Below are 144,179 nucleotides of genomic sequence, written 5' to 3'. Positions count from 1 at the left end.
ATTCGCAACATTTTTACTACTCAATCAATATGAAATACTTATAAAGAAAACCTCAACTGGTATTAGCTAGTAATTACTGCGGTAAAAGTTCATTAACCTGGCATCCAATAATCCAGAAAGTCTAAAATTCCATCACTTGTGTATAGCACAGAACTGTATTATAATTTGATAATTATGACTGTTAGTATACATGAAACGTGTAGGAGTATGTTCACACTGGCCATTAAACAGACAAAACCTAAGATAGAAACAAAATGATCATACACCCTGCTATAATAAGTAAAAACTAATAGTGCAAATAAATAACATCGGGTACTTAGTAAACACTATTTTGATAAAAGAAAGGTGTAAAAGCCATCCCACCAGCGCCAAGGTTGGAATGATCCTAACCTCTAATATTAAAACCTTCCCATGTGTCAAAAATGACCTCAATGTGCAAATGCCAACTTATACTCCAGATCATTTCTTTCTCCCTTTCTTTGAGTTCGGCAGTACTTTTATATAGCTTCAAGTGATGAGCAAACGTACTCGGATAAGGGGTTATCTGAGCATGCTCGGGTGCTAACCGCGTATCTTCGGCGTTCTCATCAAATAGGTTTGCGTTGCCACGGCTGCATGTCTCCTGGCTGTTCGACAGCTGCAACACATGCAGGGATTGCCTAACAAACAAGCAATCCCTGCATGAGTTGCTGCTGTCTAACAACCACGAGACATGCAGTCTCGAACCTATTTGCCGAGCACGCCGAAGATACTCGGTTAGGATTTTGTCCGAGCACGTTTGCACATGCCTAATAGCTTCCCATTCCTGGGTGTCAATACTTGGGCCCCGGTCCTGATCGGCCCTTATTCACACTGACATCACTTTGACACATGGTAAGGTTTTAATACTAGAGGTTAGGACCATCCCGAGTGAGTACACCTTGGCGCTGGTGGGATGGCTTTTATGCCTTTTTTAATCAAAAGCAGAGTTTACTAAGTACCCTGTGTTATTTATATGCGCTATTGCTTTTTACTTACGGTACTTACAGCAGGGTATATGTTCATTTTGTTTCTATCTTAGGTTTTCACCGTAGTTATAAACCTAATTACCTGGTTAGGGTCACGGTCAGATGTTTGGCCTCCCCTGTTCTGGACCCTGACTATGCTTCTGTATATGCTGCAATCTCTACGTGTGAATCCATCTTCATGGTGGCAGATTTTATACGTCTGTCTTCATGAAGGTTCTCTTTTCTTCTAAACTGTTCTATACCCATCTACTAATATTTGCTAAACTTTCATGTATCAAATGCTGGATTCATCTTGTAATTTCAGTTGGTTACTCCAGTTTTTACAGGACTTCTTTAAAGAGTTATATTGTATACCTTCTATACTAAAGCTCCTAAGTTACTTTTTTTCCACAGCCGTCTGATTCTATTTTTCTTAAGACGTCAATCAGAAGAAAAGCACCATACTTGCTCTAAAGGACCCTTTGTACATGCTGTAACGTCATGTTAAAAGATAATGACTTAATTCCTCTATTATTTTTTTTAGGAAAAGACTGATGGAGCATCAACATTGCAATTTGCTGAATTTGTTTTGCATTAATGCATGGTACTCATATGGTACATAAAAATCCTGAATTATGTTGCATAGCAGAGTTATATAGCAGAACCAGACATGAAGACAGGTGTACAATCTATATTTTATTACACACTGACAGAGTGTACAACAAGGAAACCATACTGTCAGAGTTGAACATATGGCTACAAACTGAGTTTGCTTTGACATGTAGAATTTATTGCTATAATATAGCACATGTTGCCGATGTCTGTTATACATGGTACAAAGTACCTGAAGAAGAAAATGATTAAAAATTGCCTCTTAGCCTTAAAGAGTAACCGTCATTTTAATTTTTATTTAATAAATCAATATTACATAGAAACTTTATAATATATCTTATCAGAGAAATCTGCTTCCTTATCCTCTTGGGATTTCTATTTTATTCACAATTCAGTCTTATGTCTTCCCCTGACCTACTGTCTCCTTCCCCATTACTCTATAGATTGTAAACCTGTGAGGGCAGGGCCTTCTCCCCCATCTGTACCAGCTGCTCAGTGTTAGTTTGTTCATTATAATTTATATTTGTTTTTTGTATATAAACCCTTTTGACATGTACAGCACCATGAAATAGAAAAATAAATAATATTGATAAGTAAAATCTGTATTCAGTATAAACAGATTTTCCCATTACTGAGATAGGAGATGACAGTTGGTGCTCATAAAATTCTATGGTGATGCGAGGGGGGAGTAGCAAAAGCAGACACAGCAGAGCTTGCAACAAAATGTCTTTGTCTGCTTGTATGTTTTTCTTTGTAAGAAAAGGCTTCCATTTTTCCATCCTACCCCACAGGCCAGACATATGAAGAATAATTGAGATTGTTGTCACATACAGTTCTCAATTAGTACTTGTAGTACTTGCCAGAAATTCTTGCAGCTCCTTTAATGTTGATGCAGACTCCTGCATCAATTTTCTTTCTGTGCTTTCATCTATTTTAGAGGTATGTCCAGTTCTAGGTAATGTAACTCTTCTGCTAAAATAAAGACACTTCTTGATTACCATCTTCAAAGTGTTCCATTGTATTGTACAGTGCCTTGAACAAGTATTCATACCCTGTGAATACAAATGCATGTCACAATTTCCAGATTTAGATTTTTTAAATAATTAAAAAAAATGTATAATTTCCTTTACACTTCACAAATACTTGCTGTTTTGTGTTAGTATATCATATGAAATCCCAATAAAATACATTTAAGTTTGTGGGTATAACGTGAAAAGATGTGGATCAGTTCACGGGTTATGAATACTCTTTAAAAGCACTGTATATCTAATGCCTCAGATATTTTTTTGTATGCGTCTCCTGATTGATAACAACGCGATCCCTTTGCTGTGTTGTAAGCTGTTTATGGATCATGGCTTTTGCTGTAAATTGCAACTAAGGAAATGTCAGTAAAATCCTACTAGAACAGCTAAATTTTATATGGGGTTAATCAGAATCACTGTAAATGATGGCAGCTGTGTACTGACTACTATTTAACATGAGTTTAAATGTGATTGGCTAATTGTGAACACAACCAAAATACCAATTATAAGAGGGTGTTCACACTTATGCAACCACACTATTTTAGTTTTGTTATTTTCATTTTCCCCCTAAAATGATTTCACTTTATTTTTCAATGGATTTGTTCAGCTTATGGGAGACATTAAAGGTGGGAAAAGTTCCGAAATGATTCCTCCTGGTATGAGATTTTTACATGACAAAAAACAGGCATTTTAAAAGGGATGTGTAGACTTTTTATAACCATATAAAAATATGTATATATCCATAAAGGGGCTCACCCTCGCCTGTCAATTCTCACCTTTTGCTCAAAGTCAATTCCCACATGATTGACACAATTGCCCTGATATAAAACAGACATAGGTCATTTAATTGGTAATAAAGTCTAAAAAAAAGAGCCACTTCAAGTGAAGGAAACTGAACAATCCCCAGTCATATTGACTCACAAAATATGTAGTTTCGAGCACAGAGATCACAAGATCCATGGGTCACTGTGTATTGAATTCACTTACCACCCTTTTCTCAACCATAAAACACAATGGATTTCTTCTCAAGATGAAAGCTATGAGATGTGGAAGGGGCCCTGATCCTTTTTCTGTATGGGGCCCGGTTGCTTTTGATGGCAGCCCTGCCTTCAGTAGGCCGAGGTGAAATTCCTCATTAGATGGAAGCGTTTTAAAAAGCTGTTGAAATGATATTTCCTTGGCTTCCATCGCCATGCTGAGACGTTTCCATCAATTACATTTGTGGTGGCTCCATTTTCGACGAGCGCATAGCCTCCTGCTGACATATATTCAATTAGCATGACTGGTTGATTTAGACTTGTCAATTAAACAGTTCACTTTCTCATACATTAATGTAGTATGGATCTATGGGCCACTCTCCGTGTTAGAATGGAGTTATTGCTACAAGGCAGCACAATTTGAGAACATTTGCTAGCAAAAAATATTTGCCATAATATGATGTATTATTCTTTGTTGTTTTGCTTTTTTACTCTAATATTTAAGTTGACAGGTGTCAATAAAGAAGTTATTCATATTTCCCCCCATAAAATAATAAATATACTCACCTCCCGTGCCTGTGCCGTTCCCACGGTGTTGCACTTGCGGTCCCCGGGGCTCTCGTGTGGTTGTTGTGACATGTGACGCCGGTGTCCAATCAGCGCTGGTGTCATTGGCCCCGCCTCCTGTCGAATTGAGCATGAAGAGGAAGTCAGAGATCAGCCACAGCCCGGATTTCCTCTTCATGTTCGATTTGTCCAAAGGCGAAGACAGTGACGGCAGCGCTGATTGGGCGCCGGGCTCATGTGTCATAACAACAACATGAGAACCCCGGGACCCCAAGTGCTGACACCGCTGGAACGGCACCAGCACGGGAGGTGAGTATAGGCTTTATTATTTTATGGGGGCCAAACATATTGATCAAGGAGGTGTTGTCCTGTTAGTGGACAATCCCTTTAACTTGTGAAATGATTGTGTTCCTGGTACAGATATATGGAAGGTCAAGGAGACAAATGACTAATCATACCCTCTGGATCATAGTAGTGGCTGCCCAAAACTTTGAGGTCCAAGTATTTGTGCTCAGTATTTCTCCAAAATGATCCCTAGGCCATCCTTACACCCTGATTATGTGCACTTTCCTTTACTCATGACCCCTCGGTGTGTGTCTATGAAAAAGGGAGTAGATGGCAATGCCCATATGACTTGTGCTATGTACATTCATCTATAACTAGCTTTTGCTCTTCTCTAATCAGCACGCTGGCTCAGTGGTTAGCACTTCCACCTTGCAGCGCTGGGGTCCTGGGTTCAAATCCCACCAAGGACAACATCTACAAGGAGTTTGTATGTTTTCCCCGTGTTTGTGCGGGTTTCCCCCGGGTTCTCTGGTTTCCTTCCACACTTCAAAGACATAATGGTAGGGAATGTAGATTGTGAGCCCCAATGGGGACAGTGATGATAATGTCTGAATTGTAAAACGCTGCGGAATATCTTGGCGCTATATAAATAAAAAGATTATTATTATTATTATTTTAGAGATCAGTCAGACTGCCGTATAAATGGAACCAAGATCAGACTGCAATGCTTGGACTGGTCGGCGGCTCTCCCAACCCGAGCTTGACAGCTGCATAGAAATACATGTCACTCTCGGGTGGGGAGAGGTGCCTGCCAGTCCATGCATTGCAGTCTGATCCCTGCCCTATACATACCGTCGTCTGATTGTGCCTTTATTCTTTGGATTGTTTTCTTACTGTAGAACACTGATCACCAACTATTGATGTTGTGAAACTACTGTCAGTACCTACTAGGAGTTGTAGTTTCACGAGCTGGAGACCACCTGATATTTCCAAAATATATGTTGATGCTTGTCTTGCCTACGACTCCCCCGGCATTTCCCTGTAATACAATAATTAATGTGGTCACCACAAGCACAAATGTGGGCACGTTTTCTTTTTTTTCTACCTGCGTTTCCTCAGTTCCTGACTATAAAGATCCACAAGATGAAGCTGGGTGATCCTCATAATTAAAAGCAAACCACAAGATGCTTCTTCAAGCTGCACAGCCAGACCCCAAATCCCCTCACCACATTTTTGAGGTCAATTAGCAACATTTGGCTACCCACACAGGGGGTGTGGTGGGTGAAAGCTCTGTGCAGGCAATCAGCTTAACTAAACAGTACCTCCTACCGCATTCAGGAACTGAGGTATAGCGACAGCAACTTGTTTTACTGAGCTCCTGCCCCAATGTAGCCACATCATTGACCAAGAGACCCCTTGAGAATAATTAAAAACACAGCGACATATATCAAAGTATCAAAACTCCACATAAACACACATTTCTCTAAAACACCCATATAATTCTTCCAAATTGTGGCTTGTGAGTTCAACTGAATGCACTAAATACTGAGTTGAATAGCAGAAATAGCTGTATTTTCCCTTCTGTGCAGCTGCTGGATGAATGATCATGCGACAATCGGCTGTCACCACCGGCTCTCCAATTAACTATACATTTGTATGTGCCAAATCCACGTGTTATTTATATGGACGGGGGATGAACTGCAGCTGGACACCCCTGTTCCTGCTCATCTCCAGGTGCTACAAAGAATTGATCAAGTAAAAATCCGACCTGTTGATCTAAGGATGCCCTTGATGGAAGCCATCATGAGATGGGCTAGTGGTTCCACCAGAGCAGGAATGTCAACCTCAAACACACAGAGGGCCAAAATGAAAAACTTGGACAAAGTTGTGGGCCAACCAGTATACAGAAGAATGGGCCCCACAAAGTCTTCCATACAGAATAATGCGCCTGACATAGTGCTCCATACAGAATGATGGGCCACTCATAGTCCTCCATACAGTATAATGGGCCCCTCATAGACCTCCATACAGTATTATAGGCACCACATAGTCCTCCATACAGAATAATGGGCCCCACATAGTCCTCCATACAGTATTATGGGCCCGACATAGTCTTTCATACAGTATTATGGGCACTACATAGTCCTCCATACAGAATAATGGCCACACATAGTCCTCCATGCATAATAATGGGCCCCACATAGTCCTCTATACAGTATAATGGGCCCTACATAGTCCTCCATACAGAATAATGTCTCCACATAGTTCTCCGTACAGAATAATGAGCCCCACATAGTCCTCCATATAGAATAATGGGTCCACATAGTCCTCCATACAGAATAATGTGTCCCACATAGTCCTCTATATAGAATAATGGGCCTACATAGTCCTCCATACAGAATAATGGACCCACATAGTCCTCCATACAAAATAATGGCCCCACATAGTTCTCCATACAGAATAATGGCCCCACATAGTTCTCCATACAGAATAATGGCCCCACATAGTCCTCCATACAGAATAATAACCCCACATAGTCATCCATACAGAATAATGGGCCCCACATAGTCCTCCATACAGAATAATGACCCCACATAGTTCTCCATACAGAATAATAACCCCACATAGTCATCCATACAGAATAATAACCCCACCTAGTCATCCATACAGAATAATGGGCCCCACATAGTCCTCCATACAGAATAATGGGCCCCACATAGTCCTCCATACAGAATGATGGCCTCACATAGGAGTGGTGGATCTAGTGTCGTGGGCCATGTAAAACCATCCTGTGGGCCAGATTTGGCCCACGGGCCAGAGTTTGACATGTATGCTTTAGACGTTCGAGTGTCAGCAGATCCAATCAAGACACCCAAATAAATCTATTATCTAAAGTTTATACACATTTGATGAATGTCGATGGGACCAGATAACCATGTAATGTGTATGGACATGTCCTGATATTCCACCCTAAAATATATCCCAATTTCTAAAATTCCTGGTCCACTTGTGCAGGTGGTCAGTCAGCGTAGACAGTAGCCAGGCCCGGCGTCAGCACCCGGCGTACCCGGGCAAGTGTCGGGGCCCTGAGCAGGCGGGGGGGCCCACTCGCCGTTGGGCACCTCGGTGTGCTATGGGGCTCGTGAGAGGAGGAGTCCGATGCCAGCGCCCGTGACTGGGCATCCCCTCCCCCCGCTTGCTCAGGGCCCCGGCACAATGCTTACCTCTCTCTGTTCCTCCCCAGGTTCTGTATCTTCCATGTCTCCTCACTGTGACGTCTCAGGTCAGAGGGCGCAATGACGTCTTTCCAGCGTTCCCTCTGCTGAGCCATCACAGCTCAGAGAACGGGAAGACGGCGACGCTGAGGAATCCGGAGCAGCGGCAGCAAAAGAGGTGAGGTGAGTATTTGAATTTTTTTTATTTTTTTTATGTATGGAGGCATGGGGCATTATATGGGGCCCAGCTTGCATGGGGCTTTATATGGGGCCCAGCATGCATGGAGCATTATATGGGGCCCATACAGCATGGAGCTTAATATGGGGCCTAGCCTGCATGGGGCATTATATGGGGGCACAGCCTGCATAGAGCATTATATGGGGCCCAGCCTGCATGGAGCATTATATGGCGCTGAGCCTGCATGGAGCATTATGTGGGGCCCAGCCTGCATGGAGCATTATATAGGGCCCATACAGCATGGAGCATTATATGGGGTCCATCCTGCATGGAGCATTATATGGGGGCCAGTATTCTGTATGGAGCATTATATGGGGACCAGTATTCTGTATGGATCATTATATGGGAGCCAGTATTCTGTATGGAGCATTATATGGGGGCCAGTATTCTGTATGGAGCATTTTATAGGGGCCAGTATTCTGTATGGAGCAATATATGGGGGCCAGTATTCTGTATGGAACATTATATTGGTTCCATTATTCTGTATGGAGCATTATATGGGGTCCATTATTCTGCATGGAGCAATATATGGGGCTCATAATACTGTATGGAGGACTATACTGTATGGAGGACTTTACTGTCCGGTCTGCACTGTGTGCTGGGAAGATTCGTTGGTTTCTGAGCTATTGTAGAATTTACAATAGATATCACTCGTGTAATGTAAGAAGTGAAATGTTTGGCCTTATACTATAGCTATATTCCTCTACCTTATCTTTGCATTATGAATCGTGGTATGTGTTAAAGGAGCCCACTGAGACTCTTTCGCCCGGGGCCCACGAAAACCTGGAGCCGGCCCTGACAGTAGCGAATGTATTTATGTAGAGTGAGGGCATACACCAAGGTAAGAGTGCATATAATTTATAATAAGTTGCTATGTGCACTCACTGTGTATGTGAATATTCACTCCCTCTGTACTTACTGTGCATACTCATTACTGTCCATATACACTATATATACTAGCTATACACACATCTTCTACTTGCATGCAGTATAAACACTATCAAGTCAGCCTGGGCCATGGGGTACTCGGTAGCCGGGCCGGTCGGTGCTGGGGGATGTCACGGTGGCAGCGACCCGGTCCGTGACCCAGGGCGGTCAATTAAAGGGAAAGTAAAAGGGGAATAAAGTTTTATAGAGATAATGTTCGTGACGTCACCTGTGGTAAGCGGCTATATGGGGCCGCCGCTGCAGTGCAGATCCTCTGGAGCTGATGGTGACGCAGCAGAGTTTGTTCAGCTCTCCACAGGCAGAGCTAAGCTCCAGGGCAGGATATAGTGATACTATGAGGTAGATGTTGCTGGTGTTGTGTAGTGCAGGGCTGGTGATGGCGCAGCAATAATTCCAGGACACAGTGGGGTGCAGTCTTCAAGGTTTACTCACAGTTGTTCAAGACTCCAGGTTACCAGGGCCAGTGTGTAACTTCCCACGTCATCCTGTGTTCACCAGGGAAGGGGTTCAGCAACTCTCAAGTCTCTCAGGAGCACTTAAACGGGACCCCGTTCTATATTCCTTTCCAGGTCGTCTTCCCTGCGCTGGCTCTCGCCCTCCTGCCCTGTGCCTCACAATCAGTCTCCCAAGTCGGTAGCCTCGGGTCTCCTCTCCTTCCTCTTTGCGGGCAACCGGGGGTGCGGGTGCGGGCAGCAACGCGAGACTCTGGTCCTCAATTTTCGCGGACCAATCCCACTTGGTGCGTCTGTACACCCATTCGGGTGTGGGGGCAGGTGGTTCCTCTAGGGGGCCCAGGAGTATGTAAGCGCTGTCGGTGCCCGGGGCAGGGATGCTGTTGTTACCTGCTCCTGCGGCTGCTCCGGCACTGCATGTCGCCTCCAGGTCCAGGATAGGCTCCACTGGGGCTGGGATACTAACGGTGGAACGCAGTGTGGACTGCTGCTTGGTCATCAGCTTCTCCAGCAGCTCGTCTTTCCATAGCACGACTGCGGCCTGCTGGGCCTCTTCCATCCGCCGGCCCAGCTCCTGTACCTCGGCGCGGAGGAAACCAGTATCCTCCCGGGACAGCTTGATGAGGACCCCTTCCAGGTTGAGGGAAGTTTCAGCTGGCTGCAGGCCACGGGCGGGAGTCTGCTGATTGACTCCGTCCATGTTGCCTGCCAGGTGCGTTCTGTCTCCACTGCCTGTGGCCCCTCCCTGTCTGGTTTTTCTTCTCCTCTCCACTTTCTGGGACGGTTCCATGGCGGCTTGCTGTCAGCCACACCTGGGGTTGGCTTTCCCAGACTGATGGACAAGTCTAGGTATATGGCCACAGGTGCATGGGGCGGGCTCCGCTTTTGGCTCCATTCTGGAACCCGGCCCATGATGGGAGGTTTCTTGTCGTCCTTTATCACACACATAATGGCGCCCGTTCTTCTGGGGCGGGCGCCACATTCAGTATTAATCACAGTCTCTAGGCGCACAGGACCCGTGATAATGGGTCGGTTCATCCTGTTCGTGACGCCAGGTATGACACGCACCCTGGGCCGTGGGGTACTCAGTAGCCAGGCCGGTCGGTGCTGGGGGATGTCACGGTGGCAGTGACCCAGTCCGTGACCCAGGGCGGTCAATTAAAGGGAAAGTAAAAGGGGAATAAAGTTTTTAGAGATAATGTTCGTGACGCCACCTGTGGTATGCGGCTATATGGGGCCGCCACTGCAGTGCAGATCCTCTGGAGCTGATGGTGATGCAGCAGAGTTGGTTCAGCTCTCCACAGGCAGAACTTAGCTCCAGGGCAGGATATAGGGGTTTTATGAGGTAGATGTTGTTGGTGCTGTATAGTGCAGAGCTGGTGATGGCGCAGCAATAATTCCAGGACACAGTGGGGTGCAGTCTTCAAGGTTTACTCACAGTTGTTCAAGACTCCAGGTTACCAGGGCAAGTGTGTAACCTCCCACGTCGTCCTGTGTTCACCAGGGAAGGGGTTCAGCAACTCTCAAGACACTCAGGAACGCTTAAACCGGACCCCGTTCTATGTTCCTTTCTCGGTCGTCTTCCCTGCTCTGGCTCTCGCCCTCCTGCCTTGTGCCTCACAATCAGTGTCCCAAGCCGGTAGCCTCGGGTCTTGTCGGGCGACTTGCAATCCCTTGGACCCTATGCGGCCACGTTTTCAGCGATGTAATTGTGGTGGTTGGCTGCTGCACCTTGCAAATACAGCAGCCTCCGGTTATCTAGCTGAGCCTGATTGTTCTCCACTAGTTTAGGGACCGGTCCCCTCTGCAGCCTGATCCCTCCATGTCCGTGTAGATTCGGGCGCACGGGTGGCTTCCTGCACGCATCGTGCCCCTGGAATCCCCTCTGTCTCTGGAGCCTTCCCTCTGCTCCTGTCCTCTCTCACTCTCTCTCCTAGGCCTCTCAGGCTAGGACCGACTCCTCTCTCCACTCCTCCTGAGTAGAGCTCCTCCTGAGCTCCTGCTCTGGACTCTCACTCTGACTGAACTCCTTCTAGATGGTTCCCTTTCTTCTTTTACTCTTTCTGACAGTGCTCCCCTGATTCACTTCCTCCACCCACACCCACTACATGGTTCTCCTTCTCTTGGTTCCCCCCCTTCCAGCCAGGGACCGGGCTCAGCAGTGGATCAGAGCATCTTGCTCCTCCTGCTGGTCTGGAATGGTGTAATGTTGGATGTAGGTGGATGGGTCCCGGGTAGTACTCCCTCCTTACCTGAGAGTGGGGTACCACACCTTTGGGTGAGATGCAGTACCTCTTTGGCGTCTGAACTCGCAGGGGCACCACACATACACTCTGGAAAGAAAGACTATCTAGTTTATTAAAAAATAAGTCTCCTGAAAAAACTTACAGATTGATTCCCAACATTAAAAGCTAAATCACTAACTACAGATAGTGGATCATGGGGGTCAGACTGCTGGAACCTGAGAACTGAGGTCTAAATTGTTAAAGTAGTTGTTCACTACTTATTATTCCCCCCACAATGTATCCCCCCTGGGCCCATAAGTGTCTTTGTAATTACCTTCTGTTGCAGTTACTGCCTGTGAGCGGCGCTATCGCTGGCCACTCACAGACATCACGTGACCCCGGCTGCAGCCAGGTCTGACATCGGCTGATGTTGTGTCATGATTCCGGATGCAGCCGGGAGTCTCTGTCTTCTGTGTTCCATCGGTGGATGCTGGGCTGTGGGCAGGGTTACCCCACTCGTCACACCCAGCATCCACCGCACGCTCTGCCTCTCCTCATTCATCAGGTGGATGCTGACTGTGACCTGTGGGGTAACTCTGCCCACAGCCCAGCCCACAGCCCAGCATCCACTGCGGGGACCGCGTCATTGATGTCACACCGCACTTGACGTGACATCAGTGGCGGGTCACGTGATGCCTGTGAGCGGCCACCGATAGCGCCGCTCACAGGCATAAACTGCAACAGAAGGTAATTACAAAGACATTTATGGGCTTTAGGGGGACACATTGGGGGCATAATAAAAAGTTGTGACCAACTTCTTTAAATTAGAACGGAGCATGTGTACTTCTGCTCCCCTCCTTCTCTGTGAGTCTGCTGGAGATAGCCAAGTACAGTGTTTGGCTTTATACCTCCAGTCCCATAGATAATGAATGGTTGACTGAGCATGTGCTACCAACATTTCATTTTATTGGGGTGTTTCAGAGCCCCGTTCTCAGGATCAATAGGGGTGTAACTTTCAGAACCTCACCAATCTGAAACTTACTTATCCTGCTAGGGATAGTCCTTTAAAAATCTATGCACTATGTGTGCGTATGTATAGGGGCATGAGGAAGGACATCTGATCGCCTAAAGGCCCATTAACAAGCGCCAATCAACTGTATAAAAGTCGATTAGCGCTCATTTACGTATCGGTTCAAACGAGCTTCACACAAAAAAATGATAGGGACAGAATGATGGTTAACTTGTTGAGGAGCAGGACATTTTCCCCCATTACTGAATGGGGTTTTAGTGTACTTGCGATTTTAACAGCTCTAATTTCAGATATACAACTTCAGATATACAAATAGTTTTCTATTTTTCTTGATACACTGGACCTAATTTTTATGTCATTTTTATATTCCCTTTTTTGTTGCTGATATTAGGGGGAAAAAGTAAAGAAAAAAGGAAATATGTATTTATTTTCACATTTTTTTACAACTACGAGACCACTAAGAAACATTTTTAATTATTTTCTCCTTTCTGAAGAAATTATTTTTGTATATTGGATCTATGCTATATATTTTTTTTGTCGAGGCAGGACTAGATACAGTGATTTGGACTAGCAATGGCTTTCTTTATTTTTCATTTTGTTTTATTAATTTTTTCTTGCTTTTTTTTTTTTTTTTTCATTTATTTCACAAATTATGCCCTTTATATGTTCATAAAGCCTTGATGGGGCATTTAAATATTTAAAGACATTTTTATAATACTGATTTCTCCTGTAACTGGGGCTGGTGTATTAGCCCCAGTTACAGGGCAAATTTAGCATCCTACCTAACCAGCTGAGGTGGGTCTGCTGGGACCCAGCAGCTCTTGCTTCCTTACTGACTTCAGGCATTCACATGATCGCTGGGTCCAGAGGACAAAGCGCTGTTAGCACTTATTGAATGCTGTTTAGATAGCGAATGGGAAGACAGTAATGGGAGAAAGCCATCTCTGCCTTATTTATGGGGACTCTGGCTGTGTTTGACAGTCAACTTCCCACTCCTGCATCTGTAAAGACATTTTAGAAGGTCTATGCAGAGTGAAAGGTAGAATGCCCGGATATTCTGTTTCTGTATGTAATCATGTTGTTGGCAGCACATTGCCTATTTACACAGGGTGATATGCTGCTATTGACTTTTAGGCCAGTACATACAATCTGATCACCCTGCAAACAAACTTTTTGCTCATTCATTAGGTGATTAGCGGCATGTTTAAACTGACCCATAAATAGAAACCAGCAACAGGCAATGGTCATAGTCAGCTCCAGGGTTACATGGTGACTTGTGTCATGTGACACTGAAATCGCAGTGACACATTACAACATTGGATGTAATGATATCCTATGGTATTGCGTTACGACAAACAATATACTGTGACACACAATCACAAATATTTCCAAGTGTTTTGGATTTTTTTGCTGCTGGTGGCAAGTCGCACGTGACAAACTTGCCATAAAGACTTCAATGCAGATCGCATGTGACATGCAGTTTGCATGTGACTCGTCTGCAACTTCATAGTTTCATATACAGCAGAATCAGAGCCCTAAAATAGTCGCGCCACAGGAAGTCACAGACAAGTTTCACAAATGTTTTTGTTGCGTGACTTTTCAAGAACTGTTGTAGTGCAACACATGTTGTCATGTATCCCTAGCCTTAGGGTGCAGTCAGACTGCCATATTACTCGCTCGAGGATCGCATCGCAATCTCCAGACTGGCCGTTGGCTCTCCTGACCTGAGCGGGACAACTGCATAGAAATACATCACGCTCAGGTCAGGGGAGCCAATGGCCAGTCCAAGGATTGCAATGTGATCTTACAGCTGTCCGACTGCACCCTTAGCTTGATTCAGTAAAAGAGGGTGTGAGCACAAAAAGTGCATAGGACAGTCTAAGCTCTTAATTTGGCCCAACAATGGTCCCATGTTGGTCTTATGTGTCAGTAGCAGCTGGCAAGTTATCAGTGCTAACAAAGACTGCTGGGGAATGAGGGGTTCTTCTGTGCTAGAGCAGAGGGGGGTATAAAGGTGAGTAATGCTTATTTTTATTTCATTATGTATGTGTGGCGCCCCTGTGGGTTCAGTCGCCACAGAGGTACTGCATCTCAGCCAGAGGTGTGGTACCCCACTCTCAGGTAAGGAGGGAGTACTACCCGGGACCCACACACCCGCATCCAATACACTCCACTTCAGTAGGGAAGGGCGAGATTGCTCCTAAGGGAGAGCACAGTTCCCGATCCCTAGCTGAAGGGTGGAACTAGGTAGAGGAGGTGGGTGGAGGAAGAAGATCAGGGGAGCACAGACAGAAAGGGTATAAAAGACAGAGAGAACCATCTAGAGGTGTCCAGTCCTGCTCAGGAGAGCAGTGCAGAAGGGTCCATGCTCCTGGCTCCAGTACTGGGAGCAGGAGTTCAGTGGAGTGAGAGGAGTCGGGCCTGGTAAGAGAGGCCCAGGAGGAGACTGAGAGAGGACGGGAGCAGAGAGATAGGCTCCGGAGACAGAGGGGATCCCAGGAGCACGGCGAGTGCGGATGCCACCCGTGCGCCCGAATCTACGCTGACGTGGAGGGATCAGGCCGCAGAGAGGGGACCGGCCCCTAACTAGTGGAGAACAACCAGGCTCAGCTAGTCAACTGGAGACTGCTGCATTTTCAAGGTGCTGCAGCCAACAGCCACAATTACATTGCCGAAAAGGTGGCCACATAGGGTCCAGGGGATTGCACATCACCCAACAAGGCCCGAGGCCACTGGCTTGGGACACTGATTGTGAGGCGCAGGCAGGAGGGCGAGAGCCAGCGCAGTGAGACGTCCGGGAAAGGTACATAGAACTGGGTCCCGTTAAGTGCTGTTAGTAAAATCTGAAGACTGCACCCCACTGTGTCCTTGAATAATTGCTGCGCCATCACCAGCCCTGCACTACACAGCATCAGCAACATCTACCTCATAACATCACTATTTCCTGCCCTGGAGCTTAACTCTACCTGTGGAGAGCTGAACCAACTCTGCTGTGTCACCATCAGCTCCAGAGGATCTGCACCGCAGCGGTGGCCCCATATAGCCGCATACCACAGGTGGCGTCACGAACATTATTATCCTAAAAAACTTTATTCTCTTTTACTTTCCCTTTAATTGACCGCCCTAGGTCACGGACTGGTCACTGGCACTGTGACATCCCCCAGCACAGACCGGCACGACTACCGAGTACCCCACGGCCCAGGGGGCGCGTCATATGCTGTTGGCACATGTCAAAAATTCACTTGAATTAAAAGTTGCAAATTAATCCAAGTAAGGGCTTATGCAATAATGAAGACCAATGTTTGGATTGATCTGGTATATCGGCTCGCTAATGTCCTATTGGTCCTTAATCTATAACTATATATATCAATCTTGTATATGTAAAATGCCTCTGCAGATCAAAGATATGTGAAATAAAGTAGTGATTATGGGGCAACGATGTTTTGACCTTTCAACAGATTATATTTTCAATTGCACAATAAATGGAAAGAAGATGCCCCTACATGCAAAATATGAAGCCCCATTCCCCCCAAACATGCACATTCAGCCTTTCTTTCCTTATAGAAGCAAGCATTCAATATGATCCTACTTCTAGCTCTCTTTGAAAACCACATGTGTACTACAGCATGTACAAACATCAACACATGTGGGTGTATTTTTTCCTTTTGAGGCTTCTACGAAAAAAAATCTAAATTAAAGCAACGTGCCATAAAAACAGTCATGTCTATAGACCATAGAGTGCAGTAATGTTATGTATGAATATGAAACCACCATTAACTTCCATTTATTTCTATTAAGAAATGAACAATATTTAATCATCACCGGGAGACTGACTTCAGTAATATCCCTGTCAATTTTGATAGCCACAGAGCCCTGAACAGAAGCCACTCGTAAAATACACTTTTTCTTCACTTTTTACATACAAGTGACTCTCTTGATCTGATCGTTCATTGTGGAAAGTTATCTGTCTAGGAGTCAATGACTGATTGAAGGCTACAAACTCCCAGTTATTTTGGAAACTAGCCTGCTGCTTCAGGAGTCGAAGAGACCTCTCTTTATTTTGGAAGTTTCCTCCTGGACTTGCTGGTGGGGCAGGCAAACATCAGTAAGTTAAACAAATGACTATCGGAATTTACAGAAATATGGCAATGGGAAACAAGCAACTTGTAAATGGTTTTCTGTGTAAAATGATCTACTCTGGTTTCCGAGGAACAATAAGATCACTTACTCCTCTTGTTTATATCAAAACTTAGAACTTGAGTTTGTCTTCAAAAAGTAATTATCGCCGTTCTGTACAAGTCAGGGCGTCCTATTTCATTTCCCCCTTCCCCGACAAAAAAAGTTGTATCATCAGTGTTCTCTAGTGTAGGATTATTAGATGAAATCCTTCTTACTGCCAAAATGTCTAGTTTTGTAGTTTGGAATACAGCCAAAAAATAAACAAAATGGGATTATCGTCTACGATTGATGCTCCAGCAATGTTAAGATATTGTACTTAATGTCCAAGGGGATATAAATATGATAAAACGTCTTGGCGAGAATGCGAAGAACTGAAAGAATAATGATCAAGAGTTAAAACTCCCTCACATGTAAGATTCACTAACAGTGACAATGTCTGTGCTACAAGCTTGCTGCGAGTGGAACGTAATTTATACTGCACTATACAGTATACTGACATATACCCCTTTCTTTTATGTTGACATCTGTATCCATTATCTATTGTGTCCTATTTTCTATCCAAGGTAGATACAAGACTTCAATGAGTAGGGAGGATTTTGTTTTGTTACGTTATATTTTCCCAATAATTCACACCTTACCTATTTAGCAATTGTCCAGTGCACATTTTTATGAAGATATTACCATCGCTTTGCTCCTACCTCACATAAAGGCAGCCAGGACTGCAGCGAGCCAGAGCGAAAGGGCAAGCATGACGGAGCTTTGGAGGAAGGGTTGTATACTGAAAGATAAGGGAATGAAGGGTAGAAGCTATGTGGGAGCAGGAACAAAAAGAGTATCCTATTTGCTTTGTGTTCAGGTTATTTTTTTCCCCTTGGGTAAGTTGTCAGTTGTCCCTAAAGAGCACAGCTAATGTTTAATCATCATTGGGAAGATAAGAGTGTTCGAGTCCTGACCCCCAAACTGATTGAGACCACCCAAAAGTAGGCAGTGTTTATATAAACCCAGCCTTCTTTGTGTGGGCCATTCTAGAATGTGCTTGGGTTGTTTCCAAAAATTCAAGACAGCCCCAGCAAATGCAAGACTAGTGTTTTGGGACAGTAAGGCTATGTGCACACGTTAAGTAAAATTTCTGCACCATGTCTGCATCTCTTGGCAGGAAAAACGCAGCAGCAAAAATGTGAGTTTTTGGTCCTTTTTTATCTGCTCTGCATGTTTGACTGATTTGATTGAATTCCATGGTGAAAAATGCAGGGCAAAAATGCACAGAGAATTGACATGCAGATTATTGTCTGCACCAAATCTACAAGTCAAAAATAACCAACGTGTGCATGACACTTCAGGTTTCTCATTCACTTTGCTGGCATCAGGATTGCTTCAGGTTTTGGTAGCAAATCTGCATGGCAAAAATGCACCAAATCGCACCAAATCTGCAACGTGTGCACACAGCCTAAGTGCATTTCTAGCTTGGCAGTGGACGTACCTTTAATGTAAGGTAGTACATCAGTGTGATGGAACAACAGCCCATCCGCATGTATTGGACCATAATTTACTGTATCTTTGTGGGGCAGAATCCACATTGCAAATCTGCAACACAAACATGAGTTATAGTTCTATGATTGTTAGATTTTGCCCATGGCTGCTGCAGGTAGGGGTGCTTGGAGTTGGTTGCAAAATGTTTGGAGAGAAGGGGGATGGTCATATGAGGTTTTATCTGTGACTTTTTGATGGATCAGACCCAATATTATTAGTGATAGCTACTACAGACATTGCACCCAAGAGCACTTGGCAACTCTACCTAGACAAATACTGACTGATGATGGATCATGCAGCTTATGGGAAATGCCCTATTTATTATAATGATGTCTGGACTGAACATGACAAGCACTTTATACCTATTGTGTCCCCCCATTTCCTTATAGATTGTAAGCTTGTGAGTAGGACCCTCACTCCTTGTGTAACTGATGAACTATATGTTGCTTTGTGATGTCTTTATTGTTTGTACTTGTCCCTGCTTAATTGAAAAGTACTGCGGGATATGGGGCTATAGAAATAAAATTATTATAGCTAAGAAAGACATTGCAGAACAGGCCCTTGAGATATCTTCTTTTGTAAAGTCATAGGTAAACTATTCTATTCAGTAGTCTTCAAGGTACTTTGGACGCACAGATTTTAGGTTTTCAAAAATTATTAATAGTAATTACTGTGGAACTAAGGTTGAGATCACATTTGATTTAAGAATTCTGTGTTCTTCCTTCGTCACAGGCGTAAAGAAATGGAATTCAAGCTGTGATGAATCTATCACATGATGGAAACCAATGACTCACGAAAGAGCCTATTGACTTATAATGGTGTCTGTCCTTTTACTGGAAAAAATAATGCAGTATATATTCAGACCAATATTGTAGAACGTGGAATAGAAGCTGCAAACAAAGTCTCCAAAAAAAAAAAAACTGACCAGCACCTCCATACAAAATAAAGCTAGTGTAAACAGGTGCAAGCAGAAATGACTGTACAACATATAAACAAGAGAACACAGCAGCCTCTGTAAGCGCTAAAATATATGCAAACATTGAATACATGAGATCTAAACTGCATTGTTGCTATATAGAATATACTTACAAAAATGAAGGTTCTTAGTGCATAAATTGGACAATTCATGTGAGCCCATTAACCACGGCAAGGTGACCTTTCTTTGATGGGACCCTAACTTAATACTTATCAAACATGCCTCTCCCGGCTATAAGCCTACAAATTTAATGGGCAAGTAGGATCCAGCATTAATCAAAAGCACCCTTGGGCTAATGGGAGGAGTGCTCAGTCAGAAAAGGAGGCCGTCACAACCTCAAATAGTATACTACAAAAAAACAAAAAACTGACCAGCACTTCTATACAAAATAAAGCTAGTGTGAGCAGGTGCAAGCTGCAATGGCTGCACAATATATAAACAAGAGAGCCAATTTATGTGCTAAGCACCTTCATTTTTGTAAGTATATTCCATATAGCAATAATGCAGTTTAAATCTCATTTATTTAAAGGGTTTTTACCAAACAAAGTTAATTTTAAAGTTGATTTTAAGCAACACATCTTGGAATAATAATAATTTCCACAATTGGATGTGTTTAAAGTGCACCTGTCAGCAGGATTGTGCTTAGTAAACCTCATACATTGTCAGGTGGGTGCCGTTATACTGAGTAAAATGATACCTTTGTTGATGAAATCCATCCTGTGGTTCTTTTAAGATCTTTACTTTCATTTCTGGCATAATGGTATGCATGTGCTCTGGTGCTCTCATTATGTATTCATGTATTCCTATATGTGCCTTGTAACAGGTGTAACATTCCTGGTGGCGTGCTTGCATGGTGCACCACCTCCCACCATGCAAGACCGCAATCTTACCTGTCAGTCCATGCTGCACTCTTTGTTTCAGTTCCTGCTGTGTCCATGTCTCTTGTCTGATTGCGTAGGGCATCGGTGCGGCTTTCTGCTTGTTTCTTATAGCTACTGTGTGCACAGTCCTAATGCGTCCCCAGCCTATTGCTGTGAGTCACTGGATACTTAAACCTCCTCCACCCAGTAGGAGGTGCCTGAGCAACACCTTCACTCAGTTTGTCTTTGCAACTGAGTTGCCAGGTCCTGCCTGTATCTAGTCTGTTTCTGCCACCCTGGGGGCTGTATACCCAGGCCTGTTACCTGTACTTGTGACTTTAGTCAGTTTCCGCCACCCTGGGGGCTGAGTTCCCAGGCTCGTTCCTGTATCTTGTTCCTGGTTCAGATCCTGTCTGAACAGTGTCCTAGTCTGTTACCTGTTTGTCTCTATGTCTGTATCTTTCCCTTTTTCTGCAGTATCTGAACCAGCACCTAACTCCAACTCGTTGTCTCTATACTTCTGTTTGTGAGTTTTGTGTCCACTCGCTACTTCATTGCATGTACTTTGTGAGTATCTGGTTCTGCTCGTTCTGTTTCCCTGCCTCTGTATCTAACTCCTGTGTTCCAGCTATCTTCTTGTGTTCTCCAGTCCATTCCATGTGAACAGAGCCCTGTCCTGTCTACCGCATCTGCGGGTTTTGCTCTGCTTTGCTTGTTCACCGCTGTAACGGGTCTGGGAGGCGGAACCTCTGGGCTACTATACAAGGGAGCGGTCCTTGTAAGGGAGCGGGTGGCGACCAGGCAGGCAGTCACAGCAGGTGACCGGGACAGTCTCTGGGTGTACGGGCAGGAGGTCACGGCAAGTGATCAGGGCAGTCTCTGGAAGAACGGGCTGGAGGTCACGGCAAGTGACCGGGGCAGTCTCTGGAAGAACGGGCTGGAGGTCACGGCAAGTGACCGGGGCAGTCTCTAGGTAAGGGGTAGGTACGACCTGTGATGGCTGAACCTCCAGGTAGGCTAGCAAGGCAGATGGAGGATGTGTGCTCCCAGGTGAGCAAGCGAGAGTCTCTGGAATAGCAGGTGGTCACAGCACGTGACGGCGGAGCCTCCAGGTAGGCAAGCAGGCAGGTAGCGGAGAAGCGCTCCCAGGTGAGCGGGCAAGAGTCTGGAATAGCTGGTGGTCACAGCACGTGACAGCGGAGCCTCCGGGCAGGCAAGCAGGCAGGTAGCGGAGAAGCGCTCCCAGGTGAACGGGCAAGCTGGTCCATAGACAGACTGACCGGAGTTGTAAGGCAGACCGTCGGACCTCAGGCAAGCAGGCAGGTAGCTGATGTGCGCTCCCAGGTGAGCGGGCAAGTTGGTCCTTAGACAGACTGACCGGAGTTGTAAGGCAGACCGTCGGACCTCAGGCAGGCAGGCAGGTAACAGGAAATCAGGCAGGATTAGGACAGCAAGCTGGCAGGAATCTGGCAGGTAACTGGCAGGTAACTGGCAACGGGACCTGAGGGCTGAAGCAGAGTAGAACGGTGCAACAACATTGCTCGGGCACCTCCATTTTGGAGGAGGTGCCTTATATATGGTAAAGTCCTCCGGCCATTGGCCGGGGACTCCTTAGGACGGCGCGCGCGGCCCCTTTAAGAGGGAGGGAGGGCGCGCGCGCGCGCCCTAAGCACAGTGGCCGGGAAGGAGCGCGCGCTGCCAGCAGAGCGGGAGAGGGACGCCGGGCACGGAGCAGAGCGGTGAGGGGAACAGCGTCCCTGCCTAGCAGAGGGCAGGGACGCCGGCACTACAGTACCCCCCCCTTTAGGCCCCCCCTTTTTTAGGCCAGATAGAAATTTAGCTAGGATGAGAGGGGCATGGATGTTCTCCCGGGGCTCCCACGTTCTCTCCTCAGGACCAAACCCCTTCCAATCTACCAGAAAAAAGGTCTTTCCTCTTACCCCTTTGGTGGCAAGAATGTTCTCTACCTCAAACTCGTCCTCAGCAGAAACCGGAGCAGGAGGCGTACCTGTAGACTTGGAAAAAGAGTTAAGCACCACAGGTTTGAGGAGAGATACATGGAAGGAGTTAGGGATCCGTAAGTTGGCCGGGAGTTTCAATTTATAGGCCACCGGGTTGATCTGACTGATGACCTCCAGAGGACCGATGAACCGAGGCCCTAACTTGTAAGAAGGTATCTTGAGTCGAACATATTTAGATGAGAGCCAGACTTTATCTCCTGGACAAAATTGTGGAGGATCCAGGCGTTTTTTGTCAGCGTGTCTTTTCATACGCTCGGATGACAGAAGGAGTGCGGACCGGGTACTCTCCCATATGGAGGAAAATTTGCTAACGAGAGATTCCGCAGCCGGGTTGTCCACAGAGGTGGAGACAGGAAAAGGAATCCGAGGATGCTGACCAAAGACTACAAAAAACGGGGATTTGGAGGAGGATTCGCTCTCGTGATTATTATAAGAGAACTCGGCCCATGGTAGGAGATCCACCCAGTCAGAATGGTGGGCATTAACGAAGTGCCGGAGGTAACTGGTCAGGTTCTGATTGATCCGCTCCACTTGACCATTGGACTGTGGGTGGTAAGCGGAAGAGAAGTCCAGGGTGACGTCTAGTAGTTTACAAGTGGCTCTCCAGAAACGTGAGGTGAACTGTACCCCACGATCCGACACGATGTGGAGGGGCAGGCCATGAAGACGGAAGATGTGGCGGATAAAGTCTTTAGCCAGCTCGGGTGCAGACGGAAGGCCTGGCAGGGGAATAAAGTGAGCCATCTTGGAAAAGCGGTCAGCGACCACCCAAATGACCGTACAACCGGCAGAGACGGGGAGATCAGTTATAAAGTCCATTGCTATATGCTGCCAGGGGGCAGCAGGTACAGGAAGCGGAAGGAGGCGTCCGGCTGGCAGATGTCTCGGGACTTTGTTGCGGGCGCAGGACACACAGGCAGAAACAAAGTCTATTATGTCCTTGTGCAGGGTAGGCCACCAATAGTGCTGGGCAATAAGCTGGAGGGTCTTTTTCTGACCGGCGTGGCCAGCTAGTTTAGACGAATGGCCCCAGTGTAGGATCTTCTCCCGATCAGGTACTGAAACAAACGTCTTACCGGGAGGGAGACGATTTAGACTCACGGGAGCCACCTGCATTACTCTGGCGGGATCGATGATATGTTTAGGTTCTTCCTCGAGATCGGACACCAGAAAGGATCGGGACAAGGCGTCTGCTTTGACGTTTTTGTCAGCCGGGCGAAAATGAAGAACAAAATCAAAGCGAGCAAAAAACAAGGACCACCGGGCTTGGCGCGGGTTAAGTCTCTGGGCATGCTGGAGGTAAGCCAAGTTCTTGTGGTCAGTGTAAATTATTACCGGATGAAGAGCCCCCTCGAGTAGGTAACGCCACTCCTCCAACGCCAGCTTGATGGCCAATAACTCTCGGTCTCCTATGGAATAGTTGCGCTCAGAAGAGGAGAAGAGTTTGGAGAAGAAGCCACAAGTTACCATTCTCCCGGAAGATGATTTTTGAGTAAGTACCGCTCCGGCTCCAGAGGAGGAGGCGTCAACTTCCAGGAAGAACTGCTTGTTGCCGTCCGGGCGATGCAGCACCGGGGCGGAAGAGAAGGCCTGTTTTAGGGAAAGAAAGGCCTCCTCTGCTTCGGGCGGCCACTCTTTGGGATTAGTACCCTTACGGGTGAGCGCGGAAATTGGGGCAGTCCGGGAAGAGAAGTGCGGGATGAAGAGGCGGTAATAGTTGGCGAAGCCCAGGAACCGTTGAATAGCCTTCAACCCCTCTGGTCGGGGCCATTTCTCGATGGCAGACAGTTTCTCAGGATCCATTTGTAGGCCGGTCTGAGAGATAATGTAGCCCAAAAACGGAAGCGAGGTCTGCTCAAAGAGGCACTTCTCATATTTAGCGTAGAGATGGTTCTGCCTGAGCCTGAGCAGGACCTGACGAACATCCCTCCGGTGAGTCTGGAGATCCGGAGAGAAGACCAAGATGTCGTCCAGGTACACCACTACGCAGGAGTAGAGAAGGTCCCGAAAGATGTCATTGACCAACTCTTGAAAGACGGCAGGAGCGTTACAGAGGCCAAAGGGCATTACCAGATATTCATAGTGGCCGTCCCGGGTGTTGAATGCCGTCTTCCATTCATCCCCCTGACGGATACGAACCAGGTTGTACGCCCCACGGAGGTCCAGTTTGGTGAAGATTCTAGCCCCCCTCAGACGATCAAATAACTCCGGAATGAGCGGAAGGGGGTACTTATTCTTCACCGTGATCTGGTTAAGGCCTCTATAGTCTATACAGGGACGGAGAGAGCCGTCCTTCTTTTTGACGAAAAAGAAGCCTGCTCCCGCCGGGGAGGTAGATTTCCGGATGAATCCCCTGGCCAGATTCTCCTCAATATATTCGGACATCGACCGGGTCTCAGCAGCGGATAATGGATAAATACGCCCACGGGGAGGAGAAGTACCAGGTAACAGGTCGATAGGGCAGTCGTATGGTCTATGAGGGGGTAGTGTCTCTGCCTCCTTTTTATTAAAGACATCAGCATAAGACCAATAAGGAATCGGAAGTCCAGGTAGATTAGCTGGGGTAGGAGAAGGACGGACGGGATGAACGGGAACCAGACAGGTCTTATGGCAGCCCTGTCCCCAGCGAAGGACTTCTCCGGTCTGCCAGTCAAGAACGGGTGCATGTTTCTGGAGCCAAGGTAGGCCTAGCAAGAGGGCGTGAGAGAGTCCAGGCAGAACATGGAAGGAGATACTTTCAGAATGCAGCATTCCCACCTGCAGAGTAATGGATTCGGTGATGAGTTGGATGGGGCGTGGTAAGAGCCCCCCATCCACGGCAGCAACAGACAAGGGTACAGCCAGAGGTTTGGTGGGGATGCGGTATTTCTCTACCAGGGACTGTGAAATAAGATTCCCGGCTGCTCCAGAGTCCAGTTGGGCTAGTTCGAAATAACGGTTCTCCCCGTAGACGATTGAAACTGACAACAGCAGTGATGGAGAGGATTTATTCTTGTCTAGGTGGACCTCTCTGAGCGAACCTAGACACAGGCGTTTCCCGACCTCTCCGGGCAGGCACGGATCCGGTGCTCCTTACTGCCACAGTAGAAGCAGGTCCCCTCGGCACGGCGTAAGTCCTGACGGGTCTTGACCATCTTGGTCTGGTCGACCTGCATAGGCTCAGGAGGGTGTACCTGGTTAGAGACAGAAGGAGTGACGGGTTTCTGAAAAGTAGGAGCTAGACGTGGTAACCTCCTCTCACGGGTGACCTCTCTGGCACGCTCCTGGAACCGTAGGTCAATCCGGGTGGCAAGAGTTATTAAGTCATCGAGAGTGGTAGGAATGTCCCGACCGGCAAGTTCATCTTTAATACGGCCGGACAGACCCTCCCAGAAGACGGAAACCAGAGCGTCGTTATCCCAGGCCAGCTCCGAGGCAAGGGTACGGAACCGTATGGCATATTGGCCCACGGTGAGACTTTCCTGACGGAGGCGTAGCAACGATGATGCGGATGAGGTCTTCCGTCCGGGTTCGTCGAAGACTTTCCGGAAAGCCGTGAGAAAAGCAGGCAAGTTGGACACCAGGGGGTCTCCTCTCTCCCATAGAGGATTTAGCCAGGCCAGGGCCTCCCCGGTGAGATGGGACATGATGAATGCAATTTTGGCTCGGTCGGAGTTAAACTGGTGGGACAATAGTTCAAAGTGCAGGGTGCACTGATTTATGAAGCCCCGAGCCTGGGCTGAGTCGCCTCCGAAGCGAGGAGGTGCAGAAAGCCGAGGTCCGGGGTAGGATATCATGGTGCTAGTGGACAGCGGAGCTGCCGGATTGCGAGACATGGCACTGGCGGAGGTTGTTGGTGGAACAGTCAGAGTGTCCAGGCAAGTATTGACATTCCGCAGGTGACCCAGGATGGACTCCTGTTGGGACCTTTGACGGGACAGTTCATGACACAGGTCCGAGAGCGAGGGAGCTTGGGTGCCACCGGGTTCCATGGCCCGAGCAAACTGTAATGGGTCTGGGAGGCGGAACCTCTGGGCTACTATACAAGGGAGCGGTCCTTGTAAGGGAGCGGGTGGCGACCAGGCAGGCAGTCACAGCAGGTGACCGGGACAGTCTCTGAGTGTACGGGCAGGAGGTCACGGCAAGTGATCAGGGCAGTCTCTGGAAGAACGGGCTGGAGGTCACGGCAAGTGACCGGGGCAGTCTCTGGAAGAACGGGCTGGAGGTCACGGCAAGTGACCGGGGCAGTCTCTAGGTAAGGGGTAGGTACGACCTGTGATGGCTGAACCTCCAGGTAGGCTAGCAAGGCAGATGGAGGATGTGTGCTCCCAGGTGAGCAAGCGAGAGTCTCTGGAATAGCAGGTGGTCACAGCACGTGACGGCGGAGCCTCCAGGTAGGCAAGCAGGCAGGTAGCGGAGAAGCGCTCCCAGGTGAGCGGGCAAGAGTCTGGAATAGCTGGTGGTCACAGCACGTGACAGCGGAGCCTCCGGGCAGGCAAGCAGGCAGGTAGCGGAGAAGCGCTCCCAGGTGAGCGGGCAAGCTGGTCCATAGACAGACTGACCGGAGTTGTAAGGCAGACCGTCGGACCTCAGGCAAGCAGGCAGGTAGCTGATGTGCGCTCCCAGGTGAGCGGGCAAGTTGGTCCTTAGACAGACTGACCGGAGTTGTAAGGCAGACCGTCGGACCTCAGGCAGGCAGGCAGGTAACAGGAAATCAGGCAGGATTAGGACAGCAAGCTGGCAGGAATCTGGCAGGTAACTGGCAGGTAACTGGCAACGGGACCTGAGGGCTGAAGCAGAGTAGAACGGTGCAACAACATTGCTCGGGCACCTCCATTTTGGAGGAGGTGCCTTATATATGGTAAAGTCCTCCGGCCATTGGCCGGGGACTCCTTAGGACGGCGCGCGCGGCCCCTTTAAGAGGGAGGGAGGGCGCGCGCGCGCGCCCTAAGCACAGTGGCCGGGAAGGAGCGCGCGCTGCCAGCAGAGCGGGAGAGGGACGCCGGGCACGGAGCAGAGCGGTGAGGGGAACAGCGTCCCTGCCTAGCAGGGGGCAGGGACGCCGGCACTACAGTACCCCCCCCTTTAGGCCCCCCCTTTTTTAGGCCAGATAGAAATTTAGCTAGGATGAGAGGGGCATGGATGTTCTCCCGGGGCTCCCACGTTCTCTCCTCAGGACCAAACCCCTTCCAATCTACCAGAAAAAAGGTCTTTCCTCTTACCCTTTTGGTAAGGGACGCCGGCACTACAACCGCATCTGCGGGTTTTGCTCTGCTTTGCTTGTCTACCGCATCTGCGGGTTTTGCTCTGCTTTGCTTGTTCACCGCATCTGCGGTTTTGCTCTGCTTTGCTTGTTCACGGCATCTGCGGGTTTTGCTCTGCTTTGCTTGTCCACCGCATCTGCGGTTTTGCTCTGCTTTGCTTGTTCACCGTATCTGCGGGTTTTGCTCTGCTTTGCTTGTCTACCGCATCTGCGGGTTTTGCTCCGCTCTGCTTGTCTACCGCACCTGCGGCTCCGTTCCTGTATCCCAGTCTGTACTGGTCCCTATCCTGCCTGCGTTTCTACCTGCCAGTACCCGCCTCTCTGCATGTCAGCCGTGCCTGCCTGTGCCCACCTGTCTGCACGCCAGCCATGCCTGCCAGTGCCCACCTGTCTGTATACCAGCTGTGCCTGTCAATATCCACCTGTCTGCATACCAGCCGTGTTTGCCAGTACCCACCTGTCTACATGCCAGTCTAACCTGCCTGTTCCTGCATTCCCCGGTGTGGGTCAACAGCTGTGACCGGGGTCTGACCTGGAGTAGCACCTGGTCCCTCTGCTCGGTTCCTCCCTGGTTCACGGAGTTGACTGAGCCGCCGTGCGACCTTGGTCGGAACGGGTTGATACTTAGTTACGCCTCTCCAGGCACTCCTCGGTTCATAGTACAGTGGGATCACTAATCACGCTCACGCCAGTCAGTCCGGGCGTGAGCGTAACAACAGGTCACTGTGCTTTCAGTGACCTGCCTACTGTTTTAAATACTGAATGTGTAATTTGTGTGTCACATTGAAATTTACATTCCCCCAAAATGGCTGCCACGGCCAGCAGATGCCCGGTAGCATCTCTCGGTTGCCAATAGATGCTACTGCGCACGTGCGGGTGCCATTTTGCTAGAGAAAAAATAAATTTGCCTGCAGCAATATGGCCCCCGCCGCCCACACTTGCGCAGTAGCATTTCTCGGTTGCCGAGAGATGCTACTGTGCATGCGCGGTGCCATATTGCTACATCCAAATTCTCTTTCCAAAAAACAAAATGGCGCCCGCGTGTGCGCAGTAGCGCCTCTCGGCATCCGAGAATTACTACTGCGCAAGCGTGGGCGACCGTGTTGCTGAAGGCAAATTACTTTTTCCTCTAGCAAAATATCACAGTAGGCAACCGCTGGCGGCCACGGCCATTTTGGGGGAATGTAAATGTCAATATGACAAACAAATTACACAGTCAGGTATTTAAAATAGTAGGCGGGTGACTGAAAGCACAGTGACCTGTCACAAGGCACAGATAGGAATACATGAATACATAATGAGAGCACCAGAGCACATACATCTCATTATGTCAGAAATGAAAGTAAAGATTGTAAAAAAAAAAACACAGGACGGATTTCATCAACAAAGGTATCATTTTACTCGGTACAACGGTGCCCACCTGACAGCGTTGTTTACTAAACACAATCCTGCTGATAGGTGCACTTTAAATAAAATGTTCCTGTGCTGAGATAATTTTATAAATGTGCCCCTGCTGTGTACTGTGTAATGGCTGTGTCTGACCATGTAGTGAACATGGTCTGATCATACCACATCTACTGGGCAGGGGAGGAAGCAAAAGAGTATACAGACAGGACAGAATGGGATCACAGCTGATTGTTTTTGTGAGATAAAGCATTTCTCTGTCTGTTTTTAAAAAATGTTTTACCTAAAAGAAGGAATTATTTGCAATCCCATGCTGTAATGTCTGTATAATCTTTTACTTCCTCCCCTTCCCAGGAGATGTGGTATGATCAGACCATGTTCCTGCACGGTCAGGCTAAGTGCCCACGATGCAGAAATGCTGCATATTTTTCCCGCTTCTCCCTGGCAGGAAAAACGCATGCGGATTGTATATGCATTTTTCCTGCCAGGTAGAAGCGTTTGTGAGGCGTCTTTGCAGCGTCTTTGCATGCATTTCTGCATGCGGGTTATCAAGCGCTTTTCCAAGCGATTTTAGCATCACTTGGAAAGTGCTTGACAACTTGGTCACACTATATAAATCCATGCAACCGGCATATATAGTGTGACCAAGTTAGTTAAAAAAAAAAGAATAAGAATGGTAAAAAATAAAGATTATACTTACCTTCCGATGGCCCCCGGTCTTTTCTCCCCTGCGTCCGGTCTCTTGCACTGCTCGTGGTGGTGTGAAAGGACCTTCCATGACGTCATTTAGTCATGTGACAGGTCACGCGACCGCCGATGTCAGCAGTCGCTTGTCCTGTCACATGACTAAATGACGTCATGGCAGGTCCTTTCACACCACCGCGACCCATACTACAGACCGGACGCATCGCTGAGGAGACCAGGGGCCATCGGAAGGTAAGTATAATCTTTATTTTTTATTTTAAATTCTTTTTTTAACAGGTTCTATGGTACCCGGGTCTGGATGAGAGTCTCCTCTTCTCCAAACCCAGGTACCATCCACACATTGAATCGCATAATATTCGCATGTGCACATGTGCTCATATGGATATTATGCGATTCAATGCAAGTCAATGGCGGCAATTACGCTGCGTGTCCGCAAAATTAATGGACACGCTTGCATATTTTTCCGCAATGATAATCCGCAGCAGAAATTTCCGCAGCATGTGCACAGCACACGCGGATTATCATTGGGGACCATGGGGCACGTATTAACAAGCGTTTTTTAAGCGTTTTCGCTGCGGAAATTCCGCGGCAAAAACGCTTGAAAAACGCATAGTGGGCACGCAGCCTTAGACACAGCCATTACACAGTACACAGCAGGGGCACATTTATAAGATTATCTCAGCGCAGGAACATTTTATTTAAACACATCCAATTGTGGAACTTATTATTATTCCAAGATCTATTGATTAAAATCAACTTTGTTCATGGGAAAACCTCTTTAATGTTTGCATACATTCTTAACGTTTACAGAGGCTGCTGTATTCTCTTGTTTAGACAAAGCCTCCAATGTAGATGTGAACAGAGCCTTATGAGTACTCACCCACTTTTCTATGTATCATGAAGGAAGCGAAAGAGATGTACATTACAGCTCACAATCCTGCTGGTTATCATGATGAGCACAATTCTATTCATGAACAAGATGATCAATGCTCTTTGTTCAGACAGGAGAATATTGCAGTGCATGGTATTGTAAACTCTGCCCGTGCGGGGACAGTGTTCTTGAAAATAAAGGGCTGTCTTGATGTTATTCTAGTGAACTTATATCAATACGTTCACATAACACAAACACATGTTACATGAGCGGATGGATATAGAGACACAATGATATTACTTTATCATAGGTAGATATACTGTATACACCTTTCCATATGTAAGACTCTTCTTACTACACCCCATGTATGTACTATATTTACATATCATATTGGTCATTAAAAGAGATCTGTCACCAGATTGCATAATACAAACTATATACATTAGTAATTGGTTCCAAAAACCCATTGAGGCTAGTGTACTTACTTTGAAAATCCATGTCAGAATGGCTGTTTAATCCTTTTCGAAAAATTGTCAGCTTCAGGAAAACTTTCAAAATGATGTAAACATCCATTCTGACATGCATTTTCAAAGGATATACACCGGTGTCATTAAGTCTAAGGTTTTTTTTTTTAAATAATGTTTATAATTTTTATTAGGAAATATGGTGAAAGACTTCCTTCAAATGTACGGCACAGGTTTAAAGCTTCTGCAATCAAGCAGGAATAGGTTCCTGGCTAATATGATAAAGCTCCTTGAAGATATGAAAGAAATGGTATATTACAACCTCTGACTGCCTCTTTTTGGCGCACACAGCGCTCTGTGGGGAGCTGTGTAATTAAAAGAATACTGAATAGAATATTGAACAATGAACATATGATCACTGGTGTCTTCTTCATGGTCTTGGCAGACGCAGATCACCTCTGTCTTTAATTACCAAAATATAGCAAATCCTCAGCACCCTGTGTGAGCTGGAGCACATAATAGATCCAGAGACCTTGATGTATCATAGTATCCCAGACAAAAAATGCCAAGCTTTGTTCTAACAAAGACCATAAAAAGTATATTTGTGCAGGAATAAAGTGTGTGACCTATGTGGCTATATGTTACAGCACCCGTCCACCTTTTGCGTGGCAGATAATTGGCCGAATGCGCGGTGGTTGTCGGCAGCACGGGATATGCTGCTGACAAAATGCAAACTGAACAATGGGGATTAAAAAATTGCATTAACGATTGTTCATCCTTTGGACGTGTTAAAGGGCCCTTAATCGAATGATCAAAGATCATCTTTGTAAGGCTATGGTCACACATGTTGGGTTTTTCAGCGTTTTTTTGCTGCAGATTTTTATGCAAATTTTCAGCTGCGTTTTGCAGTACCAGCAAAGTCTGAGAAACCAGAATTCTCTGTTCACACATCTTGTTTTTTTTGTTGCGTATTTTGTGCCTTGGTTGGGTTTTTGGAAAATAGAGCATGTGACTTCTTTCAGCATTGGAAGTAATGGGTAGTGAAAAAACGCTGAAAAAACCATGATGTGTGAACATAGCTATCAGGTTTTGCTGCGTTTTTAGTGAAAATAAGCAAGTACAACAGTATGTGAAGCTCATTTATTTTTGTGATTTTACCATCTTGTCTTGGTCACTGAGATGGTTGTTTGTATTAGGAGAGTTTAATTAAATTAGTGATGTGTACAGTGTAAACATTGGCTGAGCTACCTGTGAGACTGAATGATACCTATGGCCCTGGCCCAGTAAGGTGTGAAATTGAACAATGCCTCTGCAACTGAATGGAAGACCCCATAGTGTGAAAGTAAATAGTGTCATACAAACTTAATGCATTGCCAGTGTCTAAACTATTCCTGAACTTACTGTATGTACATGCATAAATAGAGACAGAATGACAGTGAAAAAACGCTGAAATAACGCAGCAAAACCTGCGTTTTTAATGCAGCTGATTTCCTGTCAGAGTTGGGTTTTGCTGCAAATTTGTGACACTGAAAAACCAAACATGTGTGAACATAGCCTTAGGCTGCTGATCGGTGCTCGTTATGGACAGAAATCTGCCAGTGGAGGACCTTCACACATTCAGGCCTGGGTGATATATACTGTTGCATTGAAGAAACCCCTGAATCTCAGTAACTCAACTTATATGTCTCTTAATTATTATATCCTGGATCTTGTATGATTTTGTATCAGATCTGTGGACTCAAATACAGGAGCCCAGAATCATGGATGATTACGGTAGTTTGTGACCTGAGAAAGGAGCGTAAGGCTGCATGACATCCGTATAGAAACCATCGGGCACATCAGCTATGTACCCTGGTTTATGAATAAAGTGCATTGTTATAGGTGGAGGGGGTGAGCTATTTGTTGCTATAGGAGAGGTTAGTGAAGGTCACTGGTCATTATTAGCACTATTATTTAAGATCTATTGCAGTCTCTACTGCTCTTTCTTCACCCACCATGATGTTCTCCAAGTGGAGAAGTCAACTGAAGATTAGTTATAGAGCAGAAGGATTTGTGAATTAGACAAGGAAGACAATAAAGTAACAAATTAATTTAATATATTGCTACTTTATCTAGAGAGAATATGCTGTGCTATGAGCCTGTTACATCCCCAGTCTTGCAATGTCTTACATTGATGCTCACTAGCTGTCTACAAGAAGCCTAAGCAAGGAATGGACTCCTATTTATGCTATATATATGTAACTGTGGACCTTACTTTAGTCATGGGAATCAGAATACATGTAATAGTATTGCAGAACAAGAAACAGAATGTTTGGGAAAATTATGTGATAGAATAAGGTGGAGACAACACCTACAGCCCATAGAGTAAGAAGATTCTGCATCGTCTAGTGGCACCAGCCATACGGCTTTTGGGTCAGTGATAAGAGGATACGGCAGATAATGCTCTCTGATATAGAATATCTGAAGTAGAAGGTATTACTCCAGGAACAAGAGTGGCAGATCGTGAAGATGAAATCAAGACACAAAGAAAGGAGCTCCTGGCCTTGCAGATGAGGAAGATGATGATGATATTACTGAAGTGACCTTGCATCATTTATTTATTAGCAGCAGTTGTAATAACCTGAGTAATTGATGAAAGTTTGAGGCAATAATGTGATGATGCTGGAAAAGTGGTTAATCCCTAAGGACAGATGTGATGGAGGAAGCAGCTGTGAAACTCATGTATGTTATGGGGAATGGTTCTGGGGAATGATGAGATGCATTTGAGATGTTATTTTTTGTGATGTTACATTCGGGGACTTCTGATAGTCTTGGGGAAGGTGTCATGGTTGGGGAAAGGGAAAAGTATTCAATAATCTTGCTGGTATACTGGTGCCTTCTGAATGTTCCTCAACCTGGTGCTGATATAATAAAAGTTGCAGAATAACCTCATTCTCTCCTGTTATTCAGGATGTCTGATCTTCCGTGCTGGACATCAACCGGCGGTGTCCATAATGTCCAGAAAAAGAAGACAGAGAAATCATTTTTAATAAATAAATGTTGTCATATGCCTGCTTGTTCCCTTTAGTAAATGATTCAGGCCCTGATCCCTAATAATCATTGGTTTGCACCCTTTTCCTGGAGTAAAATTGCTTCTCAGGATGCAGTCAGATGGCCGTTAAAATTGGACCAAGATCAGAATGCCATTCACAGACTGACCGGCTGCTCTCCCAACCCAAGTGTGACAACTACATAGAAATACATGAAGATATCACGCTCGGGTCAGGAGATTCGCCGGCCAGTCCGTGCATTGCATTCTGATCTGGCTCCGATATTTATGGCTTTCTGACTGCTCCCTAATAGAGACTTTTATGTGTGTGTCTTATTCATTATTTAATTTGTGTCTTTTTTAACTTTACTTGGTTTTGTCTGTATTTTTTCTTTTTTGTGTGACAGAGTGAGTGTCGTAATTCTCATCCAGATATTTTAACATGATTCATCATTTGCGCCTTTGCAAAATTTAGCAATTTTTTTCACAAAAAAATAAGTCTAAATTTTTCATTACTGTAAGAATTTTTTTTTTTTTGCACAGTTGAAGACTAAAGTGACATTTTCATGAATTCTGTAACTTTTTGCTGCACAAAAGCACACAAAAACTAAAAAAGACAACAATTAACTGGAAACATTCCTGTGCCACTGAGTGAAAATGCATCAGGCATATTTTTATATTATTTCTGTAAAGTGAATGTTCATTTATTCTGTTATCAAGTGTGCAACAGAGAATTTGACAAAAAGTTTTACTAGGGAAGGTGGCAGGGATAGATATTAGTAGTTGTTTTACTATATAATATAAAATATGATCATTACTATTTTAGCTAACAAGGGACCAGCTCATATTTCTTTGTGCTTTTTGTGTTGAATCTTTGATTTAATAAAATGATCGAAAAAAAATTAATAAATTTAAAAAAAAGAAAAAAGAACATCTTTGATTTTTCACAAAATTCATCAAACTAGCTGCAATATGTTGAAGAATTTGGAGCAAAGACAGAAAGGATTACAAGACAAAAAAGAAAAGTCGCAGAGAATCAAGACCTTAGTGACTCATTTAGTATCACATGTGTAATGAACTGCAGCACTCTGTATTGAACTGTACTCCCACATATTTACCAGCAGGGGGAGTCTGAATTAGTAAAAATCATATCACTGGATGACTATTGGAGACAGTGTGTCTATTGGGCACATTCAGATGGCATTTACTATCAGGGACATCATTTTCCTCTAATTCCATCCAATGAAGAGGCAAAAAGAATGGATTTCCCTTTAAGTTGTCATACATGACTCGCCTCTCCGTAGGTAACTTACACAGGAGCTGTGAAAAACTAATAATGAGGACATTGTAAACTCATAATAAGAAAAAAGAAGCAGTTACAAAATGTTTTCTCTTGTGTTTGATTTAGTTGGTAACAGCTGATCTGTTGGGGTGCCAGATGTCGTACCCCACCGATCGGAAGTTATTGGCCTCTCCTAAGGACAGGCCATCAATAACCTACTAGTGGAAAAACTTTTGAAATTGTATCTTAAAAACACATCATTTGGGGCAGGCCTATCACATCAAATCACTGATCTAACTTTTCTCCATTTTCCCCCTCTATATTTTCCCTCAGAACCATGGTCCATTCTTTCACCGTTATCTCCACACTCCATATCTGGTTATATACAGATATCGGCTGGTGACCGAGTCCTGCAGCTTTACAGGTATAACCTTATTTGTTGGAAAGATGGCTGGACCGTACAATACCATACAAGCACTTTCTACCTTTTGTGTCACCCCTATTTCCTTATAGATTGTAGAATATGTGTTGCTCCCTAAACCCTGAAAAATTATTGAGACACCTACATGAGCCTTTGTGACATCCTGTTCTCAATCGACAAGTATTAATATGGGAAGACTTTCTACAAGATTTTGGAGTTAGTCTGCAGGGATTTTTGCCTATTAATCCATAAACTGGACTTGGAAAAGAAGGCCAGGCTCACAATCTCTGTTCCATCTCAACCCAAAGGCGTTGGATTGGGTTGAGGTCAGGGCTCTGTATGGACCAGTGAAGGTCTTCTCCACCAAACTCACCCAATCATTCCTTTATTGACCTTGCTCTGTGCACAGCCATGTGGGAACAGAAAAAAAAATCCTTCCCCAAACTATTCCCACAAAATTGGAAGCAAAAATTTGTCCACAATGTCTTGAATGCTGAAGCCAGGCAGGGACGGCTAATCTGCATTATGGGGTATTTGGCTAGTGGGAAACGGTGTGGCACTGCTTGGGGGGCTGGCAGTCATATGAATTGCCTGGCAGTCCCCAAGCCATGCCTTTACATTTCCGGGTGCCTGGTGATGCGGGGGGCACGAGGCACCTGCACGCAGTGTTCATCAACTGAACACTGCGATGCACATGTGGCTGGAGCTGGGAACGCGCTGACGCTGTCATACGTCAGAGCATTCTTTGTGGGCAGAGAGCGCACACTCTACTCTCCCGCCCTAGGCACCCTACAGCTACAGCCAAACCGTAGCAGTGGGGAAGGGGGAGCGGTGAGTATTTACCTATTTTTTAATCAATCAGTACTTTATAGGGCCATCATACTATATGGGGGACTATACTTTATGGGGTACTATATATGAGGCCATAATATTATGTGCAGAATTATTTGTGGGGCCATCATATTTTGTGCAGGACTATTTGTGGGGCCATCATATTATTTACATGACTATATAGTCATGGCCGAAAATGTTGGCACCCTTGAAATTGTTCCAGAAAATGAAGTATTTCTCCCGGAAAATTATTGAAATTACACATGTTTTTGTTATACACATATTTATTTCCTTTGTGTGTATTGGGACACAAAAAAAGAGAGATAGAAAGGCAAATTGGACACAATTTCACACAAATCCCCAAAAATGGGCCGGACAAAAGTGTTGGTACCCTAACTTAATATTTGGTTCCCACCCTTTGGAATAAATAACTGCAATCAATCGCTTCCTATAATCATCAACAAGCTTCTTACACTTCTCAACTGGAATTTTGGACCTCTCTTCTTTTGCAAACTGCTCCAGGTCTCTCATATTTGAAGGCGCCTTCTCCCAACATCAATTTTAAGATCTCTCCACAGCTTTTCAATGGGATTTAGATCTGGACTCATTGCTGGCCACTTCAGAACTCTCCAGAGCTTCGTTTGCATCAATTTCTGGGGACTTCTTGAAGTATGTTTGGGGTCCTTGTCCTGCTGGAAGATCCATGACTTGGATGCTGTCACGGGTGTGTCGCCACGAAGATCGTCACGATTACACAGCCTGACTTCTCGCAGCTGACTTTTTGGTGCTTTGTGTTTTCGGCAGTGAGGGAGTTAATTCTCTCTCTCTCTGTGCTAGACGAGGTCCAGCCTCGCCCAGCTGCAATCAATGCTGCTGTAGTGAGTCTCCTTCAAATGCCTGCTGGTCTGTTTGGGAAGTGTCGGTGAAAGCATTTCATACAGACTTACAGAGCGGATCGTGGTATTTGGAGTTTCTGAGATAAGTGTATTTGGAGTGTTTTTTCCCTTCCTCGCTTTATCATTTATCTCCTTTCCCGTTGGTGTTCCCTCTGTTGTAGTTGTGTAGTTTTTGTATGCAAGGTGGTTTTGGTTTTTCCCTTGTACTGTCTCGTTCGTCTAAGTACTGTGTGTGGGCATATTATTACTTGTCCTCTTTTGTTGTGATCGGGGTCCTTCTCAGGACTAGATTACTTAGGTGCAGGGATCCTCAGGAGGTAGGGGTTACGCTGGCGGCCTGGACCTCTGTACCTTTAACAGTACCTCCAGGTTGAGGGATTAGTCAGGGCCCCAGCTTAGGGTCAGCTTAGGCCCCCTACCTCCAGTATACAGAGACAGCGTGACATTTTCACCCACCTACTTAGTTTTTCTCCAGCTACCATGGATCCAGTAGCCGGTCTAGCTCGGCAGTTGCAGAGTTTGTCCATGGAGCTGGTGGACGTTAGGTCCAAGGTTTTGCATCCTCAGGAGCAAGCCGGACCAGAACCTAAAGTAGCTCTCCCTGACAGGTTCACTGGGGGGCGGGACAAGTTTTTTGTTTTCCGGGAGGCATGCAAATTGTACTTTCGGCTGCGGCCTCGGTCATCGGGGAGTGAAGAACAAAGGGTGGGAATTGTCATCTCGCTCCTACAAGGGGACCCACAATCTTGGGCGTTCTCTCTTCCCCCGGGCTCCCCGGCTCTCCAGTCAGTGGATAGGTTTTTCGCTGCTCTGGGACTCGTATATGATGACCCAGATCGGATCTCCCTTGCTGAGTCTAAGTTACGTAGGATCCAGCAGGGAGATCGTCCGGCGGAGGAATTCTGTTCGGAGTTCCGTAGGTGGGCCACGGACACCCAGTGGAATGACCCGGCTCTTAGGAGCCAGTTTTGTCAAGGTTTATCCGACAAATTACAGGATGTGTTGGCACAGTGTGACTCTCCCGCGTCACTGGAAGCCGCTATGGCCCTGGCTATTCGCGTTGACAGACGGCTTCGGGAGAGGTGCGGGATAACTCGACCCCCTGTGATGACTCCACCTCCTACAAGGTCCCCTCATATGGTGGTTCCCCTGGTCAGTCCAGAGGAGCCTATGCAATTAGGAGGGACATCATTTCGGGGGAGGGGACCGGTGGTGCGCCATAAGACAGGAAGGTGTTTCTTCTGCGGGAGAAAGGGACATTTTATTGGGGGGTGTCCATCCCGTCCCTTGCAGAGTGAAGAGTCGTCGGAAAACTGTTGATCCCAGGTTGTGTGGTGGACGGCAATCTGGGAGTAGGTATTTCGTCCCTAGGTTCGTCTCAGTTTCTCGTACCGGCGGAGGTGGTGGTGGGTACGAGAACTGAGAGGATATCTGTTCTTCTGGATAGTGGGGCCGGGGCTAATCTGGTTGATGCTCGGTTTGCCCGGGTTCAAGGTATGCGATTGAGTGAGTTGGCTAAACCCATCCCCATATTCTCGATCGATGCCAGGCCTCTCGGTCAGGGAAGTTTTTTGCAAGCTGTGCATGACGTAAAACTTCAAGTGGGGGCGATACATAAAGAACTGTTGTCTTGCTACGTGTTGGAGGGTCTTCCCACTCCTATAGTGTTGGGCCTTCCTTGGTTAACTAAGCATAACCCGGTTATTAATTGGCAAACCAGAGAGATAAGCCAATGGAGTAAATTCTGTAATAAAAACTGCATGAACACGGTCATCGGTGCGGTTACTCCTTGGGTCTTACCTCCATTTCTGGCGGACTTTGAGGATGTATTCACGGAGAAAGGGTGTCAGGAACTACCTCCTCATCGCGAGTATGACTGTTCTGTAAAACTGCTCCCTGAGGCCAAGTTACCTAAAGCTAGGTTGTATAACCTTTCTGGTCCTGAGAGGCAGGCCATGAAGGATTATATTTCAGAAAGTCTGGCTAAGGGGCATATTAGACCTTCATCTTCACCGGTGGCTGCGGGGTTCTTCTTTGTTAAGAAGAAAGATGGAGGCCTACGCCCTTGCCTGGATTTCCGTGAACTTAATCGGATTACGGTCCGAGATCCGTATCCACTCCCACTTATTCCCGATCTCTTTAATCAGATCGTGGGCGCCAAATGGTTCTCTAAGTTGGATCTCAGGGGGGCGTACAATCTGATTAGGATGAAGGAGGGGGATGAGTGGAAGATGGCGTTTAACACTCCGGAGGGGCATTATGAGAACCTTGTCATGCCATTCGGTCTGACTAATGCCCCGGCGGTGTTCCAACACTTTGTTAATGACATTTTTCGCCGCCTGGTGGGACAGTTTGTTGTCATATATCTGGATGATATCTTAATTTACTCGCCGGATCTGGTGTCTCATCAGGAGCACGTTAGGCAGGTGTTACAGATCTTGCGGGATAATAAACTGTATGCCAAATGGGAAAAGTGTGTGTTCGCCGTACAGGAACTCCAGTTTTTAGGCTTCCTGGTTTCAGCGTCCGGTTTTCGTATGGACCCTGGGAAAGTGCGGGCAGTTCTTGAGTGGGATCGGCCAGAGAATCTTAAGGCACTACAACGTTTCCTGGGGTTTGCTAATTATTACCGGAAGTTCATTCGTAATTTCTCGTCCATGGTTAAGCCTTTCACAGACATGACTAAAAAGGGGACGGATTTTTCTAGGTGGTCTGACAAGGCTTGTCAAGCATTCTCCTGCTTGAAAAAATGTTTTGCCTCGGCACCCATACTCATTCAACCTGATGCGTCACAGCCATTCATTGTAGAGGTAGACGCTTCCGAGGTAGGGGTGGGAGCAGTATTGTCACAAGGTTCGTCCCCTGGTAAGTGGCATCCGTGCGCCTTTTTCTCTAAAAAATTGTCGTCCGCTGAGAGGAATTACGATGTCGGCAATAGGGAACTCTTGGCCATTAAGTTAGCTTTTGAGGAGTGGCGCCATTTTTTGGAGGGGGCAGTCCATCCGGTCACCGTCATCACCGATCACAAGAACCTGCTATATCTGGAGTCCGCGAAACGTCTGAATCCCAGACAAGCTAGGTGGTCATTATTTTTTACCAGGTTTAATTTTGTCGTTACATATCGTCCTGGGTCAAAAAATGTAAAGGCGGATGCCTTATCTCGCAGTTTCCCTGGGGCCGGGAATACGGACGACCCGATTCCTATCCTTCAGGAGGGGGTGGTGGTTTCGGCAGTATGCTCTGAGCTGGAGGAGGAGGTATTGGAGGCTCAGGGGGACGCCCCTGTTGGACCTCCGGGGAGACTGTTTGTTCCAGATCAGTTGCGACAAAAGGTGATCGAGGCACACCATAACTCAGTTTTGGCAGGACACCCGGGGAGTAAAGCAACTGTGGATCTCCTCTCGCGTCGGTTTTGGTGGCCTAACTTACATAAGGAGGTGGTAACTTTTGTCACGTCCTGTGGGGTTTGTGCGCGCTCTAAGACCTCACATACCCGTCCGTCTGGGGCCCTCTTACCTTTGAAGATCCCGGAGCGTCCTTGGACTCATCTGTCTATGGACTTTATTACGGACCTCCCTCCGTCTTCGGGTAAAACGGTCATACTCGTTGTAGTGGACAGGTTCAGCAAGATGGCACATTTTATCGCTCTTCCGGCTCTCCCTAATGCTAAAACTCTTGCGCAGGTGTTCATTGGGGAGATTGTGAGGCTTCACGGGGTACCCTCCGATGTGGTGTCTGATCGGGGGTCTCAGTTTGTGTCCAAGTTCTGGAAGGCGTTTTGTGCACGGCGGGGGATGCATTTGTCATTCTCATCGGCTTTTCACCCTCAGACCAATGGTCAGACGGAACGTATGAACCAGAGCTTGGAGACATATCTCCGGTGTTTTGTGTCAGAGAACCAGGAGGACTGGGCTTCTTTCTTACCTCTGGCAGAGTTTGCTCTTAATAATAGGCGGAGCGAGTCCACTGGTAAGTCCCCGTTTTTTGGGGCATATGGTTTTCACCCCCAGTTTTGTACTTTCAGTAGGGGGGGCTCTTCGGGGGTTCCTGAGGAGGAACGATTTTCCTCATCACTCGCTTCAGTATGGAGAGGGGTGCTGAAGAATCTGAATACTATGGGGAACCGATACAAACGTATGGCTGATAGGAGGAGAGTGTCTGGTCCGGACCTAAGTGTGAACGATCGGGTATGGTTGTCTACCAGGAATATTAAACTTAAGGTTCCCTCCTGGAAACTGGGTCCCAGGTTCATCGGGCCGTACAGAATCAGTTCTATTATTAATTCGGTGGTACCGTCACCTTTACCTCCCCCTCCAGTGGTGGTCAATGGTAACTTGGAGTTCCAGGTATCAAGGGTCATCGATTCACGTTTTAATCGCCGGTCCCTTCAGTACCTGGTTCATTGGAAAGGGTATGGTCCTGAGGAGAGGATGTGGGTTCCTGCGTCGGATATTAACGCAGACCGATTAGTTCGGGCCTTCCACACGACTCACCCGGATAAACCTGGCCCTGAGGGTCCGGAGGCCCCTCGTAGAAGGGGGGGTACTGTCACGGGTGTGTCGCCACGAAGATCGTCACGATTACACAGCCTGACTTCTCGCAGCTGACTTTTTGGTGCTTTGTGTTTTCGTCAGTGAGGGAGTTAATTCTCTCTCTCTCTTTGCTAGACGAGGTCCAGCCTCGCCCAGCTGCAATCAATGCTGCTGTAGTGAGTCTCCTTCAAATGCCTGCTGGTCTGTTTGGGAAGTGTCGGTGAAAGCATTTCATACAGACTTACAGAGCGGATCGTGGTATTTGGAGTTTCTGAGATAAGTGTATTTGGAGTGTTTTTTCCCTTCCTCGCTTTATCATTTATCTCCTTTCCCGTTGGTGTTCCCTCTGTTGTAGTTGTGTAGTTTTTGTATGCAAGGTGGTTTTGGTTTTTCCCTTGTACTGTCTCGTTCGTCTAAGTACTGTGTGTGGGCATATTATTACTTGTCCTCTTTTGTTGTGATCGGGGTCCTTCTCAGGACTAGATTACTTAGGTGCAGGGATCCTCAGGAGGTAGGGGTTACGCTGGCGGCCTGGACCTCTGTACCTTTAACAGTACCTCCAGGTTGAGGGATTAGTCAGGGCCCCAGCTTAGGGTCAGCTTAGGCCCCCTACCTCCAGTATACAGAGACAGCGTGACAGATGCAAACCCAACTTTTTGACACTGGGCAATACATTAAGACTCAAAATCCTTTCGTAATCGTCAGATTTCATGATGCCTTGTACACAGTCAAGGCATCCAGTGTTAGAGGCAACAAAACATCTTTGAACCTTCACCATATTTGACTGTAGGTACTATATTCTTTTCTTTGTAGGCCTCATTCAGTTTTCAGTAAACAGTAGAATGATGTGCTTTGCCAAAAAGCTCTATCTTGGTCTCATCCATCTACTAGACGCTTTCAAGGAACAATTTTGGCTTGCTCACATACATTTTAGCAAACTGCAGTCTAGATTTTTTATGTCTCTGTGTCTGCAGTGGGGTCCTCCTGGGTCTCCGACCATAGTTTTTCATTTCATTCAAATGTCGACGGATAGTTCACATTGACACTGATACACCCTGAGCCCGCAGTATAGCTTGAATTTCTTTGGAACTTGATTGGGGCTGCTTATCCACCATTCGGACTATCCTGTGTTGCAACCTTTCATCAATTTTTCTCTGCTATGCACAACCATGGAAATTAGCTACAGTGCCATGGGTTGTAAAGTTCTTGATCATGTTGCGCACTGTGGACAAAGGAACATCAAGATCTCTGGAGATGGACTTGTAACCTTGAGATTGTTCATATTTTTCAACAATTTTGGTTCTCAAGTCCTCAGACAGTTTGCTTCTCTTCTTTCTATTCTCCTTGCTTAGTGTGGCACACACAGACACACAATGCAAAGATTGAGTCAATTTCTCCCCTTTTTATGTGGTTTCATGTGTGATTTTCATATTGCCCACACCTGTTACTTGCCACAGGTAAGTTTGAACGACCATCACTTGCTTGAAACAAAGTTGCTTACCCACAATTTTGGAAAGGTGCCAACAATTTTGTCCGGCCCATTTTTGGAGTTGTGTGAAATGATGTCCAATTTGCCTTTTTTTTTCTATGTTTTTTGTGTTGTTTCAATACATACAATGGAAATAAACGTATAACGAAACACGTGTAATTGCAATAATTTTCTGGGAGAAATACTTCATTTTCTGGAACAATTTCAAGGGTGCCAAAACTTTTGGCCATGACTGTATGTGGGACCATCATACTATGTACAGGACTATATGTGGGGCCATCATATTATGTACATGACTATATGTGGGCCATAATTCTATGTGCAGGACTATATATGGGGCCATCATACTATGTGCAGGACTGTATATGGGGCCATTATACTATGTGCAGGACTATATGTGGGGCCATCATACTATGTACAGGACTGTATGTGGGCCATCATTCTATGTGCAGGACTATATATGGGGCCATCATACTACGTGCAGGACTATATGTGGGGCCATTATACTATGTACAGGACTATATGTGGGGCCATCATACTATGTACAGGACTGTATGTGGGGCCATCATACTATGTACAGGACTGTATGTGGGCCATCATTCTATGTGCAGGACTATATGTGGGGCCATTATACTATGTACAGGACTATATGTGGGGCCATTATACTATGTACAGGACTATATGTGGGGCCATCATACTATGTACAGGACTGTATGTGGAGCCATCATTCTATGTGCAGGACTATATATGGGGCTATCATACTATGTGCAGGACTATATGTGGGGCTATTATACTATATGCAGGACTGTATGTGGGCCAATAATACTATATGGGGGACTGTATGAGGGGTCATTATACTATGTACAGGACTATATGTGGAGCCATCATATTGTATGGGGGACTATATGTAGGGGCCATCATATTATGTGCAGGACCATTTGTGGGGCCATCACATTATGTCCAGGACTATTTGTGAGGTTATCATACTATGTGCAGGGCTATTAGGACTTTTGCTGTGGGGCCCCATGATTTCCATATACGCCCCTGGCGGCCACTTAATCAGCTCCAGACCAGAAGTAAGCTGCAGTGCGTTGTCGTTCCTGTCCTAATCTGCAGCAATCTGGGTCAATGGGTGAGTTAGTGTTCTATCCCAGCCCAGAGACAAATTTAGTAAGTTTAAAGAGGTTGTCCACTACTTTAACATTGATGACGTATCCTTAGAATAGGTCATCAATGAATGATCGGTGGGGGTGTGACACCCGGCACCGCCGCCGATCAGCTGTTCCCGGTGTCTGCAGTGGCCGGAACTGCACAGCACAGCTCCGTCTACTGTATAGTGGCTGCGGCCGGGTACTACACATTTGCCACCTATTCAAATCAATAAGGGGCTTATGTGCAGTACCTGGTTGTGACCACTATACAGTAGACGGAGCTGTGCTGTGCAGTTTCGTAACTGAGAAGTTCTCGCTGGCACTGAGAACAGCTGATCAGCGGGGGTGCCAGGTGTCGCACCAACACCGACAAGACATTGATGACCTATCCAAAGGATATCCTAAGGATAGGTCATCAATGTTAGTAGTGGACAACCCTTTTAAATATTCATGTTTCCCTCCTCTGGAACAGAACTGTCTGGTGGCTTCCTTTCGGGGATGATATTTTCGCCCCAACTTAAAACGGCCAGTCCTCTAGCCAGTTTTGCATCAGGAGCTTATTTGGCCAAGAAGATATGATTTCTATAGGGACTGATTGTCCAGGCCTTATAGAAGTCATATCAGCCCCTAAAAAGATCACTAAAGACCCAATTATTTTTTGATGCTGTAGTCAGCATCTGTATGCAATAGGAGTGGGGACAGTGAAGGAATAAAGCTGCATGGGACGTAAAATGTAATCACGAACAAGCTTTCTTAAAGGGGTTGTCTAGGTTCATCATGCCATTCTGCAGCTACTGTATGTGACTGCAGACTTGTGAATCCTCACATCGCTGACAGTGTGCACTGTGAGGATTCTCCGGTGCCGGTGGCTAGACTGAACGGTTATGTGACCATGAATATGCATACTTTCGGCCACATTCCGACTAGAAGTGCGCGGCCTCACCAAATTCACTTGCATTGAGCAAGGTTGGATGTGTCTAGTCAGAATGTGGCCGGGAGTGTGCACATTGCATATGCGGTCATATGACTACCAGTTGGTGGTCATCTAGTCCTGCCTCAACAGAAAAAGTCATCAATATGAGCTTTGTGGGAGTGTGACGCTCAGCACTCCTACCGATTAGACATTTTTTGTTATGGTACCTGCCCGAGGTAACCTCTCTGAATGTGTTTTGGTGCTGGATTCTGGGTGCTGGATTAGAAGTCTTTCTGTAGCGATAAGCAGCTCCATTTAGCATTTTTATCTCTGTCAGCTGCCATAAAAATAACAGGTGATTTGTGGGAGTGCTGAGTGTCAGACCCCCACTGATCTCACATTGATGACTTATCCTGTGGAATGGTTATTAGTATTTCCTGCTCTTACAACCCCTTTAACTTTTTCTTTATGTGGTTATAACATTAAGGGCTCGCTCACACTATCGATGATTGCCAGAGAATCAGATCAGTTATGGTAATGACACTCTGCTGAAACTCTAATCCAAGTTTGAGCTGAGTGTCAGTTTACTCTGTTCTGATTCTCTCGCATGAGAGAATCGTATCACAGGTGCGGAGGAGACGGAAAATTTTATTTCTCCATTTTCTCCATTGTCTGTGTCTGTGTAGATCAGACTGCACTCGAACAACATCCAAGTGCAGTCTGATGTTTCACATGCACCAATAGACTTTTATGGGTGCCCGTGATCTGAATTCCGGAGCCACTCACAACATGCTGCGATTTTTCTTCCACAGACGTGATTTGGCATGTAGAAAAAAATGCAGATCTGCACTGCCCCATAGTATAACATTGGTCCGAGTGCTATCTGATATAACATCACATAGCATTCGGCCATGTTATACACCAGTGTGAGCGAGCCCTAAAGGGCTTTTCCACCCAGTGAAAATTTTTAGTCAGCAGTGTAGCTTGCTGACTACTAACAGAGTGTAATGTTGGGATTCAGCTTTACTAGGCGATTCAAGCAGTTGTCACGTGATCATAAGTATGTGGTTTGCCAAACACATTCTCATCTGCTTCCTGCATCTGTGGCGCCCCTGCGGGTTCAGTCGCCACAGAGGTACTGCATCTCACCCAGAGGTGTGGTATCCTAGTCTCAGGTAAGGATGGAGTACCTCCCGGCACCCACACACTTGCATCCATTACACTCCACTTCAGAGGGAAGGGCGAGATTGCTCCTAAGGGAGAGCACAGTCCCTGGTCCCTAGCTGGAGGGTGGAACCATGTAGTGGGTGTGGGTGGAGGAAGAAGTACAAAGGAGCACTTCAGTAGGAGTATAAAAAAGGGGAACCATCTTGGGAGAGTGAGTCCAGTCAGAGAAGACAGTCTGAGGAGAAGGAGTGGGAGCAGGAGCTCTGTAGGAGCTCTGCTCAGGGAAGAGGGCCTAGACAGAGAGGCCCAAGAAGACTGGCTGAAGAGGAAGGGAGCAGAGGAAGGCTCCAGGAGTAAAGGGATCCGAGGGGCACGGCGAGTGCGGAAGCCACCCGTGCGCCCAAATCTACCAGAACCTGGAGGGATCAGGCTGCAAAAGGGACCGGCCCCTAACTAGTGGAGAACTACAAGGCTCAGCTAGAAACTGGAGGCTTCTGTACTTTTAGGGTGCAGTTGCTCACAGCTGCAACTAAATCGCTAAAAAGGTAGCCACATAGGATTCAGGAGACTGCAGGTTGCCCGCCATAATCTTAAGTTACCGGCTTGGGACACTGGTTGCGAGGCGCAGGGCAGGAGGGTGAGAGCAAGCGCAGGAAGACGACCGATGAAGGCACACAGAATGGGGTCCCGTTATGTACTCCTGAAACACCTGGGAGTTTGTTGAACCCCTGCCTTGGTAAACACAGGACGGCGTGGGAGGTTACTTTGGCCCTGGAAACCTGGAGTTCAACAACTGTGAGTAAACCTTGAAGACTGCACCCCACTGTGTCCTAGAATTATTATCTGCACCATCACCAGCCCTGCACTACACTGCACAGCAACATCTACATTATTCATCACTGCACCGGCCTGGAGCTTAGCTCTACCTGTGGAGAGCTGAACCAACTCTGCTGCATCACCAACAGCTCCAGAGGATCTGCACCGCAGTGGCGGCTCCATGTAGCCGCATACCACAGGTGGCATCACGAACATTAAACTAAAAAAACTATAGTCTCCTTCCAATAATTCTCTTTTATTGACCGCCCTGAGTCACGGACCGGGTCACTGCCACTGTGACATCCCCTGCACCGACCAGCCTGGTACCGAGTACCCCACTTCCCAGGGGGCGCGTCACATCCCCATAGCATTAATCCTCCTCCATCAAACAAAGTTTTACAAGGAAGGCGATGGGGCAATTATACCAACACTTTTGCTTTCTAGGACTTTTTAGGTCATTCTCATTCTGAGTTGACATGGCCATACTGGAGCCTATTCTATTTGCATTAACACTTAAAGGGGTTGTCCGCTCTTATGAAGAAAGTCTGCAGTCACTCTATGTGACTACAGACTTCTGAATCCTTACAATGTGCATACCGCACGCTATCACAATTCTCCGGTACTGCCAGCAACAACGAGCACTCAAGTGACCACAATTATGCCAAATAGAGATTTTTCCCTTTCAAGCCTTTTGTGTATCCAAACAGTAGTGTCACACTTCTGGTAGAAGCAAGTCGGCGCACGGCGAGACAGATGGGAAAGGGAGCTCTGCCACTAGGGAAGGAAACAAGGGGCACCCTTGATTCTTGCCTTACGCCACCCTGACCTCCCCTGGTGTCCTTTGATGGGTTCTTTCACCCCTTGCGGCAACCACGATCCTATCCCTGTCTTACCCTGAGTATCACCCTGACTAGTGAGTAAGATAGCAGGATCGCTAGTGTTGTAGCTGTTTTTTTCTGACCCAAAGTCAGATATACCGAATCACTAGTGAGGCCGATTTAAGAGATTAGGCACTCCAAAATTACGAGCGCTCGGAGAAAAGAATGCACACTTGTTATGAGCAAATCAATTTCTGTTTATTCACACAGAGAATACTATCTCTTATACCATTTACAAGCAGTGTTACTCAGTGTAACTCACGTAGCCCCCCCTGTTACCCAGGTCATGATGACTTTATTTATTATGTACCCATAACATGTTGAAGACTATTTTTGCAGAATCTAAAAAAACATTGCATATGAGATAAGAGGTTTGAAATCCATGACTATGAGACTATAAGGCTTGGTAGACAAAAACAAATTGTAGAACAGAGAAGAAAAACAATTACCCTTCTACGTCACTAGTCCAGCTCTAATGTAAGACACAGAGGAGAAACAGACAGAGATAAAAGAAAACGGCAATCATACAAAAATACTCACAAACAAATAAGTCAGGGGCGGAACTACCGCCCGTGCAGCCAGTTCATTGAACGGGGGCCCCGAGGGAGAGGGGGCCCCTCCAGCAGGGCCGCCATCAGGGCATGACTGCCCTGACTCCAGTATGGGACCCAGCCGGTAGGGGCCCCCTTGGGGGCCCCCCTCTTGTGCGTCTCTCTCCTCATGGGGCCCCCGGCCCCATGCTAAGAGCCGGGTCCGGGACATCTCAGCGCTGCGCTGCTGCGGCAGCGCTTTCATGATTCCCCTGACTTCCGGTCATGTGACGGCGCCGTCACATGACCGGAAGTCAGGAGAACCTGGAGTCAGCGATTTGGATGAGCGCCAGGATTCTGCAGGGATCGCATGGGGGTAAGTATAACAAGTTTTTTTTTTTAAATACAATTTACTAGGAGTGGGGGGAATGGGAGATGCACATGTGGTGGAGGGGGATGAGAGAGGTGCACATGTGGGGAAGGGGGATGAGAGATGCACATGGGGGATGAGAGAGGGGCACATGGGGGGGATGAGAGAGGGGCACATGTGGTGGAGGAGGATGAGAGAGGTGCACATGTGGTGGAGGGGGATGAGAGAGGTGCACATGGGGGGATGAGAGAGGGGCACATGTGGTGGAGGGGAATGGGAGATGTACATGTGGTGGAGGGGGATGAGAGAGGTGCACATGTGGTGGAGGGGGATGAGAGAGGTGCACATGTGGTGGAGGGGGATGAGAGAGGTGCACATGTGGTGGAGGGGGATGAGAGAGGTGCACATGTGGTGGAGGGGGATGAGAGAGGTGCACATGTGGGGGAGGGGAATGAGAGAGGTGCACATGTGGTGGAGGGGGATGAGAGAGGTGCACATGTGGGGGAGGGGAATGAGAGAGGTGCACATGTGGGGGAGGGGAATGAGAGAGGTGCACATGTGGGGGAGGGGGATGAGAGATGTGCACATGTGGGGGAGGGGGATGAGAGAGGTGCACATGTGGGGGAGGGGGATGAGAGAGGTGCACATGTGGGGGAGGGGGATGAGAGAGGTGCACATGTGGGGGAGGGGGATGAGAGAGGTGCACATGTGGGGGAGGGGGATGAGAGAGGTGCACATGTGGGGGAGGGGGATGAGAGATGTGCACATGTGGGGGAGGGGGATGAGAGATGTGCACATGTGGGGGAGGGGGGTGAGAGATGTGCACATGGGGGGGTGAGAGAGGGGCACATGTGGGGGAGGGGGATGAGAGATGTGCACATGGAGGGGTGAGTGCTGCACATGGGGGGATGAGAGCTGCACATGGGGGAATTGGGAGAAAATGAGCTGCACATGGGGGAATTAGGAGTAGGGGGATAACGAGCTGCACATAATGAATGTGGGGTGGGGGACAGTAAATGATAAATGATGATGGGGTGGGGAGAGCACGGACATGATATAATGAATTGGGGCAGGGGATGCATGTAAATAATGAATGCGGGGAGCAGGAAGTATAGAGTAGGGGGCGTTGCGGATGCAGGAGTGTAACTGGTAACAAATTGGCGGAAAGAGTAGAGGTTCTAATTAAATTATATATTGAGTGCCTATTTACAGTTAATGGGGGCACCGTGGTGGATTACAATTTATATTTGGAATGGTAGGTTGCATAATAACTAACCATATATTGATGGTGGATGCACGTCTGTATTCAGCTGTGTAATGTAGAAGTTGGGGAATGTGCTCTAGATAACTGTGTTATTTTATGCAGAGACGAGTCCTGGCTGGAAGACGTGATGGTGGTCTGTGCTGGATGAAGGAGAAAAGCGTAGCTGAAGGACTTCACCTAGAGACGTCACCAGTGAGTCAGTGTATTACATGTACACTTACACTATATACTATGTACCGGGCTCCTGTGTATAATGTCACTGGTGATCACTGTATTACCTGTACACTGACACTATATACAGAGCTCCTGTGTATAATGTCACTGGTGATCACTAGATTACCTGGACACTTACATTATACATACCATGTATAGAGCTCCCGTGTATAATGACACTTATGGTAATATTAGTAATGTGGTGGTAATATTAGTAATGTGGTGGTAATATGTGGTCTGGTCATGGTGTGGCAGTTTTTCCCCCTTCTGTGTGGTATTATTCGGTCACTATGTTGTAGTAATATGTGGTCTGGTCATGGTGTGGCGGTATTCCCTGTATGTGGTATTATTGGTCATTTAAAAAAAAAATGTATATGACACATTCCCTTAGAGAAAACTAAATAAAAATATATCTAAAAAGAGTATTGGATATTTTAAGAAAATTTTAATAGGTTAGAGTAGGGCCCGGCCAGAAGAGTCTACCTTATCGTGGTGGCGGCTTTAAAAATCTTTTGGCCAAAACAAAAGCTGTTGGCTATGTATGTGGCACCGTCACATGGCCGGAAGTCAGGAGAGCCTGGTGGCAGCGACGTGGACGAGCGCCAGGATTCTGCAGGGATCGCATGGGGGTAAGTATAACAAGTTTTATTTGTTTTAAATCCAATTAATTAACTAGGAGTTATGGGGGGGTGGGGGGGAGAGATGCACATGGGGGGGGTGAGAGATGCACATGGGGGGGGTGAGAGATGCACATGGGGGGGTGAGAGATGCACATGGGGGGGATGAGAGATGCACATTGGGGGGATGAGAGATGCACGGGGGGGATGGGAGATGCACGGAGGGGTGAGCTGCACATGGGGGGGCGAGAGATGCACATGGGGGGGGTTATGTTTACATAACTTTGTTGCCTTATGAAGCGCAGGGGGGGGCCCCCAAAAATTTCTTGCACAGGGGCCCACTACAGTCTGTGTCCGCCCCTGAAATAAGTGGAATATAGAAAAGCAGAAGGGGAGGCAAACCATATGGGAATAAAGATCATGATACAACTCCAAAAGCCTGCTCCAAACTCAGCACACTCCTCCAACTCCAAACCAGGTAGTTGTAAGCGATAACTGTCGACTCCCAAGAGCAAGTGGTGAGCATATATACCAGAGGGGGGTGGCAAACACAGAACAGCTGAGACAACTCAGAACAGAGAGCTCCAGGAGATAAACAGAACTGATTAACCCTTGCAATAACAGAGCAAGGGAAACGTGCACTGCTAATAAGAGGGTGAAGCAGTTATAATCAGTGCAAGCTTTCATGTAACCAGATGCTGCGATCTTTTGGCCCCTGTCGCGGTATCCCCGTGACAAATAATTTTTGACTTCATATTGTGAAAATGAAAAATTTGGCGCTAGAGCATTATTTTAGTGGGAAAATTTTTTAATTTTTCATTTTCACTTCCTAATGTTATAAGCTTTTGAGAAGTACCTGTACTTTCAAAATTGGTAACTAGACCACTACATGAATTCCTTGAAGAGTGTAGTTTTCAAAATGGGGTGACTTATGGTGGGTTTCTGCTTTTTTGGCACCTTAAGAGCTCTGCAAATTTGACAGGGTATCCACAAATTCCAGCCAAAATTGCACTCCAATAGTTAACTTGCACAGCTTCCCTTCTGTGCCATGCCATGTGCCCAAACAGTAGATTCTGACCACATTTGGGGTAATGATGTGTTCAATACAAATTGATTAACAAATTTTGGGGTGCAATTTCTCTCTTTACAGCTCATTAGAGGGTTAACAAATTTCCTGAATGCAGTTTTAAACACCTTAAGAGGTGCAGTTTTTTAAAATGGTATACATTTTTGGAGTTTTTAGACATTTAGGCCCCTCATTGTCCCTTCATAGCTGAATAGGTCTTTAAAAAACTTGAAAAAATAAAAATGGCTGCTAAATTTTCTAACATTTAACAAGGTAAAAGGACATTTCACAAATGATGCTGATGTAAATTAGACATGTTATTTATTCATTGTTTTTTGTGGTATAATAATTTTTTTACACGTGCAAAAGAATTCAAACACTGGAAATTTAAAAATTTTCACTGAATTTACGATATTTTCATGAATATAACCAAGTTATTGGACAGCTTGCACCTGTTCACACTTGTCTTTTTCTGTTTGGAGATGTTGATGAGTTCTTTGATATTTTCATAAAAAAATATATATACATTTTATCCACCTAAATTTATCACTTTCAAGAAGTACAATGTGTCACAAAAGAAAAAAAAATCTCAGAATTTATTTATTTTAATCACTTATATATTTCCATTAATTCCACAGCGCTTTACAGACATTATGGGAATCATTGGTACTGGAAGAAGCATTCCAAAGTTATTACCACATACAGTGATACATGTCAGATTTCAAAAATGTGTCTCTAAGGAAGGTGAAAACAGGCTTTGGCGGTAAGGCATTAAGAGGTGTGTCCCAATACTTTTGTCCATATATTGTATTTTAGGCTGCGTGCACATGATGCGTTTTTCATGCGTTTATGCTGCGGAATTTCCGCAGCGGAAACGCATCAAAAACGCATGGTAATCCGCACTCCATGGTCCCCAATGGCATTCCGCAATGTCAATGCACATGCTGCGGATTTTTCCGCAGCGTTTTTGCAGCGCTCATAAATCCACAGCTTGTTCATTAATTTTGCGGAAGCTCCGCCATTGACTTGCATTGAGACGCATAGAATGCGTGTCTGTACATTTGTACAAGCGGATTCTATGCGTTTCTATGTGCGGATGGTACCCAGTTCTGGAGGAGAGGAGACTCTCATCCAGACCTGGGTACCATTGTACCTGTAAAAAAAGAATAAAATAATAAATAAAGTTTATATTCACCTGTCCGGCGCCTTCTCTCGGCATACCGGCAGCGCTGAAGGACCTTCGGTGACGTCACAGTCATGTGACCGCAGGCCCTTCACCGCTCTGTCTCGCGATATGCCGGCAGCCGGGAAACAGACAGGAACGAGCGCTGCAGCCACGCCGGGGCATCGGGGGTGAGTATAGCTTTATTTTAAGCATTGTTTTACGGTCACACTATATAAATCCATGCTGTTTGCATGGATTTATACAGTGTGACCAAGTTGTCAAGCACTTTCCAAGTAATGCTAATCGCCTGGAAAGCGCTTGCCAATCTGCATGCGGAAACGCATGTGAATCCGCATGTATTCTGCAGGAAAAACGCATGCACAATCTGCATGCGTTTTTTCTGCCAGGGAGATGCAGAAATGCTGCAGAAATTTTCTGCTTCATTTCTGCATCGTGGGCACATAGCCTAAGGCTATGTGCCCACGTTGCATTTATGAAGCAGAAAATTTCTGCTGCATAAATGCAAGTCCTCTCCCGGAAAAACGCATGCGGAATTCCGCACGCGTTTATCGCGCATTTTTCGCGCGTTTATCACGCGTTTTCCACATGCGGAATTGCCTTGCGTTTTTTATGCATTGGACAAAGGCAATTCCGCTTGCGGAAACGCAAAATTAAATGACATGCTGCGGATTTTTGAACGCGGCATAAACGCTGCGGAAAAATCCGCAGCATGTGCATAGAACTTGCGGAATCCCATTGGGGACCATGGGGTGCGGATATACATGCGTTTTTCAAGCGTTTACGCTGCGGAAATTCCGCAGCATATACGCTTGAAAAATGCTACGTGGGCACACAGCCTAAGAGGGTGGATGTGAACTCTGGACTACCTCATATCAAATATGTTGTTACTATGTTGAAATGGACTGCCCCCAACCAAGAAAGTTTATGCTTGCTTTGTTCCTCCATATCAGGGTTGACCTTTGTTGGGCTTGTCAGCTTTTTTTTTATTTCAGACAATCTACAGTACTTATTGTAGGGGAGAGGACAGGGACACAGTGGAGAGGGGACAGCATGAAGTGGTGGCAGTTTGTTCATAATAATAATCTTTTTATTTATATAGCGCCAACATATTCCGCAGCGATTTACAATTCAGACACATTATTGGCACTGTCCCCATTGGGGCTCACAATCTAGATTCCCTATCAGTATGTCTTTGGAGTGTGAGAAGAAACTGGAGAAGCCCCACACAAACACGGGGAGAACATACAAACTCCTTGGAGATGTTGTCCTTGGTGGGATTTGAACCCACAACCCCAGCGCTGCAAGACTACAGTGCTAACCTCTGAGCCACCGTGCTGCTCTTCATAAGGTAGGAATAGTGTGGAATGGGGACAACGTATAAACCATAGTTCATAAGGGGACAGTGCAACATCTTAGTTTATAAGGGAAGACAGTGTAGCAATTCTTAAGGGGAAACTGAGTGGAAGTTATAGTTTATAAGGGGTTGACAGCGTGGCATCACAGTTCATAAGGGTGGACAGTGTGGCAAGTATAGATCCTTAGGGCAGACAGTATGGCCGTCCTAGTTCTTATGGGTAGAATGTGTGGCAGTTATAATTCATAAGTGGGGAAAGTGTGGCAGCTATAGTTCATAGGGGAAGACAGTGTGGTGGTTATACTTCATAAGGTGAACTGTGATGCAGTTATAATTCATCAGGGGCAGTGTGACAGTTAGAGTTCATAAGAAGGATGGTGTGGAGGCAATATTGTATAGGACAGGAAAATGTGTAGACCACATATCATAAAAGGGACAGTGTGGGGGTTATATTTTGCGCACGGAACACAGTGAAGGGCAATTATTTATTCCAGGGTACAGTATCGGGAAATATAATTTTATTCAAGGGACACTATAATAAAACTTTTATTTTAAGACTAAAAAGAGGAACTGGACCGGTACCTCTTAGGTATCGAGGTACTGTGGGCCATGCCATAACCCAAAAACAGTAAGTAAAGAAGGAAGAGAAAATGGTGCAAAAAAAGCACTAGTAACCCCATAATACAATAAACAGCCTGAATACAAAAATGTGAAATACTTTATAACATGGTCACTGTGAACAAAAAAGCATTAAAAACATTTCAAAAACCAAAAAAAAAATATTTTTTTGTGTGACAAAGCAAAGTAGATCTCCACAAATAAATGTATGTGGAAGTCCTAACTATCTCCTTACAATCCAATGTAGGACAAAATACAAAGGTACATGGGTAGTTTGATAAGCAGCCAAAAAATTACAGATGAAAAACAAAAATCTTTAGTAAAATATATAAGATGTACCAATAGATCACAAAAGTATAATGAGACATATATAGAAAATAGTACAAATACCATATCTAATATAGGTGTGTTACCTTATGGTACTACCCAAGAAAAATAAGAGGATAGGGAGAGGGTTTGAGTGCCAAGCATTAAGACAGATACTGTGGCTTTGTCAGGGTTATTACATATTGCCTTTTTTTCCAACATTTTCACTTCCTTCTCTACTCTCATTTTTAAGGGTGCCATTTTGGGATGTGCCGCAGAAGGCCAGAGAAGAGGGAAGTCTAAAGAGACGAGCTCTGGATATGAAAAGCCATCAAAGTGTCTGGACTAGATGAAGAAATAAAGAAAGAGAACTACTCCAATAAAATAATACGTCATCTTTAGGTTACCTTTATATAAATGTCTATTTGGTTCCTGTATGATCTGCTATTTGAGGATGGCTGGTAACAACAACTTCCAGCATCTCCTTACTATTGTTAATGTCATACTGCAACTTGTAGGGTTATGTATTACAAATGTACATGACAAGTGCCGACCTGACATTGCAACTGACCACTTGGCTAAGTTTGGTGCTGTATTCATGTACTGATGGAGGTTCTGGTGCTGTATTTCTGTGGTTCTGGTGCTGTGTTCTTATACTGATGATGGTTCTGGTGCTGTATTCATGTATCAGTGGTGGTTCTGGTGCTTTATTCATGTACTTACGGTGCTTTATGTGATGAATTCATTATATTGATATTGGTTCTGATCGTGTAAAGATGCAACAATCCATAACTTATCAGATAACATTCTACATGGTTATGTTAATAAAGCAGTGTTCATCTGACAAGTTCAAAATTTCTACATCTGTATTTATATTAGGAACTTTAAACCTTTGTATTTTGTGGGGGCAGAAAGATGGGAGTCCATCCTTGATGTGCTGTGTAATGTGTATAGATTCCATAATCTTGTGAAAGGACAACATCTGCCAGAAGTTTGTATATTCTCCCCATGTTTGTGTGGGTTTCCCCAAGGTACACCACTTTATACCCAGTGATGATAATGTCTGTAAAGAGCTGTTGAATATGATGACGCTATATAAGTGGAAAAAATAAGTAATGATACTCAAAAGAGGTATCACTGTGTGTTATTTGTGCTTTTACATAGGACTACAGGAAACAACTATCACATAGCATTGCAGGAAAATGTGCCTTTAATTTTGGTTACCATTTAACTTTTTATTTTATGGGTGAGAGAGGGTGACGGTGGTCTGCAGAAATGGGTGTGGTCTGAAAAAAAGGCGTTGTTTCCCTCTTGAGAACAGTGAACCCATTGTTAAAATTTTGAATCCCACCCCTGGATACAATAGATGAATGAGATCTAATATAGAAGCACTGCTGTAAATGTGACCTTTGTCACTGTGGGATGGCGCTAAACCAGATATCTACTGCCAGTGTTAAATTAAGTTTTTTTTTCAGTTTCTCTATACGTATGTTTTGCTATTCATGTATTTTCCAACCCACCTTCACATGTGTCAAAATAAAACCAAAGTTGTTGTAGTGTGTGCATTGCATACACTTATTTAAATTTAATTTCTAATTTTTGTTCCTTTGGCTGTTCCTATCTATGGGGAGGACAGGGCCAGCCAATGGGCAGGATGTGGCCAGGAGGGAGGCCAGGAACAATTTTAACACTGGGAAAAGTATGAAAATTAACTTTTCTCCAAGAAGAAGAAAGTGTTCTCTCTAGTGTCACTGATTGCCATTTTAATGAGCTTTTCCAAATGCATATTTAGCCAAACAAGAAATTTTTACAAAAGAAAAAAGCACCCATCCACAGACAGCTATTCAGAGTTTGTGTTCCTCATCAGTGCAAAGCAAGGAACTAGTTAGCAGAGTAAATACATGTGCATAGTCAATCAGTCATATTGGTAAGAGTGGTAAGGTATAAGGGTAGCAAAAGCAGAATGTAATTATCTTGAAATGTTTTGATGAATAGTTGAAAGAATTATTTAGATTTGTTGCCAGTACAACTTGGTCAGAATTCATAACTGATACTCTTGTATTCTTGGGATCTCTCTTTCTTGGTCCAGCACACGAACAGGGTGTACTCTACATATCTCACAGGTAGTAAGGCATCATTCAGCAAATCTTTAGATGCAAGGTAATTCCCCTCAATTAGGCACCCAGAGAGGACATGGTGTCACACACCTGACCTTTAACCAGTGCAGCCAGAATAATCCGTTAGTGTTTTATTTTAATAAAAGCTGCACGCTGCGTCCTGCCCTGTGCGGAATTCTGCAGTTTAATTCCAGAGTTTAATCACTTCCAGCTGCCGGCAGATGCAATGTGAAATCAGATTGGGGCCAGGACTGCACTGAATCCCACTGCCTGTCAGTGATTGGAATAAAAACTGGTGAGTTAACCCCTGAAGCGCTGGACTGCCGAGTGCCAATAATTGCGTTATCCCTTGCAGTGCTTGGATCACGGTGCAAGGAGGATATATGGATATTATGTAGGGCCGTGTTTCACAATGAACAAAGCTATGAGCACATTGTGTGTTTATTACAGCTGCCAAATGTGTTAACTCTTTCATGCCTGAGCCACAGATTGACAGATGTTATGGTAATCCTAAAAGCTGAATAGCAAGAATGGTAAGAGCCCATTTACACCGAGCAATTATCGTTCAAATGTGAACAATAGCAAGCGGTCGGAAGGATAATTGCCCCCCGTGTAAATGAACAAAATGATCACAGATGACAAATGAAAATTTCTTTAATCATTGCAAAAATTGACCATGCATACATAAAACTTTAAATGGTTCCCAGTACATGCATTTCCCGCTACTTTATGCTTACTTTCTGTAAACTGGAGTGTTAACAAAGAATACGACTGCATATGGCCAGACACACACCTTTGGGTAAATGAGAAATGTGTAAACTTTGTTATCAAATGCTTGACATTGGAGATCTAAAGCCCACCACATCCCTTCCCCTCTGTCCCCATCATATAGTTATTGAAATGACCCACACCAACTTCTATATCAATGTCTGCATATATACAGACATGTATAATGGCAGCTGTGTGTAGTATGTGTGGACATAAATGTGTACAGTGATATAGAGACACACAACTTTCTTAATTTTTTTTGTTACTCCCATTAATCTGAAGGGAGTGAGCCATGTGCACAGCCACCTTGTCACTCTCTACTTAACTGGACAGAATTGGAGACCGGGATTTCCACGTTGTCAAGATAAGTGTGAAGACCCGGGATGTTCCGTGGGCGTAACGCTACTCAGACAACACAGGGTGAGGGTAAAACAGCGTGGCAATACTTTATTGAACCACAAAGCGGTCAATAAACACACAGAACAGTCCCAGAAAATACCCAAGATGGTACAACATTACACAGTCTCATCCTTCCGCTGACCCGCCTGGGATAGAAAAGCTGTGACTTTGGAGACTTCCAGGGACAACTACCTCAACCAGTGGCCCCCCTGCTTCTGGCGGGCCTCCACAGAGAGGAGGTAGCGGCAAGCTTAGGAAGCTAGCAGTCCATCGAGGTACAAGACCAGGAGACCCGTGGGTCCAAATCTGACCTCTCCGAGAGTATCCATGGGGTCAGGCAACCGGTGGGTCCCTCCTGGCAACTCCAAATGTCTTCATGGGTTCTAGGCGACCGGTGGGTCCCTCCTAGCAACCCCAAAATAACATATCCATGGGGTCAGGTGACTTCTTCGTCCTCTCCTGGACTCCCCAAAATGTATCCATGTCTCTCTGATGGTTAATGTAGCAGATCCAAATCTCACCAGTCAGGGCCTTTACCCTTAGACTAGAATCATGTAGAATACAAATCTGTGTCTCTTTAGATGCCATGCAATCCATCTACTTTCCTGAACGATGTCTCCCATTCTCCTTCCAAAGTCCTTCTGATTCTCTGTCCCAAGACTGAATCTGACCCCAGCACTATAGACATCCCTGTTTATATTTACATCTGTGTGAGGTCATCAGCCAAAGTTAAGAGGTAAAGGTGCAGGGCTCAAGTATTCACAGCTCATTCCCTAACTTTACTGGCAAACACCCTACAATGGTATTTAACATATCTAGCAAACATTCATTGTTCTAGCTAATCTATTTACATAGTTTGTGTCACAGGGGCTCTTGTAAATACACATCATTGTTTCAGAATCAAAGAGCAGATAGCATTCAGGGTTATACAAATAATAGTCTGTGTTAATCAACAAAAGAAGAACACAGATTAAAGAATCAGCATAAAAATAAAGGTGTGCGGCTCTTGCCATCAGAAAGTATGTCTGACATAATTAAGATTTTACGCTGTATTGTCACATTGCTCCCCCAATCTTAATTAGCCAGACATGATAGGATCCCAATCATCCTTCTCCACTTATTGGAGACAGTCCATCAGCATGTCTTTAAGCACAGACACAAATGTAAGAGGTCTCACCTTCATGAAAAAAAATCAACTTTGCATTATCCAGTTTCCTCAGAGCATATTCCATATCTTTCTTGCAAATAAACTCCTCACATAATTGAAGAAAACAGACTGGTAGCCATTGCATTCACACATGCCTTCCTCAGCATCATGTGGTTCCTGAATTAAATCTGATGAGTGTCGGTGACCTGGTATTCAATCCGTTGAAGATGGCTCAGCTCCTATAGTTGCCGTATCTTGTTGCTGCTTTATATCCTCTCCAGTCTTCCTCCCAAGGCCGGGCTGGTGGGTTTGGACATGGTAGCATCCAAAATCTGCTGTGTATGCCTCACCTATGGACTGCTGGGTCTGTCTATATGCCTCCCTGGTTGTGGAGCCCTTTGGATGGTGTGTGCTAACACCTGTCCCCTGCAGCTCCCCCAGATCTGCAGGGCTGAGTAGTATCCCACCGCTGCCACCAAAATGTGAAGACACGGGGTCTTCCGTGGGCGTAACGCTACTCAGACAACACAGGGTGAGGGTACAACAGCATGACAATACTTTATTGAACCACAAAGCGGACAATAAACACGTAGAACAGTCCCAGAAAATACCCAAGATGGTTCAACATTACACAGTCTCATCCTTCTGCCCCGCCCACCTGGGATAGAACAGCCACAACTTTGGAGACTCCCAGGGCCAACTACCTCAACCAGTGGCCCCCCGCTTCTGGCGGGCCCCAACAGAGCGGAGGTAGCAACAAGCTTAGGAAGCTAGCAGTCCATCAAGGTACAAGACCAGGAGACCCGAGGGTCCAAATCTGGCCTCTCCGAGAGTATCCATGAGGCCAGGCGACTGATGGGTCCCTCCTGGCAACTCCAAATGTCTTCATGGGTTCTAGGTGACCGGTGGATCCCTCCTAGCAAACCCAAAACAACATATCCATGGGGCCAGGTGACTTCTTCGTCCTCTCCTGGACGCCCCAAAATGTATCCATGTTTCTCTGATGGTTAATGGAGCAGATCCGAATCTTTACAGTCAGGGCCGTTACCCTTAGACTAGAATCATGTAGAATACAAATCTGTGTCTCTTTAGATGCCATGCAATCCATCCACTTTCCTGAACGATATCTCACATTCTCCTTCCAAAGTCCTTCTGATTCTCTGTCCCAAGGCTGAATCTGACCACAGCACTATAGACATCCCTGTTTATATTTACATCTGTGTGAGGTCATCAGGCACAGGTAAGAGGTAAAGTTGCAGGGCTCGAGTATCCACAGCTCATTCCCCAAGATTGACAGGCAAACACCCTACAATGGTATTTAACATATCTATCAAACATTCATTGTTCTAGCTAATCTATTAGCATAGTTTGTATCACAGGGGCTCTTGTAAATACACATCATTGTTTCAGAATTAAAGAGCAGATAGCATTCAGGGTTATACAAATAATAGTCTTTATTAATCAACTAAAGAAGAACACAGATTAAAGAGTCAACATAAAAATAAAGGTGAGCTGCTCTTGCCATCCGAAAGTATGTCTGGCATAATTAAGATTTTATGCTGTATTGTCACAATAAGGTACAATTCAGTTTACATGCTACAATTATAATAATAACAATCATCATCATCATAAAGGATATACCGTATTCTTCAAACTATAAGATGCACCGGACCATAAGACACACTTAAGTTTTAGAGGGGGAAAATAGAAAAAAAATTGACGCAAAAAATGTGGTTATGATGCACTGTTATGGGGGAGGGGGCCTGCTGCTGACACTATTATAGGGTAATGTCCACCAGTTCTGTACTAATATCCCCATCCTGGTATATATATGCCCCCATTTTGGAATATATGGACCCCCCTTCCACTTATACATGGCCCCCATCCCCATCCTGGTATACATGGTCCCCCATCCTGGTATGTATGGCACCTCCATCCCCATACTGATATGCATGGCACTCCCACCCTGGTATGCATGGCACCCCCATCCTGGTATACATGGCACCCCTATCACCATCCTGGTATGCATGGCACCCCCATCCCCATCCTGGAATGCATGGCACCCCCATTCTGGTATGCATGGAACCTCCACCAGCCCCATCCTGGTATGCATGGCACCCCTACCCCATCCTCATCCTGGTATGCATGGCATCACCACCCCCATCCTGGTATGCATGGCACCCCCATCCTGGTATGCATGGCACCCCAATCCCCATCCTGTTATGCATAGCACCCCCATCCCCATCCTGGTATGCATGGCACCCCCATCTACATCCTGGTATGCATGGCACACCCATCCCCATCACGCTGCACACATAAAAAAAATAAAGGATTCTACTCACCCCCCCCCCCTCTGCTCCAGCGCTGCATCCCATTCTGATGCGAGATGCTGATCTCAGCATGTGAGCAGCGCATGATGTCACTGCCATGCGCCCTCACACGCTGAGGTCAGCTGCCGGAATTTTCACTGCTCTCCACGCCTGGATTATGGGAGTGGAGAGTAGTGAATATTCATTCTTTTTAATAGCGCGCACAGTGTCAGCCGCCAGCCCCTGCAGCAGCTCAGCAGTCATGTGTGCCCGCTATTAAAGAGAATGAATATTCACTACTCCCCATGCCCATGGAAGTGGAGAGCAGTGAATATTCATGCTCTTTAATAGCGGGCACACTGTTAGCTGCACCCGCTGCAGGAGCCGGCGGCTGCGGCTGACACTGTGCGCGCTATTAAGGAGAATGAATATTCAATACTCTCCACTCCCATGGGCATGGGGAGAAGTGAATATTTATTTTCTTTAACAACAGGCACAGTATTAGCTGCAGCAGGCGGCTCCTGCCTCCTGTGACCTGCTCCTCTGCTGCTGCCGCTCCCCTCCACAACCCCCACCATCCACAGCCAGACTGTACATCCGGACTATAAGATGCATCCCCCACTTTCCTCCAAAATTTTGGAGGAAAAAATGCGTCTTATAGTCCAAAAAATACGGTACTCACTGCATATAGGAATAATAATAATATGGAATCTGTAATTTGTGCTATTGATTTATAATATCAAGCATTGAATAAGGATTCTTAAAAAGGTGCCAGATTTAGTAACGGTGTCAGTCAGTTATTTGATGCATAATGGTGCAACACCTGCCATGAGATGAACTTAGGAAAGTGTCTAACTTCTAGCAAGATGCACCACAGTTGTCATGCAGTGTGTGCCAATGTGATAGGTTCAGTACATCTTCTGACTGCACAGTCTAGGTTTATGCTGACATCATTAGTAAACTACTATTAGCTGATTTGCACACCTTAGTACAGAAGCACTCCTCCTCCCATCAAAGTTTTTCTCCTCTTAATATATTGCAATCATCATATTATATAGCACTGTGTACTTACAATTGCTCATCCTGCCAGATAATTCTTCTCTTTTCTCTGCTCTATGTAGAGACAGGAAGTCTCGTCCTGCATTTATCATTCCCCTCTACAACTCCTGAAACAGCTGCTCCCTCCTCCTTCTGCCAGTGACTTATGACTCATGCAGGGTAAATTGACCTCCTGTTTCTACATAAAACTTAGAAGGATTCAGCTAGTCTGTTTTTAATCACGTGACGTCACAAACCTTATGGAAAAGAGAAGAATTAACTGGGTAGAAGGTAAAATGAGCAATTGTAAGTACACAGTGCTATATAATATGATGACTGCAATATATTAAGAGGATAAAAAATTTTATGGGAGGAGGAGTGCATCTTTAAAATCAAAATTGGCTGCATATTTTTTTGCTTATCTTGTGTCAGCTTAATGCTATAGTTTAGATACTAAAATGCCTTTACATAACACTTTAGATTCCTCCTTTAGGACTGGATTTTTCCTTAGCAATTACAGGTCCATTGAAAAGAACATAGTTAAAATCAAATGACATTTTAGAAGCTGCGGACCACAGCTTTCCTCCACATAATTGTCAGTGGGTACGTTTTATGCCGGGATGAGGTACATTGGAATCTCAATTGCATGGTGCTTCCATTCAAAATACCAGAGCCCTATATAGTGAGATGGCTAGGCCCCACATCTCCTAAATTTCCTCATGTACCTAATTCTGTACATTTGTAAGGCATCTGAGGAGTGTAGCGCTGGCGTCCCTGCCCTCTGCTAGGCAGGGACGCTGCTCCCCTCACCGCTCTGCTCCGTGCCCGGCGTCCTCTCCCCGCTCTGCTGTCAGCGCGCGCTCCTTCCCGGCGTCCTCCTCCCGCTCTGCTCTCAGCGCGCGCTCCTTCCCGGCCCCTGTGCTTAGGGCGCGCGCGCGCTCCCCTCCTCTTAAAGGGGCCGCGCGCGCCGTCCTAAGGAGTCCCCGGCCAATGGCCGGAGGACTTCATCATATATAAGGCACCTCCTCCAAAATGGAGGTGCCCGAGCAATGTTGTTTGCACCTGTGTCTCACCTGTGCTTCAGCCCTCAGGTCCCGCTGCCAGTTACCTGCCAGTTTCCTGCCAGTTACCTGCCTGATTCCTGCCTGAATACTTGTTACCTGCCTGCTTTCCTGAGGTCCGACGGTCTGCCTTACAACTCCGGTCAGTCTGTCTATGGACCAGCTTGCCCGCTCACCTGGGAGCGCTTCTCCGTTACCTGCCTGCTTGCCAGCCCGGAGGCTCCGTTGTCACGTGCTGTGACCACCAGCTATTCCAGACTCTTGCCCGCTCACCTGGGAGCGCTTCTCCGTTACCTGCCTGCTTGCCTACCTGGAGGCTCCGCCGTCACGTGCTGTGACCACCAGCTATTCCAGACTCTTGCCCGCTCACCTGGGAGCGCTTCTCCGTTACCTGCCTGCTTGCCTGCCCGGAGGCTCCGTTGTCACGTGCTGTGACCATCAGCTACTTCAGACTCTTGTCCGCTCACCTGGGAGCGCTTCTCCGTTACCTGCCTGCTTGCCAGCCCGGAGGTTCCGCCGTCACGTGCCGTGACCACCTGCTATTCCAGAGACTCTCGCTTGCTCACCTGGGAGCACACATCTACCATCTGCCTGCTAGCCTACCCGGAGGCTCTGCCATCACAGGTCGTACCTACCCTTTACCCAGAGACTGCCCTGATCACTTGCCGTATCTCCCTGTCCGTTCATCCAGAGACTGCCACCCGCTCCCTTACAAGGGCCGCCCCCTTGTATAGTAGCTCAGAGGTTCCGCCTCCCAGACCCGTTACAGTTTGCTCGGGCCATGGAACCCGGTGGCACCCAAGCTCCCTCGCTCTCGGACCTCTGTCTTGAACTGTCCCGTCAGAGGTCCCAACAGGAGTCCATCCTGGGTCACCTGCGGAATGTTAATACTCGCCTGAACACTCTGTCTGATCCACCAACAACCTCCGCCAGTGCCATATCTTGCAATCCGGCAGCTCCGCTGCCCACTAATACCATGGTATCCTACCCCGGACCCCGGCTTTCTGCACCTCCTCGCTTCGGAGGCGACTCCGTCCAGGCTCGGGGCTTCTTAAATCAGTGCACCCTGCATTTCGAACTTTTGTCCTACCAGTTTAACTCCGACCGGGCCAAAATTGCCTTCATCATGTCCCATCTCACCGGGGAGGCCCTGGCCTGGCTAAATCCTCTATGGGAGAGAGGAGACCCCCTGGTGTCCAACTTGCCTGCTTTTCTCACGGCTTTCCGGAAAGTCTTCGACGAACCCGGACGGAAGACCTCATCTGCATCATCGTTGCTACGCCTCCGTCAGGGGAGTCTCACCGTGGGCCAATATGCCATACGGTTCCGTACCCTTGCCTCGGAGCTGGCCTGGGATAACGACGCTCTGGTTTCCGTCTTCTGGGAGGGTCTGTCCGGCCGTATTAAAGATGAACTTGCCGGTCGGGACATTCCTACCACTCTCGATGACTTAATAACTCTTGCCACCCGGATTGACCTACGGTTCCAGGAGCGTGCCAGAGAGGTCACCCGTGAGAGGAGGTTACCACGTCTAGCTCCTACTTTTCAGAAACCCGTCACTCCTTCTGTCTCTAACCAGGTACACCCTCCTGAGCCTATGCAGGTCGACCAGACCAAGATGGTCAAGACCCATCAGGACTTACGCCGTGCCGAGGGGACCTGCTTCTACTGTGGCAGTAAGGAGCACCGGATCCGTGCCTGCCCGGAGAGGTCGGGAAACGCCTGTGTCTAGGTTCGCTCAGAGAGGTCCACCTAGACAAGAATAAATCCTCTCCATCCCTGCTGTTGTCAGTTTCAATCGTCTACGGGGAGAACCGTTATTTCGAACTAGCCCAACTGGACTCTGGAGCAGCCGGGAATCTTATTTCACAGTCCCTGGTAGAGAAATACCGCATCCCCACCAAACCTCTGGCTGTACCCTTGTCTGTGGCTGCCGTGGATGGGGGTCTCTTACCACGCCCCATCCAACTCATCACCGAATCCATTACTCTGCAGGTGGGAATGCTGCATTCTGAGAGTATCTCCTTTCATGTTCTGCCTGGACTCTCTCACGCCCTCTTGCTAGGTCTGCCTTGGCTCCAGAAACATGCACCCGTGCTTGACTGGCAAACCGGAGAAGTCCTTCGCTGGGGACAAGACTGTCATAAGACCTGCCTGGTTCCCGTCCATCCCGTCCGTCCCTCTCCTACCCCAGCTAATCTACCTGGACTTCCAATTCCTTATTGGTCTTATGCTGATGTCTTTAATAAAAAGGAGGCAGAGACATTACCCCCTCATAGACCATACGACTGTCCCATCGACCTGTTACCCGGTACTACTCCTCCCCGTGGGCGTATTTATCCTTTATCCGCTGCTGAGACCCGGTCGATGTCCGAATATATTGAGGAGAATCTGGCCAGGGGATTCATCCGGAAATCTACCTCCCCGGCGGGAGCAGGCTTCTTTTTCGTCAAAAAGAAGGACGGCTCTCTCCGTCCCTGTATAGACTATAGAGGCCTAAACCAGATCACGGTGAAGAATAAGTATCCCCTTCCGCTCATTCCAGAATTATTTGATCGTCTGAGGGGGGCTAGAATCTTCACCAAACTAGACCTCCGTGGGGCGTACAACCTGGTTCGTATCCGTCAAGGGGATGAATGGAAGACGGCATTCAACACCCGGGACGGTCACTATGAATACCTGGTAATGCCCTTTGGTCTCTGTAACGCTCCTGCCGTCTTTCAAGAGTTGGTCAATGACATCTTCCGGGACCTTCTCTACTCCTGCGTAGTGGTGTACCTGGACGACATCTTGGTCTTCTCTCCGGATCTCCAGACTCACCGGAGGGACGTTCGTCAGGTCCTGCTCAGGCTCAGGCAGAATCACCTCTTCGCTAAATACGAGAAGTGCCTCTTTGAGCAGACCTCGCTTCCGTTTTTGGGCTACATTATTTCTCAGACCGGCCTACGAATGGATCCAGAGAAACTGTCTGCCATCGAGAAATGGCCTCGACCGGAGGGGCTGAAGGCCATTCAGCGGTTCCTGGGCTTCGCCAACTACTACCGCCTCTTCATATCACACTTCTCTTCCCGGACTGCCCCAATTTCCGCGCTCACCCGTAAGGGTACTAATCCCAAAGAGTGGCCGCCCGAAGCAGAAGAAGCCTTTCTTTCCTTAAAACAGGCCTTCTCTTCCGCCCCGGTGCTGCATCGCCCGGACGGCAACAAGCAGTTCTTCCTGGAAGTGGACGCCTCCTCCTCTGGAGCTGGAGCGGTACTTACTCAAAAATCTTCTTCCGGGAGGATGGTAACTTGCGGCTTCTTCTCTAAACTCTTCTCCTCCTCAGAGCGCAATTATTCCATAGGAGATCGAGAGTTATTGGCCATCAAACTGGCATTGGAGGAGTGGCGTTACCTGCTTGAGGGGGCTCTTCACCCGGTAATAATTTACACTGACCACAAGAACTTGGCTTACCTCCAGCATGCCCAGAGACTTAACCCGCGCCAAGCCCGGTGGTCCTTGTTTTTTGCTCGTTTTGATTTTGTCCTTCATTTTCGCCCGGCTGACAAAAACGTCAAGGCGGACGCCTTGTCTCGATCCTTTCTGGTATCTGATCTCGAGGAAGATCCGAAACACATCATCGATCCCGCCAGAGTAATGCAGGTGGCTCCCGTGAGTCTAAATCGTCTCCCTCCCGGAAAGACGTTCGTATCAGTACCTGATCGGGAGAAGATCCTTCACTGGGGTCACTCGTCTAAACTGGCTGGCCACGCTGGTCAGAAGAAGACCCTCCAGCTTATTTCCCGGCACTACTGGTGGCCTACCCTGCACAAGGATGTAATAGACTTTGTTTCTGCCTGTGTGTCCTGCGCCCGCAACAAGGTTCCGAGACATCTGCCAGCCGGTCGCCTCCTTCCGCTCCCAGTACCTGCTGCCCCCTGGCAGCATATTGCAATGGACTTCATAACTGACCTCCCACTCTCTGCCGGTTGTTCGGTCATTTGGGTGGTCGCTGACCGCTTCTCCAAGATGGCTCATTTCGTTCCCCTGCCAGGCCTCCCGTCTGCACCCGAGCTAGCTAGAGACTTTATTCGTCACATCTTCCGTCTTCATGGCCTGCCCCTCCACATCGTGTCGGATCGTGGGGTACAGTTCACCTCACGCTTCTGGAGAGCCACTTGCAAACTACTAGACGTCACCCTGGACTTCTCTTCCGCTTACCACCCACAGTCCAATGGACAAGTGGAGCGGATCAATCAGAACCTGACCAGTTACCTCCGGCACTTCGTTAATGCCCACCATTCTGACTGGGTGGATCTCCTACCATGGGCCGAGTTCTCTTACAATAATCACGAGAGCGAATCCTCCTCCAAATCCCCGTTTTTTGTAGTCTTTGGTCAGCATCCTCGGATTCCTTTTCCTGTCTCCACCTCGGTGGACAACCCGGCTGCGGAATCTCTCGTTAGCAAATTTTCCTCCATTTGGGAGAGTACCCGATCCGCACTCCTTCAGTCTTCCGAGCGTATGAAAAGACACGCTGACAAAAAACGTCTGGACCCTCCTCAATTCCGTCCTGGGGATAAAGTCTGGCTCTCGTCCAAATATGTCCGGCTCAAGATCCCTTCCTATAAGTTAGGGCCTCGGTTCATCGGCCCACTGGAGGTCATCAGTCAGATCAACCCGGTGGCCTATAAATTGAAACTCCCGGCCAACTTACGGATCCCTAACTCCTTCCATGTATCTCTCCTCAAACCTGTGGTACTTAACTCTTTTTCCAAGTCTACAGGTACGCCTCCTGCTCCGGTTTCTGCTGAGGACGAGTTTGAGGTAGAGAACATTCTTGCCACCAAAAGGGTAAGAGGAAAGACCTTTTTTCTGGTAGATTGGAAGGGGTTTGGTCCTGAGGAGAGAACGTGGGAGCCCCGGGAGAACATCCATGCCCCTCTCATCCTAGCTAAATTTCTGTCTGGCCTAAAAAAGGGGGGGCCTAAAGGGGGGGGTACTGTAGCGCTGGCGTCCCTGCCCTCTGCTAGGCAGGGACGCTGCTCCCCTCACCGCTCTGCTCCGTGCCCGGCGTCCTCTCCCCGCTCTGCTGTCAGCGCGCGCTCCTTCCCGGCGTCCTCCTCCCGCTCTGCTCTCAGCGCGCGCTCCTTCCCGGCCCCTGTGCTTAGGGCGCGCGCGCGCTCCCCTCCTCTTAAAGGGGCCGCGCGCGCCGTCCTAAGGAGTCCCCGGCCAATGGCCGGAGGACTTCATCATATATAAGGCACCTCCTCCAAAATGGAGGTGCCCGAGCAATGTTGTTTGCACCTGTGTCTCACCTGTGCTTCAGCCCTCAGGTCCCGCTGCCAGTTACCTGCCAGTTTCCTGCCAGTTACCTGCCTGATTCCTGCCTGAATACTTGTTACCTGCCTGCTTTCCTGAGGTCCGACGGTCTGCCTTACAACTCCGGTCAGTCTGTCTATGGACCAGCTTGCCCGCTCACCTGGGAGCGCTTCTCCGTTACCTGCCTGCTTGCCAGCCCGGAGGCTCCGTTGTCACGTGCTGTGACCACCAGCTATTCCAGACTCTTGCCCGCTCACCTGGGAGCGCTTCTCCGTTACCTGCCTGCTTGCCTACCTGGAGGCTCCGCCGTCACGTGCTGTGACCACCAGCTATTCCAGACTCTTGCCCGCTCACCTGGGAGCGCTTCTCCGTTACCTGCCTGCTTGCCTGCCCGGAGGCTCCGTTGTCACGTGCTGTGACCATCAGCTACTTCAGACTCTTGTCCGCTCACCTGGGAGCGCTTCTCCGTCACCTGCCTGCTTGCCAGCCCGGAGGTTCCGCCGTCACGTGCCGTGACCACCTGCTATTCCAGAGACTCTCGCTTGCTCACCTGGGAGCACACATCTACCATCTGCCTGCTAGCCTACCCGGAGGCTCTGCCATCACAGGTCGTACCTACCCTTTACCCAGAGACTGCCCTGATCACTTGCCGTATCTCCCTGTCCGTTCATCCAGAGACTGCCACCCGCTCCCTTACAAGGGCCGCCCCCTTGTATAGTAGCTCAGAGGTTCCGCCTCCCAGACCCGTTACAAGGAGGACATTGATAAAGAGGGAAAATATGTACAACTACAAGGTGGCTGAGCACACTCCACCAAAGATAGCGCTATGTCTCTGATACATTATATAACAATGTAAGTGAATGTGGTTGCATTGCGGTGGGGTCAAAAAAGCATTTTAAAAATGTATCTGCTGCTGTTCGTTGATCATCAAATCATGTCTTAAGTATTTTGCCCTTATAATGAGAAAACTAGGATTTCTCAACATTCTCGATGAGCTGCATTACCTTCCAGCAGTCCCCAGTTAGCACTTATGTGCGTGACTAGCAGACATCCTTTGTTTGTGCATCATGAGAACATTTCCCCAAGCACATGTTCAGTAAGAACCCCCAAAATTCCATGTGGTTTTAGCCCTGGGGAGACATGAGATTGAAGAGAATAAGAGAAGCCAGCTCTTGGCTGCTGTTAAGAAGATGAAATCTATCAGAGAGCATTAATGTTTGAGGAGAGAATTGGAAGCAGGATTTCCCTGGCCTCGTCTCCTCCATGCTGTCACTCTTGGCTCATTGTCTGATATCTCTCACCTCCTCTCACTGCTTTGGACTAGGATGGTAAGGATGAACAGACAGACAGGTGTGCGACTCTGCACCAATCCGCTGCAGCCTTTGTGTGCTGCTTGCTCTCCTTTTTTTTTATCACGTTGATGAGACATGCAGAATTTGGACAGAGCTGAAACCTGCCCTCTCAATTCAGGGAGCTCATATGAAAACTATTTTGCTTCTCCAGAAATAAAACTATAAAAAATGACAATAAAACAAATTGATCAGCTTTCGCTAAGGGATCTGGTTTAGAGCTAGCTTATTTCATATAAGTGTATCAAAAATGTTTACGTAGAGATGAGACGTATGTTTCCCTGAGAAAGCGAAACAGTTGACTATGGTGGCATTGGGCTCAATTACCTCTTTCACATTATTGTCTACCATACAATGTTACCAAACCTTAAAGGGGTTAGCCACTAGTCAAACAACCCCTTCTGAATTACAATATTACCCCAAGTTGAGTAAAGACAGCTTATGCTCACCTCCAGTGCTGGCAGTTCTGGCGATTTCTGTGCTGGGTCTGCCAGGGCTTGTGTGACATTGTTATGTCACATGAGCCTTGCAGCCAATCCATGACCACTAATTGGCCATTTCACTCTCACTTCCTTTGGACGTACCTGACATCTTGAGGATGTTGGAGAGCAACAACAGTTCTCACTGCTTCCAAATGTCCTTTTTGTCCCAAGTAAATGAGAATGAAGCAGCCCCTTAGCGGCCATTGATCGGCTGCAGGGCTCACGTGACATAATAATGTCATGCGAGCCCTGGGAGACCCAACGCCGACATGACTGAAAAATTGCCGGTACCGAAGGTGAGTATAAGACGTCTTTTTTCCATGTGGGAGAATATTATAATTGTGAAGGAGTTGTCCAAAAAGTGGACAAATCCTTTAAAAGTAGTCTATCAGCAGACAATAACTCTTCAAACAAAGAACAGATGCTTGGTGCACCCTTCGTGTGACCAAACATTTAATCATCTTTCCACCTACCTGTTTTCCCTCCATCGCCAACCCCTCCCCCCTCTTCTTTGATTGACAGCTCTGGATTTTTGAGGTAGTTTATTGGGGATTTTGACGTGTGTTTAGGATCATTATTCATTGTAGAAGCCATCCTCTTTTCAACTTCTGCTTTTTTACAGATGGTGTTATTTTGCATCAAGAATTCTGCATACTTCTGATGCTGAATTTTATGGTGAGGACGCATGAGAGGCTTTCTTCTGATGACTCTTCCATGAAGGCCATATTTGTGCAGGTGTCTCTGAATAGAAATACAAATCCCATAGGCATAATCAATACAAATAATTAGATCATCATAGATCATTCATGCATGTAAAGAAATCTAGAACACTCCTAAATGAATACTTGAAAAGAGGAGGAGCAAAGGGAGTGTGTATAAAATATAAACTTTTATTAAATACTGGTTAAAAACATTCTTACAAATAACCAGGGCAGGCAAAATAGCAACAAGCAAAAACCCTGGGGTAGGGAAAACACATGAACAGTATAGAAGGTATTATATTATGATTGATAGGTGGAATCTTGACATATATACAATCTGACCTATGTCACACGTGTAAATGAAAGTATGTCAGAAAAACCACCATCAAATAGTTCAATAAAAAGATTCCACATATCAGTCGTAATATAGTACCTTCTATACTTGCATGTTGGATGTGTTTTCCCTACCCCAGGGATTTTGCTTGTTGCTATTTTGCCTGTCCTGGTTATTTGTAAGAATGTTTTTAACCAGTATTTAATAAAAGTTTATATTTTATACACACTCCCTTTGCTCCTCCTCTTTTTAAGGTGTCTCGGAATAGTAGAACAATGTACCACAACTCCAGAGTCTGCTAAATCTTTCTCAATGTCTTTTGCAGTCAAGCGGGGGTTTTGATTTGCCTCTCTAGCAATCCTACGAGCAGCTCTCACTGAAATTTTGCTTGATCTTCCAGACCTTATCTTGACATCCACTGTTCTTGTTAACTGCCATTTCTTAATTACATTTCAAACCGAGGAAAGGGCAACTTGAAAACGCTTTGCTATCTGCTTATAGCCTTCTCCTGCTTTGTGGGCCTCCACCATTTTCATTTTCAGTGTTCTAGGTAGCTACTTAGAAAAACCCATGGCTGCTGTTTTTTGGCTCAAGGTTAGAGGGGGTTGGGTTTTTATAAAGCAGGGAAATGTGCATCAGCTGGCCTTTCCTAACGATGATAGTGAACAAGCCATAACCCTAAAAGGCTAATTAAGGTCTCAAACTTTGGTCAAAAAGTTATAATAATAATAATGATTTTTATTTATATAGTGCCAACATATTCCGGAGCACTTTACAATTACAGTAAGTAGGGACATGTACAGATAATAAAAGCAATACAATGTAACACATTTCAACAGTTACAGGAGGAGTGAGGGCCCTTCTTGCAAGTTTACAATCTATCCGAGTACACAAATCTCCAAGGTTCCCAAACTTTTGCATTGGGCATAGGCCCATTTCTTTCTTTTTGTAATTTTTAAAATGTAAAAAATGACTATATACATATATATTTTGCCTAAAATACAAATGTGTCATCTTTAACTTTAGGCCTTTTATAGATCATTTCATCTTCAACTTGCTTAACAGTTCACAATAGCAGTAATTTTGACGAGGGGTGCCCAAATATTCAGATGCCCCTTGTAGTATCGGCATCACTGCCCCCTGACAGGCAGAGACGCCGTCCCCCTTACCGCCGTGCTCCCGGCTCGACGTCTTCCGGCTCTCCTGCTGCTGCCGGCGCGCACAGCTTCACCGGAACTGTGTTTGGGGCGCGCGCTCCCTCCCTCTTAAAGGGGCCGCGCGAAGTCCTAAGGAGTCCTCGGCCAATGGCCGGAGAACCTCCCATATAAAAGGCACCTCCTCCAAAATGGAGGTGTCTGTACAAGGTTGTAGCTTTGTGTCCTAAACTCTGCTTCAGCCCTCAGGTCCCACTGCTAGTCTGACTACCAGTCCAGTCCACCAGCCTGACTACTAGTCCAGTCCGCCAGCCTGACTACCAGTTCAGTCCGCCAGCCTGACTACCAGTCCAGTCCGCCAGCCTGACTACAAGTCCAGTCCACCAGCCTGACTACCAGTCCAGTCCGCCAGCCTGACTACCAGTCCAGTCCACCAGCCTGACTACCAGTCCAGTCCGCCAGCCTGACTACCTGTCTCCACCAGCCTAGTGTACTCTCCAGCCCGACGGTCTGCCTACGATCCTAACCCGCCAGTCTGTCTATGGGCCTGGCTTGCCTGGCTACCCGGAGAACATACCAGTTACCTGCCGTGCCTATCTGTCAGCCTGCCTGGAGGCTCCTACCAGTTACCTGTTGTGCCTATCTGTCAGCCTACCTGGAGGCTCCTTCCAGTTACCTGCCGTGCCTACCCGGAGGCTCCTGCCAGTTACCCGTGGGAGTCACCTGCTCTCATACAAGGACAGGCCCAGAGTAGCACCTGGTCCCTCTGCTCGGTCCTTCCCTGGTTCACGGAGTTGATTGAGCCGCCGTGCGACCTTGGTCAGTCCGAGTTCATACCTAGTTACGCCCCTCTGTTCCCTCCTTGCACCGCAGCAGAGGTTCCACCACCCGGATCCGTAACAGTTTGCACGGACCATGGAACCCGGTGGCCCCCAGGCTCCTTCGCTTGCTGACCTGTACCAGGAGGTTTCTCATCAGAGATCCCAACAGGAAACCATCCTGACCTACCTCCGGTCTGTCAATTCTCACCAGGACACGCTCTCTGTCCCACCTGTGCCCGCCTCGAGCCGAGCGGCACCCACTCCGGTGGCGGCGCTGCCTACCAATACCACGGCATCCAGCCTAGGACCCCGGCTTTCTGCGCCTCCTCGTTTTGGGGGTGACCCCGTCTTATGTCGGGGTTTTCTGAACCAGTGCACGCTGCATTTTGAACTTTTGGCACATCAGTTTCCCTCCGACCGGGCCAAGGTGGCGTTCATTATGTCTCACCTCACCGGGGAAGCATTGGCATGGCTAAACCCTCTACGGGAGAGAGGGGATTCCCTGGTGTCCGATCTTCCGGCTTTCCTCACTGCCTTCCGGAGGGTCTTCGATGAGCCCGGACGAAGAATTTCTACTGCCTCCTCATTGCTCCGTCTTCGCCAAGGGAGTCTCACCGTGGGCCAGTATGCCATACAGTTCCGTACCCTCGCTTCTGAGCTTGCCTGGGACAACGAGGCCCTGGTGTCCACCTTCTGGGAGGGTCTTTCCGGTCGGATTAAGGACGAGCTAGCTGGCCGGGATATTCCCACCACCCTGGATGACCTGGTGTCACTAGCTACCTGGATTGATATCCGTTTCCTAGAACGTGCTAAGGAGACTTCCCGGGAGAGAATATTTCCTCGTCTTGCTCTTGTTTTCCAGAAACCTGCCTCCCAACCAGCAACTCCCTGGGCACGCTCGCCTGAACCCATGCAGATCGACCAGACCAAGATGGTCAAGTCTCGCCAAGAAACACGCCGAACCGAGGGGAGATGTTTCTACTGTGGTAGTAAGGAGCACCTGATCCGTTCCTGTCCGGTGAAGCCGGGAAATCCAGTGTCTAGGACCCCTCGGAGAGGTCGTCCTAGCAATAGTAAATACTCTCCGTTCTTGACTTTATCTGTCTCTATCTCTTGTGGAGAGAACCACTTCTTTGAAACCGCCCATCTGGATTACGGAGCCGCTGGGAATCTCATTTCCCAGTCCCTTGTAGAGAGTTATCAGATTCCTACCAAACCTCTGGTTGAACTATTGGCAGTCGCTTCCGTGGATGGAATACTCCTTCCGGTGACCATCTTGCTCGTCACTGAGCCCGTAACTAGTGTTGAGCCACCCCCGTAGTGTTCGAGTTCGGTTCGTCGAACACCCGTGTGTTCGCCGAACTGTTCGTCGAACTGTTCGTCGAACACCTTCGAACACCGTTAAAACCAATGGCAGGCAAACAAAAACACATAGAAACACATAGAAAACACCTTCAAAGGTGTCCAAAAGCTGACAAACTGCTCAGAAGACACAACTAACACATGGAAAAGTGACAAGTACATATAGTCATGCGAAAATAAAAGAGGTGGAGGAGTAAAAGGAGGGGGAGACACAGATATAGGCATGTCATGCCCTTCTAAAATCCAAAAAGTGAGAAGCCGACACGGCCAGTCCGCTCCTGCCCGTGCCACCTCCGTGTCGCCGGGTTTGTGCCAGAGCCGCGGTGAACCCTGATGGCCAGCCCCCCTCTCCCAATACTGGTGCCTGTCCGCTGGTGGGTCGAGCGAGCCCCCCTGTGGTGGAGGCAGCTCTAAGCTTTTTAATTTAAATTGTCTCTCTAATTTGAATGAATACACTTTAAATCCATTTACAAGGATCTATTGGAGGGCAAGTCTCATGCCAGCAGCCGCGTAATTCCAGCTCCAGTAGCGTCCACTAAAGCTGCTGCAGTTAAAAAGCTTTTATAAGGATCGAGCTCGGCTGTCCACCGCAAGGCATCCTACTGCCAGTCCCAGCCCCTATGCCTTGGGGTGCCTCCTGATGCTCTTCACTGAGTATCCCATGGTCCCGAAGCATTTCCTTTGAAAAAATTAAGTGTCTAAACTACAGGTGGTGTAGCTTGCTTAACAGCCGGGATAATCCGCTGACTAGCAGACACTGCTACTAGGCACAAAGTATTTCCTGGGCTAGATGCAGTTAAAATTTGTAATTAGATACTCTCGTTGGATGCTGAGAAAGCATTCCATAGAGTCTCCTGGCACGCCATATATGATTCTCTTAAAAAGCTTGGGGTAGGGGTCTAGGGGACCCTTTTATAGCCAAAATCACGGCCCTGTATCGCAATACGTCACCTAGGCTGAAGATAAATGGAACTGTAGCACCCTGAGGGCTCGGTTGCTACAGACGTATTGCACCTCACCCAGAGGTGTGATATCTCACTCTCAGGTAAGGATGGAGTGTGGATCAGGACCCGACACCTGCATGCATTACACCACATTGCCGTGGGGCAGGGCGACCAATATGCCCCTGAGATGGGCACGACAGTCCCTGTCCCTGGCTGGAGTGGGGGGAGGGAACACTGAGGAAGGGGAACCCTGTAGTGCAGGAGCAGGGAGGAAGCAGTTCCTGGGTGCATTGAGAAGGGAGTATAAAAGGTGGGCACCATCTTAGTTCAGTGCAGAGAAGTCTGAGCAGAAGTGGCAGGGAGCAGGGGCTCTGCATGAGCTCTGCTCCGGAGGCGGGCCTAGTAACAGAGGCCCAGGCCTGGAAGAGGGAGAAGGAAGGAAGAGGAGCGGAGAAGGCTCCAGGAACGAGGAATGAAGGGATCCCAGGGGTGCGGACGGGCGAGTCGCCACCGCACGCCCGAATCCACCTGCGTGGAGGGGTCAGGCCAAAGGGGGAGACCGGTCCCCGAACTAGTGGAGGCAGGAAACGACCCTCAGCTAGAAACCGGAGGCTCTGACATTTTATGTGGCGCAGCCCCTCGCTACACCCGCTAGGAAGGCACCACATAGGGTCAGGGAAACTGGCGCCAAGTTTACCAAGAGGAGGCCCGAGGCAGCCGGACAGAAGTGTTGGTAAGAAAGGCCAGACAAAGGACACACAAAGGGGGTCCTGTGAAGTGCTCCAAAGTTATCTGGGAGTTGTCTGAGCCCCTCACCTGGTGAGCACAGTACGACGTGGGCAGCCGTTACCTGCAGACGTGGTCTGGATAATAAGAACTGTGAGTAAAGGCCCTGGACTGCATCACTGACTCCGTGTTGTTACTGCTGCTGCCCTGCACCATCACCCCCATCCTCCGCATACACTGCCCTGAGGCTATACTCCTCCCGTGGGGAGTTATGCTACGCTCTGCTGCACCCACAACACCAGCCTCAGCGGTCTGCCCTGTAGCGGCGGTTCACTCTGACCGCAATCCACGGGTGGCGTAGTCGGACATTTAAACATCAAAACCACATAAATAGTTCCGCCACTGGTTTGACCGCCCTGAGCCACGGAACCGGGTCGCCGCCACGAAGACTACAACCACCAGCATCCACCAAAAAGGGTCCGGCTCCGGGTGTCCCAAGGCCCAGGGGGTGCGTCAGAACATTTTCATCACCTTTCACAATCACCAATGGGACAAGGCAGGGATGTCCTCTGTCCCCTCTCTTATACATCCTAGTGACGGAGCACCTGCTCTCATCAATTCGCCATAACCCCAATAATAGGTGGATTGAGGTGGGAGGCACCGAGTACAAGTGCTCTCTATTTGCTGATGATGTCCTAGTATATATCACTCAATCACATATATCCATCCATGCTGTTATGGCTGAAATAGATCACTTTGTTACATGGTAAAATTTTAAAATCAATGCAGCGAAGTCTGAGGCCCTCGATGTCTCCCTCCCCAAATCCATATAGGATTCCATCCAGTCCAACTTTCCCTTTGCCTGGCCCTCACAGGGTATCAAATACTTAGGAATTCCTATTCATAGAGACCTCTCCCATCTATGTTATCTTAATTTTGGGCCCTTTATTGAACAATTCCATACAGACCACGGTTGGCAAGTTAGAACTGTAAGATTCACTACGTGAACCGCTGGTGTTTTGTGGAAAAGCACATGTACACCGCGTTCCAAATTATTATGCAAAAAGTGTTTAGGAGTGATAAGGGAAGAATTTGTTTGTTTGTCAGTTAAACTCATTGATGGTGATGTGTGTCAGGGCTCTTTATATCACTGTAAGCAATTGCAGACACCTGTGCTAATTAGTTTGGCAGGTGTGTCCAATGAAAGGCAAGACTACTTAAAAAGGCTCTCTCACATTATTAAGCAGCCTACATTTTCTGCCAAAATGGGAAAGAAAAAGGATGTGTCGGCTGCTGAGAAGCAACAAATTGTGGAGTGTTTAGGTCAAGGCATGACTACAATCAACATTGTGCGATGATCAGGATGAAGTGTCTTGGCAATCAAGAAGTATGTAGCTGATTCACAGTACACACGTGTGCGTGCTGATAAGGGCAAATTGAGGACTCTTTCCTACAGGCAATTACGTCAGGTTGAAAGAGCAGCGGCAAAAAAGCCTTGTCATAGCAGCAGACAAGTTTTTGAAGCTGCTTGTGCCTCCAACGTCCCCCGAACAACAAGATGCAGGGTCCTTCAGAGGTTTGCAGCTGTGCATACGCCATCCTGTCGACCTCCTCTATCCACTTCACACAAGCAGAAACGGCTCCAGTGGGCCAAACATTACATGAAGACTGATTTCAAAACTGTTTTGTTCACGGATGAGTGCCGTGCAGCGCTCGATGGTCCAGATGGATGGAGTGGAGGATGGCTGGTTGATGGACACCCCACGCAAACACGGCTACAGCGCCAACAAGGAGGAGGTGGAGTAATGTTTTGGGCTGGAATCATGGGGAGAGAGATTGTCGGCCCCTTTAGGATCCCTGAAGGCGCTAAAGATGAACTCCATAATGTATGTGGATTTTCCCAAACAGCACTTCCTGCTCAAGAAGAAGAACCGTGTATTTCACAGCAAGATCATTTTTCTGCATGATAATGCACCATCTCATGCTGCACATAAAACATCTGCATCTCTGGCTGATATGGGCATAAAAGGGGACAAACTTATGGTGTGACCCCCATGCTCCCCTGACCTCTACCCCATTCAGAACCTTTGGAGCATCATTAAAAGGAGTGTCTATGATGGCGGGAGGCAGTTCACATCTAAGCAACAGCTCTGGGAGGGTATTCTGTCCTCATGCAAAACAATTGAAGCAGAAACCATCCAAAACCTGACAAATTCAATGGACGAGAGAGTTCAGAAGCTCCTTTCGAACAAGGGGTCCTATGTGAAAATGTAACATCACCTAGAATAAAGTTTTGAGTTGAAAACTGTTTGATTTCAGTTTCTAACAACCTGCTAATGCTTATAATTTCAAAAATGACCATTTTTTTGGTCTTTATTAAAATGAAAAGGTTGATCGAAAAGTTTGGGGGATCTAAGAGTGTGGCAACCCAGTAGTCATGATTACTTCGAATTCTGACAATATGAGGGTCATGCTGCAGGTAGTGCAGCAAGAAGGCACTTATGTGTCTTGCGCATCTCGGAGCCCCAAAATTATTTTCCGGGCTAGATGCAGCTAAAAATTATTTTTAATTTTAAATCTGGTGGAGCTTATTATAGATGGGCTAATAGGATCAGTGCTGCACACTGCTACAAAGCCCAAATTATTTTCCAGTCAAGATACAGATAAACATGATTAGTAATTTGAAAGCTTAAAACGTTTGGTAGGGTGATTTTAACCAATCATCAAGCTTTTACTCTCCCCAGGATGACACAGGGGTAGAAAAGTCGTTTCGGATCCATGATTTGTTCATCTTTATGAACGTGAGTCTGTCTACATTATCAGTGGAGAGCCGCGTGCGCTTATCTGTCAGCACACCACCAGCAGCGCTGAACACACGTTCAGACAGAACGCTGGCTGCGGGGCATGACAAGATCTCCAAGGCGTAAGTGGCTAGCTCCGGCCATTTATCCAGATTGGAAGCCCAAAAAGAGCAAGGGTCCAGTGACACAGTCGTGGCTTCAATGTTTACTTGGAGATACTCCTGTACCATCGTCTCTAGGCGTTGACTATGTGTCAGACTTCTTGTCTCCTGTGGCCTTGCAAAGGATGGGCTAAAAAAGTGGTGAAATGATTCCGCAAAATTGATGTTACCAGCAGATACTGTGGTTCTGTTACGGTTTGAGTGCTGAACACTTGACGGTCCCACGGTTGGCAAGTTGGAACTGTGAGATTCACTACGTGCACCACTGGTATTTTGTGGAAAAGCACATGTAAGATTCTGCAACAGTCTCTGCTGATACTCCTGCATGCGTGCATCCCTTTCTATGGCAGGAATAATTTCTGCAAATTTACTTTTGTACCGGGGATCTAACAGTGTGGCAACCCAGTAGTCAGGATTATTTCTAATTCTCACAATTCGAGGGTCATGTTGCAGGTAGTGCAGCAAGAAGGCACTCATGTGTGTTGCGCATCCAGGAGCACCAAGTCCCTGTTGTGTTGGTGGCGAGGTAACAATCATGCTTCCTTCCTCTGTCCTCTCCCCCCAACCTCGCACAACAGAAATGTGATCAAGGTCTCCCTCATCTGATGAGTCTTCCATCAGTTCGTCCTCCACTTCTTCCTGGGCTCCTGCACCTTCCTCACTAGTTTGGCTGCTACCATGCGCCCTGGTAAAACCATCTCCCCCACCCTCACATGCCTGCCGCCTTGGTGCTGCCGACCTTCTGGACCTTGCAGATGTTAGCCCTTCTGCATACAACTCCTCCTCCTCTACTTCCTCCACCTCCTCTTGTGCCACCACCTGACTCCGAATTCTGTTTAACATGTGCTCCAGCATGTAAATCACCGGAATAGTCATGCTGATAATGGCATCGTCAGCACTAAACATCTTCGTCGCCATTTCAAAACTGTGCAGAAGGGTGCATAGGTCCCTGATCTGAGACCACTCCTCCAGCGTGATTTGCCCCACCTCTGAATCTCGTTGGCCCAGGCTATACGTCAGAACGTATTGCACCAGGGCTTGTCGGTGCTGCCACAGTCGCTGCAACATGTGCAGAGTTGAATTCCACCGGGTAGGCACATCGCATTTTAGCCGGTGAAGTGGCAGGCCCAACGACTTCTGTAGAGATGTAAGTCGCTGAGCTGCGGGATGCGAACGGCGGAAGTGAGCACACAGCGACCGTGCCCTCTGCAGAAGGCCATCTAGTCTGGGATAGTGGGCTAAAAATTGCTGGACAACCAGGTTCAACACGTGAGCCATACAAGGCACGTGTGTGACATTGCCCCGGCGAAGGGCCGCACCCAGGTTTGCAGCATTGTCGCACACGGCCTTCCCTGGTTTCAGGTCCAGTGGAGACAACCATTCATGAAATTGGTTCTCCAGAGCTGACCACAACTCCTCAGCTGTGTGACTCACATTTCCCAGACATTTCAATGTAAAAACCGCCTGATGACGTTGAGCCCTACTGCCAGCATAGTAAGGAGGTGTGCAGGATCCCTTCTGTGCAGTTAGAAAGCTTGTGGCATGACCAGACAGGCTTTGGGTGCAGGTGGAAGACCGAGAGGAGGTTGAGGAGGCAGAAGCAGTGGAGGAACTTTGACATAAAGAGGATTGACGCACAACTCGTGGGGACGGCAAGACTTGGACAGCAGCCCCTTGTCCTGCTGTCACCATAGTTACCCAGTGCCCAGTCAGCGACATGTAACGCCCCTGTCCATGCCTACTCGTCCAAGTGTCTGTGGTGAAATGCACCCTGTCACACACAGAGTTTCTCAAAGAAGCGGTGATGTTGTGTGCGACATGCTGGTGGAGCGCAGGCACACCTTTCTTTGAGAAGTAGTGCCGACTGGGCATCTGGTACTGGGGCACTGCGACGGACATAAGGTCTCGAAAATCCTCTGTGTCCACCAGGCGGAAAGGCAGCATTTCTGTAGCCAAGAGCTTGCAGATGGTGAAATTCAACCTCTTAGCTTTCTCATGGCTAGGAGGAAATGGTCTTTTACTTGTCCACATCTGAGGGACCGAGGGCTGGCTATTGTGCTTAGACGGGGTTGATAAGGGTGTCCCCGGCAAACTGCCGGTCTGTGAGGAAGATGCAGGCGGACATGTTAGGTTGCCTTCATCCAAAGGTGGTGCTATCGATGTCGAACAGCGCTCAACACCAGCTGGTGTTACCACCTCCAAAGAAAATGATGACCTGCCAATCACGCTGGCTGTTGCGGGTAAAGAGGTGGCAGGTCTGCGCCCCAAAACAGGTGTGACTGCTGTCCCCCCAGTCGCAGAGGATGAAGAGGCCGCGGATGCACAAGATATGGCAGACGGTGGTTGGCCCGGCCGGCTAGGCCGCATTGTAGCACACTGAGCTTCCCACTGCAACTTATGCTTCATGTCCATGTGCCGGTTCATGCATGAAGTACTCAAACTATGTATTTTTTGGCCTCTACTTAGCTTTTGCTGACAAATGTTACAGATAACACGAGTTGGGTCATCTTTATCGATCTGAAAAAATGCCCAGGATATGCAAGGCTTAGCACCCATGCGACCTGAAGAGCCACCACGACTTGTGGTGAGAGGCAGAGTTGTGTTTGAGGATGCAGCTGTTGACGTGCTTCCAGTACTACGTCTCTGTCCAGGAAGGCGCAACCTGACCTCGTCGTCACTAGCATCTTCCTCCACCTCCTCTGCTGACCTCATCTCTTGGCTGACTGTGGGTTGACAGTAAGTGGGATCTCCGACCTCATCATCATCACCCTGTGCGTTATCACACCCGTCGTCCTCAGAGCCAACCTGTTCCTGCCCTGACAAAAAACTAAAGTTGTCGCTCCAATCAGGTATTTGAGTCTTATCATCGTCTTCCTCATTGTCTCCACCAACAGGAGTTACAGTTTGGGAATGAGGGTCTACATTATGGTCAGAACCTTCTGCGTCTGGTCCTGGATCCGACTCATAAAGATTCTGGGCATCAGTGCAGATCATTTCCTCGTCTGGATTCACAGAAGCGCTGGAGTCGACCTCTGATTCCCAGGCTATAGTATGAGTAAACAGCTCTGCAGACTCAACCATCTGTTCTACCTCATAGTCAGACGGGCAGCTGGAGATTTGGGAGCTGTGAGGAAGCAAGTGCGATTTGTGTGACACCTTTGAGGACTAGAGTATTTGTGATGTTGAAGTTGATGTGGAGGAGAGCCCACTTAAAGGAGCACTTGATATCCGTTGAAGCACCTGCTGTTTTTGTGCCTCATCTGGAATTTGTAGCGATTGGCGTGGCCGTAAGAAAGGGATCTTATCACATTGTCCGCTAAAAGAAGTAGACATTTTAGTTTGGCTGGAAGATGGTCTTTCTTCTGCAGATGTTACTGTTGCTTTAACACCTACCCCACGGACACAACCTTTTTTCCCCTTCCCAACACGCCTATTCCCCTTTCCACCAGCAGCAGGCCTTTTTCCACTCATTTTGGTGGTTAACTAATTCACAACTCTGGAGTTGTTTGCACAAAAAAACAATGGATGGTAACCGAGCAGAGCTGAGTGGCCAAACTGTGGTATTAGGCCAAAACTATTGGCTGGGTTAGATGCAGAAAAAAATTATTTTGAATTTGCAACCTGATGGAGGTCAGTATAGATGGACTAATAGAGAAAGTCCGACACACTACTAGAAGGCCAAATATTTTTTCAGAGGTAGATGCAGAAAAAAATATATTCAGTTTGCAACCTGATGGAGGTCAGTATAGATGGACTAATACAACAAGTCCCACACACAGCTAGAAGCCCAAATATTTTTTCAGAGGTACTGTAGATGCAGATAAAAATTAGTTTTAATTTGCAACCTGATGGAGGTCAGTATAGATGGACTAATAGAGAAAGTCCGACACACTACTAGAAGGCCAAATATTTTTTCAGAGCTAGATGCAGAAAAAAATTATATTCAGTTTGCAACCTGATGGAGGTCAGTATAGATGGATTAATAGAACAAGACCCACACACAGCTAGAAGCCCAATATTTTTTCAGAGGTAGATGCAGAAAAAAATATATTCAGTTTGCAACCTGATGGAGGTCAGTATAGATGGACTAATAGAACAAGTCCCACACACTGCTAGAAGCCCAAATATTTTTTCAGAGGTACTGTAGATGCAGATAAAAATTAGTTTTAATTTGCAACCTGATGGAGGTCAGTATAGATGGACTAATAGAATGATGCTATGCCCAAAAGATTTTACTTCACTAGGTGCAGTAAAAAAATTGGTATTCTATACACAGGTGGTATATCTTGCAACACAGATAGGCTACTCCACTGACTAACACACTCTGCAATAGGCCAAAAAGGATTAGCTTTGCTAGATTCAGCCAAATGCTGTGAAAAAAACTTGCACAGCACTGGCACAGACCTGCCTGGCAAAAACTGATAGGAACTCATGTAACCTAGTCCTGAAAAGGACTCCAATTACAATTAGTCTTTACTCCCACAACCTATCTATTTAAGAGCACAGACCTCCCTGATAAAAGTCGTAGGAAATGCTGTAACCTAGTCCTTAAAAGGACTGCAATCACAACTATTCCCTACTCCCAAGCTATCTGTATATTTGTGCGAAAATTGGCTTGAAATTAACAAGGTATAGCGCACACAGCAACAGCGGTGCCGTCTAACACGCAGCTGCAGCAGTGAGAAAATGGTGGCGACGGGGAAAATGGCTTGGTCTTATAGGGCAAGGACATGTGACATACACTGCCAATGACACATGCCCTTGCTTGTGTGAAAAAAAGCACTTCGCTCCGTGTGTGCGCTGCTGATAGGCTGACAGATTGCACCTCCCCACTGTAAATGCGGGAAAGAGAAAAAAAAATGGAGATCTTCATTGTTCCTGCAGAGATCCATCCCCTGCCCCTCCCCCCACCCCGCTGTACACTCAAACTGCGTATTAACATTAATTTTCATCATTACTGAGAAAAAATCCAGTTATGATTTTGGTGCACGAACAGTTATCGAACATAACCTCGAACAGCCGAATTTTTCTCAAATTGTTCGTGTTCGCCGAACGGCTCGAACACCGCCCAAAACAGCTCGAATTTGAGATTGGCGAACAGTTCGAGTAGAACAACGCTCATCTCTACCCGTAACCCTTCAGGTGGGAATGCTGCACTCAGAGAAGATCTCCTTCAATGTGCTTTCCGGACTCTCTCACTCCCTTTTGCTAGGTCTACCCTGGCTGCAGAGACATGAACCCGTTTTGAATTGGCAATCCGGTGAGGTGCTCCATTGGGGGCAGGATTGCCATGAGACCTGCCTGGTCCTGGTTCGCCCGGCTCGACCTCCGTCTACTCCGGCTAATTTACCTGGTCTACCGGCACCTTACTGGTCCTATGAAGATGTCTTCGACAAGAAGGAAGCAGAGAAGCTGCCACCTCATAGGCCATATGATTGCCCTATCAACCTGGTACTCGGTGCCACTCCGCCCGTGGGCGTATTTACCCGTTGTCGTTGGCCGAAACCCGGGCCATGTCTGAGTACATCGAAGAAAATCTGGCTAGGGAATTCATCCAGAAATCTACCTCCCCGGCTGGAGCCGGATTTTTCTTCGTAAAAAAGAAAGACTGTTCACTACACCCCTGTATCGATTATAGAGGACTCAACCAAATTACTATCAAAAACAAATACTCCCTGCCGCTCATCTCTGAGCTGTTCGACCACCTTAAAGGCGCGAAGATCTTCACCAAGCTCGATCTTCGTGGGGCGTATAACTTAGTCCGGATCCGCTAAGGAAACGAGTGGAAGACGGCATTCAATCCCCGGGACGGCCACTATGAATACCGTGTGATACCCTTCGGCCTCTGTAATGCTCCAGCCGTCTTCCAAGAATTAGTTAACGACATCTTCCGTGACCTCTTATATTCTTGCGTGGTGTACCTGGATGACATCTTGGTCTTCTCTCCGGATCTTCCCACACACCGGAGGGATGTTCGTCAGGTCCTGCTTAGGCTCAGGCAGAATCACCTATACGCAAAATTTGAGAAATGCCTCTTCAAGCAGACCTTGCTTCCGCTCCTGGGCTCTATTATCTCTAAGACAGGTGTACGGATGGACCTCGAGAAGGTCTCTGCCGTCTTAAAGTGGCCCCGTCCGGAGGGGTTGAAGGCGATTCAGTGATTCCTGGGCTTCGCCAACTATTACCGTCTCTTCATCCCACATTTCTCTTCCCGGACTGCTCCCATCTCTGTGCTCACCCGTAAGGGAGCAAATCCTAAGGAATGGCCGTCCGAAGCGGAGGAGGCCTTCTTTTCCTTAAAACAAGCCTTCTCTTCTGCCCCAGTGCTGCACCGTCCGGATTGCAACAAACAGTTCTTTCTGGAAGTTGATGCTTCCTCTTCCGGAGCCAGAGCGGTGCTCACCCAGAAATCTCCGTCCGGGAGAATGGTAACCTGCGGCTTCTTCGCCAAGCTCTTCTCCTCATCCATTCGCAACTACTCCATAGGAGACCGAGAACTGCTAGCCATCAAATTGACGCTGGAGGAGTGGCGTTACCAGCTTGAGGGGGCTCTGCACCCGGTGGTCATCTACACTGACCACAAAAACCTGGCATATCTACAGAATGCCCAAAGACTCAATCCGCGTCAGGCCCGGTGGTCTTTGTTCTTCGCCCGCTTCAACTTTACGCTACATTACCGCCCTGCGGACAAGAACGTTAAAGCCGACGCCTTGTCCCCATCCTTTCTGTCTTCTGATCAAGAGGAGGAGCCTATGTATATCATCGATCCCTCCAAAGTGATGAATGTGGCCCCCTTGGACCTGTCTCGTCTCCCACCCGGTAAGACGTTTGTAGCGGTTCCGGATCGTAAGAAGGTTCTTCACTGAGGTCATTCATCTAAACTAGCTGGCCATGCTGGCCAGAAGAAGGCCTTCCTGCTCATTACCCGGCATTACTGGTGGCCTACCCTGCGCAAGGATGTGGTAGACTTCGTCACGGCCTGTTCGTCCTGTGCCCGCAACAAGGTTCCCAAACATCTTCCAGCCGGCCGTCCCCTGCCTCTTCCCGTACCTGCTGCCCCGTGACAACACATTGCTATGGACTTTATTACTGATCTCCCTGTTTCTGCCAGTTGTACTGTCATTTGGGTGGTCACTGACCGCTTTTCTAAAATGGCCCACTTCATCGCTCTGCCTGGTCTCCCATCTGCATCTGTGCTGGCTAAGGACTTCTTCCATCACATCTTTCGTCTCCACGGCCTACCCCTCCACATAGTGTCTGATCGTGGGGTCCAGTTTACTTCACGTTTCTGGAGAGCTACGTGCTGCTGGATGTCACCCTGGATTTCTCCTCTGCTTACCATCCGCAGTCCAATGGGAAAGTGGAACGTATCAACCAGATCCTTACCAGCTACCTCTGGCACTTCGTCAACGCTCACCATACCGATTGGGTAGAGCTCCTACCTTGGGCCGCGTTCTCCTATAACAACCATGAGAGTGAATCTTCTTCCAATTCCCCGTTCTTTGTGGTCTACGGTCAACATCCCTGGATTCCGTTTCCCGTCTCCTGTTCAGTGGACAACCCTGCCGCGGAGTCTCTGGTCAGCGAATTTTCCACCATTTGGGAGGACACTAGATCCGCACTTTTCAATCCTCCGAGCGGATGAAGAAACATGCTGATAAGAGACGCCTGGACCCACTTGAATTCCGTCCGGGAGACAAGGTTTGGCTCTCCTCCAAACATGTTCATCTCAAAATACCCTCCTATAAGTTGGGTCCACGGTTCATCAGTCCATTTGAAGTCCTCAAGCAAATCAACCCAGTGGCCTACAAGTTAAAACTCCCGGCCACCTTACGGATTCCCAACTCCTTCCACGTATCTCTCCTCAAACCAGTTGTGCTTAATTCTTTTTACGACAATCCAGGCACCTCCCCAGCTCCGGACTCCGATGAGGACGTCTATGAGGTAGAGAACATTCTTGCCACCAAGAGGGTAAGAGGAAAAACCTTTTTTCTGGTAGATTGGAAGGGGTTTGGCCCAGAGGAGAGAACTTGGGAACCCAGGGAGAACATCCACGCTCCGCTTCTCCTTAAAAAATTTCTTTCCTTCCTAAAAAAGAGGGGCGTAAAGGGGGGGGGGGTACTGTAGTATCGGCGTCTCTGCCCCCTCACAGGCAGAGACGCCGTCCCCCTTACCGCCGCGCTCCCGGCCCGACGTCTTCCGGCTCTCCTGGTGCTGCTGCCGGCGCGCGCAGCTTCCCGGCACTGTGTTTAGGGCGCGCACGCTCCCTCCCTCTTAAAGGGGCCGGAGGACCTCCCATATAGAAGGCACCTCCTCCAAAATGGAGGTGTCCGTGCAAGGTTGTAGCTTTGTGTCCTAAACTCTGCTTCAGCCCTCAGGTCCCACTGCTAGTCTGACTACCAGTCCAGTCCACCAGCCTGACTACCAGTCCAGTCCGCCAGCTTGACTACCAGTTCAGTCCGCCAGCCTGACTACCAGTCCAGTCCGCCAGCCTGACTACCAGTCTAGTCCGCCAGCCTGACTACCAGTTCAGTCCGCCAGCCTGACTACAAGTCCAGTCCGCCAGCCTGACTACCAGTCCAGTCCGCCAGCCTGACTACCAGTCCAGTCAGCCAGCCTGACTACCTGTCTCCACCAGCCTAGTGTACTCTCCAGCCCGACGGTCTGACTACGATCCTAACCCGCCAGTCTGTCTATGGGCCTGGCTTGCCTGCCAACCCAGAGAACGTACCAGTTACCTGCCATGCCTATCAGTCAGCCTACCTGGAGGCTCCTACCAGTTACCTGCCGTGCCTATCTGTCAGTCTACCTGGAGGCTCCTTCCAGTTACCTGCCGTGCCTATCAGTCAGCCTATCTGGAGGCTCCTGTCAATTACCTGCCGTGCCTACCCGGAGGCTCCTGCCAGTTACCCGTGGGAGTCACCTGCTCTCATACAAAGACAGGCCCAGAGTAGCACCTGGTCCCTCTGCTCGGTCCTTCCCTGGTTCACGGAGTCGATTGAGCCACCGTGCGACCTTGGTCAGTCCGAGTTGATACCTAGTTACGCCCCCCTGGTCCCTCCTTGCACCGCAGCACAGAGGTTCCACCACCCGGATCCGTAACACCCCTGTATAGATATAATGCATTGCACTGTTTAAATGTGATTTTTCCTATTTGACAATTTGCATGCATTTAGTTGGGAATAGATAGATTTAATAGTTGGGACTAGCCCAGAATAGGAGGGACTATGTGGGAAGACACAAGACAACTTCCTGATAGTGAGTGAGTTAGAGCCCATTGTCCTGCAAAGTCAGACCTAAGGTCTGGCAGTTGTGTGTGAAGAGGGAGAACATCAGATAATTTGTTCTAAGGACCAAGGAAACGTGACAGAGAGATTTGACAGATTGTAACCCAGGTCAGAAAGGCCACCTAAATGGTACAAAACTTAATTCAGGGGAAGTAGAAGGCCCACTTAAAAAGGATTGAACGAGAAGGAATTGTATCAGCAAAACTTTAGTGGACACTTGTCTACAGTGAAAGTAAACTAAATTGTGGGTATTATTATTATTTATTATTATTGCGCCATTTATTCCATGGCACTTTACATGTGAAGAAGGGATATACATACAAGAACAATTACAATAATCTTGAACACAATGTGACGGCGACTGGTACAGGAGGTATTGAAAGGAAGCAATGGTCATCGTATTGGGACTTAAACTCTCCTACGGAGAACAGTGGACTTTCAAGGTTCTAGTGAGGAGTCGTACTGACACACCTCAAGCAAAGGGGTCCTCATTAGTCAGTTGAGAACTAAGAGTAGCTGATAGAGGCTGTAGCGTTACACCTTGACCCTTGTGACCCTCTCAGAAAAGACAAAGTCTCCCATAAATCGTTTTCTGGATTTTCATGAGATGCAAGAGTGTGAAAAGCAAGAGAAATGAAGTGTTATTCAATGTAACCGCGAAGTGCCCATACCTCTTAAAGCAAGAGAAACCTTTGTGAAGAAACATGCCTATTATTTTATGTACATAGTTCTTATCAAGATCATGTTTAATGTTGGACTTTGGTCTCCCTCAATTTGTTCCCTAACATCTCTTCCTGGCCTACCCTATGTAGCGGCACCATGCAGTCTGTAGACGCGTATCGCCAGGTAACAAGAGTACACACAGCCAGGACCCCCATTTTCATGTAGCATGCCAGGGCATGAAGCACGAGTACATCACCGGTGGCTACCACACTGCGCCTTGTTACCTATGGGCCCGTTTATACTGTAACACTGCAACATCCATCCCATGTCACACTCACAGGACCGCAGGACCTGCAATATGAGCTGTTGTTAGGTGGGATTCTGATATGCTAGAACTACTAATTCTCTAATTCACCCTAAATTCTGATTTGCCAGTTTCCCTTTTTTTGGGTGAAAATGATCTATTAAATATAGCTATGCTTGTTCTGTGTAGCTCTACTTATTATGCTTGCTTATATTGCGCCATCATTTTCCACATCACTTTACAGACATTATTATCTCTCACAATCTAAATTCCCTATCAGTATGTCTTTAGAGTGTGGGAAGAAACCGGAGAACCCAGAGGAAACCCACACAAACACTGGGAGATACAAACTCCTTACAGATGTTGTCCTTGGTGAGGTTTGAACCCAGTTCTTCAACATTGCAAAGCTACAGTGCTAACCACCGAGCCATTTAGTCTGGTCTCTGAGGACATAGATGCAGTGGTGACTTCACTACTGCAGCCCATGACTGATGAAGCCAATCACTGGGCAATCACATCGGCATGACCACTGAGCACAATGATAGTCTGCAGTGGTCACGAGCTGTAGACATGATATCGCAATTACATTCACTTTAGCAAAGCCTGTATACAACGGCAGAGAGGCAGCGTTGGAGCAGAAGAGAGTAAGTAAGGCAGGATAGGTCAACAACGAAAAAGTAGTGGACAACCTCTTTTAGGACCAAATGTCAAAAAAGATATATATATATTTTTTTATTTGACCCGATTATTTTTTTAAGGAACTCTGTGTCTTAATGAATACAGGGTTTAAGAGACTCTACTTTGCATTCATACATTCATCTACACTTTAATAGCTTTAATTTCCCAGCATGTTTTACACCTTGGAAAGTCAAAACAAGTCGGGGGAAACCATGACAAACAATGCTGTATTTACAAGCTGAATCTGACAGAGCGAGAGTGAAGTGGTTAAATCCGTCTGGGAGCTCCTGGATTAAATTGCATACAATCAGCTCATGTTCTCACAAAGCTCCTTAGAGCTCTACAGTAGAACACACAAACATGGACACAACAGACAGAGAGGCCACAACACACCTTTCACCGGAGAATGTCTAAATGCACAATAGACAGAGATTTCATATTATCCGTGTTCCGGGACAGTAATATATCATTGTAAAGTACGTACAGAAAATAGAGGTAAGAGATTGTGTTTGGTCATTAGTATTACATTTTAGCTTGGAGGGCTTCAACAAAGAAAACTGCATCTTCTGCTAAAGAACAACCTGTACATACTAAAAATAACTGCGAGAACAGCAGAACATGAGCATCTGCATATGGCAGAGGGAGAACGTTATGGCTCCAGAGAAGAAGACCCTGATACAGCCAAATATCCAAGTCATTACTCTCAATACGTGTCACTTGTATAATATACAGTGCTGAAATGTTAGTTGTGACGGTGCTCCCCATGTAAATCTGCCAGTACATGTTGTCTGTGCCTTTCACTAATTTATTACAGATCTGTTAATGAACTTAAAGTCCCAAGACACAGTAGAAAAAAGGTCTCTAAACCTGCTCTTTTTAGGGTGACAAGGCCAACCATCCAACCCTCTGATAGGTACAGGAGCCTCACAACACTCCCATCAATGTCAGAGGAAATAAGAATAGTGTTTGTTGTATTTAGAGGTGAATTACTCCCCTCACCCCACTAAAAACACTTGAACACTCTGCTGATTTGCGCATTTATGTATGTTGAGGAGTTGGGAAAGATGACCAACAGCTCTCAAAGGTGTATGGGCGCCTTAAGGCATATATTCCCCACAATTTCTGCAGTTACAGAAAACAAAGAACTATGTAGAGTGATTTTAGCAATCAGTAGAGGTCTGAGAATCCAGAACCCCCTTATTAACAGTGAATTAGATAGACTAGAATATTTAAATCGAATCTGTCACCAAGTGCAAAGACCCTGATTTCAGCAATGTGTCACTTGCTCCATTGTTTGGTGTAGTTTTTATGACTGCCGAGAGATCCTGTGTTCTCCATGAAAGTTGCTGTTAGACATCTCTGGCAGCAGCTTTAGTTAGAGAGCGAAAGGATCTACAGTCCAAAATCTGACATGCTGGATTCTTATCTCCCATAACAATCATCAAGCAGAGCCACCCATACACATTGAACTGCCAACCCTGGACGACTCTAATCTTTCCTTCAAACCACATATCCAAGCCCTTTCCACTTCCTGCCAAATCCAACGCAAAAATATCTCCTGGATCCGCACATTCCTCAACCAAGAATCTGCAAAAGCACTAGTGCACACCCTCATCATCTCCCGCCTCGACTACTGCAACCTCCTGCTCTGTGGCCTCCCTTCCAACACTCTCGCACCCCTCCAATCTATCCTAAACTCTGCTACCCGACTAATCCATCTGTCTCCCCGCTATTCCCCAGCCTCTCCTCTCTGTCAATCCCTTCACTGGCTCCCCATTACCCAGAGACTCCAGTTCAAAACCCTAACCTTAGCATACAAAGCCATTCACAACCTGTCTCCTCCATACATCTGTGACCTAGTCTCCTGGTACTTACCTGCACGCAACCTCCGATCCTCACAAGATCGCATTCTCTACTCCCCTTTTATCTCCTCTTCTCACAATCGCATACAAGATTTCTCCCATGCATCCCCCATACTGTGGAGCTCTCTACCCCAAAGGATCAGACTCTCGCCAACCGTGGAAACCTTCAAAAGGAACCTGAAGACCCACCTCTTCCGACAAGCCTACAACCTGCAGTAAGCCTCGCTCCACCATACCTCTGCATGACCAGCTGTACCTCCACCTACTGTATCCTAACCAATCCCTTGTAGACTGTGAGCCCTCACGGGGAGGGTCTTCTCTCCTCCTGTACCAGTCGGAGACTCGCTTTTGTTCAAGATTTTTGTAATTGTTTATGCTATGTATACCCCTTTTTCACATGTAATGCGCCATGGAATAAATGGCGCTATTATAATAAATAATAATAATAACAATAATATGGGGGTCTTAACTACTATCTGAAGGGTATGGGAACTGTCAAGGTATGTGCACATGACTTCTTTTAGACATCTGCGATTTTCCGGAGTTTTTCAGACGGAAGAGACTTCAGGACACATAGTCGTCATTTTGTCCTGCTGAAACTTATTTGCTTCTTTTTGGTTGTCTTTTTCGACATCTTTTAGCCATCAGTTTTTTCTTTTTTTAATAAACTAGTAAGTGGCTTCCGAATGGAAGCAGCCCATATAATGGACCAGTCGCTTCTTTTAGCTGCTTCATATCTTAGGAAACCTGAAGCGATTAAAAAACCTCAAAAGACTGAACATATGAGCAGCGAGTCGTCCTTACATTGCAGTGTATACATTTTAGCATATATTTAGCACTTTTTCAGCAGGGTTACAGAGCGGATCTGCCTGAAAAAGACGCAGTGTGCACATACCCTTAGTCTGACTGATCGTTAGGTTGCGTGACCACTTAAAGTGCCTACGGCAGCATGAATGCCAAATATGGCCCTGCACATAACTGATGTATGGCCACAATACATTTGGATGGAAAGATGCATATTTATTTTTAAGAACCCCAAAGACTGGGTCCTGGCAGCCAGAGAGAAGAAAGTAATGATTATGATACAGCTCTGATTATAAGGGGTCAATAAAGTTGTAAAGTAGAAAAGGGCAAGGAAGAAAGAAAGGAAAGACGAGTACAAAGGGGCTATCTTCCACCTCATCAATTTTTCCTTTAGCATTTTGATCTAACTGTAGGTCACAGGGTTTATAGTAGGAATAAGAACATTAACCTTGTGTAAAAGAATAACCATGACCTTGTGACCAGCGGACGATTATCAGATGAAGTCAACTGGAATGTTTTACTTTCAATTAATTTTATGAGCGTGTATTAATGCTATGCTTGGTACCTTCCAATTAGTAAAAGTAAATACACTGATTTACTAAAGCTGGCAGTGAATAGTAACTCATTTACTAAATGCACGCTACGCTTAGTGCACCTCAGTTACATGCTCAGAAAAGTGCTGTCCCCAAAGAATTATCAAGAATGGTTGTAGAAAAACATGTTCTTAAATGAAATGGAAAAGCAAGAGGTGTTGTAAGTAGGAAGTGCTCGCAAGTCGTTGGAATAGATAGAAATTAGATAAAGTACTGCCGCTTAGCATCAAACCGGTGAATGAGGCTGCGAAACCAGACAGACCATGGACAAGAGTGGTCCTCTACTGGGACAAAAGTAGTCCTAAACTCATTCAACTCCAACCGTATGTTTACGGTGTAAGTGCATACCCCTATGGCAAATCCAATATGTTTTTCTAAAGGATCTGATTCAAAAACTAAAATTTCTGGCAAGGATGGGCAGAAGCAGTGCCTTGAGGTCTGCACTTGGACTAGCCCCATTTAATAGGGCCAACGGGTGGCATCCAGAAGAAGAATGAACATGCTCAATCTCCCCGCTGATATTTTTCTGGGGTTCAGACAAAAATGTTCACAGAAGTTAGCAGATCTCAGTAGGATTTAGGTGTGCAATCCGTCCTGAAATTTATATGTAGTAATGGATTTTGGATGTACCATATGAGATTAAATTATCTGCACAAGATAGTATTATGTTTTCAGCTCTGTGTTGGAGGCTTCATGAGGAGCTTTTGTGGCGCCCCTGAGGGTTCGACCGCCACAGGGATGCTGCACCTCTTTAATGGGGTGTAGTGTTCCTCCTTTGAGGTAAGAACGGTGCAATGATCAGGACCCCACCTCCACATCCAACACCACACTTCTCCCACCAGAGGGGGCTAGTAGGCACTAGAGTGCCGCCCCTACTGGAAAATGGGAGACTGGGGAACCAAGAGATAGGGGGAACCAATTAGTGGGTGAGGGTGGAGGACTCACATTTTAGTGACACTTAATATTTCATATTTAATAAACAGCCATCTTGGCTCGTGGTTCTTTGATTGTGATCTCCCTCCCTGAACGTGGATCCTGTGTGGACCTGCAGCGGATGGAGACACGGCCCTCGTACCCTGGCCTTGGGTCGAGGGGCAGGTTGCAGATAACATATGTCTCAACCCGGTCAAGGACCATGACCAAGAAGGCCCGGAGCTTAGGAGTGTAGCTCCACCGCAAATGGATCCCAGGGGGATGCAGATGGAGCGGTATACGCCACCTGTCCTCGCTATTCTGGCCAAGTCAGAGGGATTCCGGCTGCAAGAGGGGTACCGGCCCCCGACACCTGACCTTGCTACTCTACGTCCTGGTCAGGGAAGCCCGGTAGGCCCTGAGGATCCCATCGGGTAACGGAAGGAGCGGAGCTGCCACCCGTACCCTTTTTCTGAGCGAAGTCCAGAGGGAGACCCGGCCTATCTACACACATAGACAGGAGAGGACTCAGTCTGAAGTCTAGGAACACTCTGGTTGCGGGGTCCTGATTGAACACTTGAATTACTCGGAGGTTGTCGGACCCCCATTCCTGGTGACTGCAGAACTCCGCGAGGAGCAGGGAGAAGCCTTGCAGCTGTACTCTCCACCGTGAGTAAAAACCCTGGAAGTCACCCCTATGGCCTCCGGATTCTTTAATCTGCACTGCACCATACTACGCAGCACCAGACCTCCTACACTACAACCCCCTCCATCCTGTCTTTCTGCCCTGAGGCCCTGCTCCGCCTGTGGGGAGTAGTATCAACGTCGGCTGCCACGACATCCCTTCTCAGACAGAGGACTGCAGCAGCGCTGGTGGCCTTCACCAGGTACCACAGGTGGCATAGTCGATAGCAGCAACTCAACCCTGATAAGCCCGTACCACCCTTTTTAATGTGACGACCCTGGGCACGGAGCGGGTCCAGGCCACGGCTGTACCCCACCAAAACACAGGACCCGGCTCCGAGTAATATCCCCATCTTCCCAGGGTTAGGGCTGTGAGCGTCACACTTTCACTGCAGATTCCATCATAAATGCTGGGAAAATTTGTACGCTATGCTATTTTTACATATCAAATGACGAAAGGGGGTTGGACAATATTATATAGTCAATATGGTACATGGGGTGCCGTTGGTATCCAACTTCTGTTGGATCTGTCCCTAACTTGAACTATGATAAAACAGAAAATATAATGCAGATGTAAAAATAGCCTTAAAGGTGCATTCCCAAAACTTTAGGTTATTGGATAAGGAATAACACTGGGACCCTGAGCGACCCAAAGAAAGTGGCTCTGGAACCTGAGAGCTCCGTCTGGAATGGATGGAAGACATGCACGTTCAGCCACCGCTCCATTAATTGACAATGGGTTTGTTGGAAAGAGCCGAGCACTGTACTCTGCTTTCTTAGGCAGCCTCATAGACAATGAATGAATGACCATGATCAGCTCCTGATAAGATTCTATCTATATAGAAAGAAGAGGAGGAGCTCTGTCTCTAGCTCCTCCCTCTTCCATTTACATAGAATTGTATCAGTAGCAACTGTCATCCCCTCTCAGTAATGGGAAAGTCTGTCTTCACTTAATTGAGAATTTTGTTAATGACTGATCAATTTAGACAGAGAAAGAAGCAGATTTCTCTAGTACGATATATTTCAAAATTTCTTATTCTCATGTGTACTATTAATTTATGAACTAAAAATTAAAATGATGGTTACTTTTTAACACCTTTACGACCTTGGATGTATAGGTACAGTATGTCCAATGTCGCATACACCTCTTTGGCGCAGGCTCCGACGATGATCCCTCACCTTTTCAGACACATGACAGCTGATATGATCATCTGTCATGTGACCATAACAGCTGTGGGTGGAATCGTGATCCACCTGCGGCTGTTAACATGTTAAATGCCGCTGTCAAACTCTGACATTGGCATTTAACATGCACGCGCCGGAAATGTGTCATAAGACCCGCCCATCAGCACACCTGTCACATGATCGCAGGGTTGCCACAGTCGACCCCTGTGGTTGTCATAGCCGATCTGCTATGAGCGCTGTCCAGCGGTTGGCGCTCATAGCAAATGAGCACTTGTGTTACACATATACATATAACAGGGCTGGAGCCCTGCTGTGTGTAGCACAGGCTGTCTGAAGATCGCAGCTTTTAGTCTCCCATGGAGACTATTGAAGCCAGTGAAAAGTAAAAAAAATGTTTTTAAAAATACAGTATATATATATAGAAAAGTTCAAATCACCCCCTTTCAAAATAAAACAATTCAAAATCAATCAAAAATACACGTTTGATATCGCCACTTTCTCCCGATCTATCAATATATAAAAATAATTAATCCGATCAGTAAATGGCGTAAAGATAAAAAAATTAAAAATGCCAGAATTACATTTTTTTGGTCACCGCAACATTGCATTAAAAAGCAATAACGGGTGATAAAAACATCGTATCTACCCCAAAATGGTATCAATAAAAATATCAGCTAACCCACACCCAGCCCTAGATCCTGAAAAATGGAGACAGTACAGATTTCGGAAAATGGCACCATTTTTTTTTTACAAACTTTGGATTTTTTTCACCACTTAAAAAAGAACCAATACATGTTTGGTATCTACGAACTCGTAATGACCTGGAGAGTAATAATGGCAGGTCATTTTATCATTTAGTGAACATGGTAACAAAAAATAAATTGTGGAATTGCACTTTTTTGAAATTTCACCGCCCTTTGAATTTTTTTCTCGTTTTCCAGTACACGATATGGTAAAACCAATGGTATCGTTCAAAAGTACAACTCGTCCTTGTCCCACAAAAAATAAGCCCTCACATGGCCATATTTCTGGAAAAATAAAAAAGTTATGGGTCTGGGAAGAAGGAGAGCAAAAAACGAAAACGCATAAATGGAAAAACCCAAGGTGGTGTAGGGGTTAAGCATTGAGTGTGTCCTAGCGAAACCAATGAGCTGTCTGTGTAATGCAAAACCAACCTGGGTTCTCCAGAAAGCGAGAGAGCTGTCCTGACTAGTATCAACCTAAAATTCTCTGAAAAGTATGCAAATGATTCTCTAACTAGACAACATCTCCAAAGCTCCACTTGTCCTGAAACCCCCCATCATAAAAAATGAGCTCCAAAATAAAAAAAAATAATATTTATAATGTGAATTTTTTTTAAAACATTAGTACAAATTTACCTTCCTGATCAGTGTAAAAGGCCCAATGGTCACAGGAGAAAACATGCCGTACACCACTCATTTGCCAATTGACATAATCTTTTATCGTAGGATAAAAAATGGTAATTGATGTAAAATTGGGTGGAACAATTCTTCATAGAATCCCCGTCCCAATCATTGTCACACATAAATGGAAGTAAATCAGTGCTGATTGTCATCCTATATTGTCCATTGTTGCCCCATGCATCCCCTAGAGATGAAGATTTGGATCTATTAGTCAGTTGTGTGAAAGGGTGAGCTTTAGAAAAACATTTTCTAAACCAAAAAGAAGATTTAGGCAGCAGTTTGCCAATACTTCTCTTCTCCCATTATACACATAATTTGAGAAATTCTCAGAGTTTGAGGAAAGTCCATATGAAGTGCATACGAAATGGTGAGAAGTAGTGGAGCCTGTAGGCCAAGCAAGAGGTGACGCTGTGTTCTTCCATGTTGGTAATATTAATATGTCTTGATATTTCCTGGAGATGTAGGTTTTACTGGAAGACTTTATTCACAATTAGATTGAGTTTTTCTTTCTATATAACCTAACACTTTCTTTTTCTCTCCTTCAGACTTCCCTTGAGGGTGGCTGTCACCGTAACTCTTGCCACCTGCTTCACTCAGGTGTGAGGTGTTTCCATGACAACCATCCCCGGGCACTACAGGCCGGAGCACGCCTAATGTTTCTCCGTCTTCCATTATTAACCACTTCTGTCCTGGGGCATCTTCATTGCTTCGTTTCTAAGGAATTTCAGGGGCCTGAGGCTCAGGGGCCTGTGACCTATTCTAAACCTCTCTTATTACCAACAATCCTTGAAAGGCCCCAACAAGAACTTGTTTAGGTTTGGATACGCATGACTGTCATGTTTTCTAGTGGGCGATGCTGGTTACAACACTTCTCACATAGTATTGTATTTTCAATGAGTAATTTTTTTTGCTTTTTTTGGTTTCTCTGCCGAAGGCAAGGCTTGTCAAAGACACCCGTCGTTGCGTTCACACGTTGTCAGGAGCTGCGGGTGCCGTCAGAATAACGTTTTTGTTTTTAAATGTATTTTTAAGTGGAATGTATAACAAAATGCAAAATGTGCCTTTTAAATACTGGAACACATTGTAGGTGTTTATTGCCGGATTCAGATGAACATTGGGATCCATCGGAGAATGTTACAATTTAGAGAGAGCAATTATTTATAAATCTAAATAGCCAAAATGATTAGTCTCATTGCATTTTCTCTGTAGCTGAAATATATATGTTCCTGAATTTTTTAAAATCCAAAACTAGGTTGGGTCCAAACAAGAGGAAACATAAGGGGGTATACTGATAATTTGGGGTCTCCAGCAAACAAGGTGATGATTGCCAGAATGCTCACCTTGCCTCTTGGTAGGTGCAGCACTGGCCCATTACCACCCATCATGGCCAGAGATAGGTCAGGATATGGCATTTCAGGCAGCCTTTACCCCTTTGTCAGATGATTCTTTTCATGTTTATCCTGCTGAACAGATGATCTTGTGGTGGGAAGCTGTTGACAGCCAGTGGGCATGGAAATGGAAATGTAGTATTTTACAACAGCTATTAAAGAGGATCTCCAGGAAAGAATTTTTTCACTTCATAGGTTCCCAGTGGGTGAAAATATCAAAAGAAGCGTTACGTTCACTTCCCTGCTCCAGGCCTGGCTCTTCACCACTGCCTACAGTCTTTGTTGTTAGCCTGCAGGAGTGACATCACATTAAGGCTATGTGCACACGATGCAGAAATGAAGCAGAAAATTTCTGCTTCATTTCTGCATCTCCCTGGCAGAAAAAACGCATGCAGATTGTGCATGCGTTTTTCCTGCGGAATACATGCGGATTCACATGACAAGCGCTTTCCAGGCGATTTTAGCATCACCTGGAAAGTGCTTGACAACTAGGTCACACTATATAAATCCATGCAACCAGCATGGATTTATATAGTGTGACCCGAGAGAGTGGTAAAAATAAAAAATAAATGTATACTTTACCCTCCGATGGTCCGCGCTGTCCTGCTCAATCTGTTCTCCCTCGCTGGCAACTTTGAATTGAAAGACCTGCCGACGTCAGCGTCACGTGACCCGTCACATGACTCTGACGTCAGCGCAGGTCCTTCAACTCACTGCCAAGTGCCGGGAACCAAGCAGGAGCGGAGCGCGGGCCGACATAAGGTAAGTATACATTTATTTTTTATTTTATTCTTTTTTTACAGCTTTTTTAATGGTACCTGGGTGTGGAGGAGACTCTCCTCTCCTCCACACCCGGGTACCATCCGCACATTAGAACGCGCCAATAGCGCAAGTACAGATGCAGTCTTGCGGAAATGGCGCGTTCTAATGCAAGTCAATGGCAGCGAAAACGCCGCGTTTACGCAAAATTAATTGACATGCTGCGGATTTTTGAGCGCAGCGTTTACGCTGCGGAAAAATCCGCATCATGGGCACAGCACATGCGGATTTCAATTGGGGAACATTGCTGCCCTTCTACCATGCGTTTTTAATGCGTTTCCGCGGCGTTTACGCAACTGCAAAAACGCCGCGGAAACACATTAAAAACGCATCGTGTGAACTCAGCCTAACAGCAATACAGCCAATTACTGGCCTCAGCGGCTCGTGCTCTCTGTATTGGTAGAGCTGCTAATTCCAGTGATTGACTGCAGCGCTGCTGACGTAGCTTCACCACTGGCAGAATTGAACAAAGAGGTGTCAAGGGATGACTTGTAGTCAGACACTTTCTTTATAAGACCACCATATTTAAAGGGGTTGTCTATTACTTGGACAACCCCTTCTCAATTGCATTGTAATCCGGAAGGGGTTGTTTGAGTAGAGGACAAACCACTAGCGGACACAGGCAGAAAATGGCCCAAGAATAGTACATTGGCCCATTGCAGTTCAATAGCGCAATGATGATGTCCATTTTTGAAATGAGTCATGGATCAGAATCACCCGTACAAGTCTATGAGTCCCTAACAATCGTTGACAGCACACCAGTTCCATCCCTGTGCATTTTTAATATTGTAAAAGATAGGAGAACCGTGGCAATGTTTGTTTTTGGAATACAAGAAAGTCATGGATGGTAAAAACGGGCACACTGACCAGACTCTGGTGAATATCTGATCCAGTGCACTGATAACAATAAGTGAAGTTTTTTTCCAAGTAGGAGTAAAAAAGGATGTCTGAATGAGGCTCTAGTTGAGATAGACCATGGATTGTAACTGGAAGCCCTCAACCAAAGGGCTCATTCAGACATCAGTGATTTTCTCATACGCAAAAACGGTCAGAGTGTCTTCAGTGTTTTAGATCTGAATGTTGTCATAGTTTGGTCAGTGTGCCAATTTTTACCATCAAGAGTTTTTTCAGATGAAATAATTAACTGATGGAGGTTTATGAAGCTTCTCCTACAAACAGTCCGTTATTTTTTTTTTTACGGACCCATGGACTTGCATTGAGATTGTGAACAGCTCCTCAGACTGGACTGAAACGGACTGAATGAGCCCTAAACCAAATGCCTCACTATGTTAGATACAGGATTCTTCACTAACACCCTTGTTTAATGGAAGAAAAGGACTAAATCTGAATTTGTTGGGCCCCAATAGCACCATTCAATCTCAGCCCCATAGAATCTGCAGTGGTAATAGTTACTCTCATGGAAGATAAATTATTTGTTGTCAGTGTATCATATCTAAAATGAAGCCAAGAGAATAATGCATTTAAAAGCACCATACACTTCAAGGTTTTATATTTTTTACAAACCCTTTTTGTGTTGGTTTTTATTGTGTGGCATTTGTACATTCTATTTTTTCCTGCTTTTTTAAGTGCTTTAATCAAAGTACCACTGAACCTCAAAACACTTTAAAATTACTAAATGGCAAAAAACTGTGTAGGCATATGAATGACTCCAGTGCATATGTTCCTGTCAAAGGATTTCATTGCATTACTGTATAAACCAATTATGACATGAGAAATTCCCTTAAATCACTCATCTGAATAAGATTCACTGCAGAAGATTCGCACAATTTGCAAGTATAACAAATAAAATGATAATCAGTCCTGTACCAAATTAATTGCTGTGTCTGCATAACTTCCCTTTCACTCCCCGAGGAGGTTGATGGATAAAAAACAGTTTTTTTACTACAGAATAATGCAAAGTGAATTATCCCTGGTCGGTGTTAATCAATAGGCCTTAGCACACCCTGTAATGTTTAATGAAGATCACTTGGATACACAATTAAGTGAACAAATTGAGGAGGAGCCCTCACAGCTTTGATTGGTGTTCTGGATCAATGGCTTTTTATCTGCCCTGATGAGCTGCAAGGAGGAGGGAATGATGGTGGAGGAGCTGGGACGCTCCTGTCACTTGTCTAATTTAAAAGCAGCGTGACTCCGGCTATAAAACACTATAAGCAAAAATCTGCAGAATGGGAAATACGGAAGCTAAAGTGAAAGGGCAAGATGATTTATGTTTGCTTTATGAAATATTACATGCCAGCCTAAGCCCCCAAAAGACAGAAATCGGAAGTTATTAGCCTGACTTTAAACGTTATTGTGTTTATTGTAGTCGTAGAGAAATTTCACATCTGACCATGTTTGGACTATTCATGCTGTTCTACGTATTTATTTATTTTACTGAGTTATATGGCATTATTAATTCCACAGCACTTTACATACATCATCACTGTCCCCATTGGGGCTCACAATCTAAATTCCATATCAATATGCCTTTGGAGTTTGGGAGGAAACCAGAGTACCCGGAGGAAACCCAAGAAAACAGAAAGAGAATATATAGTGAGCCACTGTGCTGCCCTATATATAGGGAGGCATTTATATCTATTTTGGAAAGTCAATCATACATCAACAAAAGTCTGCAGACTATAAAAATGTTTGGAGTACAAACATCTGCCAAAGGTAATGGTACAATCAACTCACATCGGGCTCCACCATCATATTTGGCACGGTCCATTCTGATTAGCAGAATCTAAGGATCTCCCTGGATTTGATCCTTTAAAAGCATGTACATTATATTTGTGAAAGATACAGAGAGCAGTACAGAGAAGTCATCTGTCTGTGCAAGGTGATTTTATCCTGGTCCCAGGACCAGACAATTTCAATTATATGGGATGTTTATTCTCCAACAGCACATTCTTCATAGCAGTATTTATATTTAAGACTGAGGAGTTAACTCCTGAGATACCAGCCACCTCTCAGCCCATTGATTTCTATATAGCAGTTATCTGCTCACCTCCCTCTCAGCTCCTGACCTGTTATGAGTCCTGCAAAATCACCAGCCCCCAGCATCAGCATTTTTCAGAGAAGTGCTCCTAATTACGGCTCTCACTTCCTGGAGCCATGTGCTTGTTTAATTACCCTATTATCCCTATAAGCAAATATTCATGAACAATATACCAATATATACAATATACATTATATGAACAAGCGCAATGATAGACCATTAATGTGTCCCATTAGCATAAGCTGAGCAGAAAGAAACCAGAACTGTCACTTAATGAGTAGTGTCTGGCCCCAACAACCATGAAGTGAGGTAACTGGAAAGCTGTTTGCTGCCCAAGAGGTTGACAGGTTCTCTATAATTAGAAAAATGAATTAGAAAATAAATATTTAAAACCTATCCAGGGATCTGGACATCACTGCAGGGGTCCTGAGGCTGCACCTGCAGAGTAGTTGTTAACTGGTGGAGCAAGATGAATATAGAACCAAACAAGTTAGGTCATAACAAAAAGAATACTTAGACAATGACAAAATCAGAGCCTTAAGACAGAGTCGGGGAAAGCTTACAGTCTATGAGGAAATAGGGGAGACACAAAAGGTAAAATGCAATTATATTGTATAGTACAGCCGTAATATTCTAAATAGGGTATGCGCATAACACTACATGAACTGGTCGCCATCCAGTATGTGTACAGTACAGACAGAGGCTATTCAGTGGATGGATGGTATGAACATGATTTTGAAGAAAATGTTTGTATGTGCCAAACTAGGACAGTTAGATAAGCATGTTGAGGTGATAGGCCAGTCTAAATAAATGGGTTTTTAGGGCACGCTTAAAACTGTGGGTATTGGGAATTAATTGAATTGTCCTGGGAAAGTTTAGTAAGAGGGAGTAAAGAGTTGCAATAGTCCAGATGAGAATGAATAAGAGCTACAGTAAGAGTTTTTGCCGAGTCAAAGGTAAGAAAAGGTCCAATTATAGAGATGTCTTTGAGGTGTAAATGACATGAGCAAGTGAGTGATCGGATGTGAGGAGTGAATAAAAGATCTGAATCTAGTATGACCCCAAGACAGTGGGCTTGTTGCTGGGGAGTAATGGTTGAGCCACAAAGGGAAATGGCAATATCGGGCATAGGTAGGTTAGTGGAGGGAGGAAACACGAGTAGTTCAGTTTTTGACAGATTCTGTTTTGGATAGAGGGAGGACATAATGTTAGAGACAGCGGAAAGACAATCACTGGTATTTTGTAATAATGCAGGGTTGATGTCTGGAGCAGAGGTGTATAATTGGGTGTCATCAGAATAGAGATGGTACTGAAAACTGAATCTACTGATTGTTTGTCCAATAGGGGCAGTGTACAAGGAGAATAGGAGGGGGGCCTAGGACTTATCCTTGACGAACCCTGACAGTAAAGGGAAGGGGAGAGGAAGAGGAGTGAGCAAAAGACACAGTGAAGGAGTGGTCAGAGAGGTAGGAGGAGAACCAAGAGAGAACAGTGTCCTTGAGGCCAATAGAGCGGAGCATAGTGAGCAGGAGCTGGTGATCCACAGTGTCAAATGCTGCAGAGAGATCCAGGAGAATCAGCAGGGAGTAGTGACCATTAGCTTTGGCTGTTAGTAGATCATTAGAGACTTTAGTCAGAGCAGTTTCAGTAGAGTGTAAGGAACGGAAACCAGATTGTAAAGGGTCAAGAAGAGAGTTATCTGAGAGATAGCGAATTAGACGGGAGTGGACCAAGCGTTCCAGGAGTTTAGAGATTAAGGGAAGATTGGAAACAGGTCTGTAGTTAGCAGCACAGTTCTGGTTAAGGGATTTTTTTTTATGTAATGGATGTATGCTAGCGTGTTTAAAAGAGGAGGGAAAAATACCAGATGAGAGGGAGAGATTAAATATTTTAGTTAGGTGAGTGGTGACAGCACAGGAAAGGGACTGAAGGAGATGTGAGGGAATAGGGTCACTGGTGCAGGTATTAGAGTGAGAAGATACAAGGAATCTGGTCACTTCTTCTTGCGTGACTGGTTCGAAGTCAGAAAATGAGCAGGATGTAATGTAGGAGCGAGGAGAATGCGTAACATTAGGGGATTGGGAGAGAATTTCCTGTCAGATATGGTCAATTTTTTCTTTGAAATAATTGCCCAGATTGTCTGTGCTGAGGTCAGTGTCAGGGCTTGTTCTGTTTGATTAAGAGAGAGTGAAAAGTGTTAAGAGGGTGGTTGCAGACAACTTTAATAAAATGGAACGCAATGCAGCCTGGTGGACTGCTGCCGAACACTTCCTGGGTGGAAAGGGAAACAATCAACTTAAATGATAACCCCTCCGTGTTAACAACACACGGTAACGGTATAGCGGTACGCTCTATCTCCGTTAACTGCACGGAAGATGAGCGTCCGGAGACGCACCTATTAACTAATTAACCCCTCCATGTTAAATCACACGGAACGGGTATAATGGTTCACATAATCTGCAAGAATCGCAGGGAGACGTGTGACCGGGGGAGAAGCGGTAGCCCTGTCTGCGATACAGGCGCTACGCAGTAGGAGTTGGCGCTAGTGTGTGGGTGTGACTACGCCGACAGGTACACGTGCCTCCAGCCGGCGTGCTACCGGACTGAAGGGAGCACTCCACGTGGCAGACAGGCGATAGCCGTGAATAGGACGTCTGCAGGCTGCTTGGGGTGTTAGGCAACCCCTTTGGTAGAGCCAGACTGCTAGACGAAGCTACCTGCCTACTTTCACTAGCCTGCCTACTTTCACTAAACCTGCCTGCAGAAACTACGTGGAACCAGTCGTCCACACACAGCAACGCATGCTCAATGATCCGAGCGCGCCACCATGTTTGTGGGCGGGCCTTTTAAAGACTAAGCCCTGCCCACCGACGCGCCATTGGTGACGCCACCCGTGGACCAATCAGGCGGTGCCAGGTCACCGGGTCAGGTGGGTGCCAAACCACCAATCATGATCCGCTAGGTCACGGACATGCTCAGTGCGGCGAACCTGGACTTAGACTCCACAAGCCCTGTCTCCCTCTGCAACTTAAGCTTAACATTGCTAGGTACATATGCCTGGGAGACAATCTGTACGGCTCGTGGAGCAGCTAGGCGTTGGGGCTGATGACGATGCTGAGTAGCATCATTTCTGGCTGGACTGAAATGAGAGACCACAGAAGGTCCTGGACCCATTTCAAATACAGCACCAGACCGTCTCCTAACAGAAAAGTGTCAAAGAGGCATTTAGGATTATTGTATAGTGAGGTGATGAAGTTGTTAAAGTAGGTTTGTTTGGAGAGGTGAAAGGCAGAGTTGTATGTTTTAAGCATAAATTTATAATGGATGAAATCTAATATACTGTACAATGCATGCAATCTAATATGCAAGACCACAAAGTAGTATCCTAAATATAATAACTGGCACAGGGCTACATGAAAGGCAACTGTACATAAGTCGCCAGGTCTGCTGATCGGTCCACTGACTGGCCTCCCTCTTTGGGAACCTGGGTGGCTGAATGCCATATGCTTGGACTGTCCACCATGGGTTACCAATATACGTAACTTCAGTAGGTGCAAGTTGAAGGCCTATGCAAGATACCTAGCTCAGCTGATATGGTCAATGTAGAATTAAAAATACTTGTTACTTTATTTCTTGCTATCTTTGATTTCACTTCTTTCAAGAAACAAATTTAAAAAAAGAACATAGAAGTATAATAAGGTTAAAATAAATAAATAAGGAAGGCAAAAGAGTCCTAATAAGGCTATATTCAGCAGCCACACATGAGCGGAAACAATTTCCTCAACCTCAGTATGGCAATCAGAAAAATATCACTGGTTCAATGACCCATCTTAAGCAATCTACTAGCAATACTTATAATATTTTGTAGAAGAAGGAGCACATCAAGGCTTTTTACAGGCATTCAATAAATCAGCCATCACAGCCAGTACTGTTTGTGATTTCTACTATGAGGCACAGGTTAAAAGGATTATCCAAAACTTTTTTTTATTTAAAAATTGTCCAATGTTGGTCTGTGTATTAAAAAAAAAGAAAAACAAAGAAATACTCCCCTACCAGACCCCTACAGTTACTTCTTTTTATTTTCAGACTGCCAAGTGACCATTTTGAAAGTGAAAAAAAGTTGTGTACCCTGGTACTTTGTACCCCAGAGATTCAGTTACACAACTTACATTAATATGTCATTAAGATACCACAATTTTACTAGTCAGAAATGTTATAAAATATTTTGATGTAACTAACAGGAGCATTCATCAAGACTCTGTACACCGCCAGGAAATTCATGCTTGTTTGACCCATCTTTCTTCAAGAATCCTTGAGTAAATTCCTTGTATTCTTGAAGAGACTCCTTTAATAAATATTGTAGTCATCCAATGTTAAATCCAGGGTCCCTACATTATATGTATTGACTGGCTGCATTGTACATAGACTATCCAGCATGAACACAGAAACACAGGTGAAAGGACACCTATTTCCACATATTTGGGTTTGGTTCATTGGAAGTTAAGCCATATGTATAATTTTTGGATGAAAATTTTATGCAAATGAACAATAAAAAAATGCAAAAATACACAAAACCAGACATTTTTTTACCATATTTTTTTTAAGTGTTAAAAGGGTTGTCCGTGACTTTTTTTATTTAGAAATTGTCCAATCATGGTCTAAAAATAAACATAATAAAAAAATACTTTCATCAGAAGATATACTGTGAAAGCTACAGGTATAATTTTTGGGTTGAAAATTTTATGAAAAAAATAAAACAATAAGAACATGCAAAAAACACAAGAATGTGATGCTATGAAAAAGATGCCACACACAAACAATAGTGGACATAACATACAGGTGCATCTGACAAAATTAGAATGTCTTCAGAAAGTTAATTTATTTCAGTTCTTCAATATAAAAAGGGAAACTTATATTATATAGAGTCATTACAAACAGAGTGATCTATTTCAAGTGTTTATTTCTGTTAATGTTGATGATTATGGCTTACAGCCAATGAAAACACAAAAGTCATTATCTCAGTAAATTAGAATAATTAACAAAAAAACACCTGCAAAGGCTTCCGAAGCGTTTAAAATGGTCCCTTTGTCTTTTTCAGTAGGCTCCACAATCATGGGGAAGACTGCAGACTTGACAGATGTCCAGAAGGCAGTCATTGACACACTCCACAAGGAGGGTAAGCCACAAAAGGTCATTGCTAAAGAAGCTGGCTGTTCACACAGTGCTGTATCTAAGCATATTAATGGAAAGTTGAGTGGAAGGAAAAAGTGTGGTAGAAAAAGATGCACAAGCAACTGGGATAACCGCAGTCTTGAAAGGATTGTTAAGAAAAGGCCATTCAAAAATTTTGGGGAGATTCACAAGGAGTGGACTGCTGCTGGAGTCATTGCTTCAAGAGCCACCACACACAGACGTATCCAGGACATGGGCTACAAGTGTCACATTCCTTGTGTCAAGCCACTCATGTCCAATAGACAACGCCAGAAGCGTCTTACCTGGGCCAAGGAGAAAAAGACCTGAACTGTTGCTCAGTGGCCCAAGGTGTTGTTTTCAGATAAAAGTAAATTTTGCATTTCATTTGGAAATCAAGGTCCCAGAGTCTGGCAGAAGAGTGGAGAGGCACAACCCAAGCTGCTAGAGGTCTAGTGTGAAGTTTCCACAATCAGTGATGGTTTGGGGAGCCATGTCATCTGCTGGTGTAGGTCCACTGTGTTTTATCAAGACCAAAGTCAGCGCAGCCGTCTACCAGGAAATTTTAGAGCACTTCATGCTTCCCTCTGCCGACAAGCTTTTTGGAGATGGAAATTTCATTCTCCAGCAGGACTTGGCACCTGTCCACACTGCCAAAAGTACCAATACCTGGTTTACAAACAACAGTATCACTGTGCTTGATTGGCCAGCAAACTCGCCTGACCTTAGCCCTATAGAGAATCTATCGAGTATTGTCAAGAGGAAGATGAGAGACACCAGACCCAACAATGCAGATGAGCTGAAGGCTGCTATCAAAGCAACCTGGGCTTCCATAACACCTCAGCAGTGCCACAGGCTGATCGCCTCCATGCCACGCCGCATTGATGCAGTAATTGATGCAAAAGGAGCCCCGACCAAGTATTGAGTGCAGTTACTGAACATACATTTCAGTAGGCCAACATTTCGGATTTTAAAAACATTTTTCAAGCTGTTGTTATAAAGTATTCTAATTTACTGAGATAATGACTTTTGTGTTTCCATTGGCTGTAAGCCATAATCATCAACATTAACATAAATAAACACTTGAAATAGATCACTCTGTTTGTAATGACTCTATATAATATAGGAGTTTCACTTTTTGTATTGAAGAACTGAAATAAATTAACTTTTTGATGATATTCTAATTTAGTGAGTATGACAGTGCATAAAAGACTATAGAGGATGTATGGTGTTTGTTATCTGCGTGGAAAGGGCAGAGCAGACTGTGTTAGAATTGTGGAAGGGAGAAGGGAGGCTGTATACAGAGTACGGGAATATTTATTTTTGCATGTGGAAGACTATGAGGAGTAATAAGGGTATAAGGCTGTATACTGAGCACAGGCAGTGGCGTACCGCCAATGGCGGCAGGCCGAGTGGCTGCTATGGGGCCCGTGAGCCGGGGAGCCCGGTTTAAGTGCCCGCATCGGGCATATATTTAATTTTTGTTTTTCTTTTTTTTTTGGGGGGGGGGAAGGTAGAGGAACAATTTAGAACTTCTGCTATTGGGCCCCATGTTTTTTATGTACGCCCCTGGGGCCCTGAGTACAGAGCATGTGGAAGACTGTGAGGAGTACTAGGGGTATAAGGGAGGCTGTATACAGATCACAGAGCGATTCAGAGACCCACAACATTCCCTTTCATTGTAGTCTATGTACTGATATATTTAATTTTCTGCATGTTTTCCATTAAACCTGATGCCATACACAGTCTACGAATTACATATGAACTTAATATTTATATTAAAGAAATGCTTATAACCAGACAGCACTAATGAATAATCTTTTAATTACAAGTTAGTTGAAGAATTTGGCTTCCTTGCACAGACATGTAGCCTGTGACTAGCACGGCAGCCATTTGTTGTGGTGGAGCTGTACATGTGCATTTTGTGCATTGTAGGCATTTTCAGATAATTATTTTTTACTTATAAACATTTCCATGTATTTAGGGGATGACTTTCTGAGACATCTGTTCTTGTACTGCAGATGCAAGTTTAGCTGAACTGTCTGGGAAGATGTTCTGCTTTCCTGACTTTGATGAATATTCTTTGTTATTTCGCTAATATGTCATCTACGAATCCATTTGTAACTACAGAACACAATACTTTCTCATATTCAGAATTTTTCTCTCATATCTCTAACATGATAAAATTGAATGAAGAGTAGTCCAGACCATTTCTGTCCAATTTCATCTCTACCACTTGAACGCTGGACAAGGTTCCATTTCTGATCCAAGACTACCATGTTCATTTCAAAAGCGAAAATATAACAATGGTGGATTTAAAAGATTAAAAAACGAAAGATAAATGAGAGAATATCAGGCATACCTGTCCTTTCAGACAAAATCTATAGAAAAGAGAAAGCTCTCAGCGCTCCATAGTGTTTCGTTGCTAAATCGAATTTTATTTTCCAACGATCCAAAGTGATGACATTTCTGTCCTGTGTAACATATCTTCATCAGATACACGGATTGCAGATAGAGAAAGAGAGATGATCAGAAATTACCAGGCTCAGTACTTTGTACATTGTCGCTGAAGGAGAAGCACACTGCACATGGCGCTTTCAGCCTGATTATTTCTGACCAGCTCTCCTCTATCTGCTATCCATATATTTGATGAAGGTCCATTATAAAGGACCAAAAAGTCATTACTTTAAATTGTTGAAAAATAATAATCTATTTATCAGCATAATACTACAAAGTAACGAGTGCGTTCTCATTTCTATATTTCTCCTGCGTGCAACCCAACTGGGAATTTTAAAATTATTTTTCAGGCATAAGATAATAGCATCAGAAATAGGGTGTCTTGCAGATGGCCTATTTAACACACATGATCTAATATGATAACGTTGTCTAAAAGTACAGTGACAATTTAAATTGGATGGTAATTATCTCAATTCGTATTTTGGAAAAAAAGCTTTTAGGGCTAACACAATATATAATATGTGTTATAAGCAGCCAGTGGGAGCAGGAAGAATTACTTTGAGAGACTTGCAGGCAATTCTTGCCAAACTGCGCTCCTTTCTATATAAAAAAGCGTATAAATTTATGTAATGTTTTCTTGCATGGGCCAGGTTCACACTTTACGCTAAGCCTCCACTAGCATTCACACGACTCCGTAATATTCAGTAATCTACATTGGTGAGATCACACACAAGTCCATAGCATCGTATAACCTGGAAATGAAATGAAAAATGAAAATGTGTCTATACTCTCCTCATTGCCAACTTTTCCCATATGAATGTGTCCCTTGTTTAACCATCACAGAACCAGTGTAGAACTTAAAATTCACATTTTAACATATTCTACAGCTGCAACTCAGAAAGTGCCTCATTTAGGAATGGTTGTACGTGGACATTGATGGGTAGTGAAAAGGGATGAGCGGACCCATGGTTCGTCGGGTTCGGCCGAACTGTAGCTCAAAGTTCTGTTCGGCATCCAAACTTTACCCTGAACCTGACCCTGAACCTGAACTCGAAATTGGTGTTTTAAAATGGCTGTAAAATGGTCATAGCAAGGGCTAGGGGGCTGAAAAAGGAAGCAAAATGGGGGTAAGAGCAGGAAAATTGCCCTGCACACAAATGCAGATAGGAAAATGACTTAAAATAACAGAATAAAAATAATACAATTTAATAATCTTGAACCAGAAGGCGGAGGTCCAAGCGTAGGAGGAGGTGGAAGAGGCTGCGACGGATGTAGAGGTGTAGGTGGAAGAGGCAGGGGATGAGGTATCCGAAACTGTTTTTTTTGTGTGTTTTTAGGGAACATAGATTTAAAAAAAATATAAAAATTACAATCTAGAACCAGGAGGCGGAGGTCCAAGTGGAGGAGGTGAAGATGGACGAGGCAGGGAAGGAGGTATCCAAAAATGTTTTTTTTTGTTTGTTTTTTTTCTTGTTTTTTTCTGGCGGGGGGAACTGACTTAAGAGAACGTAGATTTAAAAAAAATAAAAATAACAATCTAGAACCAGGAGGGGAAGGTCCAAGTTGAAAAGGTGGCGGAGGTGGAGGTGGCAGTGTAGGTGGAAGATGTGGGGGAGGAGGTAGCCAACAATGTTTTTGTGCTTTTATTTATTTTTTTTTGGGGGGGACTACAAAATTAAAAGAATGGTAAGCAGAGTATATCAATGGCTAGGTGGGGCTGGTATAATTGTCCAATCAGCCAAAGGTACAGACAAGTCCTGTGGGATCCACGCCTAGTACATTTTAATGAATGTTAGCTTCCCCACGTTGGCTGTGGACAGGCGGATGTGCCTGTCTGTGATCACACCTTCTGCCATACTATACACATGTTCCGACAGTACACTTGCCTTAGGGCAGGCCAGCACCTCCAAGGCATAAAGAGCAAGCTCAGGCCATGTGTCCAATTTGAGACCAAGTAGTTAAATGGGGCAGATTCATCAGTTAGTACGTGAAGACAAGTGGACACGTATTCTTCCACCATGTTGTTGTAACGCTGCCTCCTACTAATATGGACCGAATCATATGGTGGTGCCAGATGTTGTGGCAGGCTGAGAAAGTTTTGCCACATTTCAGCCATGCTAACCCTTCCTTCTGAGGTGGTGGTGGTGCCCCAGCTGCATTGGTGACTTCCTCTTCCTCTGCCTTGTTCATCCATCATCACCTGAAGTGTTTTTTTTTCCAGCAAGGCATAGAAGTGGTATAGTTAAGCTCATGATACCATCGTCAGTGCTGACCATGTTGGTAGAGAATTCTAAGAAGTGCAGCATGGCACACACGTCCCTCATGGAGGCCCACTTATTGGTGGTGAAGTGGTGTTCCTCAAAGCGACTCACCCGTGCGTGCTGCAGCTGAAACTCCACTATTGCCTGCTGCTGCTCACAGTGTCTCTTCAGCGTATTCAAGGTGGAGTTCCACCTTGTTGGTATGTTGCATATTAAGCATGGAACGGGAAGGCAGAAGTGATGCTGGAGCGCAGACAGAGCAGCTCTGGGATATGTGGGTAATGTTTAAGGAAGCTCTGCACCACCAAAATTCACTACATGCACCAGGCAAGGGATGTGCATCAAACCGGCTAGGCCCAGAGCAGCTACGAGATATCACCAGTTATTACACACGACCAGGCCGGGGTGGAGGTTCATCGGCATCAACCACTTATCTGTCTGCTGTTTGATCTCCGTCCACAGTTCTTGTGTGGTGTTGGGATTTGTCCCCAAACAGATGAGTTTCAGAACAGCCTGCAGTCGTTTCCCCCTGGCTGTGCTGAAGTTGGTGGTGTAGGTCTTACTGTGACCACATGAGGAGGCAGTAGAGGAAACAAAGAAGGAGGGTCGAGGCAACCTGGACAGAGAAACGTCCAGCAATCTTCGGTGGAGGTAGAACATGTGCTAGAATGCCTACTGCCTCTGTCCCAGCTGCCACTACATTTACCCAGTGGGCAGTTAGGGAGATGTAACGTCCCTGGCCATGCTTACTCGTCCACTTATCAGTGGTTATGTGGAACTTGCCACTGATGGCGTTGTGCATTGCACACCTGATTTAGTATGACGGTCCACCCACCACCCCAATACAGTATGATGGTCCCCCACACAGTATGATGTGCCCCCACAATCCCAATACAGTATGATGGTCCCCCCACATCTCACAATATAGTATGATGGTTCCCCACAGCCTAAGTACATTATGATGGTCGACCCACAGCCTTCCATAAAGTATGTAAGGCCCTCCACAGCCCCCACATAGTATGATGGTCCCGCTACACAGTATGATGGTCCCCCATAGCCCCCCATATAGTATTATTGGCACCATAGTCCACAAAAAAAACCCCAAACTAATAATCACCTAATCCAGTCTTCGCCGCTGTCTCCTTTTCAATCCTGCCTTGCAGTGGACATTGGCAGCAAGATGCAGTAACGTAATTGCGTCGCATAACGTCACCTGTGTGGAAGCATTATGCTGCCTGCTGGAGTAAGTGATGGAATATAGAGCTAGCGGCCTGAGGATGCAGAAACTGTTAATACAGTCACAACAGATACGGCCCACGGCCGGACTGGCCCATGTGGCATTTGCCAGAATTGTCAGATGGCCAATCCGGCCCATTCTAGCAGTAGATGAGCAGCAAAACAGTTTACTTGGACATTTTCCAGCAAGCAAACCTTAGTAGTTCCCAAAATCATCCCTCCATGTAGCTCAAAATCCATCTATGCATGACTGGTCTAAGAGAAACAAAAATGAACAATAAAAATAAATGGTGTTTTACTGTAGACCTATAGATAGTTTAAGTTGAAGGAGAACTCTTATTTAAACAAATTATCACCTATCCACTTGATAACTGATACATCGGTGTGGGTCCAATACTGGGTTCCCTGTGTACTCAGCATTCTTCATTTATGCCAGGGGCAGACACTGACAGTTTGTAACTCCTGCAAAAAATGCGCAAAAAATGTGTCTAGGCTCCTCTCCTTTTATAGGGAGAAAGCTACACAACTGTCTGTGTGTCTATTATGTAGTTTCCTCTCTTACTATGTACAACAGATTCTCTTATTATTTTTGTTATTTATAGCGCCCTGTCTTTATTTCATAGGATCCTCTCTTGTTAGATATAAAATAAAGCTGGTGGAATGTGCAAAAGCTTCATTTTTAATGGATGAGGTTGATGGACTGGTCCTCTGGTCAGATGCTGCTCCATCAGCATTCATTTTATTTTATATCTAACAAGAAAGGACTAATAAAGGACTGTAATAAAGAGAGGGCATTGTGAAAAACAAAAATAACAAGAGAATATGCTATATAAAGGACGGTGCGATACATAACAAGAGATGATACTATGTAATAATTGGACGGCGCTATACATAACAACAGAGGACGCTACTTAATACGGGACGGTGTGATACATAACTAAAGAGGATGCTTCATAACAAGGGACAGTGATAAACATGGTAAAAGAGGAAACTATGTAATTAAGGATGGCACTCTACTGTATTTGTCTATTGAATAAAATACCCCCCACACTGTGTCCCTGTATTGAAATATACAGTTATATGAAAAAGTTTGGGCACCCCTATTAATCTTAAGCTTAATGTTTTATAAAGATTGGTGTTTTTGCAACAGCTATTTCAGTTTGATATATGTAATAACTGTTGGACACAGTAATGTTTCTGCCTTGAAACGAGGTTTATTGTACTAACAGAAAATGTGCAATCTGCATTCAAACAAAATTTGACAGGTGCATAAGTATGGGCACCCTTATCATTTTCTTGTTTTAACCCTCGGTCACATACAATATCGGTTCTAACGAGTTCACATACAATGTGACTGTCAGGGGCAGGCTAGAAAAATACCTATAATATCTAATGTTTGCAATTTCAGTGCTCTAAAAGTGATCAGTGACCTTCATAGGGATGTAATAAAAGAGACTACACATAATCAGGTGCAAAAAAAAAACAATTACTTAACATAAAACTAATAACTCTGAAATACAAACATTTCAAAACTCCCGCCAAATAGTCCCCAGTTCGACTCTGTCAAAAAACTCTACAAAGAAAATTTATGGAAACAAACTTAATTTTAAGGTACCTTAAGTACTATTAAACACATATTCAATCAGAATTAGATCCTGAAGTTTCCCCAGAAAAATTACACTTGCAGAGCAAAGAGCAAGAATTACACATCATTTTTGCATGTGTCAGGCAGATTGCATTATGACATTTGTGACATTCATAATTAGAAAGCCTTCTGATTCCGCTTTCCGTGATGCAGGTGGTGCATCTCCTTCTTTTGGGAGGTGGTGCAGGTGGTGAATTTTCACTATCATCTTCTGGGCGGAATCTTTTGAGCTGAACTTGAAGGCGAGAGGGGATACCGATTGTTTTCATACTTCTCCTGCGTAGCTCTCCAAGCACTAGTTCATGGGCCAATTTTTTCAGATAGAATCGTCTACGGAGTGGTTCAAGCTTGTTTTCAAGGTAAATGACTTGTGAATTTATACCACCCAAATTCAACATAGCAAAAAACATGACCATTGGCCAGCGTTTGGTGTTTCTGCTGACGTTGAAAGTTGAGCACATCTGATCAGCTGTATCAACACCCCCTTTGGTTGCATTATAAAATGTAATTATCTCCGTTTTTTTGTGTGCCTCAGTCCCAGGATCGATGGCATCATCATCATGAAGTGTTGATAGAAGAAGTACAATTTTTTTTGCTTGTGGTACATAGGAAACCAAAACCTTTCCATTATGGAATGCAAACATACTGCTGTACTGTTGTCTCCCTTTCACACTTACAAACTGTGTAGGCAATTCTTTTTTATTTTTTCTTACAGTTCCGACATATGAAAGCTTCTGCATTTTCAGATAATCAATCAGATCACAATTTGAAAACCAATTGTCAGCTGTTGTATTGCGACCCGATCCAAATAAGGGCTCAGCCAGTCTTTTTACAACATCACTGGGTTTGTTGCTGACACAGTGAGGACCTTCTGGTTGTTTTCCTGCATAAACTTCCAGGTTGTAAGTGTAGGTCTTACTGGCATCAACAAGGGCATACATTTTTATTCCATATTTGTTAGCCTTTGATGGAATATATTGACGAAAGGCCCATTTACCACGAAAACCAGGGAGCATTTCGTCAATAGTGAGATTCTCCCCAGGGCAATAGCTTTTTTTACAGTTTTCAACAAATTTTTGGAATATATCACGAATTGGAGCAAGTCGGTCATGTGTTTTACGTTCGGTTCGGGTAGTTCTATCGTCAAACCGAAGGCAACGAATTAGAAGCTTGAATCTGTTTATGGACATAACAAGGCCAAATTTTTCAACTCCATCCCCATCTTTACTCCAAAGTTCCTCCAAACTTTGTCTATTTGCCCTATAAGCTCCTGCAAGGTATAATAATCCAAAAAAAGCACGCAGTTCTATTTCATCTGTGGCCTTGATGGTTCTGTTGCAGATGAACTTGTCCTTTATAATGTCTATATATTGGTTGGTATATGTGACAATAGAGTCCAGAATGTCATCTGTGAATAAACTATTCCAGCATTCAACTGCAGTTTTTGCATTACTTGCAGTTCCTATAACTGCAGGAAGGTGAGTAATAATGTTTTGAGGTTCCCTACGTTTTTTCTGGAGTGGCTTCTTGTTCCATTGGTTTTTTTTATCTTTTGCCATATAATAAGATTCTACATCTTCATCCTCATCACTGTCACCATCTTGCTCTGTTTCAGAATCCACTTCACATACTTCCACCTCATCATGAGAATCAATCTCACTTTCCTCTCCTAAATCCTCATTCAGTGTGGGGTCTGCATCATCTAACAGCATGTTTGTTACTTCCTCAACATCAAGGTTTTTGGATAAATTGTACATTTTCCTCTCCATTTCAGTAGATAATCTGAAGCAAGAGAAGGAATATGTGTTAGGGAACTACTGTATATGCCTGAGCAGCCCACTTTCTTTTTTAATCTGCCTTATTTCTATGAAATTTCCTCACACTTTGTGCTATACCTTCATAAAACAAGCTAAATAAACAATTGTGATGAATAAAAACATAAAATACCAACCTTATTGAGTGTGACGTGTTCACATACAATGAGCCTGAGAGATTAGCGCAGTTATATCTGTCCTCCTGAAGCTCTGCAATCCAACTGTGGTATGAGGTTTCACAGAGCTGCTAGAGACAGGAGACTACCTGGAGGGAGGGGATTTCCTCACAATCTGGTGAGGAAGGAGAAATGAAAGTAAAAGAGATGTGCCTGTCAGGCCTATTGTATGTGACGGAGGGTTAAATACTCCTACCTACTTTTTACTGACTTACTAAAGCACTTTTTTTGGTTTTGTAACCTCATTGAGCTTTGAACTTCATAGCCAGGTGTATGCAATCATGAGAAAAGCTACTTAAAGTGGCCACTTGCAAGTTGTTCTCCTGTTTGAATCTCCTCTGAAGAGTGGCATCATGGGCTCCTCAAAACAACTGTCAAATGATCTGAAAACAAAGATTATTCAACATAGTTGTTCAGGGGAAGGATACAAAAAGCTGTCTCAGAGATTTAACCTGTCAGCTTCCACTGTGAGGAACATAGTAAGGAAATGGAAGAACACAGGGACAGTTCTTGTTAAGGCCAGAAGTGGCAGGCCAAGAAAAACATCAGAAAGGCAGAGAAGAAGAATGGTGAGATCAGTCAAGGACAATCCTCAGACCACCTCCAGAGAGCTGCAGCATCAACTTGCTGCAGATGGTGCCACTGTGCATCGGTCAACTATACAACGCGCTTTGCATAAGGAGAAGCTGTATGGGAGAGTGATGCGAAAGAAGCCGTTTCAGCAAGCACGCCACAAACAGAGTCGGCTGAGGTATGCAACAGCACATTTGGAGAAGCCAATTTCTTTTTGGAAGAAGGTCCTGTGGACTGATGAAACCAAGATTGAGTTGTTTGGTCATACGAAAAGGCGTTATGCATGGCGGCAAAAAAACACAGCATTCTAAGAAAAACACTTGCTACCCACAGTAAAATTTGGTGGAGGTTCCATCATGCTTTGGGGCTGTGTGGCCAATGCCGGCACCGGGAATCTTGTTAAAGTTGAGGGACGCATGGATTCCACTCAGTTTCAGCAGATTCTTGACAATAATGTTCAAGAATCAGTGATAAAGTTGAAGTTGCACAGGGGATGGATCTTTCAGCAAGACAATGATCCAAAACACCGCTCCAAATCTACTCAGGCATTCATGCAGAGGAACAATTACAATGTTCTGGAATGGCCATCCCAGTCCCCAGACCTGAATATCATTGAACATCTGTGGGATCATTTGAAGAGGGCTGTCCATGCTCGGCGACCATCAAACTTAACTGAACTGGAATTGTTTTGTAAAGAGGAATGGTCAAAAATACCTTCATCCAGGATCCAGGAACTCATTAAAAGCTACAGGAAGCGACTAGAGGCTGTTATTTTTGCAAAAGGAGGATCTACTAAATATTAATGTCACTTTTCTGGTGAGGTGCCCATACTTATGCACCTGTCAAATTTTGTTTGAATGCAGATTGCACATTTTGTTAGTACAATAAACCTCATTTCAAGGCAGAAACATTACTGTGTCCAACAGTTATTACATATATCAAACTGAAATAGCTGTTGCAAAAACACCAATTTTTATAAAACATTAAGCTTAAGATTAATAGGGGTGCCCAAACTTTTTCATATAACTGTATACCACACCATTATTATACTCTTTGCCATGCACCATTCAAAATATAAATTGATAAGGCAGCACTGCGCCCCCCTATAATTTCTGCCATCCAATAAATAATTTATAAGTAAATTAATCACTCACTGTGATTCTCCACCCAATTCATTTTAGGTACCTGTACTGTGTCCTTCCCCCATAATTCATTCATTTTAAGTCCCTGTATACTGCACCCCACAAATCATTATAAGTCCCTGCTAGCATAATAATGAACTGTAGGGTGGGAGAAGATGTTAATAGGGCCTTAAAATGATCTGTGGGGTGCTGGAGGATGCTAAGTATCAGGTACTTATAATGAATTGGGGGTGGGGAGGACGGTATCTGCTATTAGTATCCTCTCCCACCTCCCAATTTATTACAAAGCGTCCTATCCCCCTTACCTCGTCTTACACCACTCCCTAATTCATTATAAGTCCCTGATAGTATCATAATGAATTGAGGGTGGGTTAGGATGCTATAAGGACTTGAAGTTGTCCCCTATTTTCCAATTCATTATAAGTCTCTGATAGCATCATAATGAATAGGGAGGAGGGGGGAGATGCTATCTGGGTGTTATAATGAAATGGGGGTAAAAGAGGATATTATCAGGGACTTAGAATCCTCCACCACCCCAATTCATTATAAACCCCTATATCACATCCTCTACCCTTTGTATTCATTTTAAGTCCTGATGCAATTCAATATCACCCCTTACTCCCATCCCCCTATTATACTCTCACCAGTATGTTAGAAAAAAAAACACTCACCTCTCCGGACAGTCCCACACAGCATTACTTCTTTACTCTTCTTGCCAGGTACTTCCAATATGATGCAGGTGGCGTGCTGACGTTATCACACTGTGCATGCCTGCATTTTAGAGAAAACACTGGGCAGGAAGCTGAGAATGGTTTTCTGAGGCTGTGCTGGCATCTTTTATTGTAGGCAGCAGAGCTGCAGGGATGCTCCCACCCAGCATGCCGCTAATAATGAGGGCAACCTGGTTATGAGCCCCTCAGAGCCTCAGGCTCCAAGCGACAGACCAGATTGCCCTCATTATAAACTGCCCCTGCATGTGCCCCCCTCTATGTTTGGGCCTTGATGCCGCTGCACCAGCTGCATTGGCGGTACGACCGCCCGTGATCTGTGTTATAGACTTTGATGTAGTACTCCATTCAAGTAATCATGATCATAGTCTTGCGGCTAGGGAAAACGAGGGGCACAGGATTTGCATTCTGTTGACTGGTGGAGCCCAGTGGTTGGATCTACATCAATCTATCAGACATCACATATCCAGGATATATGTGGCTTTATTTGTATGTCATTATTCTTATTTATACTTTTTGACAATATCCTATGAAAATGTAAAGAAAATATGCATCTATTTTACACATTTTCTCTATTTTTTTATTGGCACATAGTGTCACGGAAATATGTTTTCAATTGCATTTCCCTCGCCGTTGCAATTATTTTTATATATGGGATATATACAGTATATTAATTATTTAGGGTGTGGCTCGAAATTGTGGTTTGGACTAGCAGTGGTGTTTTTATTTTATTTTGTTTTATTTATTTTGTCTGTCTTAGTCTTCAGCCTTTTACGTTGCATTGCAGAGCTGATCTAGGTTTTCTAAGGACTAGCAGCTTTTCCACCTTCACTAGCACTGAGTGAACAAGTGCATGCTGGGACAAGAGAAAAAGGCTCCGAAGTTCTCTAAGTGAGTGGATTGATCTGTGGAGGATTGAGTTGGAGACAAATTTTCACGGTTTCACACAAATTCACACAAAAATCGGAAGCTAGACTATTTTGGCACTGCCCCTGATCAACTTTAAATGATTGACAGGTTTCTTGCAATGGGAAAGACCTGACAATCACATCTGGCCAAACCTTTAAGCTAAGTTCCCATAATAGCAAAAAAACAAACAAAATGACAATATACCCTAATACTACTGACAGGTTAGGACCGACCTGATGAGTACACTTTGTCATGGTGAGATGGCTTTAATTTCTTCTACTTTGTACAAATAGGGTCATGGCCCCCCTTTCTGAGCTAAGTATTTAATCTGTATAGCTTCCCATGGATGGGTATCTCAGTCGGGGCCTGTCCTGCTCGGCCATTATTCACACTGATGTCGTTTGACACAAGGTAAGGTTTTAATACTATAGACAGGTTAGGACTGTGCTGATGGGTACACATTGTCATGGTAGGATGGCTTTTATGCTTTTTTTGATCAAATTAGATTTAACTAAGTGTCACACCAGGTGTGGGGAAGACTTAGTGCAACACAGAGGGAAAAGGGAAAGGGAGCCCAGACACTAGGGAAACGGGGGAAGTGGAGACCTCCTAGTCTGGTCTAGCGTCAGTCACCCTGTCTCAATGATCGTCCCTATATAGCCTCCTCAGCAATCGCCACACGCGTGCCTCGCCCTACTCTCCCTGGCATATGGCTATGGCTATGGATGGAAGGAGATGAGTACTAGTCAACCTCCACTAAACTTTATAAACAACAAGGGTGGACAAAACAGGGAAAATGGCTTAGCTTTAGATGAACTCCAAATAAACATACGGCCTCAAGCTCCAGAGAGGACGAAGTACTGCTCCTGCTAAGCTTCACAAGTAGAAATGGATATAGCCGGCGACTCCCTCTAAGACACACCAGGCATATATACACCCAGGCCAGAGAGCTAATTAGAGAGAGAGTGTTAGGCACCAGGCGCTTGCTGGATCATAAATGGGTTCTGAATCATCAGTGGATTCTGTGGTCTTCTATTCTGGTTCAGCCAGGGCTGATGCTGCACAGCATCGCCATCAGTCCCAACGCCTAGCCAATGCATGAGAAGTACAAGTGGTATCTCGTGTATTTGTGCCTAGCAACATGAAGCACAGGTTGCGGAGAGAGACTAGGCCACTGCAGCCTAAGTCTAAAATGCATCGCACTGAGCATGTCCGTGACCTGGCGGATCATGATTGGTGGTTTGGCACCCACCTGACCCGGTGACCTGGCACCGCCTGATTGGTCACGGGTGTCGTCACCAATGGTGCGACAGTGGGGCAGGGCTTAATCTTTAAAAGGCCCGCCCACAAACATGGCAGCGTGCTCAGATCATTTGAGCTAGCTGTTTGTGGTGTGTGCACGCTTACTCCGGGCTCAAAGAGCCATAGCTTTAGCTAGGCAGGTAGAGACCGGGCTCAAAGAGCCATAGCTTTAGCTAGGCAGGTAGCTTCGCCTTGCTGACTGGCTCTAACCAGGGGGTTCGCCTTACACCCCGAGCCGCCTGTGAGCTAAATAGAGCGGGTTTGCTCAATCCGGTAGCACACCGGCTGAGAGCTCGAATACCCGGCGGGAATCACCCGCACGCTAGCGCCGTCTCCTATAGCGTAGCGCCTGTACCGTAGACAGGGCTACTGCTCATAGTCCGGTCACACGTCTCCTTGCGGTTCTTGGAGAATAGTATGAACCGCTTTAGCGCCAATCCCCATAGCGTAGCGCCTTTATCAAAGACAGGGCTACTGCTGTTCCCACGGTCGCACGTCTCCCTGCGGTTCTTGGAGATTGTGCGAACCGTCTTACCCTTCCGTGTTCCTTAACACGAAGGGCTAAGGTTTTGTTAGGTGCGTCGCCGGTCGCTCTCCCTTCGTGCAGTCAACGGAGATAGAGCGTACCGCTATACCCTGTCCAGTGTGAAGTTAACACGGAAGGGTTATCTTTAGTTGGTTGTCTTCCCTTCTCACCCGGGAACAGTTCGGCAGCAGTCCACCAGGCTGCATCGCGGACCCCGGGGTCGGTTGCGTTCCTATTTAATAAAGTGTTTGCAACCGTCCCCCTAACAGAGAAGTGGCCGCTAGGTCCTAAAGACAGCCTCTTATCTAAGAAGCTGTCTGCAATGACAAACGTAAAGTTCTCCTGCAACCCACTGCAGGGCGACTGTCTGTCACCTCTGACACACCCGTGACAGTAAGTTCCCTATGTAATTTATGTGTACTATTACTATTTATTTATTTACGGTACTTGATGTAAGGTACATGCTCATTTTGTTTAACTATATATATATATATATATACATATATATATACAGTATACGGTATATATATATATATATATATATATATATATATAAAAATAGGTGAAAGCAGTGAGGGAGCTGTTGGTAGAGGGGCAGCCTCACGGTGATAGCCTGTCAAGGGGTGATAAAAAGCAGTGATAAAGAAGCTACCTCGCTAACTCAAAAGCATAAGATAGGGAAATTGTAATTGTTTATAGAAACATACAGATCACTTATAACATGAATAATATATTGGCCCACAGTAGGAATACATAAAGAACAAATAGGTAAGGAAATAGAAGGGCAAATAGGTGTACAATAAAACCCCAAATATCCACGTGATACTGCTGATGTAGAGTATATGAAGCTACTGGTCTGCACAGGAAAAACTGAATGAAGGCAATATTAAAATCAAAGTATTCACAGTATTAAACAATTTAACCCCAATAGCTTTCACGACCTATAGAATACACTAAGCTGTTTAATAAGACTAAGAAGCTCAAGGGATATTTAATAAAACAGATGACTATGACAATCTAGGTTAAAATGCGCACAGTTCAATCTCATGGTTCAACCCGATGGGAGCTAACCTATTGAGTATAAAGATCCATTTAGGTTCAATCCTGGACATTTGTTTAAGATAGTCCCTGTCCCACCATTTTTTTGGACAATCTGAATGCCACAAAAAAAGAGTTCCCTGGCCTTATTAGTTATTTACTTCATAATAGTGACGTGAAAGTGGGTGATCCTTAAAGTCCTTATTGATATTATTGTTCTCTTACTCTTTTAGACAGTACATGTTTAGAACGCCCTACGTACAGTTCATGGGCATTGAATGAGGTATATAACCCATGATATAGAGCAGGAGACAGCTTCTCTTGTTCTACATCAGGGGTTATTTACCTTATGTCCCCAAAAAAGGGACTATCTTAGACTCTACTTATTTTCGTTGCTCAAAAAACGCAGAATAATACAGTTTTTAGCAAAGTGGATGAGTTTTAGAGAAATCTCCTGCCCACTGTGCTTTTTTTTTTCTGCCGCAGAAACTGACCTGTGTAGCGTTTTTGAAGTCTGCAACAAGTTAATTTCTCTTGCAGTAAAATTTTGATTACTGATTATCTTAAATCTTACTTAAATCTTGACTTAAATGACACGAGTAAAAGCCACAGGTAAAAAAAATGCATATGCATTTTTAGTGCATTCCCGCAGCGGAAACGCAACTAAAACCTCACTAAAAATGCATGTAATCAGCACATGACTTTATAAATAAAGTTTTATCAACGTTAAGTAACAGGAATTGTCTGAAACAAAGTAGCTTTATTAAAAAAAACATAACATACCAAAAAGAGACATAAACAGCAGAAGAAAAACACAATAAAAAATGTAAAAAAATGGACTCAACAATGCAATGAAAAAGACGCAAGTAACCTAATTTAGCTAATTGGTGCAGAAATGCTTCAGAAAATCTGCAACATCAAATACGCACCAAGTACTCATTGTGGGAAGTTAGCCTTAAAGGGGTTTTCCCATGAACAAAAGTTGATTTTAATCAATAGATCTTGGAATAATAATAACTTCCACAATTGGGTGTGTTTAAATAAAATGTTCCTATGCTGCGATAATCTTATAAATGTGCCCCTGCTGTGTACTGTGTAATGGCTGTGTCTGACCGTACAGGAACATGGTCTGATTATACCACAGCTCCTGGGCAGGGGAGGAAGTTAAAGAGTATACAGACATTACAGCAGGGGATCGCAGGTGATTCTTTCTGTGAGGTAAAACATTGTTTAAAAACAGGCAGGGAAATGTTTTACCTCACAAAATGAATTAGCTGTGATCCCATGCTGTCCTGTCTGTATACTCTTTTGCGTCCTCCCTTGCCCAGGAGTTGTGGTATGATCAGACCATATTCCTGTACGGTCAGACTCCTTTTAAGTATATTTTCTCTGAGACACCAGTGCTTTTCAGAGAAAAAAATATACTGATCTGCAATTGTGCAGCCAGGCTCTGATTAATGCTGCCCGCGGTTTGCACAGCATGAATAGGGTGACACTTTCCCTTTAACAGAGAGTAACATGAATTCCTCTATTGAGGTACGGAATGATTTAGGGCTCATTTTGTCATCTTAAAGGTTACTCCTGTAGTTCTGTGCAGAGGAAGTATTTTATTACAGTGGCATTTAATGATAAGAGAGAAGTAGAGGGCTGTTGTATCTCTTCCCTTTTCCGACAAGACTGGAGCAAGGGGCATATCAAGACTAAACTACATAGAACAAAGTCACCTTGATCTAAATATGGAGGAAGGACACAGGTACAAATAATGGAGCACTACATATAAGACAATAAATCACGATGTGTCAGAGGTTACAGCAGTGCAAATCTTGACACTTCGTTCATTATTAAATGTATGCCCTGTGTAATAAGCTATTGGAGAATTTCTGATTATCACAGTGTATTGTCATAACTGAAAAGAAGAAATGGACCGAGGATTTGTTTGGTGATTATGATTCATTAATTTGTTACATGACTATTAGTTCTGATGTACACAACAAAGCCATACAGACTGCATGTGCTGCCATACAGCTCCTACCGGCAGCTGCTTGTATGGTGAGATTTTCTGACCGCTATTTTTCTCTGTTGGCTTGGTACGAAATACTTATGATATTGGAGACATATGGAAATATCATAGAAAGTTATGGTATTACTATAGTAGGCCTGTTACACACAAAACATGAAATTCAGTTGTGTGCATGTGCCCTTAACCCCTTTTTGACATGAGGCATAATAATACGTCCCTGTGCCCTGGGCCTTAATGACCAAGTACGTATTATTACACCTTGGCGATCGCGCCCGCACAGAGGTGATTCTGACAGCTGACACCCGGTACTCTGTGGCAGAAGTGGTCCCACACTGCTCCCATCACAACCCTCGAAATGCTGCGATCAAAGTCGATTGTGGCATTTCCGGAGCAGACAGAGGTAAGAGAGCACCTCTTACCTTGGATCGGAGACCCCCGCTGACATCGCGGGGTCCCAATCATTGCCATGGTGACCTGATGTCATCATGACCAGATCTGGGTCACCAGGCATCAGCAAGTTAGTTAGATCATGCACAGTGCGTGATCTATGTAACTTGTGCCAGTGCAGAGCTGACAGCTTGCATAGCATAGGGATGCTGCTGCATCCCTATGCTATACAAGCAATCAGCCTGCAAAAAATGAAAGTCCCATAGTGTCAGAAAGTGAAAAAACTGTAAAAAAATGAAAAAAGAATCCCAGAAAAATAAAAATATACTGTACCCATAAATAAATATTATTATGAAAAAAAATTAAATAAATAAAAGTACACATATTTGATATCACTGCGTCTGGAACGTCCTGACCTATAAAACTGTTCCGCTAGTTAACCCCTTTAGTGAACACGGTAAAAAAAGTAAGTAAAAAACAAATAAAAAAACTCTGCTTTATCATTATACCGCTGAACAAAAAATGGAATAAAAATGCAATCAAAAAGACAAATGTAAATAAAAATGGTACCACTGAAAATGGCATCTTGTCCCGCAAAAAAACAAAGTGCCATACAGCTCCATCAGCCAAAAAAATAAAAAAAGTTATAGCTCTCAGAATAAAGCGATGCAACAAAAAATATTTTTTTCTATAAAATAGTTTTCATTATGTAAAAGCGGCAAAACATAAAAAAATCTAAATGTAGTATCTCTATAAACGTACTGACCTGAACAATAACGCTGCCTTATCAATTTTACCACATGAGGCATGGCATAAAATAAAAAAAATAATTCCTGAATTGTTGTTTTTTTTATTCTGCCTCCCAAAAATCGGAATAGAAAGCGATCAAAAAATGTCACGTGCCCGAAAATGGTACCAGTAAAAACGTCAACCTGTCCCAAAAAACAAGCCTTTGCATGACTCAGTCGGATGAAATATGGAAAACTGATAGCTATCAAAATATGGTGATGCAAAAACTAGTCTTTGAAAAAAAAGCATCTTTTAGTGTGTGACAGCTGTCAATCATAAAAACCAGATATGAATCTGTATGTAATTGCACCGACCCGAAGAATAAAGTCGTCTAATCACTTATACCGCACGAGGAAAGGCGTAAAAAATATACTCTAGGATTAGAGTTACGGTTAGGATTAGGGTTGTGTTAGGGTTAGGGATGTGTTAAGGTTGTGTTAGGGATAGGGTTGTGTTAGGGTTAGAGTTGTCTGTAAAAGGATGAAGTTGGTGCCAGGAATAAAAACCGTGCTCCTCCGTGGTGAAGAAATTTTACGAGAGATTGTATATATTTAACAATCTTGTAGTTTATTTCTGAAAACTATGATTACTACGCGTTTCGTGGACGTCCCGTCCACTTCCTCAGGTACATAGCTGATCAGCTATTATTGTATTAGGGTTGCCGCTAGGTTTGTGTTAGGGTTAGGATTGTTTTGGGGTTGGGATTTTTTCAAAAGTAAAGAAAAAAGAATGATGACAATATGGCGACTAGTGTTGAGCACAAGTGCTCTCTACTTGAGTTTGCATCGGGTGCTCGGGTATGCATCGAGTATCTTGGGTGTTTGAGTGACATGCTCGAGTCTCCTCCCTATATGTTTTGCGGCTGTTATACAGTCCAAAAAAACACGCTGGCATTGCCTACCATACACGAGCAATCCCCGCATGTTTTTTTTTGCGTATATAACAACCGTGAAACATGCGGGGCAAAGATTGGAGCATGTCACTCGAGCACCCACGATACTTGGTGCATACCAGAGTACCCGATGCAAACTCAAGTAGCGAGCACTTGGGCTCAAGACTAATGACAACTTATTCAATATAATGACCTAATGTTATCAAATTTTGTGTTGTACCTCTGGGTTTAAAATGTTCACTATACTCCTTAATAAAATCCTTGAGGGGTCTAGTTTCCAAAATGGTGTCACTTGTGGGGGGTTTTAACTGTTTAGGCACATCAGGGGCTCTCCAAACGCGACATGGCGTCCACTAATTATTAAAGCAAATTTTACATTCAACAAGTCAAATGGCGCTCCTTCCCTTCCAAACGCTGCCGTGCACCCAAACAGTGGTTTTCCCCCACATATGGGTATCAGCTTACTCAGGAGAAATTGCACAACAAATTTTGTGGTCTATTTTTTCCTGTTACCCTTACGAAAATAAAAAAATTTGGGTCTAAAGTAACATTTTTGTGATGAAAAGTTAAATGTTCATTGGTTTCTTCCACACTCCAAAACCTTCTGTGAAGCACCTGAAGGGCTAATAAACTTCTTGAATGTGGTTTTGAGCACCTTGAGGGGTGCAGTTTTTAGAATTGTGTAATTTTGGGGTATTTTCTGTCATAAAGGCCCCTCAAAGTAAACTTCGAATGTGATGTGGTCCCTAATGAAATCGCTGGTCAACTTTTAACCCTTATAACTTCCTAACAAAAAAAAATGTTGGTTCCAAAATTGTGCTGATGTAAAGTAGACATGTGGGAAATGTTATTTATTAACTATTTTGTGTGACATATCTCTCTGATTTAAGGGCATGAAAATTCAAAGTTTGAAAATTGCTACATTTTTGCCAAATTTCAGATTTTTTCACAAATAAATACAAGTCATATCGAAGAAATTTTACCACTATCATGAAGTACAAGTACTCCCTGGCGCCTGAGCAAAAGAGCACTGCGGCACTGTGCTCAGCCAAACGAGCCCGGAAGGAAACAAAGTGCGCTCCCTGTGAGCCGCGCTTTGCGCATGCGCCAGGAAGTGAGAGAAAAAAAGCGCATGTCACAGGGACCTGTGACGTGCGGGGAGGGGGGAAATATGGTAAACGTGGACATAGGCGGGGATTTAATTGAATAATAAGCAGATGGTGGGGGGTTAGCTTGGCATGCGGGGGACGCCAAGCCTGTGAAAAACCAAGGAAATACAGGTAAGTATAGACTTACTTTTCTATAACCTGTATGGCCATAGTAGTGGTCTGATAACTCCAAAGTGATGACAGATTCCCTTTAACGTGCAAACCACCTTCGGGGGTAAAGGGATTATAGTAAAAAGAGCCATAAAATAAATTAAAAATAAAAATATCTCTATCTGCGTATCCCCTGCTGATCTGTACTGCTGGCCAAGCTATGCCACGAAATGTGTCACATGACTGCTGAGTGGCTGCAGTGGTCACTTTCTGAATGCCTATAAAAAAGAGACTTCCAGAGTGTCACTGCTCTGTAGGATTTTATTTTTAGAAGCCGGAAGCTTTTTAATGTGAATAGTGTAAAATACACTGTCATGACCTATGTCTAGCCATAAGCTGTGTTCACAACCTATTTCTGTCTCACCATTATATTGAAACTGGGCACCTTCTAACATTATATATACACAGCTGCTAAAGGTTTAGGGATGTAACGATATATGAGGAAACTCTAGGTTTTTATGTTCTGCTATGAAGGGGAACATAGTTAATGTTTTCTTTCAATAAATGAGAAAATGAAATATTAAAATGGTCGTTTTTGGAAGGTACAAGAAATAATTGGGACAAAAAATAATTGGCAGAATTTCAGTGGAGGGACCCTTAATATATTACCTCTCCTAGGACACCTAATGCCAAGGTTTTATGATACAACTCACAAAAACAGTACCTTATATACAATACTTACCGGCATCTTATTGGTGGTCATATGTAAGGATGTCACAGAAATTAGCTTAGAAGAGAAGCTAAAAGATGGACAGAAAGCGCACATAGGGCGTTATCCAGATACAGGAGTTCATTGCTTCCCTGATTGAGTTGTGAGGAAGCACGACTCTTATAAAGGCTTAGTAAAATATCCAGCTGCTGCTGCTCCGCGGGTTGGAAGTTCCAACGTGAATATCTGAAACAGGACAGGAGATGCGGATGGTGCTGCTCTGCTGGCATAAGTAAAGAATTCAGAGATTCTTTGAAGTATAGATAGCATGCGGTTTATTCCCAACTTGTTTCGATATCGAGCAGACTTCTTCCTCAGGAGAACCGTAAAATAGAAATAACGGCAACTAGATATAGGCTTAAGTAGCTCAAACATTCAAAAAACAGGCGCCAAGACAGTTGAAAAAAAATATGCAGATTTATGGTGCGGGTAGTGGTTTTTTTTTGTCCATTTTAATAAAACGAAATAGAAAAAAATCAAAACCAGTAAAAGAGAAAATGAAAGTTAATAAAAGTAAGGAGATGTATGTGATGTGTTGAATGAAAAGTGGAAAAAATAGAAAGAAAAAGTTAACAAAAAGAAAAAGTGTACAATTAAAAAGAGGAAGAAAGGGTTTAGAACTAAACAACAGCATAAAGGTATACTTCTACTATTAGCATTTGTTCTGAATAAAGATGAGCAAATTTCACTGTGTAACCCCGGTCCACGGTGCAGGTTGGTGCCCTCTGGCGATGGACAGGAACTACACAAATTTCCTGAGCTTCTGGGTTCTGTAGCGCGGCGTTTGATTCACTGGTCTGGTGTGACATCTGTACGGCACACAAGTTACGCCTTGCTAGCTCGGCTGATTATAAGCCAAGCCTGGGATTGTTGAGGTAAGGAAATTCGCGCAGCTCTTCTCCATCGCCAGAGAGCCCTAACCGAGACCGGGGTTGTGGGAAGCAATTCACTCATCTCTAGTTCTGTGCTTTCTACTGTAGATCTCAGATAAAATAACAACTGAGGTCTGCAGCCTACTGTAGCACCTAACCCCATTGTATCCCCCCTTTACTTTCTGTAATCATATCTCAGAAAGGCCCTCTTGAAGGGGATGTTCACCACATGTCAATGGATTGTTTGTCTGCTCTTGTAATACACTGAAAATTTTCTTCCCATAAATCAGAACGGAAAATGTGTCGCGTATCCAACACATGTGAACATATCTGGATAATGAAATGTTGTGGTTGTTTTGTTATTTTATTTCAGTACACAATATTAAAGAAACTTAAATGGCCCATTATCAATGAAAAAGTAGTCCTATTATAGATACTAAGGCCAGCCACCAACTAAATAAAAAAATGAAGAAAAGGACATGTCAAGAACTCTAGGGAACTGATGTGATTCCAGAAGATGTTCATAGCTGATGCAGTGACTACTAGATATGATCGAATCGATCTGTGGAGAATCAAATTTGAGTCAAATCTTTTGAAATTTGCAGGTCCTTGTGAATTTGAATAGTTTGCAATTCAATTCACAAAGATTGATCAAAAATCAAAAATGACAAGAGCCATTTCACACAGTGCTGAGGAGTCACAGAGCTGGCTAATGTTACCAGGAGCATCTAGGTGGGTTTCCCCATAATGCCCTGCAGCTAGTACATCACATGGTCTATTGCAGTCAATCAGGGGGGCTATCACAGCCAGTATAAAAGATAGCGGCTGGCCAAGAAGTGCCATTGTATGCTTTTACAATGTAGGGACAGGAGGTCAGAGCCCACAGCTCTTTCCACATAGGGACAGAAAAATGCCTACTTTGGATTGTCTTGTCCTTTTCTGCTATGACATAATTTCTTAGCAGAGAGTCTCTAGGGCTTTGGTTATTTTGTGCTTATGTATATGGGCACTTTAACAAGAACTTTCTTTTGCACTTTATATATAAATCTAATCTTTTTAGTCAAGAGGGTTTGATCCTCAAGATGACGCACCCACAGACAACAATTGATAACAGCTCATTAGCTAAAAATACTAAATTTTAAATATAGGGAAGAGGAGGACATATCTCATTGACAAAGAGGCGCAAGAACAGAAAAACAACACCAGATTCAAGAGGACAGCAGGATTTACCCCAGCTAAAAAAATTAATATATATTTTTGGCAAGTGACAGGTTCTCTTTAAAGGGAATCTACATGGGCAGGTAGGTCATAGGAAGCAGAATAAAATGATACCTTGACATCTAGATATCTGCGATCCGATGTCTTATTCCAGAGGAATCCATGTTTTTCTTATATGTAAATGAGGTGTTGAGTTCCTGTATGTAAGTGTACTGCTCCTCCCCCGCACACTGGCTGCCTGTGAGATGGAAGCTGAAACACTGTGAGAAGAACATACAGTGCAAATGTGTGTACAGCTCTGCTGTACTGTGTTAGCTCTGCTGTACTGTGTTAGATCTGCTGTATTGTGTTAGCTCTGCTGTACTGTGTTAGCTCTGCTGTACTGTGTTAGATCTGCTGTATTGTGTTAGCTCTGCTGTACTGTGTTAGCTCTGCTGTACTGTGTTAGATCTGCTGTATTGTGTTAGCTCTGCTGTACTGTGTGTTAGCTCTGATGTTACTGCAGAGACGTGTGTGATTATGACATCAAAGTGTCAGTCATTGCATGTCTCACACTGGTAACTCCCCCTTTCATTTATAATCATCTGTGGAGGCAGATTCTCATGCAGATCAGTGTCCGGCCCATAGTCCTGAACAGCTCATTTACATATAAGAAAAAGGTGGATTTCTCTAGAATAAGACATCAGATCGTAGATATCAAGGTATCATTTTATTCAGCTTCCTATGACCTACATGTCCATGTAGACTTCTTAGGAGGATTGATCCTACTGTACTGACAGATTCCCTTTAAGAAGCAATGATGTGTCTGAGTGCGTTGTCTACTTACATCACTACTTTAAAAATAATCATTGAAACTTTATTCTCTACTTTGGCATTTCCATTCTTAGCACGTCGCGACATCCTGAAAACCATGCTGCTGTATAGAGCTGGGCAATATAATGCAAATAAAAAATAACTAAATCTGTGCTATGGTGGCACCATTTGAAGACCATTGAGCATACGGATATGTGTATGTACCTCTTCATAATTCCTATGAGCTTAGAACCTTCGTTTAAATTAAATTATTTTTTTTAATTTTTTTTGTTAAACCAGGATATAGTTCAAGTAGCCTTTATTTTTAAAATCTTGTTTTTCTAGTGAATATGATGTCTTAAAGGGGTGTTCCAGGACTGACATATTAATGACCTGTTCCTGAAATAGGCTATTAATATCAGATTGATGAGTATCTACCCAACATCCCCACTGTTCAGCTGTTTGCGGCTGGATGTCCAGGGTGTAAAGAGCACCGTGTAATAGTCTTCTTCAGGTAATACAACTTAATTCAAAGGAAGCTGGGCTGTAGCTCTCGAAAATGGCCCCGACAGTGTAGGAAGCTGTAATGTTCTGCCTGTGTATACTGCACATCCGGCTGACAGCGGGAGATGCTAACAGCTCATTGATGGATGGTTGACCCTGGTGTGTCAGACCCCACCGATCTGGTATTACAAACCTTTCCTAAGGGATAGGTCATCAGTTTCTATGTCCATGATAACTCACAGAAGAGATGGTCCCTAGAAGCTGGCCAGGTGATTGCTGTGGGTTCTTTTTGGTCTTTTACAGTATAATACTTCATACCGAATTCATCTTTATTGTTTGTTTGCATGTGTTAAGTCTACAAGAAACAAATTGCATGTGGGAAAATGGTAAGGCTGGCCGGTGTCCATGCAGTAGTACAAGCCAGATTAATTTGCTTTTATCGCATGTGACTGGACATGAGAATGTAATCCCAGCATGGAAACAGCAGCATTATTCCATATCTTGGGAAAGCATTCTGTACAGGTCTCTTATTTTAGGATCTTATATACAGTTATTTTCCAATGTTTATTAGTAGCATTTAAAGTGGTTGTCCACTACTTGTCAATTAAAACTTAATGAGCCCAGGGTGATACACGTAATAAAAGAAAACCTATTCTCATCTACCGTCATTGTTCCTCTATACTTGGTACTCCATCCACCTTGGTATTCCATCCAAACAGAAAGAAACACGCTCTCCCTCTTGTTTGGACAGGATGTGAAGGCTGCAGCCGATCTGCGACTGATGATTGACTACAGTGGTCACATGATACCCCTCCCACCAAATATTGATTTCAGGAGACCAAAGGGGGAAATAGTGGAGAAGCATGTAAGTAAGTGTAATTTTTTTATTTCTTACACCACCTAGGACTCATTAAGGTTAACTTTTAAAAGTGTCAACGTCCCCTTAAAATAATTATACCCATCTTTATAAATGGGTATTGCAGGCTAGAGCTTGTAAATGCAAGCGATTTCCTGATTGTTCAAATTTTCAGCCATTCTTATGATATTAACGCTATTATTTGTTAATAGGTCTTCATTTTGGAGACGGACTATCACTGTTAGATAGAAAAACATGTGCAGTGCTTACTAGTGTTGAGCCACCCCCGTAGTGTTCGAGTTCGGTTCGGTTCGTCGAACACCCGTGTGTTCGCCGAACTGTTCGTCGAACTGTTCGTCGAACACCTTCGAACACCGTTAAAACCAATGGCAGGCAAACAAAAACACATAGAAACACATAGAAAACACCTTCAAAGGTGTCCAAAAGCTGACAAACTGCTCAGAAGACATAACTAACACATGGAAAAGTGACAAATACATATAGTCATGCGAAAATAAAAGAGGTGGAGGAGTAAAAGGAGGGGGAGACACAGATATAGGCATGTCATGCCCTTCTAAAATCCAAAAAGTGAGAAGCCGACACGGCCAGTCCGCTCCTGCCCGTGCCACCTCCGTGTCGCCGGGTTTGTGCCAGAGCCGCGGTGAACCCTGACGGCCAGTCCCCCTCTCCCAATACTGGTGCCTGTCTGCTGGTGGGTCGAGCGAGCCCCCCTGTGGTGGAGGCAGCTCTAAGCTTTTTAATTTAAATTGTCTCTCTAATTTGAATGAATACACTTTAAATCCATTTACAAGGATCTATTGGAGGGCAAGTCTCATGCCAGCAGCCGCGGTAATTCCAGCTCCAGTAGCGTCCACTAAAGCTGCTGCAGTTAAAAAGCTTTTATAAGGATCGAGCTCGGCTGTCCACCGCAAGGCATCCTACTGCCAGTCCCAGCCCCTATCCCTTGGGGTGCCTCCTGATGCTCTTCACTAAGTATCCCATGGTCCCGAAGCATTTCCTTTGAAAAAATTAAGTGTCTAAACTACAGGTGGTGTAGCTTGCTTAACAGCCGGGATAATCCGCTGACTAGCAGACACTGCTACTAGGCACAAAGTATTTCCTGGGCTAGATGCAGTTAAAAATTTGTAATTAGATACTCTCGTTGGATGCTGAGAAAGCATTCCATAGAGTCTCCTGGCACACCATATATGATTCTCTTAAAAAGCTTGGGGTAGGGGTCTAGGGGACCCTTTTATAGCCAAAATCACGGCCCTGTATCGCAATACGTCACCTAGGCTGAAGATAAATGGAACTGTAGCACCCTGAGGGCTCGGTTGCTACAGACGTATTGCACCTCACCCAGAGGTGTGATATCTCACTCTCAGGTAAGGATGGAGTGTGGATCAGGACCCGACACCTGCATGCGTTACACCACATTGCCGTGGGGCAGGGCGACCAATATGCCCCTGAGATGGGCACGACAGTCCCTGTCCCTGGCTGGAGTGGGGGGAGGGAACACTGAGGAAGGGGAACCCTGTAGTGCAGGAGCAGGGAGGAAGCAGTTCCTGGGTGCATTGAGAAGGGAGTATAAAAGGTGGGCACCATCTTAGTTCAGTGCAGAGAAGTCTGAGCAGAAGTGGCAGGGAGCAATGGCTCTGCATGAGCTCTGCTCCGGAGGCGGGCCTAGTAACAGAGGCCCAGGCCTGGAAGAGGGAGAAGGAAGGAAGAGGAGCGGAGAAGGCTCCAGGAACGAGGAATGAAGGGATCCCAGGGGTGCGGACGGGCGAGTCGCCACCGCACGCCCGAATCCACCTGCGTGGAGGGGTCAGGCCAAAGGGGGAGACCGGTCCCCGAACTAGTGGAGGCAGGAAACGACCCTCAGCTAGAAACCGGAGGCTCTGACATTTTATGTGGCGCAGCCCCTCGCTACACCCGCTAGGAAGGCACCACATAGGGTCAGGGAAACTGGCGCCAAGTTTACCAAGAGGAGGCCCGAGGCAGCCGGACAGAAGTGTTGGTAAGAAAGGCCAGACAAAGGACACACAAAGGGGGTCCTGTGAAGTGCTCCAAAGTTATCTGGGAGTTGTCTGAGCCCCTCACCTGGTGAGCACAGTACGACGTGGGCAGCCGTTACCTGCAGACGTGGTCTGGATAATAAGAACTGTGAGTAAAGGCCCTGGACTGCATCACTGACTCCGTGTCGTTACTGCTGCTGCCCTGCACCATCACCCCCATCCTCCGCATACACTGCCCTGAGGCTATACTCCTCCCGTGGGGAGTTATGCTATGCTCTGCTGCACCCACAACACCAGCCTCAGCGGTCTGCCCTGTAGCGGCGGTTCACTCTGACCGCAATCCACGGGTGGCGTAGTCGGACATTTAAACATCAAAACCACATAAATAGTTCCGCCACTGGTTTGACCGCCCTGAGCCACGGAACCGGGTCGCCGCCACGAAGACTACAACCACCAGCATCCACCAAAAAGGGTCCGGCTCCGGGTGTCCCAAGGCCCAGGGGGTGCGTCAGAACATTTTCATCACCTTTCACAATCACCAATGGGACAAGGCAGGGATGTCCTCTGTCCCCTCTCTTATACATCCTAGTGACGGAGCACCTGCTCTCATCAATTCGCCATAACCCCAATATTAGGTGGATTGAGGTGGGAGGCACCGAGTACAAGTGCTCTCTATTTGCTGATGATGTCCTAGTATATATCACTCAATCACATATATCCATCCCTGCTGTTATGGCTGAAATAGATCACTTTGTTACATGGTAAAATTTTAAAATCAATGCAGCGAAGTCTGAGGCCCTCGATGTCTCCCTCCCAAAATCCATATAGGATTCCATCCAGTCCAACTTTCCCTTTGCCTGGCCCTCACAGGGTATCAAATACTTAGGAATTCCTATTCATAGAGACCTCTCCCATCTATGTTATCTTAATTTTGGGCCCTTTATTGAACAATTCCATACAGACCACGGTTGGCAAGTTAGAACTGTAAGATTCACTACGTGAACCGCTGGTGTTTTGTGGAAAAGCACATGTACACTGCGTTCCAAATTATTATGCAAAAAGTGTTTAGTAGTGATAAGGGAAGAATTTGTTTGTTTGTCAGTTAAACTCATTGATGGTGATGTGTGTCAGGGCTCTTTATATCACTGTAAGCAATTGCAGACACCTGTGCTAATTAGTTTGGCAGGTGTGTCCAATGAAAGGCAAGACTACTTAAGAAGGCTCTCTCACATTATTAAGCAGCCTACATTTTCTGCCAAAATGAGAAAGAAAAAGGATGTGTCGGCTGCTGAGAAGCAACAAATTGTGGAGTGTTTAGGTCAAGGCATGACTACAATCAACATTGTGCGATGATCAGGATGAAGTGTCTTGGCAATCAAGAAGTATGTAGCTGATTCACAGTACACACGTGTGCGTGCTGATAAGGGCAAATTGAGGACTCTTTCCTAGAGGCAATTACGTCAGGTTGAAAGAGCAGCGGCAAAAAAGCCTTGTCATAGCAGCAGACAAATTTTTGAAGCTGCTTGTGCCTCCAACGTCCCCCGAACAACAAGATGCAGGGTCCTTCAGAGGTTTGCAGCTGTGCATACGCCATCCTGTCGACCTCCTCTATCCACTTCACACAAGCATGAAACGGCACCAGTGGGCCAAACATTACATGAAGACTGATTTCAAAACTGTTTTGTTCACGGATGAGTGCCGTGCAGCGCTCGATGGTCCAGATGGATGGAGTGGAGGATGGCTGGTTGATGGACACCCCACGCAAACACGGCTACAGCGCCAACAAGGAGGAGGTGGAGTAATGTTTTGGGCTGGAATCATGGGGAGAGAGATTGTCGGCCCCTTTAGGATCCCTGAAGGCGCTAAAGATGAACTCCATAATGTATGTGGATTTTCTCAAACAGCACTTCCTGCCATGGTTCAAGAAGAAGAACCGTGTATTTCACAGCAAGATCATTTTTCTGCATGATAATGCACCATCTCATGCTGCACATAAAACATCTGCATCTCTGGCTGATATGGGCATAAAAGGGGACAAACTTATGGTGTGACCCCCATGCTCCCCTGACCTCTACCCCATTCAGAACCTTTGGAGCATCATTAAAAGGAGTGTCTATGATGGCGGGAGGCAGTTCACATCTAAGCAACAGCTCTGGGAGGGTATTCTGTCCTCATGCAAAACAATTGAAGCAGAAACCATCCAAAACCTGACAAATTCAATGGACGAGAGAGTTCAGAAGCTCCTTTCGAACAAGGGGTCCTATGTGAAAATGTAACATCACCTAGAATAAAGTTTTGAGTTGAAAACTGTTTGATTTCAGTTTCTAACAACCTGCTAATGCTTATAATTTCAAAAATGACCATTTTTTTGGTCTTTATTAAAATGAAAAGGTTGATCGAAAAGTTTGGGGGATCTAAGAGTGTGGCAACCCAGTAGTCATGATTACGTCGAATTCTGACAATATGAGGGTCATGCTGCAGGTAGTGCAGCAAGAAGGCACTTATGTGTCTTGCGCATCTCGGAGCCCCAAAATTATTTTCCGGGCTAGATGCAGCTAAAAATTATTTTTAATTTTAAATCTGGTGGAGCTTATTATAGATGGCCTAATAGGATCAGTGCTGCACACTGCTACAAAGCCCAAATTATTTTCCAGTCAAGATACAGATAAACATGATTAGTAATTTGAAAGCTTAAAACGGTTGGTAGGGTGATTTTAACCAATCATCAAGCTTTTACTCTCCCCAGGATGACACAGGGGTAGAAAAGTCGTTTCGGATCCATGATTTGTTCATCTTTATGAACGTGAGTCTGTCTACATTATCAGTGGAGAGCCGCGTGCGCTTATCTGTCAGCACACCACCAGCAGCGCTGAACACACGTTCAGACAGAACGCTGGCTGCGGGGCATGACAAGATCTCCAAGGCGTAAGTGGCTAGCTCCGGCCATTTATCCAGATTGGAAGCCCAAAAAGAGCAAGGGTCCAGTGACACAGTCGTGGCTTCAATGTTTACTTGGAGATACTCCTGTACCATCGTCTCTAGGCGTTGACTATGTGTCAGACTTCTTGTCTCCTGTGGCCTTGCAAAGGATGGGCTAAAAAAGTGGTGAAATGATTCCGAAAAATTGATGTTACCAGCAGATACTGTGGTTCTGTTACGGTTTGAGTGCTGAACACTTGACGGTCCCACGGTTGGCAAGTTGGAACTGTGAGATTCACTACGTGCACCACTGGTGTTTTGTGGAAAAGCACATGTAAGATTCTGCAACAGTCTCTGCTGATACTCCTGCATGCGTGCATCCCTTTCTATGGCAGGAATAATTTCGGCAAATTTACTTTTGTACCGGGGATCTAACAGTGTGGCAACCCAGTAGTCAGGATTATTTCTAATTCTCACAATTCGAGGGTCATGTTGCAGGTAGTGCAGCAAGAAGGCACTCATGTGTGTTGCGCATCCAGGAGCACCAAGTCCCTGTTGTGTTGGTGGCGAGGTAACAATCATGCTTCCTTCCTCTGTCCTCTCCCCCCAACCTCGCACAACAGAAATGTGATCAAGGTCTCCCTCATCTGATGAGTCTTCCATCAGTTCGTCCTCCACTTCTCCCTGGGCTCCTGCACCTTCCTCACTAGTTTGGCTGCTACCATGCGCCCTGGTAAAACCATCTCCCCCACCCTCACATGCCTGCCGCCTTGGTGCTGCCGACCGTCTGGACCTTGCAGATGTTAGCCCTTCCGCATACAACTCCTCCTCCTCTACTTCCTCCACCTCCTCTTGTGCCACCACCTGACTCCGAATTCTGTTTAACATGTGCTCCAGCATGTAAATCACCGGAATAGTCATGCTGATAATGGCATCATCAGCACTAAACATCTTCGTCGCCATTTCAAAACTGTGCAGAAGGGTGCATAGGTCCCTGATCTGAGACCACTCCTCCAGCGTGATTTGCCCCACCTCTGGATCTCGTTGGCCCAGGCTATACGTCAGAACGTATTGCACCAGGGCTTGTCGGTGCTGCCACAGTCGCTGCAACATGTGCAGAGTTGAATTCCACCGGGTAGGCACATCGCATTTTAGCCGGTGAAGTGGCAGGCCCAACGACTTCTGTAGAGATGTAAGTCGCTGAGCTGCGGGATGCGAACGGCGGAAGTGAGCACACAGCGACCGTGCCCTCTGCAGAAGGCCATCTAGTCTGGGATAGTGGGCTAAAAATTGCTGGACAACCAGGTTCAACACGTGAGCCATACAAGGCACGTGTGTGACATTGCCCCGGCGAAGGGCCGCACCCAGGTTTGCAGCATTGTCGCACACGGCCTTCCCTGGTTTCAGGTCCAGTGGAGACAGCCATTCATGAAATTGGTTCTCCAGAGCTGACCACAACTCCTCAGCTGTGTGACTCACATTTCCCAGACATTTCAAAGTAAAAACCGCCTGATGACGTTGAGCCCTACTGCCAGCATAGTAAGGAGGTGTGCAGGATCCCTTCTGCGCAGTTAGAAAGCTTGTGGCATGACCAGACAGGCTTTGGGTGCAGGTGGAAGACCGAGAGGAGGTTGAGGAGGCAGAAGCAGTGGAGGAACTTTGACATAAAGAGGATTGACGCACAACTCGTGGGGACGGCAAGACTTGAACAGCAGCCCCTTGTCCTGCTGTCACCATAGTTACCCAGTGCCCAGTCAGCGACATGTAACGCCCCTGTCCATGCCTACTCGTCCAAGTGTCTGTGGTGAAATGCACCCTGTCACACACAGAGTTTCTCAAAGAAGCGGTGATGTTGTGTGCGACATGCTGGTGGAGCGCAGGCACACCTTTCTTTGAGAAGTAGTGCCGACTGGGCATCTGGTACTGGGGCACTGCGACGGACATAAGGTCTCGAAAATCCTCTGTGTCCACCAGGCGGAAAGGCAGCATTTCTGTAGCCAAGAGCTTGCAGATGGTGAAATTCAACCTCTTAGCTTTCTCATGGCTAGGAGGAAATGGTCTTTTACTTGTCCACATCTGAGGGACCGAGGGCTGGCTATTGTGCTTAGACGGGGTTGATAAGGGTGTCCCCGGCAAACTGCCGGTCTGTGAGGAAGATGCAGGCGGACATGTTAGGTTGCCTTGATCCAAAGGTGGTGCTATCGATGTCGGACAGCGCTCAACACCAGCTGGTGTTACCACCTCCAAAGAAAATGATGACCTGCCAATCACGCTGGCTGTTGCGGGTAAAGAGGTGGCAGGTCTGCGCCCCAAAATAGGTGTGACTGCTGTCCCCCCAGTCACAGAGGATGAAGAGGCCGCGGATGCACAAGATATGGCAGACGGTGGTTGGCCCGGCCGGCTAGGCCGCATTGTAGCACACTGAGCTTCCCACTGCAACTTATGCTTCATGTCCATGTGCCGGTTCATGCATGAAGTACTCAAACTATGTATTTTTTGGCCTCTACTTAGCTTTTGCTGACAAATGTTACAGATAACATTTTTTTATCGATCTGAAAAAATGCCCAGGCTATGCAAGGCTTAGCACCCATGCGACCTGAAGAGCCACCACGACTTGTGGTGAGAGGCAGAGTTGTGTTTGAGGATGCAGTTGTTGACGTGCTTCCAGTACTACGTCTCTGTCCAGGAAGGCGCAACCTGACCTCGTCGTCACTAGCATCTTCCTCCACCTCCTCTGCTGACCTCATCTCTTGGCTGACTGTGGGTTGACAGTAAGTGGGATCTCCAACCTCATCATCATCACCCTGTGTGTTATCACACCCGTCGTCCTCAGAGCCAACCTGTTCCTGCCCTGACAGAAAACTAAAGTTGTCGCTCCAATCAGGTATTTGAGTCTTATCATCGTCTTCCTCATTGTCTCCACCAACAGGAGTTACAGTTTGGGAATGAGGGTCTACATTATGGTCAGAACCTTCTGCGTCTGGTCCTGGATCCGACTCATAAAGATTCTGGGCATCAGTGCAGATCATTTCCTCGTCTGGATTCACAGAAGCGCTGGAGTCGACCTCTGATTCCCAGGCTATAGTATGAGTAAACAGCTCTGCAGACTCAACCATCTGTTCTACCTCATACTCAGACGGGCAGCTGGAGATTTGGGAGCTGTGAGGAAGCAAGTGCGATTTGGGTGACACCTTTGAGGACTGGAGTATTTGTGATGTTGAAGTTGATGTGGAGGAGAGCCCACTTAAAGGAGCACTTGATATCCGTTGAAGCACCTGCTGTTTTTGTGCCTCATCTGGAATTTGTAGCGATTGGCGTGGCCGTAAGAAAGGGATCTTATCACATTGTCCGCTAAAAGAAGTAGACATTTTAGTTTGGCTGGAAGATGGTCTTTCTTCTGCAGATGTTACTGTTGCTTTAACACCTACCCCACGGACACAACCTTTTTTCCCCTTCCCAACACGCCTATTCCCCTTTCCACCAGCAGCAGGCCTTTTTCCACTCATTTTGGTGGTTAACTAATTCACAACTCTGGAGTTGTTTGCACAAAAAAACAATGGATGGTAACCGAGCA

This window comes from Phyllobates terribilis, unplaced genomic scaffold (genome assembly GCF_046119375.1).
Source record: "Phyllobates terribilis strain yellow unplaced genomic scaffold, ASM4611937v1 Scaffold_7__3_contigs__length_470593459, whole genome shotgun sequence".
NCBI lineage: Eukaryota > Metazoa > Chordata > Amphibia > Anura > Dendrobatidae > Phyllobates > Phyllobates terribilis.
This window is presented reverse-complemented; position numbering follows the sequence as displayed.